The sequence below is a fragment of the Chenopodium album genome, chromosome 2 (assembly GCF_948465745.1).
Source record: "Chenopodium album chromosome 2, dcCheAlbu1.1, whole genome shotgun sequence".
In the NCBI taxonomy this organism is placed as follows: domain Eukaryota; kingdom Viridiplantae; phylum Streptophyta; class Magnoliopsida; order Caryophyllales; family Amaranthaceae; genus Chenopodium; species Chenopodium album.
The window spans coordinates 24562931-24707109 of record NC_137835.1 but is presented as its reverse complement, the minus strand read 5'-3'; the positions used below and the strand labels follow the sequence as shown (position 1 = coordinate 24707109).

Below are 144179 nucleotides of genomic sequence, written 5' to 3'. Positions count from 1 at the left end.
TAGGTCGTAGGTAAAATCCGGTTTGGGCCCAGTTTAGTATTTTAGCCATAACTTCCTCATTATTCATCGGAATTGGGCTTATAATATATCGTTGGAAAGGTATTTTCAAGCCCCATCCAACTAAACTATTATTGGACCTATATCATGGACCAAACTAAACTGGAATGCACGTTTTTCATAAATAAGGTAAGAAAAGAAATATTTTCAAAAACAGAAAGAAGAGATATTTTAATAAAAACATCCTCATCACTAGAATTTTCACACTTTCGCTTTGTTCGATAATCAAATGACATGAAAGGTATTCATCACTGGGTTTGGTTTTGGGGAGACACATCTGGGTGTCTACAACTAGCTAAAGCCATGGACGATGAAGAGGATGCAGATAAAAATTGGAAGAAAGAGAAGAAAGATTGAAGCATTGCTTAACTTTCAATTTGTTAGACTTAATTTTAAATTCAAAGTTAATTTGTTTTATTAAGCTTTATTTAAATTCCATCAATAATGTAATGTTTAGTTTATTTTATTAATGAAATTTCAGCTTTTTAATTAAATCATCTCCTTTAAATTTAATTTATTAAAGCAATTAAAACAGAAAATTTAATTTTCCAGAAATTTTTTCGAGTACGGAAGTCGAAAATTTTCCGAAAAACACCGAAATATTCCCAGGTACTCCCAGAAGAAATGGCGCCGCTCCTTTACGACTGGCGCCAGCTGCGGCCGTCTGGCGTCTGACGACAGACGCTGTTGTCTGGTGCTACGGTTCATCGGCCGGCGACAAAGCTTTTCCTGTGATGCCGATGCTTCGTCGAATTTCTGTCAAATTTCTTTTTATATCTAGGATGCGAGGTTTGCAAAAATTAAAGTGGTCGTACCCGTAAAGGGTTGCCTACGTATCCTTTCCTAAGGAATCAGGCCAAACGTAGCTCTCTTGAGTATCCTACTCAGTTAATTTTGTTGCACCTCCTGATAGGATTGTTTTAACAATATAGGGTTTGGACCAATTAGGCCTAAATTTGCCCCTTGGATCTAAAACATTTTTCCTTAATGCTTTTAACACCAAGTCTCCTACTTTAATGTTTCTTGTCTTGACCTTCTTATTAAAATGCCTAGCCATACGAGTTTGATAGCATTGAGTATGATGTAGAGCTTCTAGTCGCTTTTCATCAAGTAGAATTAGCTCCTCATATCTCGCTCTAGTCCATTCAACTTCATCGAGTTTACTTTCTAGTGCAATGCGTAGAGATGGTATCTCTAGCTCTACAGGTTGTACGACATCCATTCCATAAACCAAGGAGAATGGCGTATTTCCTGTTGACGTGCGAATTGACGTGCGATAACCCCAAAGTGCGAAATGGAGTTTGTCAGGCCAATCCTTGTAATTTTCCGTCGTTTTCTTGATGATAGTCTTTAGTTTGTTTATTAGCTGCTTCAACTGCTCCATTTGCTTGAGGTCTATAAGGAGAAGAATGATGGTGTTGAATGCCATATTTTTGTAACAATTCTTCACACTCAGCTTGAAGGTGAGTTCCATTGTCACTTATCATTTCATGTGGGACTCCATATCGACAAATGATATTCCTTTCGATAAAGAGTGCTACATGTTTTGCAGTGAGTTTAGCATATGATTGTGCTTCAACCCACTTTGTGAAGTAATCAATTGCTACTAGGATGTATTCATGACCTCTTGTCCCTAGAGGAGTGATTTTACCAATAATATCAATTCCCCATGTAGAGAATGGTCATGGTGAAGTGTAGGTGTAAAGTAGAGATGGAGGAACATGTTGTAAATTGGCGTAGATTTGGCATTTAGGGCATCTTTTCACATATTGATGACAATCCCTATTCATGGTAGTCCAATAGTATCCTTCTCGCATTATCTTTTGGACTAGCATTTTGCCATTAACGTGGGTTCCACAAATGCCTTCGTGGACTATCTTCATAGCTCTTTGAGCATCCTTTTTCCCTACACATAAGAGAGCTCGACCCTTAGGTACCCTTTTATGCAACTTGTTGTCTATGAGTACGTATTGGGAAGCCAAGAGTCTTAATGCTCATTTTGCTCTTTTGTCAGCATGAGGAGGGTATTCTCCTTTGGTGACATAGTTAAGTATGTCTGTATACCACGGTTCTTCGTCATCTTCCTCTTCATCTTGGATCATTTCATCATCTTCTATAGCTTGAATATAAGTCGGTTTATTCCTTTTTTCTATAGTTAGAGGCATTTACTCGATTTCCGTAGGAATCTTAACCATTGAGGCTAGTCTTGCCAAGGCATTAGCAAATTGATTTTCCTCTCTAAGTAGATATGTGTATTCTACCTTTTCTAACTGATTGGTGAGAGTTTCCACATAAATTTGGTAAGGGGCTAGACTTTCGCTCCTTAATTTCCATCTTTTAGAAATCTGGTTGATGATTAATGAAGAGTCCCTGAATATTCGTAATTTCTTCACTCCCAATGCCAAAGCTGTTTCAAGGCCTACCACGCATGCTTCGTCTTCAGCAGCGTTGTTGGTAACGTCAAAATCTAGCTTTATGGAGATTAGAACATGCTCTTCCTTAGGTGATACTAATAACAATCCAACGCCACATCCCTTTTGGTTTGAGGCTCCATTGAAGTATAAGGTCCAAGTATCATCTTTTGTGACAATCAAGTCTTCGACTGGAAATTCATTGTTGTGTATTGGCGTTCAATCTTCTATTGGAAAGTCTTCTAGGAAATCTGAGACCACAGATCCTTTGATAGCCTTTTGAGGCATGAATCTTACATTGAACTGTGCTAAGTTGACTATCCATCTTGATATGCGCCTATTGAGTGTAGATTTCTCAAATAAATACTTAAGTGGATCCATTCGGGATACTACAAAGACCGTATGCACAAGCATGTAATGTCTTAACTTGGTTGTGGCCCACACCAATGCGAGGCACAATTTCTGAAGCGGTGTATATCGTACTTCATACTCGAGCATCTTTTTACTTAGATAGTAAATTGCATTTTCTTTACCTTCTACTTCTTGCGCAAGCATGGCTCCCATTGTCTCCTTGGTGACTAATAGGTACAATCTAAGAAGTATTCCTGGAAGTGCTGGTGCTAATACGGGAGGATTTACGAGATAGGCTTTGATCTTTTCAAAGGCTTTTTGACATTCATCATCCCATATTACTAGTACATTCTTTTTTAGTTTCTTGAATATTGGTTCACATATCGTTGTTAATTTGGATATGAACCTACTTATGTATTGCAACCGACCAATAAATCCTCAAATTTGTTTCTCGGTTTTGGGCGGTGGCATTGACATGATTTCCTTGATCTTGGTTGGGTCTATCTCTATTCCTCTAGAGCTTATGACATAACCCAAAAGCTTGCTTGAGGTGACTCCAAAAGCACACTTAGATGGATTCAACCTCATGTTGTATTTCCTTAGCCTTTCAAAGAATTTTCTCAGGGCTACTTGATGGCCTGGGCGATCTTTTGATTTTACAATCATATCGTCCACATATACTTCAACTTCTTTGTGCATCATGTCATGGAGTAAGGCAGTCGCTTCTCGTTGGTAAGTAGCACCCGCGTTTTTCAACCCGGATGACATTACCGTGTAACAATAAGTACCCCATGGTGTTATGAAGGTTGTTTTCTCCATGTCTTCTTCTGCCATGAGAATCTGATTGTATCCCGCGTATCCATCTATGAAAGAGAGAAGTGCATGTTTCGATGTATTATCTACCAAAATATCGATGTGTAGTAAAGGGAAGTTGTCCTTTGGACTTGCCCTATGTAGATCTCGATAGTCGACACACATTCTTACCTTCCCATCCTTCTTCGGAACTGGGCGACGTTGGCCACCCACTCGGGGTATTTGGATACCCTAACAAAACCTGCAGTTATTTGCTTTTGAACTTCTTCTTTTATTTTAATAGCTACGTCGGGTTTCATTCTACGCAAATTTTGTTTTACAGGTTTCATTCCTGGAATTAGTGGTATAGTGTGTTGAGCTATTTCTCTATTAATACCTGGCATATCTTCATATGACCAAGCAAATACATCGATGAATTCTTTGAGTAGATTAATTAAATCGGTTCTTTCTTGTTCATTAAGTATTAATCTGATTTTAACCTCTCTTTTAATGGTTGAATCATTAGAGATATCAACCGTCTTAGTTTCCTCAATTATCGGTGTTTTCTTTTCAAGTGTCTCCACTGCTTTAATAATTTCTTTGTAAATTTCATTGTTAGTTAAGCAATGCTCGTCATATTGGGTTAAAGAAAAGCACGAGGAGTAAGCAGAAGAAGACATATTATTGAATTCGGAAATCATTACATCGAAAAGGGAAATGTCCTCAGGGACTTGATTGCTAACTACCCTAGGAGAAGAAATAGAAGAAGGAGGGGGTGCTACAACTAAGGACTTGGATGACTCTATAGGAAAAGACTCTGACGACTCTTCGAAAATCGGTCCTTGCCCTGTCGTTATAGAGATTTTCCTTCCACTTGGAGTAGTCACCTTGGCCGTCTTGCGCCATCCTTGTATTGATCCTTCTGCAGGAGTGATGAGCTTCGAGGGGTCAAAGTTCTCGCTTTGTAGGACCGTTTGGATGAGCGAGGAGCTATCCTCTATGTATCTCTGCTCATCTTTTGCTCGCCCAAATAATAATCCCATGACATTAAAGTCAAAGCATGGGGGTGCTTTCTCCTTGTGGATAGGAGTTGGGATTTCATCTAGAAAATAGTAATCTAAGAAAATTTTGAATCCCGGTTGTGTAGACACCTAAAAATGTCTCCCCAAAACCAAACCCGATGATGAACAACCTTTCACCGCCACTATTGGTCGGGTTCAGTATTTAATCCCGAGAGTGCTTAAAAAATCGTATTTGATTAAATTCATATTTTTGAACAGTCCATGGAGTAGTCTTGATGTTTGGTAAAAGCATAGTTTTAATTTCAGCCCAGATTTATTATTTAATTTTAGCCCGAACCTTTTTTATTGTTTTATTATTTATTTTTGGCCCAAACCTTTGATTTATTTTATTTAATTATTTTCTTATTTTAGCCCAAATAATAATAAATCAGAAAAATGCCCGAAATTATCAATCGACACTTAAATGCTGAACGAAATTAGGGTTAAAAATGTATTTAGACAGAAAAGGGGGCTGGGAATTCCCGCGCCACGAAAGGTACCCACCGTGTCACGGGAATCATTCCCGTCTGACGGTGGGATTTCCCGTGACACGGGAAATCTGCCGTGACACGGGAATTTCCGTATCTTTTCCGCGTAAACCCTTAACGCGTTTTCTTCCCCGTTTACTAAAAATTTCCCGCATCACACTAAAAATGCACCATGTCATGGGAATGTTTCCCGTTAGACGGTGGGATTTCCCATGTCACGGTACAGTTTTCCGTGTCGCGGGATACTTTTTTAGGGTTTTTATCATTTTAGGGTTCCGTGTGCCCCCTCAGCACATTTTCTCTATAAATACCCCCTCATTTCTGATGTACGGGGCATCAATTAATTCTCTAGATTATTTTTCTCTCTTCTATGATTTAGCCTAAACACTAGCCTACCCTTCTTATTTCAAAATTCCTTCTTCAAGTACTCCAAGGAGTCCATACTTTACTCTTGGTTCTGTCCTTAGGCCAAGGCGTGAAAGGTAGAACTGTTTGAGGGTTTGGCCCCAAATCAACTCTACTTTATTTAATTTAATTGTTGTTTTATTATTATTTCCTTGAAGTTACTAACTCGTTTATTATTTTGTAGTTGCAAACAAACAGAATCAAAGTAAGAATTATGTTCCTCTTATTTCTATTATTTTTCTAACGATTTTGTATTGTTGGAATTATTGCTAAATTGCTTCCAATATTAATGTTTGTTCTATTATTTATTATTATGATCACCATATTGCATGTTTAAAGGAAATATGTAATTGAAAATCACGCCTAATAAGATAATTTGGACAACCGGCTTAGGTTCCTTTTTAATCTTGTTGTTTAATCAAGTGATCACGATATTTTAGAATTATATGTTGCATTAATATTAAACCAATTTAGCTTAATAATAGTTTGGAGCAAATTGAATATTTTGTTTGTATGCCTTTGAGATCGCAGGAATCACTTTTCACTATAAAAATCGAGTAGAGGCCAATACGGGCGAATGTGACTCCATGACTCACTTCGTACCATCATCCCCGATCCTCCTTTCGTGGTTCCGAACCATATGGAGTTAGTAATCTCATGGATTATAAATGGGGTGTAACCTTCACGGGTCAATCGCTGTTGCCTTTCGTTGTCTCTTAATCGTGGTTGCCTTTTATGATCCGTGAACGGTTTACAAGTTCCTTAAAAACTTGTTGGCGGCTCCCTACTTTCCTTGTCCCTAATCGTAATGTCAATTCCCACTTCCTATGAGTGCCAAGCATATTCACACATGCTTTTAACGTAGGCGCACTTCGAACGACGCCTACAATTTGGCGACTCCACTGGGAGGATTCTTGGTTATTTATCGATTTGAGTGATCGGTATTTAATTAAGATGAGTGGATGAGACTTGAAAGATTCTTGAAAAAATATTCCTGTGATTAATTTGGCATTTTTGCATATGCATAGACGTTTTAACGTCGCATTTAGGTCTGTCCCGTAGGAAAAATTAAATAACTTGATTGCGTACGAAGGAAAATTGGGCACCAGTCAGATTTTCTGACTGTCGTGCCACGGCAGAATCTCTGACTGTCGTGCCACGGCAGATTTTCTGACTGTCATGCCACGGCAAAAATTGGGCACCAGTCAGATTCTGCCGTGGCACGGTACAGTACACCGTCTGACGGTGTGCAGTACCGTGGCACAGGAATTTTTGCCGTGTCACGGCAGTCCTAAAACCAGTCCGGTGGCTTATTTTCTCTTCTCATAGTCAACTTCCTTCGATTTTTCTGAAAAAACGTATGTGTTCTATATGCGTCTTAGCCCCGGGGGATTTAAGCTTTATCAACCCAAAAACGCTCATGGCAATAAGGGTTCATCCGAGTTATTAAATCCACCCAAACCATGGAGTCGAGTTCGATTTCATCACGAACTCGCAGAGCCGCCCGTTGGCATACACCCTCAAGGGAGGCTGCCTTGCTAACGCGTCCAAACTCTTAACCATGGTACCCTTTTGACACCTAAAGCTTGACCAATAGTTGAACATAGATCTTGACTCTAGGTTGCGAACTTTTTTACATCATCGTGCCTAAATGCTACATGGTTGTTTGGTGCTAACCTTCATGTGTTTATTCTTTTGTTTAACCTATGACCGAGGATTTTTATTTTCACATAGTAATTAGTACGGACCTAAAATCGATTAAAATCCAAAAAAAAAGACCTAGAACTGTGCACCATGTCACGGCATGTTCTGCCGTGCCACGGTGAACAGTGCCGTGACACGGGGCTTTCTACCGTCTGACGGTAGACTGTACCGTGTCACGACAGTCAGCACCGTGACACGGTGCCCAGGAAAAGTGTCCTGACAGTATTTTTTCGGTTTTTGTGCGTACGTATGTGGTTGATGTGTCCAATTTGGTGTCATGTCTAGCTGTACGGTCAAAAAACGCTTCCATAACCTCACTTAATCACTTACATATCGTGGTCATACACATTTTTCCTTAGTCGTGCACCTTTTTTTGACCGTATTTTAGGGTATTCTTGTTTTTTGTATCGTTTTTTTTTTTCGGAGTAAGTCGGACAGTATCCTCCCATATTTTTTTTAAATAAACAAATAGAATTTCAAAATTATAGATTTTTTTTTAAATTCATATTTTATCCGGATGGGTTGAGGTTAAGTTTGGTCATTAAAGGTGTGTTTGTTTCGGTGTCACAGCACTTGGTCAAGAAGCAGAGGTAGATTGTTACGGTTCGAGTCAATACCTCATCAACCTCTTATACCAAAGAGGCGTACAAGGAAACCACCACAATCATCTCCAGAAGATCCATCTCCAGTCTACTTTCAACCAATGGCTACTAAGGAAGACATCGAGAACATCAACAAGACAATTGAAATGTTGTCTAACATGATGTAGACTCTCACCACTAGAGTCAACACGGTAGAGCAAGACAATCAAAACAATGTCACTACCGCTGCAATGGACAAGATTAAGGAACTGATAAGCAAGATTTCTGAAGAATTCACTTATATGGAACAGCCTGTCACCTCTTCGTCCATAAGGGACAAGCTTCCTGAGAAGTTTTCCACTACTGACATTCCCAAATTCAAGCCTACTGATAATCCGCTTTTCCATTTGAAGGCTTTTTCTGCAACCATGGCTCTTAAGGGAGTAGATGTGACACTCTTCCCTACAGTGTTCCCTCTTTCCTTGGAGCATGCCTGTCAACAATGGTTCTACTCTTTGGAATCCAAACATGTCGCGACCTGGGAGGATGTTGCTGAAAGCTTTATGAATCGTTACAAGTGTAACATTCAGGCCAAGACTTCTGAACGTGAACTCTCCATTCTCAAACAGAAAGAGAATGAAGGCTTCACCACTTACTTAAGCAGATGGAGGGAAACAACCGCGCTCTTGGTGGATCCCCCCAAGGAAAAAGAGATGGTTCGCTTGTTCATTGCCAATCTGACTCATAAGTACAAGCAACACTTGAAGTTTCTGGCTCTAAGTACCTTTGAAGCTGTATACGATATTGGAATCAATATCAAGGACGAACTAATGAAGACTGCTGGTAGCAACAGTAATAACAGCACTTGGAAAAACAAGAAGAACGACACTCCTTCTTCTTCGTCTTCCAAGCCCAATAATGCTACCAAAAATATCAATGATGTGCTGGCCCTTAATGCTCCTCCTCAAAGATTCCAAAGGCAAAGGAGGGTTTACACGCCTTTGGGAATGACTTATGATGCTGCTTATGACCGTTTGCATGGTCAAGGACTGATTATGCCAATTGGACCATTTCCAGAACCTCAACTAGAGAATAGGACCGCTAGCTATGACCCCAATGCTTATTGCAAGTTTCATCAAGACAAGGGTCATAATACTGAGAAGTGTTGGAGGTTGAAGGATGCAACCAAGACCTAATTGATGCTAATCAACTTCATGTCCCTCGAGGGGGCAAGAAGCCTAACATTCAAACAGGTCCTCTTTCTGATGCTTTGGCTATCATGGGAGATGAAGTCCCCTTTGATCCATCAATACTCATTCAACCAATGAATGAACCTTTGCCGAAAGTTGTATTTGTCTCGAGTTCTGAAGAAGTGAATGGAATTTGGGATAGTGACGATGATGAAGACGTCTATCTCAAGGATATAGCCTGTTCATCTCTTGGCACAAGTGAAGATGTTTGGGGAGACTTTGAGGTCAAGGTTCTCGCCAGAAGTGGACGGTTGCAACAACCTAGTCCACCTCCACCTCCACCTCCACCACAATCACATCCGACAGTTGACCCCATCGACCCTGTGAACAGCGATGTGGTCAAACAATTGCAAAAGACCAAGGTGGAGATGAATGTATGGAAGCTTTTGGCCACCTCCCACGAGCATCGAAAGGCTGTGATGAATGCTCTGGTTAAAATTGGAGTTGATGATGACATGACTCCTCAAGGACTGGTCAACTTTCTCACTACTGAATTGCCAAGTACTAGCAATCTGATTTCGTTTTCTGACAAGGATCTGCCCCCGGAAGGGGATCAACATAATAAGGCCTTACACCTCACTGTGGTGTGTAGGCAGATGAATGTTCCTATGAGCCTGGTTGATAATGGCTTTGCAATCAATGTATGCCCACTCCGCATTGCAAAGAAGTTGGTCATAAAGAATGAAGAACTGACTCCCTCTACTCAAGGGATTCGAGCTTATGATCATACTCGTCGTTAAGCCGTGGGTACTATCATACTCAACATAGCTACTGGGGTCATTGAACGTCGCACCAAATTTCAGGTGGTGGACATTAAGGCCTCTTTCAATCTGTTGTTAGGACGCCCTTGGCTTCACGAGCTAAAGGCGATTCCATCATCGTTGCACCAGAAGGTGAAAGCCATAGTTGGGGGGTTCCAATTACCATTGATGCCTCTCCTATGCGCAATCAAGTTATCGACACTCCTATTGTCCATGTCGAACATGACGAAGAAGACAAAGATCTTTGGGGGGTTTTTGCTCGATGATGTTCTCGTGATTGAAGAAGAGGAAAAGCGCCATCTCGAATTCGATCCTTATTCAAACACCAATATTAATGCCATTTTGAAGAAGCAAGGGCATTTCCCTGGAATGACAATGCCCCTCGGACTCAAAAAGAAAATGGCCGAACTTTGGGGCCATCCTGGTGCACTCAAGAAGGATACTTTTGGCTTGGGATTCAAGCCAACAAAAGAAGATGTGAAACAAGCTCTATTGAAGATGAAGGCTCGCAATAACGCTCGAATCACGAAGACGGAGATGGCCATGGATCCATATCCATTCACCCTCAATGGCCAGTACATTAAAGAAGGGGAAGATTTCCCATGCTATGAATTCCCTAAGCCATTCGTCCACGATGGGAAGCGTGAACCAGGATTCGAGATGTTCCTCGATTGTGACTTTGTTGATGAAGACGAAGAGCTCTTCGCAACTGAGAAACCAGCTAGCCCAAACTATGATGATCTAGGCATCAACCTGCTTTTTGGAATGGGGAAGAATGAGTCTAAGCCCGTCTGCAATGATAACTCCGAGCTCGTTCAAGCTGTCATAGCAAACAAGGATTTTGACCCCTCCGAGTTAATCGTCCGAGCTGATAATATTTCAAAGGGGTGGCGCAAGACATTAAGGATTACTACACCAATCGGAGAGAAGTTGGAAATAACCGCTAGCGAAGGTCCTATGTTTGATGAGTCTGAGTCGTCTGGGTCCGAGTCCGAGTCTGAGTCTAAGTCTGTAGACGAGTCCTTAGAGTCTGAGGCCGACCCTCTTTCTGTTATAGAGCCCAATCCTGAGTCTCTTGTTGAGTCTTCTCTTTCCGGTGAGGTCGCAGCTAACCTTGCCCCTCTTGATGTATTAGCCAATGAATTCAATAAAATGAGTACCTTTGCTTACGATGCGTGTCATTCCCCTAACCCTGATCAATATTGCTTTGCTAATGATAAAAATGACAAAGAAATAAAAAAAACAATGGAAGAACACGACAATAAAACGGCAGTTATCGAAGATACAGAAACAGTTAACATTTCCAATGATACGACTGTTAAAGAAGTAAAAATTGGATTAACACTAAGTCAAGATGAACGCAAAGAGCTAATTAACTTGCTTAGTGAATTTGTTGATGTATTTGCTTGGTCATACCAAGACATGCCAGGAATTGACAGGGATATAGCTCAGCATACGATACCACTCATTCCAGGTATGAAGCCTGTCAAGCAAAAGCTGCGCCGTATAAAACCGGATGTGGCTCTCAAAATAAAAGAAGAAATCAGAAAACAGTTGGCCGCAGGTTTCATCAAAGTATCCAAGTATCTAGAATGGATAGCAAATGTGGTTCCAGTTCCAAAGAAGGATGGAAGGGTCAGAATGTGTGTTGATTACAGGGACCTCAATAAAGCAAGCCCGAAAGATGGGTTCCCTCTACCTCACATTGACATTCTGGTCGATAACACGGCAAACCATGCACTCCTATCATTCATGGACGGTTACGCCGGATATAATCAAGTACTGATGGCTGAAGAATATATGGAGAAAACCACATTCATCACACAACGGGGTACATATTGTTATACGGTAATGCCATTCGGGTTGAAAAACGCGGGTGCCACCTACCAAAGAGCATCTACGGCATTGTTACATGACATGATGCACAAAGAGGTGGAGGTCTATGTTGATGATATGATCGTTAAGTCTAAAGATCGCCCAGACCATATCATTGCACTTCGCAAGTTCTTTGAAAGACTTCGCAAGTACAACATGAGATTGAATCCAGCAAAGTGTGCATTCGGAGTCACGTCTTGGATATGTGATCAGTTCTCGAGGGATTGAAATAGATCCCACAAAAGTAAAAGCGATCATGGCCATGCCACCGCCCAAGAATGAGAAAGAGATTCAAGGTTTCATTGGAAGGTTGCAGTATATAAGTAGGTTCATATCAAATCTCACAGCGATATGTGAACCTATATTCAAGAAACTTAAGAAAAATGTCCCAGTCACATGGGATGACAATTGCCAAAAAGCTTTCGACAAAATCAAAGAGTACCTGGCAAACCCACCTGTGCTAGCGCCAGCAATACCTGACTTTCCTCTTCGACTCTACCTTATGGTCACAAGAGAAACGATGGGGGCAATGCTAGCACAAGAGATTGAAAGCAAGGAGAATGCAATCTACTACTTGAGTAAGAAGCTTCAAGGATATGAGACACGACACACACCACTTGAAAAGTTGTGTCTCGCACTTGTGTGGGCCGCACAGAAACTAAGACATTACATGCTCACTCATACAGTGCATGTTGTGTCCAAGATGGATCCTCTCAAATACTTGTTCGAAAAAGCAACACTCAATGGCAGATTATCAAGGTGGATAGTCAATCTTGCTCAGTTTGACTTGAAATTTGTACCACAAAAGGCCATCAAAGGTTCTGCGGTTTATGACTTCTTAGCAGACTTTCCGCTAGAAGAAGTTGAGAAAGAAGAAGATGAGTACGATTTCCCTGACGAAGATTTACTCATGACCGAAGATGATAGTTGGACGCTCTATTTCGATGGAGCTTCAAACCAAAAAGGATGTGGTGTAGGAGTCTTGCTCGTATCACCCAATGAAGAGCACATCCCAATTTCCATGAAGCTCGATTTTGATGTCACCAACAATGCCGCAGAATATGAAGCATGTATTTTGGGGTTAGAAACAGCTGTCGCCTTGGGAATTAAGAAGCTCAGAATCTACGGTGATTCTTCACTAATCATTAACCAAATCTCCAAGAGATGGAAGGTGAGAAGTGAAAGTCTCGCTACGTATCAAGCTCATTTAGAAACTCTCACGGAGCAACTAGATGAAATGGAATATACGTATTTGCCGAGAGAGGGAAACCAATTCACCGACGCACTAGCTAAATTAGCATCAATGGTGCAAATTCCAACGGATACAATCAGAATGCCGCTGACCATAGAAAGAAGATATGAACCGGCTTATGTTCACGCACTCGACGATGAACAAGAACCACAAGAAGAAGATGAAGAGCCATGGTATACAGATATCCTTAACTACATGACAAGAGGAGAATACCCTTCTAATACTGATAAAAGGGCACGCCGTGCTTTGAGGCTCTTGGCCTCACAGTATGTGCTCATCAGGGGAGAACTCCACAAGAGAACTGCAATGGGGAGAAATCTCTTATGCATAGCCAAGAAAGAAGCACACAGAACCATGGAAAACCTTCATGTCGGTATATGTGGAATGCACATGAATGCAAAGATGTTAGTCCAAAAGATTCAACGACAAGGTTATTATTGGACTACTATGGAGAGAGACTGTCACAAATACGTCAAGAAATGTATGAAGTGTCAAGTCTACGCAAATTTACAGCATGTTCCACCTTCGCTTCTCTACACATATACTTCTCCATGGCCTTTCTCCACTTGGGGCATCAACATCATTGGAAAAATAACGCCACCAGGACAAGGGGGACATGAATTCATCCTCGTAGCGATCGACTACTGCACCAAATGGGTCAAAGTTGCCTCATATGCTAAGCTGAGGGCGAAACACGTAGCTCAATTCATTGAGAAAAATATCATATGCCGCTATGGGGAACCACATGAGATGATCAGCGATAATGGAACGCATTTCCAAGCCGAATGCGCGGAATTATTACAAAAATATCATATCAAGCATCACAGATCATCACCTTACAGACCACAAACAAATGGTGCGGTCGAATCGGCCAACAAAAATGTGAAAACTATCATCGAAAAGATGACAGAAAATTACAAGGGGGGACCGTTTGGATGAGCGAGGAGCTATCCTCTATGTATCTCTGCTCATCTTTTGCTCGCCCAAATAATAATCCCATGACATTAAAGTCAAAGCATGGGGGTGCTTTCTCCTTGTGGATAGGAGTTGGGATTTCATCTAGAAAATAGTAATCTAAGAAAATTTTGAATCCCGGTTGTGTAGACACCTAAAAATGTCTCCCCAAAACCAAACTCGATGATGAACAACCTTTCACCGCCACTATTGGTCGGGTTCAGTATTTAATCCCGAGAGTGCTTAAAAAATCGTATTTGATTAAATTCATATTTTTGAACAGTCCATGGATTAGTCTTGATGTTTGGTAAAAGCATAGTTTTAATTTCAACCCAGATTTATTATTTAATTTTAGCCCGAACCTTTTTTATTGTTTTATTATTTATTTTTGACCCAAACCTTTGATTTATTTTATTTAATTATTTACTTATTTTAGCCTAAATAATAATAAATCAGAAAAAGGCCCGAAATTATCAATCGGCACTTAAAATGCTGAACGAAATTAGGGTTAAAAATGTATTTAGACGAAAAAGCGGGTTGGGAATTCCCGCGCCACGGCAGGTACCCACCGTGTCACGGGAATCATTCCCGTCTGACGGTGGGATTTCCCGTGACACGGGAAATCTGCCGTGACACGGGAATTTCCGTGTCTTTTCCGCGTAAACCCTTAATGCGTTTTCTTCCCCGTTTACTAAAAATTTCCCGCGTCACACTAAAAATGCACCGTGTCATGGGAATGTTTCCCGTCAGACGGTGGGATTTCCCCTGTCACGGTACAGTTTGCCGTGTCGCGGGATACTTTTTTAGAGTTTTTATCATTTTAGGGTTCCGTGTGCCCCCTCATTACATTTTCTCTATAAATACCCCCTCATTTCTGATGTACGGGGCATCAATTAATTCTCTAGATTATTTTTCTCTCTTCTATGCTTTAGCCTAAACACTAGCCTACCCTTCTTATTTCAAAATTCCTTCTTCAAGTACTCCAAGGAGTCCATACTTTACTCGTGGTTCTGTCCTTAAGCCAAGGCGTGAAAGGTAGAACTGTTTGAGGGTTTGGCCCCAAATCAACTCTACTTTATTTAATTTAATTGTTGTTTTATTATTATTTCCTTGAAGTTACTAACTCGTATATTATTTTGTAGTTGCAAACAAACAGAATCAAAGTAAGAATTATGTTCCTCTTATTTCTATTATTTTTCTAACGATTTTGTATTGTTGGAATTATTGCTAAATTGCTTCCAATATTAATGTTTGTTCTATTATTTATTATTATGATCACCACATTTCATGTTTAAAGGGAATATGTAATTGAAAATCACGCCTAATAAGATAATTTGGACAACCGGCTTAGGTTCCTTTTTAATCTTGTTGTTTAATCAAGTGATCACGATATTTTAGAATTATATATTGCATTAATATTAAACCAATTTAGCTTAATAATAGTTTGGAGCAAATTGAATTTTTTTTTGTATGCCTTTGAGATCGCAGGAATCACTTTTTACTATAAGAATCGAGTAGAGGCCAATACGGGCGAATGTGACTCCATGACTCACTTCGTACCATCATCCCCGATCCTCCTTTCGTGGTTCCGAACCATATGGAGTTAGTAATCTCATGGATTATGAATGGGGTGTAACCTTCATGGGTCAATCGTTGTTGCCTTTCGTTGTCCCTTAATCGTGGTTGCCTTTTATGATCTGTGAACGGTTTACAAATTCCTTAAAAACTTGTTGACGGCTCCCTACTTTCCTTGTCCCTAATCGTAATGTCAATTCCCACTTCCTATGAGTGCCAAGCATATTCACACATGCTTTTAACGTAGGCGCACTTCGAACGACGCCTACAGGTTGCCTTATGCCATTTACAACAAAAGGTTCGGGAAATTCATAGCACGGATAGTCCTCTCCTTCTTTTATGAATTGTCCGTTGAGAGTAAGAGGATATTGATCCATTGGGATTGCTTTCTTTTGGATGCGAGCGTTCCTAGGCGCCTTATACCTTTCATGGGATCGCTTGAGATCTTCCCGAGTCGGTTCGAAACCAAGTCCGAAAGTATCTAACTTAGGGAGGCCAGGTAATTCCAACAGTTTTGCTATTCCCTTCTTCTTTCCTAGAGTCATTCCAGGAAAATGCCCTTATTTCTTAAGAATAGCGTTTATTGTCATATTGGAGTGGGGGTCGTGGCAGAGAGGGGTCCTTTTATCCTCCTCGATTAAGGAGACCTCTTCATTAAAGCCCCACAAGTCTTCATCGTCTTCATCGTGCTCCACATTAATGATTGGATTTTCTATAGCTTTAATCCTTATGGGTGAAGCATCGATCGTGATAGGAATTCCTCCAACTATGGTTTTTACCTGTTGGTGGAGAGATGAAGGGACGGCCTTTAGGTCGTGAAGCCAAGGGCGTCCAAACAATAAGTTGAATGAAGCTTTGATATCTACCACTTGAAATGTAGTAGCATGTTCTATTGCTCCCGCCGTTATATTCATGGTAATCTTACCAAGAGCTTGACGACGAGTGTTGCCATAAGCTCTTATTCCTTGTGTTGACGGGGTTAAGTCTTCATCCCTTACGCCTAGCATCCTCGCAGTTCTGAGTGGACAAACATTAATTGTCGATCCATTGTCTACAAGAGTCATTGGGACGTTCATTCTCTTGCAAACCACTGTGAGGTTTAGTGCCTTATAATGCTTGTCACCTTCTGGAGGTAAATCTTTGTCAGAAAAGGTGATCAAGTAGATAGGACTAGGGAGATCACTCGTAAGGAAGTTAGCCAACCCTTTAGGAGTGGTGTCTGAATCTATCCCTATCTTATCCAAGGCATTCATCACTGCCAACCTATGTTCTCGAGATGTTTCTAGAAGCTTCCATACATTCATCTCGACCTTGGTCTTCTTGTACTGCTTGACAATATCATTGTCTTCTATGATAGGTAGGGGAACTTGCTGCGTAGTCGGCATAGGTTGTGTTGAAATGGGAGGTTGCATTCTCCTTGACCTTGTGAGGATGCCTATAGATGAATCCTCTTCAACCCAGAAATCATCTATGGAATATGACACTGAAGGTGGAGGTCCTTCCATGTCTTTTAGGTAGACATCTTCTTCATCGCTGTCCCAAACCCCATTAATGCTTATGCCTTCTTCATGTGGGATTTGGACTAGCTTTTAATCATCAATCATTTTCTGAATTAAATCTTTAAATTTAAAACAGTTTTCAATAGTGTGTACCCCTGATTGATGGTATTGAAAGTAGAATCTATCTGTCCTCTTTAGTGATTCAAATGGTCTCGGTTCGAGAGGTTTGACCTTACCACTCTCGGAGAGCATTTTGAACATTTTAGTGTATGAAGTCCCAATTGGAGTATAGAGTTTATTACTCTTCTTGGGTCCGTCAGTTACTTGTAGAGAGAAGGGTTTCTTCTTCGTGGGTGGAACCTTATCACACTTTTTTTGAAGTTCCTCTACTTGTTTCTTTGCGAATTCGAGAGCCTCACGTAGCAAATGTGTTCCCTCCCACATGGACCATATAAGCATTCTTACGTCTTCCTTGCTTGCTGGTTTAGGAAGTCATCTATGGCATCGAAAAAGATCTCCTCCTCTTTTTCGATAGCATGAATTTCTTTAATAGGTTTGATGAGAGATGAGGGATCAACCTCGTTTTCCTCATCGGAGATGGCCAAGGAATGAGTGAGAGGTGCATTGTCAATACTTGGCTTCTTACTAGCAGGAGGCAATGGCAGTTTATTGTTATCAATTAAATCTTGGATAGCTTCCTTAAGCTTCCAACAATTTTCAGTAAGATGACTCCTACCTTGGTGATATTTGCAATGTGCACTGGGGTTCCAGTTAGCTGTCTTCTTCTCAACTGGTGGGTCCCCAAATGGTCCAATAGGAGTTATAAGACCTTTTGCATTTAGTCGGTCAAATGCGGTGTCATAACTCATACCCATAGGAGTAAAGTTCCTCCTAAATGGTTTATTTTGTCCTTGGTTGTTCATATCAAGGACTTCACTCAAATTAAAGGTGCTAACATTGTTTGAGTGGGTGGTTTTGGAAGAAGAAGGATTGTCGTTCTTCTTGCCTTTCCAACCACTGTTGGAGTTACTATTAGCAGCTTTCAGCTTAGTCAGGTCGTCTTTAATATTAATTCCAATGTCATAGACGGCCTTGAAGGTATGGAGATTATTTTGGTATTTGAGATGCTTGGAGTACTTCTCTTGAAGGTTCTTGATGAACAACCTCACTGATTCTTTTTTGCTTGGTACTTCAATCATCTTAGCAGAGGTTTCTCTCCATTTGTTGAAGAAAGAAGTGAAACTTTCGTTCTCTTTCTGCTTGAGTATTTCAAGTTCCCTATAATCAGTTTCAACTTGAATATTGCACTTGTACCTATCAATGAAAGCGTTCACTATTGACTCCCAAGTAGAGGTTCTCTCTTTTTCAAGGGAGAAGAACCATTGTTGGTAAAGGGTTTCAAGAGATAGAGAAAATATAGAAGGAAACACTTTCTTATCAATACCCTTAATACTCATTATTGTTTCAAAAACTCTTAGATGAAAGTAAGGGTTGTCAGTTGCCTTGAATTTCGGGATGTCATTGGCATTGAACTTCTATGAAAGCCTTACCTTTGAAGGGTTGGCGCGAGTGGATGGGACACCACGAGTTAAAAACTCACTTCCATGGTTTGGTGAATTCAACATTCTCAGATGTACCCTTTGTTGCACAGAGCGTTTAATCAGGTAGATGGAGCATGAATTCCCAGAGGATTATGTCCATATGTAGAACACATATGGGTTTCAGAAAAGTGATAAAAACTCAATCAGGAAGTAGGAACGAGCAAACAGTGCTAAAAACTGGTCAAAATTAGAACGCATATTTCTGGCTCGGTATTGGAAGAACTTGGCGCCAGCGAACACAGGCCGGCGCCGCGATTTGGCTTTGGCACCTAGCGACATGAGCTGTCGCCTGGAGCCAGAGTCAAATCATCGGCGCTAGACTTTGTTTTCAGACGCTAGTTCCTACATGCCTCAGCAGCTTTCTATGCTCGATAAAATTTTCCAGTTTCGCGCAGCATTATTTCGATCCTAGTTGTGAAAGATATTCCTCAAATTTCCTACGTGTAAAAATTCTATGTTTTTAACTCATTACGGATGGTCTTTCCAATGAGATCTTTTTTAAGCATATGACAATAATGTTAATCAAAATTACGTACATGAAATACTTAGAACTTTTCGAGTCTCATCCACTCATTCTAAATCATTGCCGAAATAAATTTCAGGAATTCAAATAGAAATCCTCCCCAGTTGAGTCGCCAAAAAACTGTAGGGAATATTTCAAGCATTACCCCAAACTTGAACCTCACTGTGATCATACACTTAAGTACGGTGGCGCCCAAAGGGAAAGAAGATAGAGCAAAAGAGTCGCCAACAAGTTTTAGGAACTTGTAAACTGTACACGAGGTGAAGGTTACACCCCTTAACGATCCAAGAGATCGTTAACTCCAATAGGTCTAGAACCATGACTGGTAGTTCGGGGATAAAGGTAAAAATCCAACCTAAAAGAGATTGAACCTGCCCTAATAATAGGCCTCTACTTTATTCTGATCGTATTCATGTGCGCTTTCTGACTAACATGCAATCAATAGGATTAACCCTAAACCTGTTTATCTATGTTGGTTGAATATTAATGCACAAACAAATCTATTATTGGCGATCACTTGAATTATAATCAAATTAACCCTAAAAAAGATTATTAATTATTTTATTAAGCGTGATTACAAGTACCTATTCCCTTTAAACATGCATAAATGGCGTGATCAAGCAATAACGATAAATACAACCAAGAAACGTAATAATAATCATAATAACAATAATAATAATCATAATCATGTTAAATCATAATAGTAGCAAGATCCTAGGCATGATACTAACAAGATTAATAACAAACCCTGCATGTCACAAGCAATAAAGATCAAAGCTTTAGCCCTAACATGATACTAACATGAACATTAGGAAGAGAATGGGAAGCATCACAAGAAACACAATTGTCATATTTGATATTAGAAATTATAGTTTTTATCCTAAACATAATACTAGGAAGATCAAAACACCCTAGACATGATTTCTACCTCATAATATCAATAAATCAATTAAATCACTTACTTGGATGCCTCGTATCTCTTTCTAATAACAAAATACACACGTTAGTAACTTCAAGGAAAATAATAATAAAAATTAAATTAAATAATTGAAAGAGAGATTAGGGACCAAATCCTCAGAAATTAGAACCTTTCACGTCTAGGGCGAAGGCAACTTCGAACTACGCTAGGTGTTTCTAGATCTTGTGAATGCGGAATTTTGAATGAGAAAAGCTAGTTTAGAAAAAAAAGAGAATAAGCTTTAGCTTAGAGAGAAAAGAGAATTAGAAAACTAGAGAGTTGATGATTGAAAACGAATATTTAGGAGGCTATTTATAGAGAAAATCAGTCGAATGGATAGAAAAATGAATCAGAGTTTCGAAGAGAATAAAACGAATTAGCGCCAGACGCCAGACATTAGCGCCAGATGCCAAGCATTAGCGCCAGCTGCTAATCCAGTCGTCAGGCGCTAGAAAACATTTCCACGCGTTTTCTTAATTTTGTAAAATTTAGCCGTACAGGAGGGCAAAATCGTATTTTCCTTAAAAACACCTCTTTTATTTTGATTAAAACTCTAAAAAGCCAACTAAAGTCAATTTATCAATGCTAATTAAATTAGGAGTGAAAAGAACCTTCTAGAAGAATCTAGAAGACTATAATCAATTCTAAATGCATTAGGAATGATAAATCAATATTAGGCCTTCCTCTAGATCATTGGGCCGCATATAAATATCAAACCGGGCCCAGTTTAGTAATTTGGCCATAAATTCCACATTATTCATCGAAATTGGGCTTATAATATATCGTTGGCAAGCTTTTTTCGAACCCGACCCAACTACACTATTATTGGACCCTTGACATGGACCAAACCAAACTGGATTGGCTGTTTTCTTAAAATAGGTTTTCAAAAACAAAGAGACGAAAGAAAAGAAATAAAAACTATCCGCAACACTAGACCTTCCACACTTTCACTTCATTCGATTATGATTTGACGTGAAAGGTACTCATCACTGGGTTTGGTTTTGGAAAGACACAAAAGGGTGTCTACACATACTTATGGAGTTATGGGCTACAATATTGGGTGTTTGTTTAAATTTTTCTCCTTGGTCTCTTGTTTATAATTTGGGCCTGAGTTGGTGTTGGGTTAAGTAACTCTATTTTCCCATTTTTGAACCTGCTTGTTTTCAAATTTTAGTTTCTCATGTAGCCAGCTTAACATCTAAGCTTCATTTAGCTCTTCTGCTTTGAGTGTTGGCGGATCCAGGATTTCAAGTTAGGGGTAACACGGATCCCAAAGAAAAAAAACGGTTGGTTAAACAAAGTGGGTTAATTTTTTATGTAATGTGTTTTGGAGTCGTAAGTATGTTACCTTTTTTATTTTTTTTTAAAGTGCCCCATTTTGACTTTTTTACTATCACATACATCACTTTTACTAATATTGGTGTTTTACACGTACGATTAAACATATATTAGCATGTTATAATTGTCTCAACGTATAATTTGATTTTCAACTATTAAGGTTTAGATTATTGACATTATTAGCTTAATAAAAAAATTATGTCGATATATGTGTAATGTGTCAATCATCTCAAGAAGAAGTAATTATTAACCATCATATTTTAATTAATCTATGGAATTTAATTCCGTACAAAATAATCCGCTGAAACAATTTAAGGCTTCTTCTCACATTTAGACCACCAAGGCAACATTAACAATGTTAATTTATAAGCCAAACTATTAATTTTATACGTACTATATTTTCTTGATGCTTATTTTAACGAAAACATTTTTTTTTTGGGAAATTCTCTTTGGTAACACCATACTTTTTACTTTTCTCAGTGGTGAATTACAAAAAATTTTATTATCTTTGGTAAACCTAAGTTTTGATTACCAAAGATAATACTTATTTTAATTTAAACTCATTAACCATAGTTAGTTTTTATATATTTGTAAATAATTAAATTATTTTTATTTAAAAAAAAAAAAACCAACCCCACCCACTGGTGCCCCAGCCAACCCCAGCCCCCTCCCCTCCGCCAGCGCCACCGCACTTCATTGCCGACTCCACCTACCGTTGCCGGCACCCAAACCGCTTAACACCGGCGACCATCGATCCCTCACCTCTTAAAACAGCCAGCCGCTCATCCCCCTACCCCCGAAAACCACTAGCCGCTCACCCTCCACCCTCGAAAACCACCAACCTTTCATCCCTCACCTCTGAAAACCGCCAGCCGCTCATCCCCCACTCCCGAAATTTGCCAGCCTCTCATTCCTTATCCCTGAAATCTGCAACCACACCTGGAACCCCTCTCCTGTCGGACTCCCCTTCCCCGATTTCCCAATTCCATCTCCTTCGCCAAATCGGACCCAAACCCACGACCCAAACCACCATCGAAAATCACCGGCGAAAATCAGGACAAAATCATCGGTTTTTGTGGCGAAATTCAACGACGCTGCTTCGAGACGAAGGCCGTGGTTTTTGAAACCAATCGATTTCGAAGGTGGGAAAAGCCCGGTTAATGTTTTTGATGGTGGGGTAAGGTATTAGTCGGATGGGGGATTTCGAGAGTGGTTTCTAGGGTTTTCGGGGAAAAGGGAGGTGGGTTTTGGGGAAGGGATGTGGGTTTTAGGGATTGGGGATAGGCGCGGCGGGCTGGGGAGGCCGAGGCGCCGGTCAAGGAGGTGGTTGGGCGCCGGAATGGGTTGGGGCATGAGGTGGGTTGCCGGCGCCGGCGTGGTGAATGTTGTTCGGGGAAGGGGGTGGGGTGTTTTTTTTAAAAAAAAAAATTAAATTTAAGTTAATTATTAAAAAAATAATAAAACTAACCATGGTTTATGATTTTAACTAAAAAGATGTTAACCATGGTTTAATATTAACTAAATTGCTTCATTAAGTTCACCATTGAAAATTATAATAAATTAAAGTTTATCAGTGATAATAAGAATTTTTGCAATTTACCACTGAGAAAATTAAAAAGTTTGGTGTTACCATTGAGAATTTCCTTTTTTTTTTCTCAGAGGTAGCATGTGCTACCTCTTGTTCTGGCGACCTGATTACATACGCTCTAGTTCTAATTGAATCTTGGTACGATGGCAGCACAAAAATGCTTTCGAAACTAGTACAAAGTATTTATTTTGAATTTTATGACAAATTTGTTATTGTTTCAACTTTTAGGTTTCTTATGGTAATTTACAGAGTAATAGCCTATCACCAAGATGTCTTGCTTAAAATTCACTGCCAATCAATATTTGCAACGGCTAAAATATTAAATTACAATTATCTAGGCGCATTAAGGTAAATAAAAGTATAATAATTTGTTTGTGAGAAATTTATTGCTTATTTTTTGTTCTTCCCTTCTTTTAGCAGGGATTATCATTTTAAACTTCAAAATTTACCACCAAATACATCAAAATTCGATTATATACTTCTTTAGGATATCAGAGTTGCCATAGATGCAATTCAAATAACACGAGCAATGTCGGGGCTAACGTACTCGTCACTAACACAATTTTGTTAGATATATGCTAAACTTGTCTCTATAGTTTAGGTTTGGGTTTAGGTTCATTTTGGAGTATATATACATGTTTGGAAATTTCCAATAATTTTAGTTCTGTAAACTTTTGTGTAATATTTCGTATGATTTAGCCCTCGTGAATTTCTTACCCGGTATTCCAGTAAATACAAAGCTTATTTCTCCCTAGTTTATCTGAACATATAAATATACAAAGTATGTTTTATTAGAAGATATCTCCATCACGATTTGGCATTCAGCCTAAAAAATTTATTCAAAAACCCAATTAACAACGCAAGGCATAAACTAGATGCAAAACTAGTAACAATGTAAACCAAAAGTTATTGAAGCTTTATTATATTGTCAATAGATGTTGTAACAATGTGAATCTTCCATATAGATGTTGTAACTAGTGCTGTCAAATTTCAAACCGAAACTGTTTAACTGTCGGAAACAAACCAACCTAAATGAGAACCGAACCGATTAAAAGCTGTTTTTTTGAAACCGAAAACCGACCCGAATCGTATGTAAATGAACCCGAAACCGAACCGATCCGATCCGAATAACGTTACACCGTATAAGAACCGAACCCGTTAATGAACCGAACCAATTCTAAATCGAGCTGAAATAAACCAAGCCGAAAAAGAATTGAACTGTTTCTAACCCTAAACCGTTTGAACTGGGATAAAAATCATTTACACCGAATCGTTAACAACCCGCGACCCGTTTGCACCGAAATGTATATCTACAGAACCATTTATAAATCGAACCGCTTGCAAACTGAATCGTTTATGAACCGAACCGCTTATTGATAGGTTGTCGTACACCTATCAAAAATAAATTCCTAACAAAACCAACTAACAATGTAGTAGGGTAAGTAGGGTCGAATCCACAGGGAGATGGTATGCAATCTAACCTCTAAGAAATTGGAGAAACTAAACTATGTCACGAAATTGGGATAGGGAAGTAGTCTAAATTAAAATAGGAATAAAACAATTGATAACAAGACCTAGGGTTATGGTTCACCATGTTTATAGCTCTAAATCTATCAAATATCAATAAAAATTCAATCAATCAATTATCTAGAGCAATTGCTAAGCCTACGGCCGGGTCTTAACGCTCTCAATTCAACATATGCAGTACGGTCGCTAACATAATCAGAATTGCTAATTGTAGGGAAGCCTCTAAAAGTAAGATCTTTCGATTCAAACTTTTATTAACATGAATTAATCAAACAATTGATCAGGTTGCAAGATTATCAATAAAAACACTATCAATTAGAGATATGAATAATCAAAATATTAAAATTATCAATCAAGATTCATAATATAAACATGGATTCCCAAACCCTAGAAATAAAACTACTCTAGCATGAAATAAATAAATAAAACTAGATCTAAGGAATAAAACATAATAAAAAGCAAGAAAATAGAAATAAAATACTTCAATAAACTAAAATAGTAAACCCAAGAATCATCCATGGAAGAATCCATGGAGATGCCATGAGAAACTAGGGTTTAAGAGAGAAAACTAAAAAGAACGTAAAATAAAAAGTATAAAAAAAAAAAGGCATAAGGGAAAATAATTATCCCTTGAGTATTTATATTATCCTAAAACTAATCTAAAAATAATTAAAGAAAAGAAATAAGAAAATATAAATTACATAAGTTGAATTATTAGTGGACGATAGAAGATGACGTGGCCCGAAGACTTGTGACGATGTGAATGAAAAAGCTACTCGAGGCTTCAAGGCTGCTCGACCAGACCTGCGGGCGCAGGCTGGTGGCCGCGGCCTGGCAGCAGCACCTGCTGGTGTCGAGTGGTCGCGGGACAGGGGCGCAGCAATTATCCCGCGGGTGGCTGACAGCATCACTTGGATTCAAACGCCTATAACTTCTGTTCTAGAAGGCTTTTTGGGGATTGTGACCTATCATTGGAAATATATTTAAGTCTAGTTTCCAACACAATTTGAATCGCATCAATCCGATTTGTAGAACTCAAGTTATGATCAAAAGAGTGGACAAAGGTCTGTTTGCCACTTTACAAACCTTCGTTTTTCTTCGTTTCTAAGTCAAATTCATTTCCGTAAAGTACATAACGACCCTTGTGAATGCTATATTCATGTCTCATGAACATATTAATCAAAATCAACATCCAAAAACATGGGATCTCCAATTAATAAACTCAATTCATCGGCTTCCATCCAAATATCATCCGAATCAACTCCAAACACTACGAAAGCATCCAAATGTCTATCAAATCACCTGAAACATTAAGAAAAACACAAATGGAGCGTAATAATGTACAAAACAAACAACTTATGTATTTACGACCTAAAAAGCGACTAAAAGACCTAAAAAGCAACTATAAACTTAGCTTAAACTTCTCTCTTGCTTTTTCTTTCTACAACTTTGTTCCTTAATTCCACTCATTATTTCAGTTAACTTTGGTAACAATTTCTTCCTTATTAATTTCAGTAATTTAATTTCTTTAATTCATCGTGTCTTGTTTATTTGCTTTGATTAGTTTAGATTTAATTATGTGTGAGTAGTTCCTTTCTAGGGTTTGTGGGATCCATAAATAATACGAAGGGGTAATTTATTATTGTTGATTATCAATGCTTGATTAATTTCCTATTGATTGATTTAATGATATGCAATTAGATTAGGCCTGATTTAATTGTATGAGTTATGTAATATATTGATTCGAGATTTGAGATATGAGAATTGATGTTTAGGCTTAGTTGAAATAGGTGGACTAATTTATAAATGGTTAGGTCTAGATTCGAGAGATGAGATTTAATACCGGTAAATTAACTATGTGATTGTAATACGTAGCGAAAGCCCTTTATGATCTGATTTATTGATGCATTGATGATTGATTATTATGTTTTACCCTGGAATATTGTTTATTGGTGAACCTATACCCTAGGCTTTTATTCATTGATATCTCCTTACTTTTATCTCCCTTAATTTATTTCATCATATCTATAATTTAGTTACTTAATATTTTAGATTATTTTAATTAATTAGGAATAGAAAGACTTGTTTCCCTGTGGATTCGACCCTACTTCCCTATCTACTTTAGTTAGAGGACTTAGGTAATACTTTTGATTAGGTTATACGACTTTAGCCTGTCACCGCCCCGCCCCCCCCCCCCCCCCCCCCTTTTGTTTAAATTTAAAAAAAAAAAATCGATATATATATTTTAACAATATTTAAATAATTTTATTAATTTATGTTTATGTTTTTGTATTATTATATTACTCCGTATTTTTTTTTTGAACGGATTCTGTATTATTAAGAAAAAAGCAACAATGCATATAATTAAAAAATTTACAAGTGTGATAAGCCGATAACTCAAAAATTGATGAATAACTTATTTTATTATATGTCGGTACATAAATCGATAATACAATAATTTATAATGATAATTAAAAATCATACAATTAATAATTGGTGAATAACTTAATTTTATAGCTTATTTTATTATACGGAATATGGGGTTCGATGATATAAAAATTGTACAATAACTTTGAACGGGCCATGCGATGCCTGGCGGGCCGCGTGCCGTGCTATAGGCCGTGCCGGCGGGTCATGCCAGGGGCCAAGTGATTGTGTTGCCTGCCGAATTTGTGCCGTGTCCGTGCTTATTTTTCAAAAATTTGTTCACGGCATGGCCAACGGCCCACAAGTGGGCCACCATTCCAAGTCATGCCTCTGGCGGGCTCGTGTCAGTTTCGTGCTGGGCTTGTGCCGCCCGCGTGCTGGCACGGCCCATGCCCACCTCTAATCAAAACCATAGTAATTAAACAACCCGGGTGAATCAAATTTTTTTTATTTTTTTTTTATTTTTTTTTTCTGACAGCTGGGAAACACTGAAAATAAACATTACCTCTAGATCCCTTTCCTGGCTTTCATCGCATTAAGTTAGATACACATAAAATAGTTTTTTTTTTTCCTTCAAAGTAACCAAGCCATAAAAAAGCTTAGGTGTTAAAGGAATCCGTCCAGGCCAGGCATGTGTAAGTAACCCTTAGTCTTTATGAGTTCTTCATAGATGACATTTCTCTTCTCAACATTTCAACCGAGCATGCTGGAGATGGTAGTATTAATTAATCTCTTCTCTAATCTCGACCATTCGCTTGTGTAGTAGGGTTGACTGATTTGTAAGAGGTCTTAAGCTTATAAAAAGTTCAATCCTATAAACATAACTTATGGCAATTGAACTGTAAAGGATTTGATCAAATCATATTTATTGATATTGTTTATAGTTAACAATCCTTTGATTTACTCTTCAGATTGATAGTCAAAGATATCCCTTATTCTTAGCTAATGTACCTAAACAAGTACTCTAATGTATCTAGTCGTATTATATTGTTTACTTACGTACTATATATACTCATGAAATCACATCAATATAATTAAGCTTTCCAAGATTCTCTTTCTCATAACTCTATCATGATATCATAAGCTTTTGATCCATCTTTTCTTGCTTCCGCTATAACCATGGCTACACTATCAAAACCCTTTGCCGATGCCGACAAATGATAGTGACCATATTCGTGCTCCCTTCCCTCTCGGAAAAGTTCAAACCCAAATCAAATTTCCACTCAACTCTTTTAGCACCCCGTATTTCATATACCAAGAGATGCTAATTATCTTTTTTTTTCCTCTCCAAACCTCTTATGGAGAAACAATCCCTTTTCGACACCCTATAATTTGTTTACCAAGTGTTGTCGAACATAAACTCAATTCTCCAACCCCCCCTATGGAGAAAGAATCCCCTTTTGGCCTACTTAGTCTATCTACCAAGTGTTGCCAAATATAAACTCACATCTCCAAACTTTTATGGAGATTCTCAAACTCTTTTTTTTTTTTTTTGAAAAGCAAACTCTTTTCTTTTAATGATACTAAATGTAATTCTTCTCCAATAAAAATGATCAAAATTTCATCCTTCCTCTATATCTCAATTCTCCTCCCCCTCCTCGAGTTAAAAAAAAAAAAAAAAAAAAAAAAAAAAAAAAGAACAAAAAAAAAAAACCTTATATCCTACTTCACGCATGCAATCTCTTTTAACTCCCAATTTGGTATGTGCAACTCTCAATTGAAGAATCACCAACATCTTGAAGTGACAATCAACAATCAAGAAGAACATTCATTTTACAAGATTGTACTTTCCCTTTGGTTGTCCATCTTGCGGGGGTGTGTAAAGGATTTAATCAAATCATATTTATTGAAATTGTTTATAGTTAGCAATCCCTTGATTTACTCTTTAGATTGATAGTTAAAGATATCCCTTATTCTTAGCTAATGTACCTAAACAAGTACTCTAATGTATCTAGTCGTATTATATTGTTTACGCACGTACTAAATATACTATACTCATGAAATCACATCAATACAATTGAGTTTTCCAACATTCTCTTTCTCATAACTCTATCTGGAACAATTGAACGGTATGGTGTTGTCTGTTTTTATCGAGTCATTTAGCGTAGAGCTTGTGCGTGTGATTGGTTAACTTTGTTTTTTTTCGCCATACTTAGGTCCTACTTCTATTCAGAACAACCAAGTTTCTACAATCGCAATTTGATCAAGTTAATAATGCACTGTCATAAAGCTAATTAACCCATGAGACATGTTTCTTTGATTGATATTTAGGAGGCTTACCTTGTCTCCATTGAATTGTTTTCGCATGCACATCTTTTTTCTTATTGTGATGAAGCTGTTGGAGTCTAGTACACTGACTTATCTTCAAGATTTATAACCCTCAAGTCTCACCCTTTCTTTTTTGATCGTTGAAAACTTGTTGATTTTTCCAGTTATGTGTTGATATATACTTAGCTTGATAACAACAACTAAACTATGGAGTATATATTATTGAGGTTACAACGCCAAAAAGTTTAATTGTACTTATTCACCTAAGAGGCTAAGATAGTAAGAACCCCCAAACTACGGATGTAAGGAAAATCCCTCATAAAATGTGTTTGGTAAGATTCAACCCCTGACCTTATGCCTGGAGTCGAAGAACTAGCCAACTACTCTACCCTCCTATCTCATAGGTCTATGAATCTATGATAGAGTGGTAATATAAAAAAAAGGATGAGAATACCAAAATGAGTGAATGTGATATTAGTACACACTTTGAATTACACAAAGTAAATGGGATATAATTCTATAGATATTGGCCAACTTATGTGCTGGAGTAACCAAGTCTCTCAGCTTGGCAATTCATTGATATAGCAATACAATAGGAGTTTAGGAAGATATGGAGCTATGCAGGTGAATGAACTTAACTGAACTTATCTTGGTTAGGCCCTATTCACTTAACCTTAAAAAAATAATATTCAGTAAAAATAATTTCAGTTCAGTAAATTAATTTCACTTCAGTACAAATAAGTTTAGTTCAACAAAAATAAATTCAGTTCTGTAAAAGTAATTTCAGCTCAGTAAAAATCAATAAATTAAAAAAATATATATAATAGAAAATCAGTAAAAAATTATTTCAGTTCAGCAAAAATAATTGGAAAAATTATCAAGAATAAAACGACCATTCACCAGCATTCCAAAAATAAAATGACCTTTGATTATCCCAGAATAATATGACCTTTGACATTGATCTTCCATAAATGGGGTGCAACCGTTTGGTAACCTGTTTTATGGGTTGTTAAATATGACACATGTTACATTATAATTGGTTAGCTTTTTAATTTTATTTTTACAATTTTTTTTTAAATACAATTGATTTTTCTAAAAAATAAAAAATAGAAAACAAAAGGAAAAAAAAAACCAACATCCCCCCTCCCACCACCCTATTAACAACCCAACCAGGCAACCACCCCCGTAAAAAACCACCACCACTAGCTACATCCCCCACTCTCACTAGTAACTCCCTCCTAATCCCCCCCCCCCCAATGCCTAACTGCCTGCTGGCCGAGCCTTCCCCACCCTTTTCTACTTCCCTTTCCTCTTCCTCTCTCCGATCCATTGAAGCAGCGTGCCCCAGCTACCTAATTTAAATCGCGCGGTGGGGTTTCAATCTAGTGGTGGTCGTGGGGTTTCAATGTAAGGGTTGGCATTGGGATTTCGGTGTAGTAGGGTGACTTTTCGGTTTAGGGTTAGGTGGGATTTTCATGATGAAATTGGGTGTCGAGAAGAGAAGTGGTTTGTCATGGTTAGTGTTGGGGTGGTCTCGGGAGAATATAGGATAAGCATGGTTTGATTCAGAGGGGTTTCGAGGTGGTAGGGGCCAAAGTGGTTCGATTCAAAGTAGATTTGAGGTGGCGGGGGTTGGGGTCTTATTGTCTGAACATGGAGTTGTAGGTGGGGGAAGGGGGGTCTAATGAACAAGAAGAAGCAATTACTATTATTTTTTTATTTTATTTTTTAAATAATTTAAGGTATTTTTATAAAATTAAAATCATCATTAGTAAAATAAAAATGTTAAAATTTAAAAAATAATCTTAACAAATTATAACGCGACATGTGTCTAAACCTGTAATATAAGAGCTTGTTTGGCTTTTTTTTTAATTTTTTTTTAAGTTGTTTTTTTTTTCATAGAAACAAAAAAAATGTGTTTCCACTTTTCAGTTGTCAATTTTCAAAATTATCATGATTTCAATAAGTTTATCTAATTTCTATTTCATTATATGACATATATCATATGAGTTTGAAAAATAAAAATCCAAAAAACAGAAAACTACAGCGATGCCAAACAAACCCTAAATTACCGGATTTTTTGTTCTATTTATGGAAGAAGTGTGTTAAAGGTCATTTTATTACAGAATAATCAAAAGGTCGTTTTATTTTTAGAAGAATGATGAAAGGTCACATTATTCTTGACAATTTTTCCAAAATAATTTCAGTTCAGTAAATTAATTTTAGTTCTGTAAAAATAATTTAAGTTTAGCAAAATTAATTTCAGTTCAATAAAAATAATTTCATTTCAGCAAAAATAAGATGAAGTGAACGAGGTGTTATTCTCATCTAATCTGATCTTACTTAGACTTACGTCAGTTTATTTGAGTTTATTAGATCTTACAAGACCTTATTTTTGTTGTATATTGAGCTTGGCCCATCCTTAAATTTTAACCCTTTTTTGAAGTTATATTTCTAAATTTATCTTAATGTATTTGAACTTATTAACAACCCTTATTATACTTAAAATAAATAAATGAAATAAGATAAATAGAATAGGACCCAATCTATTAACTATTACTAAGGCAAAACATGCTGACATTATTAAGGGATTATGATTATACTTTTTCGAATAAAGAATATTGACAACTATTTTCAACAAATAATACTCCGTATCTAATTCTGTGCAACGCACGGGACTAAACTAGTTGTCCAACTAAGTTTTTTCCATGCATTAATACGGAGTATTGGAAAATAAGACAGATTATAAAATCAATTTGTTACTGGATATGAAATAAATATCTTGAAAAATTTGTAATATGACTGCAAAATTCTGTATATAGTTTGCATGTATTAACCAATTAGATAATACTTGACCATGGTAGAAGAAATCGTGTAAGAAAATAAATAATTGCCTAATTGTTATTTGTTAGAAAGAGCCTCCATAGTTCATACAATATACGAAGTATTAGATTATTAGAGAATATTTTTTAAACAAAAGAACACTAGAACAAATACGGAGTAATTTTAATTTGATCTGACATTTAAGTGATAGATTTGATAATATCATACATAACAACATATAGCTGTTTTCTTTGTTCCCAAATCCCAATCATTGATTAGTGCTAAAATTTAATGCACATAATTTGGAGTTTTGTATAAAATCCTTTCCCTAAGGCAAGCATCCTCTTGTCATCTTGTTCAGTATGATAGATTGTCAAAGAGTAATGTTAAATCTATATCAATTAAGGCAACAAAAAAATCCAATCCCAATATTTTTTTATTTAACGGATAGGATAAAATAAAATGCTTATTATTTGATCAAATGTCAAAAATTATAGTAGAAAGGCTACATTTACTTTATTAATCAAGCTTGGTTATGTTGATAATGGCATTAAACTACTTGCATCGTGGTTGGATAATATGAGAGGCGTGTTTGGTTCGCAAAGGGAAAAGAGAATAACATTAAGTATGAGCGAGATTGAGGAAAAATATAATGCAAAACCCTAAATCATTCTATGTTGTTTGTGTTTAATTTGCATAAAAAGGAAAGGAAAACCTAACTCCCACCCCCCCCCCCCCTTGCTTCCTTTGCTTCACTCTATAATAATTAGATCAACACCACTGCCATCCCTCCCCCCCCCCCCCCCATGCTTCCATGCTTTCCACCTATGTCACCCTTCCCCATGCTGCAGCTGACGCCCTTAACAGATGTAGTCTTCTTATTAAAAAAAAAAAAAAGTTATTGCATATCAAGGTATAGAGTAAGGGTGAGCATGGGTCATCATTATCACTATTGTTTCAAGTAACTAGCTAATAACCAATAACCAGGGTCGTCTTAAACATTTTCGGGGCCGTGTTCTAATCTTAAAAATAAGGCCCTTATAAAAAAAATACAATCTATCTATAACTAATACTAAAGTAGCAACCACTGATGTCATTATTTTCAAAATTGTACACGTGGCGATATCTCATGAAAAAATTTCCCGCTTAAATGCTATATTTTTTTTTTGAAACAAATGCTTATTAATTTTAAATAGGTAATAGCTACTTCTTTTATTTAGGTAATTAATTTAAAATTGGTACCTATTATTTTGGTAATTTATGTTGAGATTAGGTTTTTTTTTTTTTTTATAGGAATATTAGGTTGTTGGAGTCTTTATAAAAGTTGTTAGTATAGTTGAGGTCAATTAAAATGAACTTATGAACATTTGAACTCAAACAATATAACAACAAAATTTACAAAAATCCAAAAAAAAAAAAAAAAAAAACTGTGAAACCCGTGCATCGCACGGGTGCTAACCTAGTTATAATAATGAAAAAAATAAACTCTACGGAGTATTTTTTTTTTTCATCTCTTTATTTTTTTAATTACTATGTCAAGGAATATATTAATCTGGCAATCCAATCATTCAATTACAAATTGTTGAAAATGTTAACATTTTACATTTGTGCTTGAACTTTATGGGAATTACAATGCATTGATGGAGGTAATTAAGTTGTAGAAATCTGGTATAATTGTGTTAATTTAGCTCTGATTCGCGTGAATACAAGAAGTTAGAGGAAATAATTTTTTTTAACAATATATAGGGCTCCGAAAATGTTGGGCCCTCAATATTGCGAGGCCTTGTGCTAAGGGTCTGTTTGCACATGTCCTTAGCCGGCCCTGCCAATAACACTAATTAATAATGATTATACTCATGAGCCGAATGATATGTTCAGATACCAGAAATTCGGTTATTCGGATTTTCGGATTGATTATTGGGTACCTGTTGTGATATCTAAATAATGAAAATTTAGACTTTATAATTTAGAATTATGACATCATTCAACACTAATTAACAACAATTCACATGATCTTACCAAAATTTACTAATGATTCAAATTAGGTTATATTGGAATTAAAGACCCTCAAAACACGAAAATTTGATTTAACCACCAAAATCGTTAAATCTAACGCTTTAAAAAAATTTCTTCGATTTCCATGCCAAGAAAATGGTCTTTAGAGGGTAACTTTCAAACATTTGTTGATTATATTTTCAAAAAATATATATATATATATATATAATTTATAAAGTGCATTAATTTATATTTATTAAGGGCCTGTTCATATTTACTTATTTTCAGTTCATTTCAGCTCCAATCAGTTCAGTCCAGTTCAGTTCAGTTCAGCTCTAATCAGTTCAGTTCAGTTCAGTTCAGTTCAGCTCAGTTGTTAATTTTTTTGTTTTATATGTTTTAGCATATTACAACAACGACAATAATAATAATAATAACAATAATAATAATAACAATAATAATAACAATAATAAAAATAATAATAATAATAATAAATAATAATAATAATAATAAATAATAATAATATAAATAATAATAATAATAATAATAATAATAATAATAATAATAATAATAATAATAAAATAATAAAATAATAATAATAAAAATAAAAATAAAATTAATAATAATTATTATTATTATTATTATTTTAAATTATATTCGTCGTTCAAAATGGTCACATGTTTTTTTTATAGTTGAACTCATTGACAAAATGAGAGTACTACACAACAGTTACTAGCTTTCATAATCGGTTAGTTCTTCGTCTTCTTCTTCTTCATTAAGTTGCTCCATTACCTCGGCATTCCTCTGAATTGACTCCCATATCTGATCAGTTATTTGGTTTCGTACAATATCCATAGCTGCTTTTCTGTTATCATCGTACATAGTATAATCTTCTGTTGGTCCCATGACTTCAACTTGGTGCATGAATGGAATCCCTAGTTCATGTAAACGAACAAAATTGTGTAGAGTACAACAAGCAACGATTGACTACAGTAAAATATTGAAGAATACTTTTTATTTATATATATATATATATATATATTTAAAATATAATACACAAAAATTTAATAATTTAAAATATAATAATTTAAAATACATAGTTATTTTTAAAACACTTTTATATTTTTCACAATCCACTCTATATATATATATATATATAAAAGGAGACTAGCTCCCAACAGCCTCAGGACTTCCAAAGGCGTAAAGACAAGGACTAGGAGAAAGTTTAACTCTTTTAACAGAACTAATACATGGATGTAAACGGGGAATGGGGGTACAATCTTTAAAACATGCTGAACAATGCAAATGTGAGGGTTCCCAAGCTTCATCGTAGATCATAATCTTCAGATGATCAAGGTTGGCTCCTTTGCGCTTCTTGGACCTGTGATGCCAACCCCTGAAAAAGAAATTACCTTTCCTATTCTTCATTCTTAACTTGTGAGGCCTTCCATATTTCCTTTTCGTGACGGAGAACTCGAAAAAAGAGTGAGTGAGTGAGTGAGGGGATAACTAGTACTACATCGGATTCAAAAGCCATGGGGTCATCTTCATTTGAGCCTACGGATTCCACTTCCACAAGGTTAGTGTGGTTAACATCTTCCGCTGGCACATCACTCCCATCCTTTGTACTTAAGTCCGTGTTTCGATTAGCGCTGGGATTTCCAGGCCTAATATCATATTTGACCACTCTTGTGTTAGGGGGAGGCATGACCTTTTCCTTATGGTGTTTTTTTGTCGTTGCTCCTCTCACTCGAACACACCAAACTAGATGGCATCCACGAAGCATAAGGACCTTGTGTAACACCCCAATAATTCTCTCTTTAAACCTGTGAGGACCCTGAACAATATTCAAGAGAATTACTGGCGTGCTACCGCCACGTGTTCAAACGTTAAGGCTTTATCAGAAAATAGCAGCGGAAAAACTAAATCAGTTATAAATAAGTTTCAAAACCAACGAATGAAACCAAATTAAGTCATACAACTTGGAACCATTAAGGCCCTTATTCAAAACCCAATAAAAGTAGTAAGTGATTAAATTCAGTGTTCAAATAAATTCAAACCCAAAAGAAACAGTGTCGAATAAAATCGAATTAAAATAAATTCAAACTTGCAAAAGAAATAAAATGCAAACAACCAACTCTCTACTCAAGATCCCACAACCCTGATGAATGCTGCATGTGTAACAACCTGTGGTAATTCTGCTCCCCAATATTACAAGTGTAAAAATTGGATCGTCACAGGGTCATTGAAAGGCGAAGGCCATGACCAAAGAAAGACACACAAAGCACGCAATCAGCAAAGCTGAGTACATACAAGCTGCGAAATAAATTAAGAAATCCATAACATGCTACTAATAATCAATCATCATGCATCATTAAATTATAGACTCAACACACGACTCAACTATTTATATTACTAAGACTCCATTAATTAATAATAGGTAAATCATTATTTTTATTCATTGGATTACGCAATAGACAAGGTTGTCCAACCCATGCTCCATTTGGAACATCAATAAAAGAAAAACCCCATGCCTTCATTCGGAAACATCAATAAACATCCAACGACCACGGGCGCGACTCCGTGACCGTAGTTAGTATGAGATCTCACCTAAATCCTAGTTTTGAAAAATATTTGAAATAAGAGACTCGTAGATCAGACGGCCTCGAGAAAAGTACACGGCTAATACCCCATGTACCCCAACCCCTGATTGTCATTACTCCAGAAGTGCACCAATCCAGAGTTTTATTGCTCATCCATCTTGCACTTTACGTGATTTACAGGTTTAGACTTTGTGATGACTCATATGCATAACAATACAATCAATCCAATATCAATTCAATCAAGTAAAACAACTTTTCAATTTCAATTCTTGATTTATTAGTGGCAAGCAACATTTATTATTTATTCCTTTACTACCTCGGTGTATAAACACCTTGAGTGCATAAGGCACCCCAAAACCTTAACCTCGTCTTAGAAGACTTAAATTCTTCCTTTACTCATCCTGCTTGCATAATCATGAATGAGTAATAAATTAATCATTACACCAATCATATACCTTTGCCTCTAAGCGCACCTTGCATAATTAGAGCACAAATAATACTTGCAATATAAAATAGTGCACGTCATACGAAATTCACAATGTATAACCAAACAATTTAACTCAGTCATCCCTATACATGATACTAAGTTCTCGATCCGTCGTCCTTAAACATGCACCTAAAAGAAAGGTTCCGTAACTTGTACGTACCTTGAGCAAACGAATTGGTATGCCACTTTACTAACTAGAAATCACCTTCAATAAACTCCTCTCCTAAGCCAAATAATAACATCTCAATCAATACCCAATCAATCAAATTTACAGCAATACTAACTTACTTTAAAACCTTCAAAATCCAAATCAAACAACACTTTAAAACCTTCCCTTTAGTTAAAATTAAAGGCTTATATATAGTTCTTTAAATTTTCTTCATAAAAACCTTAAAATACACTCTTATACATGAAATTACAGCAAGTTCAAAGTCTAATAAAAATCTGAAAATTATATTAAAACTCCTAAAAATCTCCCTTTTTAATGGGTGATTAAACCATCTTTATAAAACATCAAAAGTAGTACTTAAAAACTATTTCCAACACTTAAAACTTCAATAAAAACATATATTTATGCTTAATTAACTTTAAACATAATTAATTTTATTAATCAAACTCAAGGATAATATTTTAAGTATAAAAAAAACTTCGTTAAAATCAAAAATTGCCTGAAAATCATATTTAGAGGCTGAATTTGGCCACGAGAGGGTGGTGCACACTACCAAAGGTAGTGATTCTTTTTTAAAACGTTGTTTCCACATGGAAAACACTATTTTTCATCAAAATCGGATGAATTCAGAATCTGATCGGGATTAAAACGGGATTAATATTAACGAACGAAAATCTAAAAATTAAAACACGAATCTACGTGTTCAAAATAATCTGGAATTAAGTTAAATTAATCAGTAGTTATAATCACCAAAATTTCAAAACATCATTACTATAAAAGCCCTAAATCAATTGTTCATAAAAACCCTAAAATCATGCATGATTTTCAATAAATTGAAACCCTAGGTTTATAATTCATAAAATATGAAATTTATAACATAAATATAATCTGAAATTTATAATCTTTATACCATTAAAATATAATTTGATACTAAAAATATAATCTTTATACTAAAATCAAAACCTAAAACAATTAAATTAACATTAAGCAAAATAATGAAACAAAGGAGGATGAAAATAAGACTAACCTTTTTGTGTGGGAAATTTTTGGAGATTCATGGGGTATTTATAGGAGAGAATTATTGTAGGGTAAAAAGAAAGATTGAGCCTCATAAAAATAATGGGTCGATTAAGTAAACAAATGGGTTAGGCTTGTGTGATTGGACATAAATTGTAGAATAAAGGTGCATAAAATAATTTGTTCAAATAATTTTCGACCCAGATTAATAATTTGAAACTTTTGAAATTAAATTATGAAAAATAACAAATAAATATTATAAATAAAATAAATTATCATTTATAAAATATTTAAAAATACGGGGGATTACACCTTGTGAGTCAGTAGGCTTGTGATTTTTAAGATGCCTCTCTCGAGTAGTCTTGTCCTTCATTTGTACAATCATCCATGAGTCAACAGATTTGTTCAAGAAATTTAAAGTCTTCCCTTGTTTGAGTTGCGAGTAAGACAAGGTGGTTAGTTTAAGAGATTGGTTTCTTTTCATTCTATTGGAGAAGTAGTGAAAATTCTCACGATCCTTTCCATTTGAGTGCCTTGCTTCTTGATTCATTGTAGGGAGGGAAGAGATTTCATCCTTATCTTCCAAAGGGGCATAAGAGTTGTGGGTTGGTATGGTGCTTTCTACTTCCATTTTACTAGCCTGATTTGTGGTTGGAAGGCAGCTAGTAACACCACTTTGATCCTCACTATGCGATGACGGGTTGCACACAAGGCTAACATGGGGTTCAATGGCCTTTCCCTTTTTTGTGTGAGTACAGTCAGTGAGGACAAAATTCTCGGCACCCCTCTTACCATTGGGTTTGCTAGCTTGACCACGTAGTCCGGTCAACCTTTCCAGCTCGCGGAGAATATCCTTATTATTTGGCTCTATCTTGGCTGCCTTGCCAAGATCTTCATACGCCTCTTCCAATTGGTAAAGTCTAATCTCTGCTAAGGCCCTTCTATAAAGAGCTTTAACATTGCTACCATCAAACTTTAAGACTAAGGAGCAAAGCTCCTTTGTTTGATTATAATCATGGACCTTAAGGGCACAAGCTGCAAGATTCAATTCCAAGACAATTGCTAGATTCCAGAGCATGACACTATCATCCACATTACTCGGTAAACCAAAGCAAAGAAATTTTAGGCCTCTATCGTACTTTGCACCGGCAGAGACAACCTCACCATTCTTAAAATGTACATTACCCTCATCCTTTAACCATTGAGCTTGACTATAGATATTACGGGAACAATTATTAAGAGCGAAATTAACAATAGTATCATCATAGTCATCATTCAAATGCATGACCATAAGAGCATCTATTAAAGGCTTGCAATACATAGTTAACTGACTGAAATAAAGAAACTAAGAAGAAAACGTTAAAAACGAGGAAATCATAATTAAGTACCGACGGAGGGGGCTTCAAGACCAGAAATCAGGTGGCTGCCGCTAGGGACCAGGCACCACATAGTCACCGCCGACAGTGTTCCCGGCAACCGCGGTCGGGACTCCACCCGAGAGAGCAAGGGAAGGCTAGGGGCGTTGGTTAATTAACAGCTCCGATGATGCCTTGGCGAGCATGAAGGGAAGAGGGGGGGTTCGTCGGCGATCGAGGAGCAAGCCCAACCTCTCCGACCGCCGGCGATCCGGGGGGGGGGGGGGGGGAGGCTGCTGGATGGAGAAAAACAGGGCTCGGTTTTGCGTTTGTTGGTTTTGGTGAAAAAGCGTGGGGCGCGTGAGGCTCGTTGTCTGGTTTTGGTACTGTAAAATCTAATTTGGGATCTACAATCCACTATATATATTATCATTAATTTTCATAAACATTTTCATATATTTTTATGCATTTTAATTTTTCAGTTCAGTTCAGTGCAGTTCAGTTCAGCTCCAATCAGTTCAGTTCAGTTCAGCTCCAATCAGTTCAGTTCAGTAAATATGAACAGACCCTAAGTGTCAAGGTAAATCTTTGTTTTTAAAGATAAAAGAAAGGAAAAATGTTAAAGTTTTAGTACACCTATTGAGTTTCAAGTTGATTCGAACAAGTACGATTCAATTCAAGCCAAGTTTAATCGAGTATTGATTGAGTTGATGTTTTGGTTGGCAAGGGTGTCATTTGACGATCATGCCAGGTAGATACGTACAATGACTAAAATTTAAGGAGTTTCTCAAATAGCATATGCTCCAAAATCCCAGTAACTATAAACATTCGCATAAACACACGCCAACTCAAAAAGCCTTGTTCGTCTTCCACCTCATTCTCTCCTCCATTTCAATGGCTTCTTCAACCTCCGTCACCTCAATTCCTGCTCCTGGTAAACTTCCTCCCTTTTTCCCCAATCTCAATCACTTTGTTCTTCTAATTTCAATCCTAAATTCTCAATTAACTGATCAATTTCTCCAATTTTTTTTTCAAATTTCTGCATGTTTTTCTCCAGAAGCTGTACAGGTTCTAGTAGCTTCTCTCGCTGATGAATCTTCCATTGTTCGAGAAGCTTCCATGGCTTCTCTCAAAGATGTTGCCGCACTGTACTACTTTCTCTCTCTTCAATTTTATTCAACTCTCTAGTTCAATTTTGCAAATTTGCTCAATTATTTCTCTCGTTGCTTGCAGGAATCCTCTTCTGGTGCTCGATTGTTGCGCCGCTGTATCGCGTGGCGGTCGTCGGGTAGAATTTAACACAAAATGTTGAACAATTGCCGTGATTCCGGCCTATTTCGGTTAAATTTGAGTGTATAATTGATTGTTTTGTTGAAAAAAAATGTGCAGAGATTTGGTAACATGGCTGGCTTATTCCAAGTGATGGCATTTGGTGTTAATGCTCTTAATAAAGAAGATGCTGACCATACTTATATGTCGAAGCTTTTGAAAATTGCGACTTCGGAAATGATCTCATCCAAGGTTAGCTGATCATTGAGAAGTATTTAAATCTTTTGTAATTCTGTAGTTATTTTGCAATTGATCAGTGTAATTAATTTCTTATCACAAATCTATTTGTAGCTTAATGTACTAAACAGTAGTTTTTGTGATCATTTGATAGCTGATTATTTCATTTTGATCATTGGATATGCTGTAGATTTGTTGAAATTTTACGAATTGCCACCCGAGAGTGGTTTTTCGGTTGTAAGATTGCCTAGCACTGGATGATTTTTATGTTCGTTAGTTTGGAGGTGTTTGTTTAGCTTTGATCTTATGGTAGAGGAGTTGTTGTGTTTAGGCGAAGAGAAAAAAAATCTACTTCATTAGTTGCTTGATCACTATGACATTATTAGGCTTGGATTAGCTTGTGTGAAGGAGTTAGAAACTATAATTTAAAAGGCTTTATTAATATTGTCTACAAGACTTGTTAATTCGAAATTGGACAAGAATAGCTAAAGTCTCTTGAAGTCACTGTAGGTAATGCAAGCTTATGTGTTAGATAAGGCCGGTGAGGGGTTTTGCACTGAGTTGAGAGGTTAGTCTATCTCATGCTGTTAGTTTCATGTGTGTGCCTGTCAAATTCTTTTGATTTATATTTTTTCACCGAGTGTGTGGATGATGTAAGAAGGGTTGGAGAGTAATGAATGCATTTTTTTTTTATATGGATATGTTTGGAAGGAAGGTAAATATAAATACAAAGAAGAGAATGGAAATATGAAAGGGGAAGGAGATCCGGTTTCCTAGGCTTGTAGTAAGCCAAATCCTTTGACAGATCAAAACATATGGAGGGGAAATTCAGGCTTTGAAAGTCCTTTACCATTTCCTTCACATTTCTTTCCAAACATACTATGGAGTTATGGCATGTTTGCTGTTAAAATTTATCTGTCATTGAGGTAGAGCTATTCAAACTTTCATGTTAAGAAGTTTGGTACTAGGCTTGGAAGATTCTTGGAGTGGTATTCTCAAGTCCTGTACCTTGGCTAATTTCATCCTTTGTGGGTGACCACGTTGACTTTTAAACGCTATGAAGTGATCTGGGTGCTAGTATTTTTTATCTTTGAAATTTTTTTATTAGATGTCAGTCTGTTTTGGACTGTTTGGTTAAAAAAAAGTAGGATGTAGAGACTATTGTGCAATTCATGATAATTTGAAAGAATTTTTTAACAGCTTTTTATTTATTCATTTATTTATTTTATCAGTATTGTTTACCTCTTTATTCAAAGAATATGAAGGTTGAGTTTCTGTTTCTATGTTCATGTCATATGTGTGCGGCTTCAAATTGACAGATCACCGGGAAATTAATTTATTTCAGGAACTCAATACAGACTGGCAGAAAGCTGCTTCAGGGTTGCTTGTTTCAATAGGTTCACATTATCCTGATCTGGTAACTCTCTTGATTTGAATAGCTCTGTCACATGATGACTTGTTATCATGTTTATTTGGTAAATATTGAAGTTTTTGGCATAAAATGTAAACTTTTAATAAAGGGGGTTGGATAAGGAAGGTTTGAGAATGTGAAACGATCTCAAACATTTGCACAAGCCATTTTAAACCTTTTTAAGAGTCTTTTTCTCTTTATACATTAGTTACGTGAGGGGAATGCAAGTCTTTTGATTTTATCAATCTCTTTTTTCCAGAGAAACTATTTGAATAGAAGCAGGCTGCTGTACCATACCCTTTATGTATCAGTTAGAACGTCTCCTTTCACCTATACTCATAACAGCATAGATGTGTTTTGTTGTTTATACCCTTTGTGCTAGTAGAGTTTTGAGCAGAGGGTTATGCAACTGCATAGGTATTCTGAGCAGTTTTTTGGCCATATGCATAGGGTTGACGACTTGACGTGAAGCATGAGGCTTGAAAAAGTCTATCTTGAAGGTCCTAAACCATGTTAATTAAGAACTAAATTTTTTTTTTTGATTTGATAAGGATTGGGTTAGGATGACTAACCATTGTTTTTTTGGGATACTTCTTTCTTTTTGCCATTTTTTCCCACCGCTAATTCTCATATTGCCTCTCTAACAGGCTATTACATTAATGACATTTATGATTGTATTAATTTCAAAATACTATGAGGGTCTTTTCAAGTCATATTTAGAAGGTCTATCTTTTAAGTCTGTTCTACCAGCTGGAGAAGTCGTCTTTTCAAGTCATATTTAGAAGGTCTATCTTTTAAGTCTGTTCTACCAGCTGGAGAAGTCATTACAAGGAAGTTTGGAAGGTTATCAATGTTATGAGATATGAGGTGTCATCAAGTCTGGTTTAATTTGACATTGTATACTTCCATTGTTCTTGTGATTTTTTGAGGAAGGAAGTTACAATATTTCTTTCTGGAATCTTTTGGATATGAGAGTGGTTTGGAGATGCTTAAAGTCCTTTTTTGACATATTTTTTTGTGGAAAGAGCTGGACTTACACTAGGATTTAGAAACATCAAATCCATTAGCATTTGGGAAGAGGATCTATGTAAAATTTCTATGGCTTAAGAAAATCGTAATTGGTGGAAGAATATCCACCTACCAATGAATGTTTGTTGCTGCATAAAGACAAGGCTTATGATGATCTGGGTACTTTTCAAGGAACATTCGCTTTCTAAGGAAATGGAGATAGTGGATGCACTTTTGTGATTCCAAAGTCCCCTTTTGAATGTTGCTAATTGAATTTACATTCGCTTTCCTTTTTTTCCCTTGATTATTCTTTTCACAAGTTAGTAAGTAAAGCGCCGACATGGCAGTTGGCACCACTAATTGATGCTTCTGCATAAAGAGACTCCGTTATCAACATTTATAATAGTTATTTGCTCTTTTTTGATGGTAGTGCTTCTTTCCTCCCCTTTTTTTCAGACGTAATGAGAGAATAGTTTAGCTGACTTCTTATCTTTGAAACAATATTAGTTTCCACATGAGTATATAGAATCTTCTGCTGGTAAAATCAGTTGGTATTCTTGTCGCAGACTAAGACTCCGTTCTCTTCATCTTATTGCTGAAATAAAATTATTTTTACTGAACGAAAATTATTTTTATTAAACTGAATTAATTTTATTGAACTTAAATTATTTTACTGATTCTCGGTTTAACTTCATTAAAATTATTGATTTTTACTGAACTGTTTTTTTTTATTTATTTATTTATTTATTTTTATTTTATTTTTTTTAATTGAACTAAAACTAATTTTACTGAAATAAACTTATTTTTATTGAACTGAATTTATTTTTATTTAATATTATTTTTTTAAGGTGAAGAGAACAAAGCTTAAAGATTCTTGTTTAGTTGTTTCATCCAAAAGAACAAGCATGGCTACAAATTTTCTGTGAATAAGTTAATTTATCATGTCATGGCATATTCTGGCTGGATATATGATTTCTTTGGATTAAGATTGATATGCTAAGATTTAATTGTGATTTTTGTTCATTTTTTTTTTTTCCAATCAAAGATTATTTGGTAGTCTTTGTAGTAGGCATCGTTCTTTCTTTTCTTGTCACATCAGTAGTTGAATGCAAATACTACCTCCATTTCATATTATTTGCAATGATTTGACATAAAGTGTGAGTTGAAAATGTTGAGTTGAAAATGTTTAATCACTGAAAATAATATGGAATGGAGTTAGTAATACTTTTTTTTTGCTGCCAGTGCCACCTTGTAAATTAATGATACCTCTCGCCAATTGTCATGGATGATTATATGATACAATTCAGAATGCTAAGGCACAAGTAATCATTTGTATTAAGCCTCAGATGGAGATATAGGCATACTTGTATGCACAATTTTCACTTTGCCTTTTATTATGACACTGATGATGGGTAGGTATATAGGAATACATTAACGCATTTACTGGTTCAAATTGTTTCATACTGGACACAAAATTAAATATATGATGCTAAAAACCTTAATTGGTGTACCTGAAGTCTTACATAAGGCATCCGCTTCATATGTGGGACCAAGTTTCAATAACAGGGGAGAGGGGTTGTTTCGGTGAGCGGTGGTTGTTTGGAGGGCTGTTGCGGCCGAGACCGGAGGAGGGAAAGGGAGGAGGTGGGTTTAGATCGGAGGAGGGAAAGGGAGGAGGTGGGATCACCGGCACCGGGGGAATATTTGGGTACTGGCAGCCGGCACGGGAAAGGGGAAGGGTGGCTGATGGGGAGGGGAGAGGGGCGGCAGTGGTTGGTTGGTTTTTTTTTTTTTAAAAAATTTTTTTTTAGGATGTTTCTACAACGGTTGTTTGAAATATGACTACCTTATTATTTTAATGATAAACAATATAAGCGATTCATTTTTTCACACTATAAATTGGACACAATTAGTATTCTAATTTCTACAATGTAAATATAATTTTTGAAAATTTTAATCCAACATAAAATAAATATTTTTCGAGAAACTATAAAATAAGAGTAAAAATTACATAAATAAAACTAAAAATTTGATAAATTAAAAAAAAATGTTGATAATAATATTTTATAGCAAAAATAGAGTAATATAATTAATTACTTGGATAAAAATGCATTAATTATGAACTATATAATTATTAAATATTATGATAGTCATATTTCAAACGACCACTATAGAATTTTCAAATTTTTTAAGTTTAAAGTTTTTTCTTTATTTTTTTAATAAAATAAATGATTAAATAATTAGATAATGGGCCCCACTAACAGAATATCTAACGGAAGTTAGACGGAGGTACCAAAGCCTATATTTGTGACTTTGATGGGTACCAAAATAAAAGTAAATTTTAAATGGGTACGAAAATTCAATTAGGGTCATTTTCGAGGTACCAAAATTCAAAATTTCCTAATTAATAACTAACCGTGTTACATTAAAAACTAATAATCGGCACCAAATCTGTAAAGTTGACTCAAAACATCAAATGGAGGATAACACTTAATTCATGATGTTAATTGTTAAATGACTTAAATCTAACAATCAATGCAAATTATAAAATTAATATTGCCAAACGTTTTAATTGTATGGCATTCAAATTGAGCAGCAATCATTGTACATTAATCAGTATGTTTTGATTGTTTGTGTGGGCGTGTGTGCGCACATGCATCAGCGCGCATGTGTGTATGTTTAACGCTTCTAATAAAAAAGGTAGAAGACCGCAAAACTATTTGTTTGACAAACTGAAAGTACAACCTACTAGAAGGTTCTAATAGAATTGGAGCCACTTGCTTACCTCTTCTCATCTAAGTAAGTAAATATTTCCATACGAATTTTCGTTTCTGTTTTGATACAAAAGGTTCTTTTTATTCTTTTAGAAATCAAATAATAAGGGTTGCAACTTCCTAGAGATATAGCAAGTTTCATCCAATTAAATGATCGATAACATGCTTTTAAATCCCTCACTAGGAGGTTACCATTGTGTTAATGTATAGCTAATATTTTGAAAGGTTTTCCTTACTTTTGAATTGATTTGTAAAATTTAATTCATCAGTTTCCCTCTTTTGTAACTTTTCTTATTTTGTGGAATATTAATTTTATTTCTTAGCGAATATTTTATTCCTTGTTTCAGTATTTGCCTATTTTTATTTACATAACTTGTGTTCATAGACAGTTGAGGGTGTGAGAATTGTAGGCGACACAAGCAAGAGATGCTCCTTCGTTGTCGTTAGTATATAGACCTTACCTTTACTGGGATGTTTCTTACTTTTATTTTTTTGAATTTTGATCGGCAGATGATGGAGGAAATATATACTCATCTATCCGGAGCTAGCTCAGCTTTACCAGCTATGGTTCAGATACTTGCTGATTTTGCAGCAGCTGATGGTTGGTCATTCTTATTTTCTTTTTGGTACTTTTGATAAGCAAATTATATAATGGTTCTCTGGATATGTCAGCCAACTCAAAGCTAATGATTTTTTCTTTTTAATGGAATTCAAGCTTTGCTGTTCACACCACGCTTGAAAGCTGTACTTTCACGAGTTCTTCCCATTCTTGGTAGTGTAAGAGATATTCATCGATCAATATTTGCCAATGGTATTGTCCAAGCTCTGTTTTGGTGATGAACTGTCCACCTTATTATTATTATTATTATTATTATTATTATTATTATTATTATTATTATTATTATTATTATTATTATTATTATTATTATTATTATTATTATTATTATTATTATTATTATTATTATTATTATTATTATTATTATTATTATTATTATTATTATTATTATTATTATTATTATTATTATTATTATTATTATTATTATTATTATTATTATTATTATTATTATTATTATTATTATTATTATTATTATTATTATTATTATTATTATTATTATTATTATTATTATTATTATTATTATTATTATTATTATTATTATTATTATTATTATTATTATTATTATTATTATTATTATTATTATTATTATTATTATTATTATTATTATTATTATTATTATTATTATTATTATTATTATTATTATTATTATTATTATTATTATTATTATTATTATTATTATTATTATTATTATTATTATTATTATTATTATTATTATTATTATTATTATTATTATTATTATTATTATTATTATTATTATTATTATTATTATTATTATTATTATTATTATTATTATTATTATTATTATTATTATTATTATTATTATTATTATTATTATTATTATTATTATTATTATTATTATTATTATTATTATTATTATTATTATTATTATTATTATTATTATTATTATTATTATTATTATTATTATTATTATTATTATTATTATTATTATTATTATTATTATTATTATTATTATTATTATTATTATTATTATTATTATTATTATTATTATTATTATTATTATTATTATTATTATTATTATTATTATTATTATTATTATTATTATTATTATTATTATTATTATTATTATTATTATTATTATTATTATTATTATTATTATTATTATTATTATTATTATTATTATTATTATTATTATTATTATTATTATTATTATTATTATTATTATTATTATTATTATTATTATTATTATTATTATTATTATTATTATTATTATTATTATTATTATTATTATTATTATTATTATTATTATTATTATTATTATTATTATTATTATTATTATTATTATTATTATTATTATTATTATTATTATTATTATTATTATTATTATTATTATTATTATTATTATTATTATTATTATTATTATTATTATTATTATTATTATTATTATTATTATTATTATTATTATTATTATTATTATTATTATTATTATTATTATTATTATTATTATTATTATTATTATTATTATTATTATTATTATTATTATTATTATTATTATTATTATTATTATTATTATTATTATTATTATTATTATTATTATTATTATTATTATTATTATTATTATTATTATTATTATTATTATTATTATTATTATTATTATTATTATTATTATTATTATTATTATTATTATTATTATTATTATTATTATTATTATTATTATTATTATTATTATTATTATTATTATTATTATTATTATTATTATTATTATTATTATTATTATTATTATTATTATTATTATTATTATTATTATTATTATTATTATTATTATTATTATTATTATTATTATTATTATTATTATTATTATTATTATTATTATTATTATTATTATTATTATTATTATTATTATTATTATTATTATTATTATTATTATTATTATTATTATTATTATTATTATTATTATTATTATTATTATTATTATTATTATTATTATTATTATTATTATTATTATTATTATTATTATTATTATTATTATTATTATTATTATTATGGTAAACAGCTATTAGTCCTCTTAATGGTCTGTTTTTACGTTCTTAATAAAGCCGCTAAATCATGGAGAACCCTAATTAGGATTTGTGTTGGATCTGTGATGCTTGGGCTTTACAGTTCCACCTTCCATTGTTTCATATATATTTGTCAACATATACTGGATTTCTGATATAGCTACATCATGTAAGCTTGAAAGGTTACAGCGTCCAAATATTGCTAGGAATTGTTTTTCTTGGTGAATATAGTAAATGTGAGATAGACTCAGTAAAAGTTTGTGTTGAAGAATTTGGGTTTTCCAGGTTACACATGAGAAGTTTGGGCAGGGAGGGTGGCTTGAAACCCAACTTGGCAAAACTTAAGTGTTTGAGCTTAAAGTTTCAATGAATTGAATCCTATTTTAGGAGAGAGAATGACTATGTTTGAGCAAAGAACACGTCTTTAAGAGGAGATATAGAGAAACAAAATTGAATACCTTTCAAATTCTAAGGCTGAATAATATAATATTTGATAGAAAAATTTGTTACAATTTGTGAAGACCTATGTTCTTTTAAATAAGCAAATGATTGATCATATCCGTATTTGTGTACTAGTAAAAATTATAGTACCTCCGTTTCTTATTGTGTGCAACAAAAGGGTATTATTTGTGAGATATAAAATATTCTTTTGTTGCACATAATAAGAAACGGAGGTAGTATAAAAGTTGATTTATTGAAAGTATTTTAAAAACATTCTAACAAGATCCTACATAACTATGTTTTTTTCCTATATATCAATGGGAATTCGTGATCAAAGTTAATGAATTTTGACTCCAAAACAGGAAATGCAACAAACAATATGGATAGGGGTTAATTACTTGTACTATTAGTGATTTTGTGATAAATATCCCACATTACATTTAGGAGTATTGTTAAATGCTTATACATGACCCTATAATAGAGCAACCAAGCTTTTTTTTTGGAAAAAAACATTATGTCGCAATCAAGATTGAGAGTTGTACTAGGATGAGTGACCACCTGGGAAATGGTTTATGTAGCCGACCCCACTTGTAGGATTAAGGCGTTCAAGCAAGCAAATGTAGCAATCAAGATTATCACTTTTTTTGTAATTATGTGCAACAAAGGCCTTGACACGGGCTCTTAGGCAAAAATTGTTTGTGTGAGTGCTAAATGGAGAGAGAAAGGTATAGATGCATATGATGAAGAGAGAGATAGAAAGAAATGACAACTTAAAAAGGAAAGAAAACAATTGTTGCACATAATGTGTAACATCCTTTTTCAGTAAATGTTGCACATAATATGAAACAATGGTAGTAGAAATTTAACTTTTCTCATCATGCAATGGTGCTCAAGAATCAGTTAAATACAGTTGTGTTAAATAATAATAAAAAAAATATGAATGTCTCGTTCTGGCTAGGACATGAACAGTGATTTGATCTATCAACTGCTTTATAAGACTCTTGATCTTTAAACATTCTTATGGTTCATCTATGATTTTCTCTTTGCTTGAAAACCTAGCCTAACATAAAAGCTGAAAAGCAAGGAACATTGTGGATATTTCCTTTATGTTCTATTTCCTGTATTTGTTTGCTGCATTAGGACACTCAAACATGTTATTCTGAGACATTTTATGCTGTGTATCCAGCCTTCAAGTGTTGGTGTCAGGCTATATCACAATACAGCATTGAGTTTCCCTCTTTTGAAGTGCTTGACGCAGATGTCATGTAAGATCAAATTGTTCATTTACCAGTTGTACTCTATATGATATTGGTTGATCATCTGATTGATGAGCTGTTCTTGTGTAGTGCAGGTCATTCTTGAACTCAGCCTTCGAACTTTTCTTAAGAGTTTGGGCATCTTCGAGGGACCTGAAGGTTCCTGGGCTAATACTTAAACTCTTACTCATTTTTCTTCTCTTAACTAATACTCCCTTCATCCCACGTAGTTGTCCGCCTTTCCATTTGTGACTAGCAACATTGTAAATTCTGAAATTTTTAGTGGACATCTTCAGTGGCATAGAGGGAGTAATTGGTTTGATTTCTATGTTTTAATAATAAGTTGATAACTTTAGGTTTTTACTCATCATTAAAACATAGAAATCATTAAAACTTTGGCAGTTTTATAAGATGTCCACTGAACAGGGTTTTAAGTATATTTTTTTTTTTCAAAACTTATGACTCTTTTGTTAGGTACGAATGTCAACTGTGGAAGCTCTAGGTCAGATGGTTGGTTTGATCACTAGACCACAACTTAAAACAGCCTTACCTCGACTTATCCCAACAGTGTTGGACCTGTAAGTGCTATGTTTACTTTAATAATCCAACTGATGTAAATCATTCTGCTGGCCATGCTGTTGATCTTCATATTTGCTGCCTTCATATAGTGCTATGGTTAAGGTTATGTCATGATAATTTGCAACTTGTTTGACAAACCTGTAATGCCTTCTTTATGTGGGGGGAAATAGGTTAACTAGAAAGCTTAAGCTATTTCACAAGGGGTTAGAAACCATTATTAATTATGATTTGGCTCTATTCTCGTGGTTAATGTGTTTACCAGGTGCAAGAAAGATCAGGATGTTGCTTATGTTACTACATGTAGTCTCCATCATCTCCTCTACGCGTCTCTATTGTCGGAGACTGGCCCTCCGTTACTTGAATTCGAGGTGAGGCCTGCACATTCTATTTTTAGAAAACTACTTCGGTTCCTAATTTATATGTTTATCAATAAATGACTGCGTAATGCACACCACCGAAACAGTAATGGAAAATCTCCAACAGTATACAAAGAGGAAATGCTCAAAAGAATTGGGGAAAAAAAGCTTTTGCCAACTAAGTACTATAGAAAACTGCCAACAGTATGCGTCTTGAATTATCATGTTATATAAGCGCAATTTGAAACTATAATAATGTCATCAATGAATCTGGGTTTTCTACTACTTATTTTAATAATCCAGTTTATTTCGGGTGTTTCATGGGTTGAAAGATGTGCAAGAAGGGTAGCACATATTTCACATGTTCTGCCAGTGGTTAATTGTTGAACTGCTGATGTACTTTTATAGCATGTGGAAGTTTACTAGGAATTTCTTCCTTGTTTGCAGAAAACTAAAAGGAAAATTTGTCAAAACTAAGCAAACCTTTGTCTAGTCTTCCCAAAATAAGCAACCCTATTGATTAACTCAAAATAAGTTGACTTTTAAAGTGTTTTCCGTACATAAGTCAGTTGACCTACAACCTTCTCAACAAGTCACTTTAAAAAAAACATTATAATTTCAATTAATAAAAAAAATTAAAAACATAAACTCCTACCCCTACTGCAAACTGCCCCCGCCACCCTCACCCCCACCCCTTCCATAGTGCCAGCCACCACACCATTGCACACCAACCAGTCAGCCGGCACCCACTCCCCACCAGCGACCCCTTCCCACCACCATCCATCTCTCCTTCACCTTCCCCCAACACCAATAACATCCACCCAATATCAGCCCCTGTTACTCTACCTGCCACCAATTCTAGATTCACAACATCACCAATAACCATCACCCCACAAATTCATAACCAGTGACTGCCTTCTCACTCCACAATGCACAACAAACACCAGTGAGCAGCCCCTAAATCCCACCAATACCGGCAGAAACACCGACAACAACCAATTCAAAACCACATGTAGCGCCTAACTGTCCTCCATCAGCCCAAAAATCACACCTTTCCACCATGCCTAACATTGAGCCACCACCCTCCACCATCATTGCATAACCAACAACAACAATTACTCTTATCGCCACTTCTAAACCGTCGGAATCAACCATTAAATCACACTCCTAAAATTGACAACAACAATTAGACAACGGTATCAACTATTTAACATTTTAACCACAGTTCGAAAACTAGATAGGCGCGGCCAAGTGCGTTAGGGGAAGGAGGAGATATGGGTGGTGGTGGGAAGCGGTTGCCGGTGGATGGAGGGGGGATCTGACGGGGGAGTGGACGGTGGCTGGCACTTTGGCAGGGGTGGGGCACTTCTGCGTGGGGGTAGGGTTTTTGTTTTATTTTTATTTTTATAATTAATTTAAATTATTAATAATATTAATTAAAATTTTAAAACCAACCAATCATTAGATAACACGGGGCATTATCAACCAAACAACCTGTTAACCCTAAAGTCAATCAGTCTTTACTCATTTTTGGAATATACCTTATAAAAGTCGACTTATTTTGATTTTATCAATAGGTTTGCTTATTTTGGGAAGACGAAGCAAACGTTTGCTTATTTTTGACAAATTTTCCAAACTAAGCCTAACAGGTGTTTCCATACCTTGTTGATTATAGTTTCGATAGCTAGCTTCTAGTTATATTATCTGTTCTTTGGGAATTGTTTAACACTTCAATAACACAAGTCGGTTATCTGAAGAATACAAAATATGTCTTGATTGTAATTGAGGAATGTTATGAGTTTGAGATAGTCTTCATAAACTATTGCTTATATTTACATTTGTGATTGCTTTGATATAATAATCATATCTTTATATTATCATGTGAGTGACTAGCTCTTTAGCTTCTTATTTAAAGATAATTCCAAAGCTATCTAGAATATTTCATATATAAATAACCAGGCTCTTAACTGAAGCTTAAAAAGATCAATAACAATTTTGGATGGGCTTGATGCTTGAATTGAGCTGAATTAGATTTTTCCTAAATTAAATTTTCATCAGTCATTAGTAATAACGGTTCATGTAGCCGACCCCACTTATGGGATTAAAGCTTTGATTGATTTGTTGATTTAATATTAACGGTTCAGAATTTGAAAATTTGAACACTATCTATTGGATCAAGAAAATGTTGACAAATTCAAGATCTCAGTGACTTGAATTTCAATAATCAAGAATCAAGAATCAATAATCAAGAATTTGATTATAGCTAATTCAACATAGTTGATGGAAGTTAAATTTTTTTGATGGAAGCCATACATTTCTTTTATTTTGGAAAGAAAATAAATGCCATGACTGAAGGGTGAAATACTTTGTGGTAAAGATGGATTGATGGCTGGAGATGTGTGATGGTGGCCAGTGGGGGTGATGAATATTGGATGAGTCACTGATGTTATATCATAGAGCAGCCTCATAAATAGTGTTGTTTTGGGTCATTGTTGCTGTTGATTTCCCCATGAATGTTGGCTCATTGTTGTGGAGTTATTACCCAATCATAAGCAAGAATGAAAGAGAGACGGAAGGTGTTGTTCAATAAGAGGGGCATCCAAAGGTAAGGATATAAGTCATTGCCTCATGGGAGCAGGAAGGATGATGGGTGGACGAGTTAATGAAACTTTAGAATTTTTATGCTTTGGACAAAAAACATTATTCCACAAGAAATATTAGTAGTTTACTGTTTTTATGATTAAGGTATTCTGTTTAATGTGGGCTCTTATTTCTTACACATTTGCCTCTTCACTTGCACCAAGAAATGATTTAGAATAGAAAAAAGTAAACGGAAAAAATGGCATACAAACAGTATTGTTTGTGAAAGTATAAATGATTTATAAAAATAATAATTTATAAGTGGTTAAATTAAATAGAATTATTCCAAAAAAAAAAAAAATTGAAAAAAAAGAAAGTGGGTAAATCAAAAGAAAACAACAACAACAATGCCTTAGTTCCAAATTGATTTGGAGTCGGCTAACATGCATCATCATAAGGAATTGTACGATACAAAGAAAAAGACATAATTAAATCACCATTTAAAAGAGTTTGAAAAAAAGGTAAGTAAAGGAAATAACATTTAAGAAAAATTAGGGGAATTTTAAAAGAGAACCAAGAATAAAATTCATGAAAGTTTTAAAAGAGTGGTTAAGACTTTGAAGTAGAAGACATAAAGGTTTGAGAAAACTTTAGCAAGGGAAAATAGTACAGTTCATTAAACATTAGTGGGCTAAAGGTAAGATTAAACACGAAAATAAATTTAGAAAGTATATATAATCATGACATGCTGATGACGTGAATTTCTCCCTCTACACATAAATTAAAAGAAAACGAAGGAAGTATTTGATTTTTATAAATTCTGATGACACGTAGTGTACGAAAATTTTGTAAAAAGACAACTAGGACAAACACAATAGAATTGGGTGCAACACCCTAAGTTAACATAAGCCCACTAGTAGATATTGTCCTCTCTACAAAAATATGTGGGCTTATGTACACTTGGGGTGTGTTACATATGGTATGACCAATGTATAAAAAGGCTAAGTTGCAAGGCTAAAGCTTTTCGGTATGACCCATTTCAATGTCTTGTTGTGCATTTGGGACACATGCTTCTTAAAGGAAGGAAGGAGGCGCCTCCTACATCGGAAGCTGAGTAGAACAAATCCTTCCTTATGTGGGGGCTAATACCTTAACCTAGCCGAGGCTTTTTGGGTCAACAAAACAAAATTTTGCCGGCTTAGCTTAAACAAGACAATATCTACTAGCGGGTTCATGTTCATCTAAGCAGAATAGCTCTCCAGCGATGGAAGTTGAGGATATTAAAGACTAATTAAGTAGAGGCCCTAGTGGGCTTAGGTACACCTTATAGATGATATCAGGGCCTATTCTGGTGCCTTGTTGTGCTTTAATTGTGTTGCGGACGCAAGTTCTTTGAAGTATAGTAGATTGTGCCAATGGCTTTCCAATATTGGAAGTTGAGTGCTTTCCTTAGGGGGTTGATACCTCAACCTAATAGAGGCTTTTTAGGTAGGATATACCATAGAAGGAATATCTACTAGTGGGCTCATGTTCTCCTAGGTGGGTGTTACTATGAGGCAGTCCAAAAAGGAAATTGGATTTGACTCAAAGGTAACCTAATAAAAACCTAAACTAACATAATCTATATGACATCTCTATATTCAAGGACTTTGCTGGGTGATATAAGGCTCATGAATGATGTGCTACATACTAGTTTTGTGTCAATTTTGTGCGGATTTGTGCTAAGGCTGTCATGGCCCCGTCTATAACTAACAATCCTGCCATCCCACAATAAACTTTTCACTATGACTATATGCACTATTTACATGCGCATTGACCAATATACAAAAAGTGCAATTATTAAAATTTTGTTGGATTATTCTCTTACTCTTTCTAGATGTTTTCAAATTATAAATTTCTGTTAAATTTGCTAATGATTAATTATTGATATCAATGGTCAAAGTTTGTTGGCAAATGTGCCCAAACTGTGATGGAAGGAATACTGAGTACAGTTCAACTACACAATACGTGACAATTGAGAGTATTACTGTTTCTACTATGTCTCATAATATGTGCTACAAGTGGAGAAGCCTGTACTCATTGAGTAGAACTTTCATGACATAGAATGGTTTTGTAGGCAACCCTTGATCAACGGTTAATTAACCAAATTGGCTATAAAAAAAAGACCGTTAACTAGAATTTGGTAAAAAAAAAAAAAAAGAAAAACAATTCCGGAGAATTTGGTGAAATTTTTTTACCCCATGCAACAACTTGGTAAAAAAAAGTTATCTTAGACAACATTTGGCCCTAAAAATCAAAAGTTTTCTGGCGAACTACTCGTGAATGCCTAGTTTGATTTGTTTTGGTGGTTTTATTTTAAATAATTTCCCCCATTTATTTTTTCCTACCCTTATCTGGAAATCAGAAAGTTGGAAAAAAAAAAAAGGTTTAGATGTTATTTTCCACTTAATTTTCCAACCTATCATCAGGAAATAAAAGGGATTGGAAAAAAATTGGGAATTTTGATAAAAAGGGAATGGAAACTAATTGGAAAATTTAAAATGGGAAAAATAAGTTTTAAAAACACTTAACGAAATAAATTGGGCTTTTTGAGGAGTTTGTCGAAGAAAAATACTTCCTCAGCTTTTTAATACTTGCAACACACCTTTTTTCACGGTTAAGAAAAGTGGGTCTCATGTGATTTAAAACACTTAATATGGAGGAGAGAGATTGTTAAGAGTATAATTTAGAGATAGAGATAGTACAACTTTTGACAAACAATACTTTCCCATTATAGTGTGTTGCAACTATTGTGACATTTCTATTTTAGGGAATTGTTGCAACTATAAAGAAATGGAGGAAGTATAATTTTTGTCCAAGCTTGAGTTTATTTATTTATTTATGTTTTTAAAACCAAAACTTTGCCGGAGTTAAATTTTATTTTTTACCAAATTTTATGCTGGAGTTATTTTGTTTTAATTTTTCCCCAAATTTTTGATAGGGGTCATGTATTTTAACCAATCTAATCAATTGGCCCTTGATAAACTTATTGAAATCCAGCTAGAATGGAAAGAAACTGGATTACAGGAATATTAAATATTTTTAGTTGTAATTATATATATTTTTTGGTATGCACCTGTAGCCGGGTACCTTTACATAACCTGATTCAATTACATAATATATATTTTCTGTCTGACGATTAATTTTCATGTCTGCAGGAACTTGTCGTTGTCCTGTCCACTCTTCTTCCAGTAGTGCTCATGAACAATGATATCAAAGATCAGCCAAAATTTTCTGTTGGGTTGAAGGTTCTTCCCTTTCTCTCCATTCTCTTGTATAAACTATGATATTGCTCTGAAATTCTTCATGGATGAGTGTATACTTTGTGAGAGTGCATTTATTTAATTCTGTGTATCTTTTCCCTCTTTTTTTTTTTTTTTTTTTTTTTTTTTTTTTTTTTTGTGTGGTCGTTGGGAGGGTTGTCTTTTTCTTGGGTGTAGGGGTTTCCTTAGCTATATAGAATAACCTTCCCTTTATTTTTTTTTTTTTTTTTTGGAGGAAATATAGAATAACCTTCTTTATTGTATTTTAATTAATTGTTCATAAAAGTTTCATTGCAACCAATGATTTAGTTGTTTACTTGAAATTTTGCATATATCCTGAAAAACTGAATCAGACAATTGTGACTTTTGATACATGCTGCATGCATCATCTTTAATTTTTTTGTTGAGCTTGGACTGTAGCAAGTGGATCAATGATGTACATCGAGGCAAAATTTAGCGGAATATGTTTTTTCTCTAAGTAATCCTTTTTCCTTAACCCTCACATGCTGAAGACATTGTGCGGGAAGATGTGTAATTACTGTAGTCAAAGGTGATGAGTTTAATGAGTAGTTCTTTGACTCCAATAAGGCCTTGTTCACTTCACCTTGTTTTTGCTAAAATGAAATTATTTAAACTGAACTGATATTATTTTTGCTGAATTGAAATTATATTTACTAAATTGAAAATATTTTTACTGAAGTGAAATAATTTTCAAAACTGAAATTATATTTCTTCTTTATGGTTACTGATCTTTACTAAATTGGACTTATTTTTGGGGAACTGAACTTATTTTACTAAATTGAAATTAATTTTACTTAATACTGTTTTTTTTTTAAAGTGAAGTGAACTTGACTTTTCTGGCCCAAGGCAGAATGGCTATTAGAGTTTTACCAAGCTGCCCATTCAGATAACATCTTAACTTGTAATTCTAGATACGGCCGTTAGAGAACCTGATGGAATGGAGTGAAATTCTATGAGGGGATCAGTTCTGCTGGTGAACATTTGCTCTTTCAAAACTCAAGGGCTGATGGACCTTGTAAAGAACATCATTTGTATATCTGCATGATTTCTATGCCCTGGATGAGGATTTGGCCTGCTTGAGGTCTGTTGACAACTTGACATTGATACTTATGCTGTTATGCATTCAGTCACAGACTCGGTTTGGTACTCAGATTTTCAGTAGTCTGAGTAGGACTCAATATCCTTGAAAAATCTGGGTGAGATCTTAGCAATTCATGTTCCACCTGAAGCAAAGGGATGAGGTTTTGCTTAACCCTGGTCATTTTCCCTAAATTTTTGTGGCATGCCTTTTGGAATCCATGAGCAAAATGATGAAGGGGAAGCACTGTTTGATGATATAGAGTTGATCTTGATTCAAGGAAAGGGACCAAGCTCCACGACCTCTTTCATTCTTTCTTTTTTTTTGTTTTTGTTTTTTGTTTTTGTTTTTGTTTTTTTTTTTTTTTTTTTTTTTTTTTTTTATTTTTTTATGTACATTATTGCCAAAAATGCTTCTGCAACAGGACTATTTTTTTTTTTTGTTCATTCTTTTTTCTTTAGTGTTTTTCGTGTTCTACTTTATGAACATCTTATCTTTGAAAAGTGGGGCCCTTGGATATCTCTTCTTCAAAAAAGTGAAAACCAAAGTACAATTTAATACATGATTGATGTGCTTATATGAGTCTAAAAAAGGTGTTGGTGTATTTAATGTCTTTCTGCTGTGCAAGCCAATTATGCTTGCTCTTGGCAAATGAAAAAGGAAACATTTTTCTAGCGTTACTAATATATTTATTATCTCTTTATTGCCTTTATGGCTATAGTTATCATGGTCTGTTAGTCTTCATGTTTGTGTTTGCTACTATCAACTAACAAGTTTCAAGCTGATTTAATAATGTATGCAACAATCCATTATCTCACTTTGTATGTACCTCTCTTGTTTTCTGTTATCCATTATCTCACTTTGTATGTACCTCTCTCGTTTTCTGTTATCCTTTACATTACCAAGATAGTTATTATCTTATCATCATAATTAGGTCTATATAGATTGATAAGAAGTTTCTTTTGGTGCATCAGACATACAATGAAGTTCAACGTTGCTTTCTCACGGTTGGCACGGTTTACCCTGAAGATCTTTTCGTATTTCTTTTAAATGTGAGTAGGGACTTCCATTTTATTAGAAAGAATCAATTTTTTTACAAGACTATTGAAGGGAAGACATTGTCTATTGTTATTATAATAAATGATGGTGTGAGTTAAACAACGAAGTTCATTATTTCCAGTAGCTTCTGCTAATGATATATTGTTATCAGAAATGCAGGTTAAAGGAAGAAGCGTCGACTTTTGGGGCACTTTGTGTCTTGAAACATCTATTGCCCAGGTCACTTTTCTGGATATAATCTACAGTTGTGAAAACATCTGTTTCTCCAAATGACTTCGCTACATATGTGCTATACAGATTGTCCGAGGCTTGGCATAATAGCAGGCCTATGCTTGTTGATGTAGTAAAATTGCTGCTCGATGAACAAAATCTAGGAGTAAGGAAGGCACTTTCAGAGGTTTGTTAATGACATGGCACCTATCATCTCACAAAACAATAGGAGATTTCTGTTTACTAACTATTGTCTTTCATGGCAGCTAATTGTGGTAATGGCTTCACACTGTTATTTGATTGGTCCTTCTGGGGAGTCATTTGTGGAGTACCTAGTACGTCATTGTGCACTTCCAGACCAAGAGAAACATCAGCTATCCTCAAGCAGCTCTTATCATACTTTAACTTACAGAAGATATGAGGTATGGATCTGGTTTATTTTATTTTCTTGGAGAGACGTCATGTTCAAGAACATCTGTTGTATTTATATAAATTTGTAGGATTGGATTCTAATGAGAAAGTCTAAATGAGAATCGAGAACCAATTTTGTGTGTTAAAAGTAATACAAATAGCATTTGAGTGATTAGAATTGATTTGAATGTAAATACCCAATTATACTACTGTTAATACACTTTTATTTATTTATTTATTTATTTATTTATTTTGTATAACAATAAACGATGAAAACACAATTTCAATCATCTAGCTACAACATTAACAACAATTTAAAATCACTTTGTTAAAAAAATACTTTTAATAAATTTTTGTTAATTTGGTTTTACTAGTAAAGAAAAACCTAGTAAATTATAATGAAAGTCGTCAAAAAATACATGAAATCACTTTAAAAGTTAAGAGACAAGGAATCTGTTTGGGAAGTTGCTATTGTTAAGGAAATGCCAATATGATATGGCAAGATACAGGAAGTTCCAAACATTCAACTTGTCTCTCTTCTTTTCAACAACGCCAGCAAATTTGCCACAAAAGTTCATTTTTTTCAATGTCTATCTTCCTAAATCAACCATCTTGCCATCTTGTAATTGGGATCTTACTTGTCATCTCACACAGTCACACATTTGTTTATTCTTTTGTTTCTATATCTATTAGCCAGTAAAAATTCTTTCATTTCAAATTTATTCATTTGTTTTAATCTCTATCTGCCAAACTACTATTTGGTTATATCCGGTGTCTCTGCACCTGAGTTGTTAGTATATTCCGTTTAAGATGTTAATCTTGGATTCTTGGTACTTGGTATCCCCATTGTTTGAGAAATAAGGTGGACTAATTTATGTCTAAAAGAAGAAGGTCTAGAACAATTGCTCGTCATGTGTCATTATCTCAGGCTGTTATGCTAAATTCTACCTAGACTTCTTGGGTTAAGGGTAAACAAATGCTTCCCTGAATGCAACAAATGGTGGTTACTTGAGAAAGTACTTTAATTCTATAAGCTGCAGGTGAACAATCTGCCTTAAAATGCTATCTTCTTTCCCCTGTTTACCACCATATTGCCAAAGGAACTAGCTTCAATAATTTAATTAATCAAACTGTCTATCTTATGTTTTTGAGTAGGAATCGGAGGAACCGAGATTCTACTCCAAAAATTTAGTTGATACAGGGATAAGGTCAAGAGAGTGTCTTGACTCGTTTTTTTTGGATATGGGGTATCATATGAAGTGCCCGCAAAAAAGTTTACAAAACAAAAGCTTTAAAAAAATGGATTTGTAAACAAAAAAAAAAACCAAGCTATTATTTTCAAAATCACCAGTGTTACATTTCCTTTATTTCCCTCCAAAGTCAACACTTTTCATTGGTAAACAGCAAGATTTAATATCTTAAAGAGAAAAAAAAATGAAAATCAATCCCTTAAAAAAACATAATAAATACAATAGTTTAATATGGTTGTCTATCCACCCACTAGGCACAAACACATCTTTTCTATTTGAGATTAAATTCAGTTCAGACCAAATATTGATTTGCTTAAGTGCCGAGGAGATAGAACCCAATGGCATAGGACTAGCTGCTAGGTGGAAGAGTTCTTCACTTGACACAAGCTAAACTGAGAATTCTTCTTTTGATGTACTTTAATTTTAGCTTGTACTATTGCCTTTGTAAAAGTTTACTTTTGTTCTAAAATTATAATGTGGGTGCTTGTCAGGCTAAGAATGGGATGATCAGCATGACAGAGTTGAGATCAGTCTGTGAAAAAGGCTTACTTCTGTTGACAATCACAATCCCTGAGATGGAGGTACATTGAATCCTCTCTCTCTCTCTCTCTCTCTTCCTTTTTCTTTTTTGGTAATTCAAGTTTTTGTGCTTGCTTGATTATTAGACTTATTAATTGCTGCTACTTTATATAATGCCTCTGTAGCACATATTGTGGCCTTTTCTGTTAAAGATGGTCATTCCTCGGGCGTATACTGGTGCAGTTTCTACGGTAATTTTTAATTCTTTTTTATTTTTCTTGGGTTTCCATAGCTTCTTTATAACCTTTTCCATCTCCGATCTTTGTTTTCTGCAGTTTTGTTCTTTCTCACTATTTCTCTTTTATCGTTTACTAACTATTAGGTGTTGTAAGCTGATCTATATTCCTTAATAATTACTTTTGAAAAATATTGCGGTCAAAGTCTCAAACATACTGTACTTATCCAAACTTAATACGATGTGTTTCTGTTAACCTTGAGAGCTTTCCCCACCGCATTTATTTCATACACTGCCTCAGGATACCTACAAGTCTTCCATATCAAATGAATCTACAGCCTGGTAAAGGAAGATAAAGAACAAATGGATTGTTGACTTGTACAAGTCCTCAATGGCTCTGCTTATATGATCTTGCTTAATCTTATCTAAAAAAGCAATGACAACTGGTACACATGACAAATGGCCTAACTTCAACTATACAAGGTCCTCAGACAGTATATTTAAGAAGCTTAAATTAGTTTGTATTTTCATTCAAGAATCCGCTGATTTCTTGCCTTCTAACTTTCTAAGTATCCACCAACTAGTCAAAGTATTATCGTGTACAAGTCAACAATCCACATGCTCTTCAACTTCCTTTACCAAGCTAGCAGAACATCTTTCACTCTAGGCTGGTCACAATTGGATCTAGACGAAGAAAGGGGATGTACTAATTTTGAATTAATAGGTCGAGATTTTTATTAGTTGAAAAAGCTTCTAGAAAAATCAAAGTAAAAAAAATAGGGACTATCTGTCACCCATTTCCTAAAATCTGCCTCCTTATGCTTTTCAATTCTGGTTGTCTGCATGGTATTTCTGTACATATGTAATTCAATGATTAAATAATATTTTATTGCTTGTCAGGTTTGTAGATGCATTTCAGAATTGTGCAGGCATAGAGCTGGAAGTGGTAGCATGATGCTGAGTGAGTGTAAAGCTCGCACTGACATTCCAAGTTCTGAGGTAGCTTTTGCTATGATGTAAAGATTTTCTTAAATTATATACCTGTACTTATCTATGGTCATGTTTGGTTTTAAATATCAGGAGCTCTTTGGTCGCTTGATTGTACTTTTGCATGATCCCCTGGCAAGGGAACAACAAGCAACTCATATTCTCTCTGTAAGGATTCTAAATGCTCGGCTTCATTTTTGAATTAGGTTTGATTTAAATATGGATAATTTTTTATTTTTTATTTTTATTTTTTTTGAGCTGGTGGACAAGTTTTGTTATCATTCGAAATTGTTAATTGGACTGATGATAATTGTTTTGAGGATGTTAGATTTTAATAAAAAAAAAAGTTGGGAAAGTGAATGAATTAATATTCAAAGGAAATATATCTCATGTAATAAAGGGGAAAAAAAAATTCACATGTGGGAGAACATCCAAAACTCTAAGAGATAATAAACCTAGTATGTGGGTTAATGTTTAAAAAATCTCAAGGTGCACGAGGATAATAGGGATTTTGCAGCACCTTAGCTGCACCCCTTTTGAAGTGAGTCAGTCTAAGTACTGAAAAAAAATTGGGTGCCTGGACCAAAAAGGGCACATGGACCATCTAGGCTTTTCTTTTATACAGTTGTGTAGCTCGAGTAATGCCTTGATTTATTACATCTAATACCATGTTGTAGTGTTTACATATGTTGGAGAGACGGGTTCATCACCTTTTTTTTTTTTTTTTTTTTGAAAGAAGACGGGTTCATCACTTTATATCATGCTTTTTTAACCCTTTTATGGACTTTCATTTTCCCCTTACATCCGCTTTATTATGATTCACTATATTAATGTATGAACTTATGCTGTAGTGTGCAGGCATTAATAATAGGTGACATTATCACTTAGACCGATAACTATAATCTAGCTGATACCAAGTTTAGACCTTAATATGAGTGTTCCCCCCCCCCCCCCCCCCTCCCCCCTATATGGCAGTTGCCAGCTTGCTACCGCATGAAGGGTTCTGTGTGGCAATAGAATTTCCTTCGAACATTTTTTATTAAATTAGTATTAGTAATATTTTTCAATGAAAGATGTAGTTACTTAGTGATGGACCTAATTTCAAGCAAAATCATGGAAACAGAAATCAAATGAAGCTGTAGTTGTGTACACTTGTGAGTGTGACAGTGTGTATGTCAGTTTGTTTGTGCATTTATGCGTGTATGCAACTATGCATGTATGTATTATGAATGTATGCAACTATGCATTTATGAATGTATGTAGTGTGCACAAATACATATATGCATACAGTTGTACAGGGATTATGGTTACATTTTTCATGCAAACACTCAAATACACACAGTTTTTCTTGTGGTCTATATTTTCCTTGTCAGATTTCAGTTGGAATATGGATATATAAGATCAGCATAGGGTTGCACTTTTTTATTTGATTATTTTTCTATTTATTTTATTTTGAGGTCCAGTTTACACTTCTATCTTGATGCTTACTAAATCACCTTGTAAAAGAAGATATGAAACCTATAACTAAAAATTTTCTTTTCATGTATTCTATGATCAGGTGCTAAATTTCTTGGGCCCTCTCTATCCAAAGAACGTCAGTATGTTTTGGCAAGATGAGGTATGGTTAATTGATAAAAGGAAGTGGTTATTGGGTGCTATGGAGTATTCCCTCTTGTCTATTGTTTATATAGATTTACGTAGTTTTTAAATGTGTCTGTCTCACATTAGTTCGAACACCTCTCATTGCATAGAGTTTTAGGTGGTAAGTTGTGGTATCAGTTGTTATTTTAATGAAAAAGTTGGTTTGAGAGCAGTTAGTTGGGGTATTTGTATCGTTATTTTACTGAAAAAAGTTTGTGTGATATGGAATAAGTGGACCTAATAGAAATCGATCTTAATGTAAAAGAAATCAATTGAACTCCTGAGTCAAATTCATGTTGAATCTATATGCTTTTGTGCTACTGTTATCTTTCTGTAAGTATCAACTTTTGCTGCTAGTTATTTGTATTTCCAATCGTTGACCATGTTTGTTCGTTTTGTAAGCTGTAGATTCCAAAAATGAAGGCATATGTCAGTGATACAGAAGACTTGAAGCTGGATCCTTCTTGCCAGGAAACCTGGGATGACATGATCGTTAATGTGAGTGAACATTAGCAGCGTCATATATGCTATTATTATTTTCACTGTATATGGTTAATAATTTATTACTCATGAAAACATGACTTTTATTTACTTTGACCGAGCTGTGTTGTATGTATCCAACTAATTTTCTGTTAGATCTTGCTATTAAGAGCTCATGAGTGGATCAAGATGGGGTCTCCTCTGTTGATCTTGAATTAGTGCTTGCTTTCAAAATCTGTTAGCATGACTAAGACCATGATGATGTGTTACTTCTGATATACTGATTCCTTTGATCTTGAAATATCACTTTGCTTGTGCTTCTAGTCATTGTTGGAGCATTTAAAAAATGTTTCCTATTGAGACCATAGCGAGATTTGTCAGGTCACGTGGCTTATCTTATTTGTGGGCTTACAGTAGTCTATTATTGCTTTTGTTGATCCCTCACAACTAAATATATCTGTATTTTCTGTCCCTCTCTGCTCAAACTGTACATCGATCCACAAGATAGAAATAGTTTATTTGGTATCTGCCCATTGATATTTATCTCCTCTTTTACTTGGTAGTTTCTTGCAGAATCTCTGGATGTGGGTCAGGATGCTGATTGGGTAATTGCTCTTGGAGATGTGTTTGCCAAACAGTATGAGCTGTATACACCTGAAGATGAGCATTCTGCACTTCTTCACAGGTACAATATGCATAATCAATTGAACTCATCTCCATCTGCTCAAGTTAATTGAATAACATGTAATTATGATGATTTATTTGTTAGAGACCAGTCATATGGTCGATATGGGTATCTCGCAGTTTTCTAGACACCTGTTTACCTTTTTTTAATTTTTTTTTAAAATCTCAATAAATTGATATTTGAATATAATTTCAACCTACCTATTACCCTTGATACTCCATTGTTTTGGTTATGCTGCAAATCTGCAACATAAAAACTTATGATAGTCCCAGCTGCAAAAATCTCATTTTGAAGCAATTATGTACATTAAATTTTTAGGTCTGGCAAAAATTTTTAGAAGGTAGTGCCTTTCTCTCTCTCTCTCTCTCTCTCTGAATAAGTTGCTTGGATGCGATAGTGACATCTTGCAGGTACTACGCTGCACATCAGTATTATGATGACATGTATAGATTGTTGTAAAATTATTCAATTCATACTTTTTATTTTTTAAAATTTTTATTATTTATTCATTGTATGACAAATTTGTTTAATATGATCTGCATTGTAGATTCTATTACTTTATCTTGTTCTTTTACGAATGATCGATTTTTAACAGTTTGACCTTTTTAAAACTAGAAATATATTCATTAGTGAATAACTATGTCATTAGTAGTAGAGATTAAATTCAAACAAATGCATTACTAATATAAGTATATAAAAAACTTAATCTCCACAAAAATTTGGATCTACCACTAGCAAAAAAATGAGAAGTGTAGCGTAGGAAGTTCCAATAATCCAATGTATACACACATATACACATTTTTTTTTTTAAATGAGTATCGATGTATTTTAAATTAATGAATGCTTAGGAAGTTCCCTTTTTTTTTTTTTTTTTTTTTTTTTGCTTTTTTCTCAGATGCCTTGGCATGCTGCTTCAGAAAGTTGACGACAAAAGTTATGTTCGTGATAAGATTGACTTGATGTATAGACAGGCTAATATAGCAGTTCCTTCCAATAGGCTTGGCTTAGCAAAGGGCATGGGATTGGTATGCCATATAGTTTCCTTTTTGATGGTTTGCTTATTTTTTTGGCGTATCTGCTGTTTTATATCTATAGCTTCTTAATTGAGAATGATCTTCAGGTTGCAGCTTCTCACTTGGATATGGTTTTGGAAAAGCTGAAGGAAATTCTTGATAATGTTGGGCAGAGTGTATTCCAAAGGTTTTGCATCTTTTCGTTTATAGCTAATCTGCCACTCCACATGTCTGTGGGCAATTGATCTTTATATGAGGAAGCCTCACTAGATTGATGGATTCTTTCAGTCAGTTACAGACTTATAGATATTGAGAGGATATTCAGCAAGAGACAGGTGTGGGTGAGGTGCTGTAGCATCTCTACTACGTCACCCTCGTAGTTGGACAACCCCTGAAAGTGCTCCACTTTCTTTATGAATGGGAAAACGTGTTGCTTTTATGAATAATTAATATGTATCTGTAGGTAGCTTCTAGTTGTTTTTAAACACCCTCTGTTTGAACTTTGAAGAAATACTTTGAAGGGGCAATTGTATATAGGATATTTTGAACTGAGGGGAGTGATAGGTTAAGGACACTCAAATCTTATGTGTTATTGGTTCGCTATAAGTCCTCATGAAGCCTGAAAATGTCTTAATGCTTTCTATGTTGGCCTCTTGGAGCTTGGATAGTGCAGCAAAAATATGTGGGATGTCATTATCATATCAGTTTCATAATCGTTATATTGGAGCTTTATAATTCAACTCTGAAGTTTTTTGTAGTGGACTAGTATTCGTTCTAAAGTGTAGGAGGCTAGAATTATTTTCTTACAGGAGGTTTTGCATTTTATGAGACCCCCTTTGGCTTCTATCTCTTCCTTGTAGTTTAATGTAGTTTTATTGATGCTTGTCAGATTTCTTGCAGAAAATTTGTGGTATACTAACATATGTTTTGATAATTTCAGGTTTCTTTCTTTCTTCACTGATAGAGCTAAAATTGAAGATTCAGATGATATACATGCGGGTTTGGCTTTAATGTATGGATATGCAGCAAGATATGCTCCGTCATCTGTTATCGAAGCACGCATAGATGCTCTTATAGTAAGTTTTTCAAATTAGACTCTGTCTGCAGTTTAAAGTGTATGCCTAGTTTAATATTCATCTATGAAACCCACTGAACATAGGGTTGAAAGACATGAAGATTACCTCATTCTTTTTGACTTTTATGAACCTGTAATCCATTGGGTTAATGCATTATCCGGCATGGACGCAACCTCATTGTATAGCCTTTCAAATGACGCACTACTCTCCTATTCCAACAAAGGAAAATAGATGTTGGCTGTAGTGAAAACCTTCCAAATACGAACACCTTTATATTCTTTTATCCTTTGAAGTTACTCATCATGTATACTGAATTGGGTCGTGTGGATTAAGCTTTCAACTGATGCAGCATGCACCTAATACAGCAAGAAATTAAGAAGCTATGGACTTTTGCCAAATTATGCACCATGCCTGACTCTTTTTTGATTCGTAAGGCCTTTTATTCCTTACCTCGATCAATATCAAGCAAAACCAACATAATTTGGGTTTATGCACAACAAACTTTACAATAGTATCTTTCTTCTCCAAATTTAAGTTGAGGTTATCCTCTTTAGTTCTAGCTTTTGATTGAAAAAACTCGAGTCTGAATGAGTAAACTTTTGATTGAAATTGAGAGATTCTAGTGAATAGCCTTGAGAATGCTTGTGAATTTCAGAGTATGTCATTGAGCTTCTTTTTAAATTGATGCCAGTATATAGTGTTGAATTGCTCTGTATCACTTTTATTGAGTGATGGAAGTTTCTTAACCTTATGTTTTAGATTTTTTTTTGAAAGAATTTATGTTTTACATTTTAAATGGTGTTTTACAGATTTTCTGTGATATTATGTGGCATTTATTTATTTAAATTAAGGCCTACAGGATTGGCTCTCCTTATCTACTGTGCTAATGATTTATAAATACTTGTTGAATACAAATTCACTTACATAGTTACATGTGAACAAATGTCAGTATGACTGAGCCCTCCTTGTCTATAGATGATTATAGACATGATGTATAAAAATAAATTAAAAGAGCTTGTTTCATTAACTTCTAGATACTCATATTCATTCATGCCCTTTTCTTTTTGCAACGGTTCTAGATGAATTAACTAGACCATTTCAAGATGAGGTTCCATGGTGTATGTTGTTCGCGGATGATATCGTTTTGGTGGATGAGACTAAGGACGGGGTTAATGTTAAGTTGGAGCAATGGAGGCAAAGGTTGGAATCTAGAGGGTTTAAGCTAAGTCGGAGTAAGACTGAATATTTGGTATGTCGTTTTGGCACTCAGAGGGGGACAAGCAATGAAGTGGTGAGTTTGGATGGAAAGGATTTGACCATGAGTGAATGTTTTAAGTATCTTGGGTCGATCATCCAGAAGAATGGTGACATTGATCAAGACGTAACCCACAGAATTAAGTCAGGGTGGCTTAAATGGAGAGCGGCCACGGGAGTGTTATGCGACCGCAGCATTCCCCTACAGTTGAAGGGAAAATTCTACAGGACTGCCATAAGACCAGTGTTGCTCTATGGTACAGAATGTTGGGCTTCTAAGAAAGAGCATATTAAAAAGATGGAGGTTACGGAAATGCGCATGTTAAGGTGGATGTGTGGAAACACTTTAAGAGATAGAATCAGAAATGAGGTTATTCGCAAGAAAGTAGGTGTGGCAGACATTGCAGATAAATTAAGGGAAAATCGTCTGCGTTGGTTTGGACATGTAAGACGGAGACCCGTGGGTGCACCGGTGCGAAGAGTGGAAGAGTGGGATCATGGAGGGATTAAACGAGGAAGAGGGAGACCAAAAATGACTTGGTTGGAAGGAGTGAGGAAGGATATGAAGTGCATGGATTTACGTGAGGATGAAGTTTTGGATCGTAAGGGATGGAGGAGAAAGATTTATGTTGATGACTACACGGAATAATCATATTTGGTTCATGTTAGCCGACCCCACTTTTGGGATTAAGGCTTTGATTGATTGATTGATTGATTGATTATGAATTTTCAGGGAACAAACATGTTGTCACGCCTTCTTCATGTGTATCACCCTGTTGCGAAGCAGGCTGTCATTACTGCTATTGATTTGTTAGGTATGTGATGCTATGGTCTCTATTTTGTATATTGAGAACAGTGTATACTTTTTAGTATAATTGATTATTAAGTAACCTGTTTGAATTAAATCTGCAAGATAGTGAGGAACTTCCTAAGTTCTCAGTAGTTATTGACTTTTGAAAACAATTAATTAATAATTTTTCTTCTAAAATACCTATTAGCATTTGTTTATTTGACTAGCAGTTGGAAAAAGCCAAATAATGCCTTTCATTGCTTACTTTTCTGTTAATTGGTAGTGCTACAATAACTTTGAAGTTTCAATTAGGTAGTGGATATAAATGTTAACAATTTATTTGCATGAATTTTCAAAGATGGTGGATTTCGAGTGAGAATGCTTTTAAACTTTAATGTAGTATGCAGTAGTTATCTGAAGAAGGAAGAATTAAAAATAGGACAGGAGTTTGGTAAGGGAAGGGTAGAAATGGGCCCAGTGATGGTAGGTTCTATCTAGATAGTTTATGAGTAATGTTGCTTTTATAAATACATGAAAGTTGATAGATTCTATCAATAAGTTCTAATTTTAAAGTTGTTTTCAAATTATTATTAGACAACGAATAGGTAGCTGATCAGAAATTTTCCTTGCATAAAATAAACCTAGATAACTATGTTATTTTCGAATTAGTCATTTAACACCTCTTCCATGGCTTTGTTACAATATAGTGCCAGATTATTGAAATAACCTTGTGATATTTAAATCAGGGAAATAGGGTTACCACTTAAAGTTTACTAGGAGAACGGCAGTTTCAAAGAATCAGTGTAATTTTAGGATGGTTATCAACTTAAGAGGGTGACTTTAACTGTTGTATTTTTTTTCTTTTTATTGATGCTGTATATTTGCACTTGTTGCTATATGATCCACTCGGTCTCTTAAATAGATGGGCAATCCACTCAACCTCTGGTTCACTCTTTGATGTATTGGTACTTCACACAGATTACGATTCCCCAAATTTTTTTTACTCCATTGTCTTATTCTACTTCATATCTTCTGCATGTTCAGATGATTATCCTGTAAAAAAAAAGTTCCAAGAAGCTACATAATCTTCTTTTCATATGTCATTGTTATACCTCGTTTGACACCTATAAGCCTTTTTGTCACATTTTTATTAGCTGTTGTTTTTCCCTTTATCTAAGGCTGTTTATTTATATTGGAAATGAAGCTACTTATAGAGTAATTAATGCAACAACTAGGACTCTTCATTTCTCTTCACATACCTATGTCGGACACTTGACACTCGGACATGGTTATGACACTTGGACACTTCAATTTTAGTTTATAATCATGGAATTTTTTCACAAAATGGCCGAATCGGACGTTGGGACACGTACTTGTGTCGGACATGGGCACCCGAGTCCAAGTAACATACAAGTTCCCATAAGAAAAAATCACTTGTTAAAAATTGATATCTAAGCAAAAACAACTGTAAGACTATTGTTATGACTTATGACAAAATTTTAAAAATAAATAAACACGGACTAGATACTGTGACCCCACAAAGAGACCAACTATTTTAACTATATAAATCTCAAAAACAAGCTACAGTAACTTGGATTCCCCAAGCCGTTCCATGTATCAGATCAAACCTTGTTTTCAGTAACAATTTATGGGACAAATCTCCTGAAATGTGTATGATGCATTGGTGCTTGTAGGTATTGCGATTTCTTTATGGTATGAATTCAATAGTTTTATTTGTTTGCATGGGCAATCTCATTTTGTATTCTCTGCAGGTAAAGCTGTCATTCAGGCCGGAGAAAGTGGTGCACCATTCCCACTCAAAAGAAGGGATCAGTTGCTTGACTATATATTGACTTTGATGGGCCATGACAATGAAGATGAATTTATTGGTACCAGTGTTGAGATTCTGCGAACTCAGGTCAGAGCATCTACTTCTAGTTTCACACTTGCTGACTAGTTTTTCTGATGTCCCTTTTCTTATCAGTTTTCTCCTGTCCTTTTTCTTATTAATTTGTATTTTGTTTAATCTCAATATAGGCTCTTGCTTTAAGTGCTTGTACTACACTGGTTTCAGTGGAGCCAAAGTTAACCATGGAAACTAGAAACCATGTTTTGAAGGTACTGATTAGATGTATTTTGAGTCATGATTTTCACTCTTACTCTCCTGATAAAACAAAATTCCAAACTTTGTCAGGCTGTCCTGGGATATTTTGCTTTACCAAGTGAGCCGTCAAATGTTGTCAGTCCCCTCATCGACAACCTCATTACTCTATTGTGTGCTATATTACTCACAAGGTATTATTATAAATATGTCATTTTAGTCCATCGTTGCTCATAATCTGTGTGCAGAATGTGTTATCTTTAATCTTGGTTTTTCGGCATTCCCTAATTATTTTGAGCATCAACATCATGTAATTAAGTGTATGAAACTTGCCGGGTCCGAGCCTTGCAAAATGATTTGTTAAAATATTCAATGCAACATGCAGACAGGTTGACCGCTTGAACACACTTACGCTCTGAAATGTTGGTATTAAAAATGGTTATTTTTGGGTAATCATTTTACTTTTTGGAAGCTAAGAAGCTGACAGCTGACTTTTAAGGTAGCTTGTAGGATATCAATCCCTAACTCTTATATCTAACTGCAGTCTTATATTGCTTTCTCGTTTCCACTGAAGTCCTGCCTGTATTGGTGTATATCAACTATTTGTGCTCCGTATCTCGTTCTGTTGTCTCCATTGCTTGAATCTCTCATTTTTTGGTTCTCCATAAAGTGCTAGATATGATCTGTTTTTATCCCTTTCTTTCTTCATACTTTCCCACCAAGCTGTTTCCTATTTATGGATATTGGCTGCTAGTCTTCAATTTGCAGGCTTGTTGCCAAACCTATAAAGAGGTGATAGATGTCATTCAAACTAATATGGAGGGGATTGTTCAAACGAGTATCTGAATTTTAAATCCAAGAGTCTCAGTTTCTTTTGAATACAATCCCAAATTTCAAAAATATAGATTACGAATGTGATTGGGATATTTTAATTTTTGTTTCTTCCGTGACTGAATTTTGAAAAGTTTCTATTACTCCATTCTCATTTTACTGTCTGCTGTTAATTCTGCATTCTAGCATGATAGACATGATAATGTAGGCAATATTTTGACAATTGATAGAATATTTTTTTTAGAAAAAATACTGCTTCATTTTATTTTTTATTATTATTATTTTGAAAAGTTTGAATGATTATATTCGAAAGTCATGAAGAAATAGGAAAGAAGTTACATGAAACCGGGACAAATTGGAATTTTAAAAAATTTTATTCTGCTACCTTGAAGAAAAAAAAATGAGGAGTTACGATAGATAGAAATAGAAAAGTGTTTTAAGTTTGTAACTTGCGGTAGACTGTAATCTATGAGGATTAAAAGCTTTGAAGGGGTCTGTGTCACAGAAACAATACAGCATGTTGTTTGTGGCACGGAGGATTGAAGGTAATAAGGGATGTGGGTCAGAAATTGGGAGGTCGAAGCTGGTGAGCTATAGTCGGGAAGGAAACACAATCCCTATTCCAGTGGCTGGTAGTAGAACTTAATTACATTTCATGTTTTATATGAAATAAGTGACGCAATAACACAATTGTCTTTATATTGTATTGTTTAATGGTTTTTTTTCCCTTGTTACTAAAGCCATGTCTTTTAAATGTACTGATCGCTCTGTATTTTTGATGTTGAATTTTTTACAAATTTATAATATTGAAAATTTGGACTGAGTGTTCTTATTTTGTTTGTTGTATCTTCATTTGAAGACTTATATTTACTGTTATTTTCTTTTGTTGCTATAATTTACTGTTGATCAGTGGGGAAGATGGAAGAAGTAGGGCTGAGCAGCTTTTGCATATTCTGAGACAAATTGATCCGTATATTTCCTCTGCTGCTGATCATCAAAGAACGAGAGGCTGCCAAGCTGTACATGAGATGCTTGTTAAGTTTCGTATGCTGTGTACTAGTGGGTTCTGTCCATTAGGCTGCCATGGGCCATGTATACACAGCAAGCATATTGATCGTAACACACTTGGGAATTTTCCAAACTTTCCAAGTAATTTTCTCAACTGTACCATTTACTAAATTTTGTTAGGTTATTTATCTGATTTTCCCCCTCTTTGAGATTTTACCATTGTAAGAAAGCATTATTTAAAATTTTGCATAGCACCCCTAAATTATAAGAAGTTAATAAGTAATTATCCACCCTCTGCTCCTCAAATCCTATTTAGTCTTTTTATAGTCACCCTTTAACATTTTCTGCTATGTTATGGTTCAAATTCCTATTTAAATTGATAGTCTGAACCCAAAAACCAAGTATACAATTAAGTAAGCTACTAATCTAGTAATCTTTACAACAAAAATGTACACCGTCTAAAAAATAACTAAAATGAGTAACAATAAAATTAGTGGTAAAGTTGGATTATATAATTAAAGATTTAACAAATAAAATCAACGATAGTTGTTAAATTGTGGCTATGAGAAGATGAAGTATGACTGGCAAGTGATTAAATATTCATTAAAATATCTTCTATGTTACTGTACTTTATAGAATAATTGGTTTACTTGTATTCTTTGACAATAATGCCTGTGCTTTGGATTTGTTATCAGCTGCTTTTGTACTTCCTAGTCGTGAGGCCTTATGTCTTGGAGATAGGGTCATGTTGTACCTTCCACGATGTGCAGATACTAATGCTGAAGTCAGAAAATTTTCATCGCAGGTTGTTAGCATCTTGCTGAATCATTCTTTATGTCACATCTATATTTGTTCTGAAGGTGAAGCTCATATTAACTTGGTTGTTGACTTTCGTATCCTGAACAGATTATTGATCTCTTCTTCAGCATAGCCCTTTTACTTCCAAGGCCTACAAATTCCAACTTAAATGGAAATGTGGACATGTTTTATGGTGCCTTGTCTTCTTTGGAGGATGTTATAGCAATGTTGAAAAGTGTGATTTTTTTTCAATTTGCATCTATTTATCATAATATTGACACTTCTATGAATCATGATCCTTTATATCATCTCAAATCATTCAACAGGATGCTTCTATTGATCCCTCTGAAGTTTTCAACAGGGTTGTTTCGTCTATTTGCATATTGTTTACAAAGGATGAAGTAAGTACTTGACTTAATATAGGAGTTATTTTTTCCTCCTATGTTTTAAAATATGAAATTTCTATGAGTAAGAAGCTAATGGAAAAATGTATGCAAATTATATAGTGCTTTACGATGTGTTTGGATTGAAGGAAATGGAGGGAAAGGAAGGGAAGAGAAATGAAGAGATGGAGTATCTTTCATTTTGATAGCAAATGAGGAAGGGAGGGAATTGGAGGGGAGAGAAATGGAATGATTAAATTGTAGGAAATTGATCCCTCCAACAATGGAGAGATTTGGAAGGCAAACTCACCATTCTTCCTTCCCCTTCCTTTCCCTCCCCTCCTCTTCTCCTTCCCCTTTCTTTATCCAAACAAACAGTTAGTCAAAGAAATAATACAATAGTGACAAAAGAAAAAGAAAAAAATTACTTAGTAACTCTCCATATCTCTTGGGCACAGTTTTAGGAGAGAAGTTGTGATAGGGGTATTGTGGACCAATCTATTACTCTATACTAAATTGTAATTTTTTTTGGAAGGAATTTTCCCTCCTAAAACTCTACTCTCTTTTTTTTTTTTTTTTTAATACATTATTTTGCCTAGGAAATTCTTTTTTTTTTTTTTTTTTTTTTTTTTGGAAAACTATTATTATAATTAACTATTTTGTTATACTTCATATTTCTCAAGAATTTTCTATATTTTATTTATCAATAATTTAAAAAACTGAGAACGGTTCGAATATTATCTAATGTTTTATAAAATGGAATGGTTGTAGGATTGTAGGCATAGTTTATTGTTGGAAATTTTGCAAAAAACCACCTTTTATAAGCATTTTTTTGCAAGAAACCACCTTATAAATTTTTTTTTGCAAAGACACACCTTAATCAATTTTTTTTTTGCAAAGACACACCTTAATCAAATTTTTTTTTGCAAAACCATACCTTTATGCCGGAAAATAAACTCTATTTTCCGACGTTGACTACGCCATTTGCACCCACGAAATTGACAGTGGAGGGGAGAAGGGTGGCTAGGGCTATAGAGGAGGGTTTAGGGTGGTCAACGTCGTTAAAGGGGTGTGTTTAGGGTGGTCAACGCCGTAAAAGGGGGTGTGTTTATGGTGGTCAACGCCATGAAAGGGGGGTTTTGTTGGTGAGGCTTAGGAGGGAGGTGGTTTCGTGGGTGGGGCTGGGGAGAGAGGTGGTTTCGTGGGTAGATTGGGGTAGTCAACGCCGGAAAATGGGGTCAAACCTCATTTTCCGACATAAAGGTATTGATTTGCAAAAAAAATTTGATTAAGGTGCGTCATTGCAAAAAAAAATTTATAAGGTGCTTTCTTGCAAAAAATTGCTTATAAAAGGTGGTTTTTTGCAAAATTTCCTTTATTGTTTAAAGAGAACTAAGATTAATATATTGGGGTCAGAGAAGTTTTGTTGATCAAATTTGAATAAAAAAAGAAGTTAGTGTATGATAAACCCCACCCAAATAAGAAATGGGCCTTTTACTTATGCACAAGATTTTTTGTACAATTGGGCTTTTATTTTGAGACGGAGAATGTATCGTTCTTGCATAATTAAGGAGCACTTATCTGGCCAACTACCCTTACTTTTTTTAAATAGATATTATGGACAAGGATCAAGAAACTTTCTTTAGCAAACCATTTATGCTTTCACCTGTTCATCTTAGATCCTCTTTGAAATCAGTACTCATATTACTGGGGCCAAGGAGATATATTCTATCCTAGTAAAGAGAAAATTGTTCTATTTTTGGCTGTTCAAGAAGTTAGCATGTACCCATTCATGTGGTACAATTAATTGTTCAGTGTTGTGAGTTGATCCTTATACTGCCTCTGAATGATTTACTGATAACTGATCTGGAGCAATTTGCTAATTACTGTAGTATATCTCTGATGGTTGTATTTGTATTAAGATGGGTTGCACAACTTGCACTGGTATAGGCTAAGTTTTTTGAAATAAGTTGCCTCTGTCCAATGGAACTTGCAAATAATTTCAACATGTGGTTCTGAAATCTTAGTACACTCTCAGCTTGTTGCTGCGTTGCATGGTTGTACAACTGCTATATGTGACAAAATCAAGCAATCAGCTGAAGGTTCTATCCAGGCTGTGACTGAATTTGTAATGAAGAGGAAGAGTGAGCTCAATGAATCTGATGTTTCAAGGTTTCTTCTTTATTAGAAATTATTAAAATCTATTTATTGTTTCCTTTGAATGGAGATTGAGTTCTCTTTTTCGTTCAATGTATCTCCTGCAGGACAACACAATCCCTTCTCTCTGCGGTAGGCCATGTGACTGAAAAATATTTGCGGCAGGAAACTCTTGGCGCTGTATCCTTTTTTACTTGTTACAGAAATATTTGCTTAGTCACATAGCTGTGCAAATTATGCGAAGCTATTAGGTATTTTTTGTAAAAATTTTCCCTTAATTATCGAAAGATATCTTCTCTTGCAGAAAACACAAGTTCAAAAGTTGTTTTTGATGAAGTCTTAGCTGCAGCTGGAAGGGATATTGTCACAAAAGACATATCTAGATTACGTGGTGGCTGGCCAATGCAAGATGCATTTTGTGTGAGTACTAATGGGTGTTCATTGATTATGTCATGATGTAGTTGTTCAGCTCATTATCTTGATTTAGTATTTCAGATTTTGCTTCTAAGAGTTTTATCCTTCGACTAAATAAGAACTCATCTTATCTTGAAAAGAAAAGGAAATCGAGTGTGTTGTTGTTGTTGGTGTGGTGGTGGTGGTGGTGTTGGTGTTGGTGTCGTTGTTGTTGTTGTTGTTGTTGGTGGTGGTGGTGGTGTTGCTGCTGTTGTTGTTGGTTTTGTTGGTGTTGTTATTGTTGTTGTTGTTGGTGTTGTTGTTGTTGTTGGTGCCTTGGTGGTGGTGGTGGTGTTTAACATTTGTGCATAGATGTCTATAATTTCTGTATATGTGCTTAACATATATTTTTTGATCCATATTAATATATCCATGACACAAACACTTCTTGTTCTTAGGTATGATATATGGAACTTTTAAATATATTATGTTCATTAAGTTTTTTTTATTGTACATTAAAACTCTCGACAAAAGGGACATTTATTGGTTCTTCAACCCTGTTTGTTTGTTTCCAATACTTTTTAAGCTCGCTCTTTAACAAGCTTTGTTCCTTTTGCTATGTAAAAGAGATGGACCCTAATAAGGTGAGACAGAGATGTATAAAAAGTGTAGAATGGCTAAAGGCAAGGGACATAGGCATGCTTGCTGTCAGTTTGTGGTAAGTGTGGATTGGACGATATGGAGGTATCAGGGATATGGGATTGTGGAGCGCGTTTGATATGATAGATAGATGATAGATCTAATTCGGTGATTCCATTGTCCAGAGGACAAGATTTCTAGATCTAATCTATATTTTGAACTTTCATCAAAGTTGAATAAATATGGGTCTACCACAATCAAAAGACACATCTTATTACTTCTCAGAGATACCTGATCATTCTCCCACATCTGCCTCTATAGTTAGGTAGAAGGAGAGGGCTTGCACATAGAAGAGTAGGTAGGTTGTGGCCACCAGTCACCTGAACTTATGGTGTATGCGTTTTTTTTTATCTTTCAGGTTATGTTGAAGTTTGAAGCTGTAAGGAATCTAAGGATGTTATGTTTCTGCAAAGTTCATGCTAATATATCACTTAGTTTTTTATTTTTTATTGTTTTTATTTATTATTATTTTTTTTATCCCAAGTATATTTTGAATAAGAGTAGCTGGGAGCCTGGGAGCACAGTAACAGAAAACATGTTGATTAATAACAGAAACAGATAGTATATTAGCCCAATTATGCCTCCACTGAGTAACTCTTAAATTCCCCTGTTGCCTTAAACTCACAATGAAGCTAATGAGTTATTTTTAGCATATTCATTTGTCATGTGAATATCCGTTTCTGTCATTCCATACTTTTTTGTCGCTTTCACTTTGCTAAGTCTCTACAAATACTCTATTGCAGGCTTTTTCTCAGCATAGTGTGCTTTCATATTTGTTCTTGGAGCATGTCATATCAGTCTTAAATCACACTCCTATCAATAGACTTTTACCTGAAAAAGGAGATGGCTCAAGTCATGGTGCTAGCCCTTATTGTGAGAATGAGATATTGCAAGCATCTATATTTGCTCTAACAGCCTTCTTCAGGTAAAGTATGGCATAACAAATCAATAAAGCAGCAAACAGTAATATATGATGACAATAACAGCAATGGAGTATCCTTGCAGGGGTGGTGGAAAAGTTGGAAAGAAGGCTGTTCAACAGAGTTATGCTACTGTCCTTGCAGCACTTACTCTACAGCTTGGAAGCTGTCATGGTCTTGCTAGTTCAGGTCAACCTGAACCTTTACGGTAAAGTCCTGCATGACATTTCCTAGTGCTGATGTTGGCTAGGTACGAGAGTTGTTTACTTGCATCTGTCTCTTCACCATCAATTTCAATTCCTCTTTATGATTTTGCAGAGCTCTGTTGATTGCATTTCAAGCATTCTGTGAATGTGTGGGAGATCTTGAAATGGGAAAGGTTTGTCAAGGATTAAAATCATTTTTGGTTGACCATCTCAATCTTCCTGTAAGAATTTAACAATATTAGCTTTTGGTAGAAGAATAATATTATTGTTATGTATTAGATCTTAGCAAGAGATGGAGAGCAAAGTCAGAATGAGAAGTGGGTGAGTCTTATCGGAGACATAGCAAGTTGTGTATCTATAAAGAGACCAAAGGAGGTAATATGATAAACTAGGAAGCAATTACACCTTCTGTTCTGCATGTTTTCTTCAAAATGGCAGTCGAAGTCTTGTAGCAGCTGTAATATGAAAATTTAGAAGCATCATATGTTGTTGTTGTTACTGCATTTATTGTGATGAAAGGAGAATAAAGAAATCACAATTTTAATAATTTTGAAATTACTAATGTCATCACTTTGGTACTCCGTAAATGAAAGGAGTGAGTATTGATAAAAGTAATTGAACATGGAATGAAATTGCTAAGGGTGATAAGTACAATGGGTGAGTAATTGTTATTTTTCCCCCTTTTCCAGCCGATCATTAAATTTTAAATTTGTTTTTATAAACACTTTATTTTAATAACAGGACGTGCGAACACATTTTTGGGAAAATTCTAATAAAGTTTAGGAGAGTTGCTGAGAAATTTCGAAAAATTGCGAGTGCAGAGGACTATTTTATGATCATTTTGGTGCTGACATGCCACTAACTAGTTACCCTTTTGGGATGATTTCATAACTGTAAACTTCTATTTTCTGTTTGACTGCCACAGGTTCCAGCCATTTGTTCAATTCTAAGCATATCCTTAAATGAACACCAAAATTTCCAAAGGGAGGCTGCAGCTGCCTCATTGTCTGAATTTGTTCGCTTTAGGTATGACTGGATTAACATCCTTTGCTTTTCATTTATGATAAACAAATTTATTAGACAGGCATAGTTGTTTTTCTGTCATTCAGATTAATGTAGTGCCAATGTATTTCCATGCTCTCTTCTTCTATATTCTTAAAGCTCCTGTTCATTCTGTCGTGTTTTAGAGATAAGTAAGCTAGTGAGTTGTGAATGTCTCTGAGACAATATCCCAGAGTGTATAGCTTTTGTGGATTCTACTGGAGAGTGTATAGAAATGATGGATTCTATGGGGTGTATATTTAACTTTTGCTATAGGAAAAATGTCAAACCCACGTCAATCACCAATTTTTTAATTGTTAGTGGAAGAAATCAATCTAAAGCAAGTCAAAACTTAGAACTTTGGTAGCTCTGGTAGAGATATTCAATGACTACATTACTACTGGTGCTTGAAACTATATATGCATGGTGTTATGTTTTGAGAGGAAATCATTCACAATAGAAGGTATTTCAGCATTTGCATGCATATTGTCGTACAACTAGTAGATGTTTGATTTTGAAAGTATGTATGAAGCCAAATTCTATAGGTTACTACCCCTTTTTGAGTGGAAGTGTGGCAGTATATGGTCCTGTAAGCTTGTATGAGATACTCAGATCTGACCGGATGACACTATACACCGCTTCTTCTGACTATAAGGACCAGGTCATAGAGGCCACTTTACGTGCAATTTTTGTTGTTCTTTATAATAATATGCTTTTGACATTTGTCATATGACTCTGAACTGTCTGGAGAAATTGAAAGATCACTGAACTATATGTTATAAATTCTATTTATTGCATTTGAACAAGTTTCTGTTGGTGGAATCTTAAAAATACAATGACTGATAAATTTATGTGGACTACATAATAGTATATACTCTATCTACATGGTACACTATTTCTTTGGTTTTTGTTTCTGAATTGAGAGTTGTTGACAGATGAAGTAGTAATTTTAATCATTGATATAGCTAGACCCCCTGAACTGATTGAGTTTTCCTAGGGAAAATCTATACCTGAAATTAGGAAATTTTGTCATGACCAAACCTCAGTGCATGCGACCTTTGAAAGAGATCAATGCGACCTTATGAAAGAGATCATAAGGGGGAAGACCTTTAAGGATCACCAAGCAATTGTGAAAAATTGTTTTTTCAAAGATTTTGTTAGCCTGGTGGATGTTTTGAGTGATTTATGTGAAAATATAGGGAATATCGAACCTTCTTAACCAAGAAATTCATACCGACGCCAAATTAAGTTCCCCTGAGCAAAGTAAAAGATGATATAGCTTCTAAGATCCGCAAATTACATTCAAACCATAGAGCAAAAAATTCTATAAAAGCATTGCACCACAGTAACTTTTTTCCCTAAAACCCCTCCCTGTCCCCAATGGCCAACCTTGTATGAGATTTTCATTCCCCACTAATGCAGTTACTTTTCTTGTAATGTTGTAGTGACGGATATGATTGCTTGTTAGAGCAGATGGTTGAAACCTTATGTCGCCATGTATCTGATGACTCTGCATCTATAAGACGGCTTTGTCTTAGAGGACTCGTTCAGGTATCATAATAATTTTTTTCTTTTTGCTTTTTTATATATACATCTATTGTAGAGGAGAAGAGTTACTGTCAGATGTCTGCCTTGTAGGACTTGACAAAATTGACATTGGTCAATTTTCACACAAATATGATAATCAAACCTTGTGATTAAACAACTATCTCAGGGGAAATAAAACCTTGAGATGAAACTTGATCCTCACTGTATACGACCAAAATGGATCTAAGATTCATTTTGTAGTTTCAATTCTATTTACCTACTTTGTATAGCTTCATTTTTGATATTGCATTATTAATTTATTATAATCTGTCAGAGGATGAAAATAAAAGTATTTAGGACTATTATGAGTCTCGTGACAATTAAGCCAAATAATACTGATCTATTCTGAAAAAGCACAAAGCCACAAACCTATTCTACATTAACCTGATCTGTAATCGCTCGATTCTGATTCAACTTGTATCCTATCCAACTTTCAAAATCTTAAACCTAAATTAAACATGAATGAGAATTAAAGCAACGTCAAACAAACATGAAATTATACCTAATGGTGATTTATACGTAATTTCTGGGTGTGTTATTGGCAAATGAGGTTACTCATTCTCTTTTAAGATTCGATTGTTGCATGTGACAATGTGTGGCTGTATGGTCTGATATCTTTTATCAGACTTCTACTGTCTAGTGTGTGTATCAGGCAGCATTCTTTATGCATTTAATAAAATGCTTGAAGCATTGATGCCCCTGTTCCCAGCTTTTGATACTTGTATATGTGTAGTAGGTACTTGTACTTTAATCTATCAGTCTTTCCTCTCACTTCCAAGGGTCATATTGTCTGATTGCAGATGCCTTCTATTCATATTAGTCAATATGCGACCCAAGTGCTTGGCGTTATACTAGCTTTGCTAGAAGATTCTGATGAATTGGTGCAACTTACTGCTGTGTCATGTTTGATCATGGTGATTCCATTAATTCTATTCAATATACTTTTCTTGAGTTTGCATCTAACCTGTCTTTTATTCCCCCTTTTTGATTTTTTTCTACTCTAAAATTTTGAAGGTACTTGACTCATCACCCGATGAAGCTGTGGAGCCAATTCTTATTAATCTTGCTGTACGAGTTCGCAACCTTCAAGTGAGTCCCCGTGTCTTAGGGCCTGTTCTCTTCCGTTGAAATTCTATAATATGTACATTTGTATATACACATATGTATAGTAATAAATAATCAATAAATAATCAAAGATCACTAATCCGTAGTTAAAAATCACTAATTATAAGTTCAGTTCAGCTCAGCTCAGCTCAGTTCAGTCAATCGGAACAGGCCCTTAGTATTTTGATAATGCTGTATCAGACACTCAAATATGTATCCATTTCAGATACTCATACCCATGTAACATAGGTCTTAATCAATTTGGTGTCTATTCATGAATTAGCTGGTAAAAATAGTGGTGCATCTTACATACCTCTTTTCTTAATTTCCCCTTTTCTATCTATTTACAACATAATAAGGGTCTTAAACAATTTGAATCCTTGAAGTGCTTACTAGGTTATTTGAGTTAAAATCCTCAGACTTGCCCCTTATTTTCCTTTTAAAAATTAAGACCCAAGTTTTTGCCCACTGAGTAAGAGTAGAACAATTTTGCATATTTTTACATAATTTTTAAGATCATTCAACGTCATCCTACCTTTGCTCTTTTGAGCTGTAAGTTCTTTATGATTTCCGAAATTGAAATTTCTTTACTCTTTTTTCTTGTTATATTGATGAACTTTTTTTTACTACCTTCCCTGCTTACCCCACACTATTTACAGCTTTTCACTTAATCTCTCATACCTAATCCATATTTTATTTACACCCAGCCACCACCTCTTTACACATTATCTCACTTACTTTATCCTCCTTTTTCTTACACCCACTCACTCCACTGTCACCCCATTGACACACTCACCAATTGTATTAATTTATACACAAACTAGGTTGATACTCATGCGATGCACGAAAATATTTTTAAAAAGTATGTCATATATAAATGAATTTTTAACGCATGTATAGTACTCATAATGAAGAATGTGGAAATTTATATGCATACTATAGTACATTAGTACTAAGAAGTGTCCTACCCATTCCTCACTGGTTAACCCGACTTGAGTTACCAGGCTAGACACTTTGTAAGTGGTGGTCGGGTAAGAGGATCCTTCTCCCAAAGACCCCTAGTAGAGATTGAACCCCTAACCTTGAAGTCTGAAGGTGCTCTCCTTTCCACTTGGCCAAACTTAGTTTGGTAAGAAAAAAAAATAAAAAAATATACCAAGTTTGTTAAGAACTTTATATTATTTATGTCGATTTTATTATTTGGCCATATGCCTTTTGGTTTGTATTTGTTTGAATCAAGCACTTGTAAATCAAAAATTTCGTTATCTTTACATAGCCTTTCATGAGTGTTGTCAATACCTTTAAACAGGTTTGCATGAATACAAAGATCAGAGCCAAGTCTATTGCAGCTTTTGGGGAACTGAGCAACTTTGCAGCTGGGACACAGCGTGAAGCCTTCTTAGAGCAGGTTTTTTTTTCTTTTTTTTCCTTGGCCCAACTTATTATTTATTACTTCATTATGCTCGCTGAATTAAGGTACTAAGATGGCATTGCTGTATTATCATGACTTATGTTGTTGGTTGTTGGTCGTTGGTCACAGGTACATGCTGTTTTACCACGTCTGGTTTTGCATCTTCATGATGATGATGTCAGCAATCGTGAGGCTTGCAGGGTATATCATAATTGCCCTTAATCTATTCTCCTGCTCCTCCATTATCTTAATATCCCCTTCTTTGTTGCCTGACATGTGTGTGCTATCTACACTCTTAGCTATTTTTGGTGAAAGAATCAACACATTTGTGTGTGTGTGTGTGTGTGTGTTTTTTTTTGGACAGAAATCTCTCAAGCAAATTGTGTCATTTATGGATGTGCAAGGAACTTCTACTCTTCTAACTACCCATTATTTTCATTCTGATCATCGGTATGATTTTGTTACCAAGAGCTCTAGTTGGATAATGAGCCTTTTTGCTTTGTTTTTATTCAAATCATATCTTTTCACAGGAGTGACTATGAAGATTTTGTCAAAGACTTGACAAAGCATTTTTCTCAAAATATGGCTTCTAGGATAGGAACTTACTTGGCTTCAGCTATTCAGGTAGAATCTTGCTCAGAAATTACTTCATACCTATGTTGAACCAAAATCATATGTATGAGAAATAGAATTTGCTGTATCAGATTGCTGCTAATATGCTTTTGTTTTAATATTATGTTCCTTTTGCTATTTGTTTATTGGTCTTAAAACACATAGGTAAAAGGGAAAATTGTCAAACAAAGGAAAGTTGTGAGTGGTGCATATGCAGGGGTGGAGCCAGGGGGGGAGGCTGGTGGAGGCCCGGCCCTCGTGGCCCAACTGATGACTCTTTTATTTTGAAGGCTGGCCCCCATAAATATATTACATGTACAATAAAATTGTAGCTAAATCTAGCTACTAACGAATAGCTTAGTGGTTATAGCGGGGTCTACTAACTTCAAATACACTGATCTTGTGTTCGATCCTTCTGGGTGTATTTTGCATTATTTTGATGAAATATTTTGTGTTGCTTTATAAAATATTGTTTATCTAATTTATAATATCGCAAATACCACAAAAGAAAATATTTTGCAATGAGAAAATTGAAGGATATACAATATACTTAATAAATCTCGGCCTACCCATATTTAAATTCATGGCTTTGCCCCGGTGCATGTGGGTATGTGCGTATGCGTGATCGTTTGCGTTACTGTGTTAGAGAGAGAGAGAGATGATCAACGGAATTTGGCTCTGCGGCAACATGCATTATCTTGTTATTTCTCCTAGACTTTGGAAAGTAGACTAATTAATTATCATATTTTTGCTGATCCATAGTAGAGCTTCTAAGAACACGAGGTCTGATGATATTCCCTTTATAATGCAGGCGTTTGATGTTCCTTGGCCTATAATTCAGGCTAATGCTATGTACTTCTGCAGTAGTATGCTCTCACAGACAGATGATCAACGCATTTTGGCTCTTTATTACTCACAGGTTATTTCTGAACCAATGGCTAGGGAGTACATCCAATTTGATACTCTACAAATTCTGAAGTATCTTGATAGTGTTTTGGGATTCTTTTACTATATTGCCTTATTTTAACAGTATTTTGTGCATCCCTTGCTGAGGACTGAATGCTACCTAGCCCATTACTCCCTCTGTTCTCAAGTAATTGTCCTATGAGATTCCGTTAACCTAACTCATTGAACCCATGTTATGGGGGCCCTTCCGCTAACTATCCCAGTGTCACTCTCTTTCTTCTTATTCTATATGATGTGAGGCCCTCCTCTAAATCTTTCTCCATTAATCTATTTTTTATTCTAAATTTTCATACTATCTATTCTTGATAATGTGCCCCAACCTAAGAGGACAACAATTTGACGACGGGGGTGTATTAGATTGCACTCTCAATCTCTTGAGCAGCATGTTCTTCATAATCCCAAAATGATAGCATACGAAAACATGGAATTACACAAATAAATTATGAAAATGGACAAAATTTTACATAATGTTGAATTTAAAACATGTTATTATGAATAAAACATAACATGGCAATTACTTCTTCATGTCGTTTTTACTTGACCTAATTTGACTTTTGCTCTTTCTACAATTTTAGTCATTTGCTATATATATGTAAAGAATAATATTCTCCTGTGAGATCTTGTTCAAATCATCTCTAATAAATGCTATCCTAATATCTATTATTTATACTCCCTCTATCCCCGATTGATAGTCAATTTTGCCTTTTTTGGTGACTCAAAATGTTAGTCACATTTGCTTTTTTCAAGTACCATTAATATTATTTTTTTTTTTTACCAAAATTCTCTAACATTTGCAAATATATTTGTGCAATTTAACTTTCCCATGTAAATCTTACTTTCCCATGTACTTTAATTACTTTCTCTCTCTACTTTTTTGTATACCCAATGTAAATTTACTTTTTCAATGAACTTTCTATATTTCTCCTTAACTTCCGTGATTTTTTTAGCAAAAGTGACTATCAATGGAGGACGGTGGGAGTAATATTTACTTATTAGAAATGAAAGATATTGGATTATTGATGATTAGATATATGCATTAGCAAGGGTGATAAATGAAACAAGTCAAGTAACAAAGAATGGAGATTGTAAAAAATAACATCGTAATGATTTGAAAATAATGCTATTTTTCGTTCACTAATATTTTCAAACCTATGTTATTTTGTTCATAGCCATGTTATTTTCCAACGTATGTTGTTTATTTTAATGTTATTTTCAAATCTATGTCATACACTCATACTATTTCTGTTCAGCATATGTTATGCTTTTCTGAAATCCGAGAGCTCAAAGAACATGATGCTTCTGGGTACACACCTAAAAGGGCTAAAACACTCTGACGCTAACAATTACTGTATGGTGTGTCCAGAAGACATCATCCACACATCCACTTTGCTATTTTTTATAAAAATTATATTGTGACCCCTTGCATGATTTAGACGTATTCTAAGATATAGAACTGTGCAGGTATTTGACATGCTGGTGAGCAAAATGATTCACTCAACTGATGCTATTGTCCGAGCAGCATGTTCCTCATCATTGGGAATCTTACTTAAATCTAGCTATTCGCTATCTTGGAGATCAGCTCGACTTGACCAGGCAGAGTTAAATCGGAAAGGCCCTTGAAAATGTTGTTATAGTATCTACATATTGAAGAAATATTGGGATAGGCTTGCAAGGTTTCAGACCTAGTGTCTTATAAATCAAGCACCTATACAAAGTCGCTCATGAGGGATGTTTGTGCCGCTTTTGTTGGTGAAGCTCACCTTGATGCACTTCAACTTTGGAGGAAAAGTAACTCGTGTCTGTAGTCATGCTCAGTTAAATTGTTGCTTGTTCTTATATAGTGAGCAAAATGTACAGAATTTGGTGGCATACTAACCACAGAGGAAGGTGGACACATATAATTTTGTAAATGACCATGTGTACAATTTTTGGTTATTGGCAGAGATTATTGCTTGGAGTGTAATATCTTCTTTCTTTACGCTCACATGAATCTATTTAGAGTTGAGTTATCACAAACAGTGCCTTTTACACTTGTACAGTAATTGCTATTAAAATATTAAACTTTGCTATATTCATTGATGTACAGTGTACACCACATATTCTCCTTTGCAATATAATATTTCCTTTTTTTGCTCCTTTCTGCTGTAAATTTTTTTGTTTACAATATCTTTCCCTTTTTACTATTTAAGTGCTGATGGGAAGCTTTTGTGATTTTACTGGCATATCGAAGTTTTAACGACAATTTACTGTCTGTTGTATTAACAGGTGCGCAGTATGCACATATAAAAGCTGATGGATGCCTTGTCTAAATGTAGTGGACAACATACTAGTATTGTTCTCCCTACATTATTTTGCCGGACATTGTAGGTCGTTGTGGCCCCAAATGATCAATGGTAAGGCGCTTTGCAATATACTTCACCAATTTTGCTGAATTCTTTTACTTGCACGTCTAGAAGCTTTACTTGATTAATTTTTTGAAGTATTAAAAGGCAGGCATGACATTTGCTTCATTTGTTGCTTAGTTATATGTCTTGTTTGATGGACAATTGGACAGTATTTAAAATATAGTAATTTCTGATTTTCAATTGTATAATCACAATTTTGAATCCAATTTCCAAGGGCTTTGACTGGACTAGCATCGCTACAATGCTAGAGTAGGGTGTTGCAAATTGCATGCATTTTAAATTTTTACCTGCCCGAATCTGCTTAATAGCCATGAAACAGGAATTCTGTTAAAGATTCAGTAGCCATCATGAAATAAATTTTAAGGCTAAAACAATCAAATCTTGATTTGTATTACTTTGGAGCGTATTAGAAACTTAACCGGTCCTAACATTCTTCAACCCCTTTCTAACTTAACTTTGCTCTTTTTCTTCGCTTTAAGATTCACAGTTCGTAAAGGGCTTTATTAAAGTACTATAACAGAAATTATTTTTCTTTTCTAAATTGATTATAGGAGTAAACAAGAGGGATATATTCTGAAGTGTGAGATGATTTTAGTTGATTATATTGGAACATTGTTTGTTAAGATTTGCATCTAGTTGATAATATCCGATTACCTTATGTGTTAAGATCTGCATCTATTAGGCTGACATTGCATTTTTAATTAAATGTTGTTGCTGAAAACGTGGATTAGTTTTTAAGTACTACTCATGGAAGTTAATATAATTTGGAGTCCCAAGTTTGTCACCTTATAGTGTCATCTTACATCTATATTGGCTACTTACTGTTTGAGCTATTAGTTACAGCTTAAGAAATTGACTGCTTAATTTCAGACATATAGGGTGATGCCTGTAATTATCTCTGAAGTTTAACTGAATACAGAAATCCAACAAGAAGAAGATAAGTCATATCTAGACTTAAGGTTAGTACTATGAACCAACCACAATATTAAAACATAACTACCAGCACCGGTGATATTCTGTTAAATCACTCTTTTATCGACTTCCTCACTTTGCTTCTCTATCTGTTGGATGACATCTTGGATCATTAACGTCAAACTTCTGTCAGAAGATCCGCCCTTTTCCACTGCTTTCTTAGCACTTTCTGCAAGCCTCGCAGCTCTCTCTCGCATCTCTTTACCTTCCTTTCCATCATCCATCACTAAATTTATAGCGTGCTTGACGTGCTCTTTATCTAGAGAGATTCCCCTTACCTCTTCACCTGGGTTCATCGTCGGATTTTCCACCCTGGCACTTACACCAACCCTCAAAACTTCCACCACAAATTTCTCATTCAGAAATTGCTCGGAAAACAGAGGACAAGTAACCATCGGCAAACCAGTAGATATGCCTTCAAGAGTAGAATTCCAACCACAATGTGTCAAGAATCCGCCTACTGAAGGATGAGACAGTATTAGCACTTGTGGTGCCCAACCTAGTATAACTAATCCTCTCCCTTCAACCCTTTTCCAGAAACCATCTTCTTCTATCAATCGTTCCACCTCTTTTAGGTTATACCCTTCTCTCATAGCCAAGATAAAAGGCTTATTTGATGCTTCTAACCCGAAAGCAAGCTGCATAACTTGTGATGCAACGACGTTACATAGGCTTCCAAGACAAGCATATATCACTGACCTAGGCTTATGTAAATCTAACCATTTCATGCATTTTTCAACGGTAAGTGCAGCTTTGTTACCTCTTTCTCCTTTATCCAACTCATCTTGATTGCAGAGCGAAACAGGCCCAACACACCATATAGTATTCTTCCCCTTTGCCTCCTTACACCTCTTTAAGTACTCTGATTCTAGCTCCTCAAAAGAATTCACTACCACCCCAAATGCTGTCCTCTCCGCCTCTCGCATTTCCACCCTTAATGGATCCCCCGCTTGGTGTACTGCATTCGGCACCTGAGTTCTGGTGAGCTCAATTCTATCAGGCAAACCAGGTACCTCAATGGGTTCAGTATCTGACTTTACACTTTCAATCGCGTTGTATGCAATCAAATTGTGCAAGCTTAGGAGGGAGCAGCAGGACATCCCATTAAATACTATCCTTGGGATGTTGAATTTTCTAGCAACTTCAGTCGTCCAAGTGAACCCGAAATCAGAAATTAGGCAATTTGGTTTGGGTTGCAATTCTTTAAGCAACTTTTCCATAGGTTCTTGTAACTTGGCAGCAGCTTTAATAAAATTTATTGCATAGCCTAATGAAGGAAGCATGTCCACATTTTCACATCCTTCTGGTAATCCAGCCTCTTGCCAAGGGAACTCGAGCTGAGATAGTCGAATATTCAGCCCGCTTTCACTAGCACGGTTTATGGTTGATTCGAAGCGGGTCGCATTCACCGGAGTAGTCACTATAGTGACTGCAACACCATGCTTTGCTATCAACTTAGCCATGTCTATCATTGGAATCATGTGGCCTGGTGCCATTAATGGAAACATCACAAAATGAAGCTGATTATGGTTGTGGTGGATGTTTTTCAAAGCCATGCCTAGCTTTTGCATGAAAAGACGGTTAGTTTGTGAATTTTGAGAATGATTTGAATTCTGCTTGTTACGTGCAAGATTTTTATACTACTGTGAGTCCATTGAATATGAATTGTGACATGACATATGAACCTAACTAGTGTTATTTATATATATTTATTTAATCTTTAAAGAGTAAGCTTTAGAACTTTGACATAAGCGTACACATAAGCAAACGTAGCTCTTCTTTTTTCCTAAATTCCAAATAAATAGATAATAGTTTTGATAAACAAAAACAAAAATCTGTTTACCTTCAACAGAGATGAAACTTGTTCTTTTATTTATTCATTTCTTTCTTTTTGTCGGTGCTTACATATATGTCTGACTCTCATGCATAGTATACACTTCCTTTGACTCTTCTATATTTATTACAGCTTGACTTGTTGCATTATTTTTGAAATGTTATTTTATTAAGTTTTAAACTATCAATTGTGAACCATCACAATGCTATTTTTCATCCTCGGTTTAGGAGAAAAGGTTCTTCAGCGGATTGCCCTAGTTCAATTGCAGGTTGTCAGGTGGTTCGTGTTGGTGCAAAACGTGATCGCGGGCCTAGTGTGGACTTCAAGTTTTCCAACTTGGCTCAAATAAAGTTTGCTCGCAAGCGTCTTTTTGGTGCTTTTGTGTAGTGTAGTTAGTTGTCTTCGTTTTTATTTGTATTTCTTTATTAGTACTCTTTGTCGTTTTTATTTGTATTTCTTTATTAGTACTCTTTGTCAAAAAAAAACTATTAAGCTGCCAAAAAAATAAAATAAATACTACCTCCGTTACAGGTTATGTGCAACGATTTGACATAAAGCAGAGAAGGAAAATGTATAATCGTTGCACATAACCTGTAACGGAGGTAGTAAATAAATAGCAAACTATCAAGCTTTATACTTTCTCTGCTCTGTTTAGTTGCTACACTTTTATTTTCACGGTTTCTTTGATAATTTTTTAAGAGGTGAGAGATAGGGAGAAAATAAAAGGGAAAACTGAAAAGTGTTGTAACTAATTAACAACTTCCAAAATAGGAAAATGTAGTTATAAAAAAGAAATTGAGGAAGTAATAATGTTTATGGATAATTAATAATACTCCTACTGGTATTAATTGTTAAATACGTAGTATTCCAAATGTAAATCAATGGAGGAATTTTTTTTCCAAAGAGCATTCGATATAACTTTAGTACGTAGTATCAGTTTCAAATGGCTCTGGAATTTAGTTGGTCCTGGATGGCTGGGTGGCTGACATCTTGATGTTGCCATATTGTAAATTGGATATAGCGAAATTTGGGACGGAAGTAAACACATTGAATGTACATAGCTATTAGCATTATTGGTGGGCCAGAAAGCTTTGCAATTTGCAGCCATAGAACGGGGATTACTTCACCATCTTATATTGAGTTAATATCACAAGAGAGTACTGAACTTTGGCAAATGTATCAGATAAGGTACTAAAGTTTTATTTGTATCAGTTTGAGTACTGAAACAGGTAAACTCTCCCTTTTACCTAATATTACTGGTTAACATTGTAAAAAAAGTAAAAGAAAACAAAATCTTTTTAATTTCTCTCTCTTTAACCACTTAACATTGTAAATAAAAAAAAAATGAAATCTTTTTAATTTCTCTCTCTTCCAACTTCTGGGTTTTCATCTTCATTCATCATCAACTTCAAATCCACTCTCCTTTATATAAAATTAAAAAGTCGGTCTCCTCCACTGTAGAACAACGCCACTCTACTGACCGTGTACACCGCCGCCGCTTCTACTCCTCTCCTCTTTCTAATTATATTTTACGAGTTTTAGGGTTTTGGGCTGATTGGGAATGACTGGGGTGAGTTTCGATGGTTAGGGTTGGGTTTTGGGTAGATATGGGGTGAAATTTTGGTGGTTATGGTTGGAATTTGAGGTGGGTATGTTTTTTTTTTTAGGAAATAAAGGGGGAAGATAAAGGGGTCAGGGGTAGGGGAGGGCCGGGGGTTGTACGTAGTTCATGCGGTGAGTGGGGGTGGGGCGGGGCAGGGCTGGTTTGCAATTGGCATATTTTTAGAATTTTTTTTTTCTTTGTAATCTGGTTTATTTTCAGATCTAATGTTTTATTTTGTGGGTAATTTCTTGTTAATTTTCGAATCTAATGTTTTCAATTTTAGATCATTGTGGGTGGTTGTGAGATTATGAAGTATGGTATTAGGAATGGCTTGTCCATCATTAAAGGACAGAAAGAGAAAGTTGAACGAGTTGGGTTCATGTCCAGGTGTGAGGTTTTTTTTTTTAATTATTTTTTATTATTTTCAGAAAAAAAAAAATTATTATTATTAAGGAAATTGTATTTAACCGGTTACAATCAGTGGCAAACGGAAAGTTTACCTACAGTCAAGGTTATAGTACTCTATTTGATACAAATGAAAGTTCAGTACCTTAATTGATACATTTGCCAAAGTTTAGTACCTTGTTGTGTATATAACTCATCTTATATTCGTAGTAATGTTTATTAATTGAATCTTCAGAATTTTGGAAATTTGTTTCACTTCTTCGAATTGAGGAGAAATATTTGTGTAAAACCGTCATCACTACAAGCATGTGATCATATCTTAATTTCCGCCCCCTTGACCCAATTCACCTACAAGTAAGATGGATTTAAAATTTGTATTGAAATCGAATTACTACGGCTATTAATCTATTATTACTGATATTAATATCGATAGGATCATACAAACGAACGCTCCCACGGCGTTGGATAAGTATTCAAAATATCACTTAAATGGTACTTCCTCCGCTTGATAATGTTATGTTAGATTCCAAATACTACCTCCGTTTCATATTATTGACAACGATTAGATATTTTTCCTCTCTACTTTATGTCAAATCGTTGCAAATAATATAAACGGAGGTCGTATATTTCTTTTCTTATTTTATGTGATTGATTCAATATGAGACTAATATTACAAAACAGAGGGACTATTAATTTGGAAAAGCATTACAAAATCAAGCGTCAGTGAGTGTAATAAATGTTAATTTTTAATTTAATATTTCTACTTTTAGCTAGCTTATCCAACGCCCCGGGAACATTCGTTAGTTTTTGCCTTATCATTATTACTACATATTTCTTTTTTGGTAAGAAGAAGGCTTTATTAATCACTTGAAATATTAAAAAGGTCAATCTAAACCTATTCGACGAGCAGGGCTCCTTAAAAATATTAGAGGAAAGGTAATCGAGTTATCACTCCAAAAGAGTTTCCTAATTCTATTTGATCCCATAACCACATATTTATACTAGACTAGATCCATTCTAAAATATTTTTGTGGAACAACGGAGTAATAAAATCTAATTAAATTTTTGTTTATATTTAATCTTATTTGTTGTTTTTATTACTCCTCCGTTTCATAATGTTAATCTCATATGTTTTAAAAAAAAAAAAATGTTAATCTCATATAGTCATATACTATTTTGCGCGTTTTAAAAAGATCTACTCATATTGAATATATTTTATTTATAACTTGATTTTTTTGGAATTACTCGTAATTTATTGTGGATTGATGACATGACTCTAAGTAAGGAAATTTTTACCTTAAATTATGCAATTATAACTTGTGTTTTCCTAATAAAAAATCAAAAAAGTTAAATAAGGTAAACTAATTATGAATTATGTTGTACTTTAATGTTAGATTCCAAATATATTTGTTTTCTTATTTTATGTGATTGATTGTATATGGGACTAACATTATGAAATGGAGGGAGTATCTCGTAGTGCTACATCCATTTATAGTTTTTTTAAAAAAAATGTAATTTTTAATTTTGTTTGGTTTAAACAATTAATGATTTTAGCACATCTAAATTATTCACCATTTTCTAACATCAACTTCCGTATTTGGAATCTCTCTTACTCAGTCAATCATTTCTTATAGTTACCTATCTTTTCAGACTCTCAATTGATATAATTTTTGTGCAAATAGTTAATGTTAAGAATATTATAAACTGAAGTAATATATAGTCTATTTCAAAATCGGTTGTTTAGTTGAGTCCCATGTTTCAAATTTAGACTTCATAGCAAAACTATGCTCCACATAAAACTTAATCGCGTGGGTTTAATTGTGTTGGGAACTTCAACCTAAAATCAACATAGAAGCCTTGAATTTTGCATGAAATAAGTAGACAGCCGAAGTAAATTTTAGTGGCACACAAATACAAGATAACTGATGCACTGCATTCAATCAATATAATTACAAATTTGAGGTCCACATGAAAAATCACCACAAAACTACACATAACATTAGGTATTGTTGATGTATACCAACCAAAATCACATGGCTTCCGGGGTTTTTTTTTTTCCTCGTGCCTATCTCAATATACCATTGCATTTGCATTGTATTTGTACTTATATGTTACGACTAGTCGGATTCAGATCGAACTATGCAAAATCCGACTCCGACCCTATAAGCTGTCGGATTTTTTATCTGCCTCCGTCTCCGACTCCAACATCCGACTCCGAGAATCAGACTCCGATCTGACTTAAATTTCCATCCTCCGACTCCGTCCCGATCGGACTACGACTCCGACTGTAAAAGTAATTTTGACCCAATTATCAATAGCAACCAAAATATAATCAACTTTAAAGACCAATAAATTCATAAATTGAATGATAAAAAAATATATAAATACATGAAAAAGTCGGAGTCGGGTTAGATAAGTCGGATTCTAAGTAGACTCCAACTCCGACCCTCCTTTGACTCGGAGTTGTATTTTTTAAATGGAGTCAGATTCGGATAATTATTTCTCGGATTCGGTTCGGATTTTTTTACTTCGGATCGGATCGAACTAGGGGCGGATTCAGACTAGATCGCCATCCCTAGTTACGACTGCTATTTTATTTTATTTATCTTCAGATTTATGTTGCCACAACTTGAATAATGTAGTGATTTCCCAAAATAATGTAATATAACAAAAACTAATCACTAATTGGTTTTAAAACTATTTTCCACAATATAGTCTACAGAAGCTCGGTTTCAAAGTTTGGTAATTGCAAGTATTAAACTGCTAACATTGTTGGCGGTTTTTAACTAATATAGAACCTCTAACGCTATTAGGGACTCTTTATTTGAAACCTCTAATACCATCAGGGGTTCTTTATATAAAACTGCTAATACCATTAGTAGTTCAACATAAAGAACCAAGAATACCATTAATGATTCTATAAAAGCTAAAGTAATCGAGGTAAATTCGACTTAAAACCGCTAATGGTATTAGATATAGAACAACTAACATCATTAGCGGTTTTATGTATAGAACCTCTAATGGTATTAGCGGTTCTTTATATTGAACCGCCAACATTGTTAGCGGTTTTATACTGCCAAATTCCAAAACTAGGAACAAATTTTATGTGAATCGTGGACGGTATTATGAGAAATAATTTTTAATCCACTTATATATGAAATTAATTTGTATTTTAGCATTATTCAGGGAAATCACCTTGAATAATGAATACTCCAATCTATGTGTGTGTTTTATTTTTGGACCGCAACATCATCTATGTTAGTCAATTGGATTCATGCATATTCTATTATTCTTGTGTCAAAAATTTCTAATAATGTGCTTCTGGAATGGTTGTGTTCACGCATCAATATGCTTGTGCTTACCCTAAGAAACTGCAACAAAAACTGTTAAGCTACATAGACCTTACGTACCCTGGGTTTTTCGTATACTCCAAAATAGGTTAAAGACCATGTAATTGTTAAATAATTATAATGAAATTCAAATTATAAAACTGTTTTAAAAATAAAAGGAAACGACACACAAATTATTCAAGTATGAAGTATATAACTACTAATCTACTATAATAGTATAATAAACATTTAATATTTTAGAAAGAGCATATTAAAAAGATGGAGGTTACGGAAATGCGCATGTTAAGGTGGATGTGTGGAAACACTTTAAGAGATAGAATCAGAAATGAGGTTATTCGCAAGAAAGTAGGTGTGGCGGGCATTGTAGATAAATTAAGGGAAAATCGTCTGCGTTGGTTTGGACATGTAAGACGGAGACCCGAGGGTGCACCGGTGCGAAGAGTGGAAGAGTGGGACCATGGAGGGATTAAACGAGGAAGAGGGAGACCAAAGATGACTTGGTTGGAAGGAGTGAGGAAGGATATGAAGTGCATGGATTTACGTGAGGATGAAGTTTTGGATCGTAAGGGATGGAGGAGAAAGATTTATGTTGATGACTACACGGAATAATCAAATTTGGTTCATGTTAGCCGACCCCACTTTTGGGATTAAGGCTTTGATTGATTGATTGATTGATTGATTGAAAGTTTAGTTTAGATTTGGAAAAATAGACTTTAATAATCCCAAGTATCAACGATTTACTTCTAATAATCTCAACAAAGGTTTTTTTTTTTATATATATTTTTTAATAATCCTAATTATGGGGTCGGTTTTCCACTAATAGATCCAAATGACCAATAACCTTATAAGCAAGTTATTTTTTTTTTATTACATGTGTCACGGTTCTATTTGTCTAGAAATAAAAAAGTTAAAAAAAAAATTAAAACAAAAGGTTAAAAAGAAATTTTTTTAAAATTTAAGGAAAATTTGTCAGGAAAAACCTTTTAAAGTGACCTTTTTGTCGGAAAAAACCTTTTAAAATTTTTTTGGCCAAAGAAAACCTTTTAAAAAAATTTTGTTGTTCAAGAAAGCAAAAACCCACTTTCCGACGTTGACTCACAAATCTCCGGCGTTGACCACGTCTTTTACAACATGTGCCATGCACATGACCCTTCTTTTCCTAATTACACCCCACTTTGCCTAATTTCACACCTTTTCCCTCCAATTAAACACACTCTCTCTCTCTCTCCTATTCTCTGTATTCTATTTCATCTCCTTCCTTCCTCTTTCTTCTCAAATTCTAACGCCATTGTTGGAGTGCATCAAAGTCGAAGCAGTCGAAGGCTTTGTCACTAATTTTCGACAACAGGTAAGTGATTATACCTTTGTTGAAGATCTGGCAGCCTTCCAGAAGTGCTCTCTGTAAATGAGTCCAGGAAATTTTCCCTTAAAATTGGTCCATATGTGTCTGCAGCAATATCTAGTTTCAACATTTGGTAATGCAGTTTGGAATGCATCTAACAAGCCCTGCAAATTCAGAAACCTTAATCAAACAAACCATTACAGTAATCACTAACATTAATGTTGGATTAGAAGGAAGTTGAGTAAGTAACCTTTTGCCTATCAAACATGTAGGTCATGTCTTCTTTCTCATGCACCCAGGTCACAGCATCAGCAACTGATCCAAGGTCTTCTTTCAGCAATGTGAGAAACCATGTCCATGTCTCGGAGCTTTCTGTTTCAACCACTGCCCAAGCCACAAGAAAAATGTTTTGATTCCCATCTTTCCCAACTGCTGTCAAGAGTATCCCTGGATATGGGCCTCTCAAGTGGGCCCCATCAACACCAAGGATAGGTCTACAACCACCCACGAAGCCTTCCTTACATGCTTGCAAACAGATGTAAAGTCTCTAGAAAAGGGGTGGTGGATGTTCAACCCCTGTGACCTTCACTTTTGCTGTTAAACCAGGATTGTACTTAATGATAGTGGCTGCATAGTCCCACACCCTTCCATATTCCAAGTTTGCATCTCCAAAAATCATTTTAAATGCCTTGGCTCTTGAATAATATGCAAGGTAATAACCAATTTCAACCCCAATCTCTCTTCTTGCTCTCTTCATAAAAGCTTTCAACTTCATAGAGGGGTCATCCCTCCAATCCTCAAGATATCTCTCTGCAAGATAGTCTGAAGAAATCTTTGTGTTATGAATTTGATGGCTACAAATATGCTTCAACCTTAACTTCTTGATTTGAAAGGTATATTCATCTTTCAGCTTACAGCAATACACCTTAAACTTGCACTTCCTCTTCTCTTTGCATGTGCACTCTAAAATCCTTGCTCTCTTCCAAGGACAGCTGCATCTCTTAGCATAGAACACTGTTACTCTACTCCTATTATTATGTAAGTAATAATAGTCATAACCATTCTCAATAGCATGGTGTCTAAGAGCCTTTCTGAAGATGTTGTTGGATGGAAACTTCAAGCCTTTACATAATTCAATTTTCCTCCTAAAGTCAGTGTCAGAATTGAACACTGGGAAATTTGGATTCTCATCATCATCTGAACCAACATTGCTAAGATTCTCATCATCACTGTCATTTATCTCCACATCCTCGGGCAATTGCAAGTCATTATCTTCCTCTTGTTGTTCCTGCTCCTCAATCACTTCAGCCCTCACACCACCTAAGCTCCTAGTAATTCTTTCTGAAATATCATGGTCAACATACTGTTGAAATAAATCATCATCATCCCTATCATCATAATCCTCCTCACTCAAATCTGCACTTTCACCACTCTCAGATCTGGCTTCAACATCCAATTCAACATCACCTTCAGCCAGCTCTGAATCTCCTAACTGCTTCTCAACCTCTTCTATCTTTTTCTTGGCTGACAAAATGGGCATTTTCACCCTTTTACCATCAACTATGTTGCAAGTGTTTTTTATGAAGTTAAATTGTAGAGGGAAAGGAGATGTGTTTTCTAGGGTAAGAGTAGTGTTTTCTGGGAGAACAGATGAGTTTTCTGGGAGTGGGGATGTGTTCACTTGATTAAAAGTGGCTGTGTTTGATGGATTAGAATCAGACGACAAATATACATGCATGTTATCTCTAGATCTAGGGTTTGGGTGTGGGGCCCTCATTGAAGTGCTTGCTGACTCACCCCCCCAATACCCCACTATCTTCCATGTCACTACTCTCTCTATTACTAGTGTCAGTATCTGTATAGAACCCAACATCTGGTCCATAATACTCCCTGTTGACTGCCTCATCCTTCTCTTTATGGATGTGGTACAAGTGGTACCACCCATCCTTTTCTGGAGCATGTAGAAACTCAGGAATCTCCACATCACTCTTTATAAGTTTCCTGCCATTGTACAAAGTACAACCCTTTCTCCTAAACCAGATTTCACCTACTTCATCATAACCTAACTCCTTCTTTATCCAGTGTGCAAACTCAAAATAACACACCTCATCAACATTAGGATGCAGTGATACACCATAACAATCACTAATCCCCTTTTCATATGTGGTTTTTTTCTATTTTGTAACAAAGTGTCCCCCATAGTACAATCTAATATTTATGGCCTCCATTAATTTATACCAAGGAAACCAAATATTATCCCTACCATTAAACCTGATTCAATTAAAAATAGGGCACTACCATAATCAGGATCTTTACAAAATGTACAAAAACAACCAAACCAAACACATGCAGCATGTCAGGCATAGAACTACTATTTTAATCAACACCAACTTAATCATCTACGATAATTAATTAACAATACCTAATCATAAACAATTTCAGTATCAAACTCGCACAAATAAAAAAAAAAATTGACCTAAAATTACCTTGGTTTCTGTATAATCGTGTAATTGGTCCCCCCTTTTGCTCTTTATTGAAGAAGATGCAGCACTTGTGTTGATGGTAATGGTCCCCCTCTTCCAGTTCCTTGAATTTGAGACTGTACGCTTCGACTTGTCCTTACCCATGGCCGAGCAAAAGAGAAAATTTTCAATGCTATGTTTGCAGAAACAAAAAAAGAAATCATCTTTAACTTAAAACTTACTGCTTGGGTTGGTGAGAAATCAATGCCGCTTCATATCCTCATTGATGATTTCGCAGCCATGGCAGAGAGGATTAATGGCAGAGAGTAGGAGAGAAAGAGAGAGAGTAGGAGAGAGAGTGTTTAATTGGAGGGAAAAGGAGTGAAATTAGGCAAAGTGGGGTGTAATTAGGAAAAGAAGGGTCATGTGCATGGCACATGTTGTAAAAGACGTGGTCAACGCCGGAGATTTGTGAGTCAACGCCGGAAAGTGGGTTTTGGCTTTCTTGAACAACAAAATTTTTTTAAAAGGTTTTCTTTTGCCAAAAAAATTTTAAAAGGTTTTTTCTGACAAAAAGGTCACTTTAAAAGGTTTTTCCTGACAAATTTTCCAAAATTTAATTACTTCCTCCGTTACATATTATGTGCAACATTTTCCAAAAACGGAAGTTACACATTATGTGCAACAAATTGAAACTTTCCTATTTTACTAAACTATTTTAAATAAAATTACCAACATGCCCTTACTAAAATTCAATTAACACATTAAAGCAAATATCATTAAGTTATTAATAACTCAAAGTCTCAAATTAATCTAATAATTTTTACCTATTCAACCTCAAACTAATCAGATTATTTCATCCTTCCAACCCCAATCAACCCCTGTACTTTCATTCTCACCATCTCCTTCAACCATCTTCTTCAACCATCACCTCCAATGGCAAACACCACCACCAGCCCACCACCACCACCACTATTACTACCACCGTACCCATCTCCACTCTACCTTCATCTACCCATAAATTCCCCCTCTCTTTGTTCATCTCCCCTCAAATTCAACCACCATCTTCGCCGGAAAGTTGCTGCCGCTATCATGCTTCGTTGTCTCCACTTTCTTTCTCCTTTTGTTTCATTTTTGTCACTAAAGCTCAAATTTGATGATTTTATCATTTTATGGTCAAATTTAACCATGAAATTCAAGATCTAGAATTTTAATGGTTAAATTTGACAAAATATAGCTTTAATTTTTTTTTTTTGAAACAAATAAAGCTTTAATTGATGATAGAGAAGGTAATGGTTTTTCATTTGTGTTATTAGCATTGGTTGTTTTTTTTTTTAGGGTCGGGACCGTAGGATTCATGGTGTTCGATTTTCTCCGTTGGAGGTGGTGGTTTTGGGGTGGGAACTACTATTTGCGGAGGGTAAGGTGGATATTTCGAGGTGGGTACAACGATTTTGAGCTGGTGGGTCAGATTTTTTGGAAGGGTTTATTTGGTTATGGGTGGTTTATTAGGTGGGCCAGCGGATGTCGGGATCTTGGTGGTGGTGTGGTGGGTCTGTGGCTAAGGTGGTTTTATTCGGTGGGGTGGGCGCCGGGCGGGGGTGCGTGGGTGGATCGCTGGGATGATCTGGTGGTGGTGGTGTGGGCAATCTAGTGGCTTGGTGGGTAGTGCGTGCCGTGGTGGTGTGGGATGAATTAATTATTCATCCAATTTACCCTAATCACATGCTCTCACTTTGTTAATTATGCTTTTCTATTTTTTTTTCTTGGGGAATGTGCACACCTCTTTGTTGCACATAATGTGTAACAGGGGAAGTAAAAAAAAACCCACCAGCCCCTCCCCCTTCCCCCATTGGCACCTCCACCACCAATTTAGCTAGACCATCGAACTACAACTATCCCGGCATCGACCCTCCCTCTTTCCTCTAAACTACCATCCCCTCTTCCTTAAAATCACCTCGGCATCTCCTAATTTCTCAACAATCGAAATAAGCTGGCGTAGGGGAGCGAGGCGTTTTCTGGAGTAGGAGAGGGGTTTTTGGGAGTAGGTGAGGGGGAAATCGACGCAGGGGAGTTTCACGAGCGAAGCTAGCCGGAAAAAGGAGATAACGAGGGAGGTTGGGATTTCCAATTAATAAAGCTAGCCGGAATGAAGGTTTCGCGAGCAAGCAAGCGATAGGGAAAAGTGGTGGTTTCGGGGATGGCAGAGGTTGGTTTAAGACAAAGGTGGTTATTTTAGAGGTGAGGCTGGAAAAGATGGTTGTTTTCGGTAAGGGAGGTTGCCGGCGTGGTGGCGTCGGATCTCGACTGGGCTAGGGGGATGGAGTGGCGGCTGGTAGGGTGGAGAGGTTTTCCTTCAGCAATCCCAACTGGTATTATGATATATAAATCATGTTTAGGTTGTTTTTTTGATTCTTAGTATCATGTTAGGATGTTTTATTGCTTCCTAGTATCATGTTTAGGGTAATAACTAAAAATTCCTAATATCAAGTATGATTGTTATGGTGCTTCTTATTGTCTTTCTTAATATCATGTTAGTATTATGTTAGGGTTAAAGCTTTGATCTTTAATGTTTAGTGACATGCTAGGGTTTGTTATTAATCTTGTTAGTATCATACCTAAGATTTTGCTAATATTATGCTTTAACATGATTATTTTAACATGATTATTATTTTTATAATTGTTATGATTATTCATTATGTTGCTTGATATATAATTATTGTTATGGCTTGATCACGCCTTTTATGCATGTTTAAAGGGAATTGATACTTGCAATCACGCTTAATAAGATAATTAATAATCTTGTTTAGGGTTAATTTGATTATAATTCAAGTGATCGCCAATAATAGTTTTATTTGTGCATTAATATTCAACCAACATAGATTAAACATGTTTAAGGTTAATCTACTGATTGCATGTTAGTCAGAAAGCGCACATGAATACGAGAAGAATAAAGTAGAGACCTATTATTAGGGCAGATTCTTTCTCTTTTAGATTGGATTTGTACCTTCCCCCCGAACACCAGTCATGGTTCAAGACCTATTGGAGTTGACGATCTCATGGATCGTGAAGGGGTGTAACCTTCACCCTGTGAACGGTTTACAAGTTCCTAAAACTCGTTGACGACTCTTTTGCTCTAGCTTCCTTCCCTTTGGACGCCACCACGCTTAAGTGTATGATCACAGTGGGGTTCAAGTTTGGGGTAATGCTTGAAATATTCCCTACACCAGCCAACCACCGAAAATGGTCGGCTGTCCTTTACCACCCACCCAACCCCTGAAACCACCCAACGAGCCCTCCCTAACCCCTTAAAGCGATCCCAACCTCGAATTCGACCACCTTAAAGGGGTAATTTTGGTTTTTCCTCTTCGAGCTCAACCTATCGATTGGTGGTTTAGGGGTGACCAGTGGTTTTTAGAGTTGGAGGAGGAAGAAGAAGGGGGAGCAGTAGCGGCAGGCGCTTGAACCCGCGACACCTCGCCGAAAACTGCTGGTTGAATCAACCAACAGATTCGTGGTAGTTCGTCAAGGCTTGAATCTGCGAGATCAAAGGCGGTGAACAATGACTTAACTGGTGGTTGCGGGCTTGCGGCGGAGGACGATGTTAGCTACGAGGTTGAGGAAGGGGATGGTCGATCTCCCGGTGGTCGGATTTGGGAATGAAGGGGTAGTTGTTGTGGCTGAAGGGAGGAAGGGTGGCTAATGGTCTGATTTTTCTTTTTTTTTTTTTAAAAAAAAACCCAATCATGTGCTGACATGTGGCATTTAAAAACAAAAAAAAAAGTTTACCATTTCAGCAGGTAACCGGTTTTTGGGATTGCTAGAGGAAAACTGACCTAATAGTTATTAGAAAATAAACGTTAGTTGGGATTATTGTAGGTAAATCGCTCATATTTGGGATTATTAAAGTGTATTTTTCCTAATTTTTTTTTTAAATTTTTCAGTTTTTTAATTTTTAATTTTTTTGTTTTTATTAACCACTCATATAATGCCACGTGTCAAAATAACCTGCTATATTAGATTGATGACCGGTTGGGTCTAATAGGGGCAAACTAACCTCATAGTTAGGATTATTAAAAAATAAACCTTAATTGGGATTATTAGAAGTAAATCGTTTATAGTTGAGATATTTAGAGCATCTCCAATGGTAAGCTACAAGCTAATATATTTTGTAGCTACAAAGTGCTCTAATGGTTAATTGTAGTATATTGTAGCTTGGAAGAAATATAAATAATCAAAATATGTTTTATTATACACATGTCATATGTTTAATGGGTGATATTATCTTTGAAAAATCAAGCAACGTTGCTTGTTTGAGCAAAGTTGCTTAATCTAGCTACATCAATTTTTCACTCCAATGGTAAACTACATGCTTGTAATTTTAATTAATTTGCAAGCAAGTCTCTATTTGTATACCATTGGTGATGCTCTTAAAGTGTATTTTTCCTTTAGATTTTATGTAAAACAATTGTCATTTTTTAGATACAATCCTCCGTTATGGTTAGATTGTAAGAATACTTTTTTTAAATTTTAAATATGAGACTGCCAAGTGTCCCTTTTATTCGCCATTACTAAATAAAGCCGATTAAATTGCCCAAAAATATGTACTGGTCAAAGTGTAACACTTAAAAAAACATGAGAGGAGTATTTCAGATTATGGATAGGATATCTAATATTCGATTTTATTTAGAATATCGGATATTTGAAATGTTTGAGAATCAATAACCAAATGGGTATTGGATATCCATTTTTTCGAATTGAATATCCAATCCATAACAAGTCTTTGGATCGGATATTGGTAAACTTGGATCGGATACCCATCAGATGTCTGAAAAGTTAGATCCGATGGGTTTGCAAAGAGTGCTTGGCCATTATAATGGGCTTGGTGTGCTTTTGATCCAATCACATATTTAATTGTTCATGGCTGTTCCGCTTTGGGCTTTAGGCATGATATTGAGGACTAAAACAATGAACATAGAAGTATTGATAAATTAGACGGACGGATGGAGAAATTTTATTATGTATAAACAAATAAATAAATGAATATCTAACACAAGTATATCTCTATTTGAAAAGTGCATTAAAATTCCTACAATTTTTCCTTATCTCCCCTGCATTGCCCTCAAGAACTTGCATATTTCCGAGCTTGACCATTGCCTTGGCAAACCTTTGTCCAAACAATGCATTATTAGATGCCAACCTAGAAACCAACTTAGAGCTTGATTTATCCAATGCTATTTCTTGGTCAATCCGTAAAATCCCTTTATTCTTCATAATTTGGTTATAATACTCGTTATCAAGCACAAATGATGTGTTTTGGTCAAGGGATGTGGTAGGATCCAAATTTGGATCCGATCCACACGTACTCATTAGGGTAGTAGCTAATTCTTGGTCCATAGTAGAGTCTGGTGAGCCGGTTCCTTGGAAATTAGTTAACCTATCTCGGAAGAAACTACAATGTGTTACACCAAGTGTGTGACCACCTAAGAGCACCACCATATCCGCTAGGGTTAATCCTCGAGCTTGAAATGCTTGTTGGGCTTGAGAAATAGTGGACGTCGGCCCAGGTAGATCCACCTCGCTAATACTTGAGACTAGCCCATCACGCCGCCCTGTTGGCACATTGTATCGTTGCCCCCCTGATAAGGCTATTGCATCTCGAGTTGCTAGTGTTATGATATCTGCACATGAGACGGTTTCAGGACATGCAACTTCTAACATGGACTTGATTTGGTCTATGAGTGTGTATTCTCGTACGGTTAAATTTGGAAAACCATCTTTTTCTGATTGGTTTTTTGGGGTGGAGTCTATTAGTATTGACGCATCACAACCCTGTGTATTAGACATAGATAAAGGATGATTGGTACAATATCAATCTAGACTTATAGTATTCAACAAATATAATTGATAGGACTCAAACTAATGATCTCAAAGTCACAAGGTTAGTTCCCCACATCTTCACCATAAGTAGTAAGAGATTAATTTATAATTGAACGTTTGTAATTAGTCATTTTCTACAATAGATATAGCATATATTACGTTAAATCTTGATCTAATTAAGATAAAAACTATTTTAGATGGATGAAGTAATAGCTTGCTAGCCGTACTAGTATAATCTCTAGACTAGCATACAACACAAGAGTAATAATTAAATTAGAGTACTTACCCTTACAAAACAATCATGGAAATGCATCCGAAGTAAGGCAGCAGTTATAGATTGATCAACCGCGAATCGTTGTTGCACAGCTTGTTGAACAATCGATTCAGCTTGAGGACATGAAGTTCCGTAGAAGCCGACTTGAAGTTTCGCCAATGTCAATGGAATAGAAACCATGACAAAAACTAAATAAAATTTCACTTGAGTATATATCTCCATTTTTTTCTGTACTTTCTCTCTTATTATGTCACAATTATATTGCATGTAGTGTATATATATATATATATAACAAAAAAACCAAAGTCAAATTTAGGTGTTGAAATTGAAAACAAGAGTAGCTAAAAACCCCAGAACATGGGTTTTTGAAACAAATTTGGGAGTGTAGTGAAATTTTTGTACCATTTTATTAAATCAATAAAACGCGTTGAGCGTATGATATGGCAAAATTGCGGCGCGTAAATAATGTTTCTCTGTCAATTTGAGTGATTCATGAATTCATGCCTTACAGACTTGCGGACAAAAACTATGTAACGCAAAACGGTCACTTTCATATTTAATTTATAAGAAAGTGGGAAGAAAGTGAAAACAGTTTCTCTTATCTCTTACGTAATACATACTGTATAAAAAATCATTTTAATGCTAAGATTTTAGTCGGATACTCCATTACTTCGTGGATTTCATATTAAATACAACACTTTTCAATTTCAATCGTTTCATAATAATTATAACACTACTATATTTGTCAAGGATTAATTTTTATTTCATAATTTTTGTGAAAAATTTATAAATTGCAACCATTTAAAGTTAACAAATTTTTATGGTGTGACAGGGGTTACTTATAAGATGTTACTTGTATTCTGGTGTTACTTTTGGTCAGGGTGTTACTTGTATTCGAGGGTTACTCGTATGGTCTTACTTGTTTTGGTCAGGTGTTACTGATTTGATATGGGGGTTTGGTCTGAGATTACTTGTAGGTGTTACTTGTATTTAGAGAGACCCCTACAAGTAATCCCAAAATACAAGTAACACCCTACAAGTAACCCTTGTCGCACCATGTGTTACTTGTAGGTGTTACTTGTATTATGGGGTTACTTGTAGGGTGTTACTCGTTCTGGTCAGGATGTTACTTGTAGGTGTTACTTGTATAGTATATTCTGGGGTTACTTGTATGGTTTTACTGGTTTTGGTCGGGTGTTACTGGTTTGGTATGTGGGTTTGGTCTGGGGTTAATCAGAATACAAGTAACACCTACAGGTAAACCCAAAATACAAGTAACACCTACAAGTAAACTTTGACAAAACCAGTAACACCCTACAAGTAACCCCTGCCACACTGAAAAATCTCTGTTTATAGTTAGTATTTTGCAAAGTCTTTTAAAAAAAAGTTAGTATTTTGCAAATTACAGCCATTATAAAATATTGCAAATTGGAGCCTAAAAGTTCTTATAAATTGTAGTATGCTTTAATTTTTTCATCGATTTACGTGTCAAAAAATATTTGGTTAAGGTTTTAAGGGCTATTTTATTTCTTAGGGAAATGAATTGAGTTCGTAATTAGCAAAAAATAACGTAAGTGCCTCGTTTTTACAGCAAAAAATAGTTGCCCACAAATCGATACATTTTGCACTTAAGTTATTTTTTTGCTAATTCCGAGCTCAATTCAGACCTTAACCGAATATTTTTCGACACGTAAACCGATGAAAAAGTTGAATCGAGCTGCAATTTACAATTTATAATAAATTTTGGGCTGCAATTTGCAATTTTTTTTTACGACTGCAATTTGCAAAATACAAACTTTAAATGGCTGCAAATTGACAAATTTTCCAATTTCTCTCCTATTAATCCCTCTTTCACAAATAATAAAATAAGGAGTATTAGTCTTCTTACCAACCCCACTTATACTATTTTTTTTATTTTTTTTTTTATTATTTCTCTTTCCTATCAACAATACTTTATCCTCACCCCTTAAAAGGTTTCACCTTGCTCCCTTATGAGCAGTAGCAACATGTGCCAATTGCATGTGTGAGCTTGCTGACGTGGCAAAGATGTGGCAAACTTCTTCACTTCCTCAGAGCTCCTACACCTAGATTATATCACTTAGCATGCATTTGCAAACAATGGAAATCTTGACCTTTGGCTTTTGTTTTTCTTCTGCATTTTACTTTCCTCTATGGGCTCTATCTCTGCAGTTTCTCTTCTGTACGCCTCTTTTCTCTCTCTTCTTTCCTGTTCACTTTCTCTACAACCATCAACAATGAGCCTTATTGGGTCATCGGAAACTTAATTTTCTTTATTTCTTCAGTATATTTTTTAATTCCTCTTTCCTATTTCTTAATAGCCTACATTGCTGTAGCACCTTCTGAGCTTTCTCATCTCCATCAAATGCAGCTTCTAATCTAAGTTGGATTTTTTAAGCGATGGTTAATCAAATTAGTTGTAACCACTGATCAACGCAATTTTGCCGGCCTGTCCTCCACGGTCACTCAGCACCCTCAAACTCCGAGAGACTGAGGAATGGAAGGAAAAATAGCCGCTGAACGAGGAGATAGAAAACGGATCTCGAACGAGGGTGAAGGTCAAATGATCGATTAATTTTTTTTGTGTTTTGTTACCTGTCAATTGCTAGTTTTTATTGGGGGTTCGATTGATTGAGTGTTAGATGTTAATTTTGCAAATATGTTCTAAATTTGTTAATTTATTTTGATAGAATTAAACTGCTAAATTACTAATAGTTTAGATTTTGTGTTGTGCTTTTAGATGATTTTAATTTATTCTGTATTGTTATATTCTCTGTCGCTCTTCTTATCAGCAATTCAAACAAACTGGCAAAACGAATCTGGCTATTATATGATTTATATCGAATGAGGCGATAAGGTTCATCTTCTTCTTCTTTCTTTTTTTTTTTTTTTTGGGATTTTTTGAGGAGTTTTTGAATTCTTATCTGCTGTGGTGGTATTGATTGCATTTTTTTGTGTGTGTGTGTGGGGGGTTTTAATTCTTATATTGGGAATTTTTTTGTTAGAGTTCTTCTAAAATCCAAGTTGATTCAAGGATTGCGGTGCGCTTGGTGGGTGGTACTATACTAAGCTGCGTGTTTGCGTTCTAACTCCCGCTAACTCACCTAAGGGCATTCAGGTACTAGAATTGATCATCCAAAATGTAACAATCGAGATTCTAATATATCTGTTAGTTTCTTCATCTACTCTCATTGATTATCCAAAATTAGCTTTCGATTGCAATGCATTTTTCTGTGCTGGTATCTCTTGATTATACTGATGATTGATTGCATTTCATTTTATGGTTGTCTAATATTTCTATGTTTTTATCCTAAGCAGATCTGATACTCCCAGCAGCAAGTCTGCAACAACTACACCTAGAGTTTTCATATTAGGCAAGGCATGATCACTTAAATCAGATGCTGGTTCACCTTCTCCTGTTTTGCCACTCGATTTTCGGCACCGAAAGTATGTTTACATGATTCCTTGATATCTCATTTAGTCATTTTGAATTATGGTTTTTGACTTATTGATGTACTAAGATGTCAGATATGCCTGGTGTAATCTTTAGAACTCATCTTTATGTTAAAAATAATAGCAAGTGATAATTTTGTGATGAATATCGAATTTGATTGGTTTAATGGTAAGTGTTAAGGTGTTAATGTATTCTCTGTTGAACATATAGGTGTATTTAAGGAAAAAGTAAATTTTTTTTGAAGAAATGGAGAGAAGATGAGGCCTTAGAGAAAAAGGATCATACAACTATGATGTGGTTAAGAAGGCAACTACTTCATCTTCTTTCTTCTCTCCTTTTCTTTCACTCTCTCCTCTTTTGAGCCTCACCTTATAACCACTCAATTATGGTGGAACATGTACTATTTCAATCTAATTACTTTGATTAATTGAATTTCGATCTTATTATATATTCTAAGTATTTATGTTATCATATTATTAATTTATATTTCGATAATTATAAAACAGACCGAGAAGGCCTTTTTGAAGCAGCCTAGAGTGTTTATGAGGTAATCATCCAACTCTGTAAAATGCTAAATTTGTTAGATATTTAAGTTTTTTTTTTTTTTTTTTTTTTTTTTTGTTTTTTTAACGGGAATTAAGTTAAATTATACTCCCTCTGTCCCAGTATACTTGCAACATTTTGACTGGACACGCTTGCCGATGCACATATTTGACCGTTGATATCTTTTATTATATATTTAAATAAGGTATATGAAGTTTATTAAGAAACTATACATTAAAATATATCCAACAAAATCTTACATGATTACATTGACTTTCATATAATAGCTAAAAAAAGAAGTCAAACTGAGATGTGTGAATAGTGCAAAAAGTCAAACCGTTACGAGTGATTTGGGACGGAGGGAGTATATTTTAATAATATTACGGAAATTGCAGCTTGAAGAAAATTGAAAAGGAAAAGCGACCCTGGAAAAGAGGAAACAAGCTCTAGAAGTGCATTAGTTTGTCTTTCAAGACTCCCAGAGAAGCTATTGAAGGTTATTTCTTTTCATTTTTTAAGGTTGAGTTTAAGTATGTTAATATGAAGTGAATGTGTTAGTTTACTCCTAGAGAAGCTATTGAAAGTTCTTTTTAGGTTGAGTTTAAGTATGTTAAAATGAAGTGAATGTATTAGTTTTTAAATGGTCGCTGGAATGACGACTCTGGTATTGATGACCTTTCATATCCTTGACAAACTAATTTACCTATGATTTCATATCCTGGAATTGATTACCTTTTTTGATAAACTGATTTGCATAGCTGAACTTTTAAAAAAAATTAAAAGTACCATTGTAGAGTTATCTCTGATTTCTGCATCTCCGAGGTTACTCCTGTTATATGGATGATCAGTCATGGAATACTGCCAATCCTTTTGATTGTCTCTGGCTGGGGTTCCTTAAAGCTTGTGGTCTCTGAGTTTCGTGTTGCTCCTTAAAGCTTGTAGTTTTCATGTTACTTCCACTAAAATAGGTATATTGTTATTGTTTGCATTTGATTTTTGAACATATCGCTCTTGTTAGCGATTAGGGTGGAAAAGTTGAATATGAGCTTTCTGATATCTGTATTTGTATTATGAAGCTTCTTAATTCTCATCTCACTCCTACTGCTTCTGTTAGTGAATCTAGAGTCTTCTACTTGAAGATAAAGGGAGATTATCATCATTATATGGTTGAGTTTAAATCTGGTGATGGAAGGAAAACTGCTACTGAAGATACTATGAATGCTTACTAAGCTACTCAAGTTTGTGTGTTTTTAGTTCTCTTCAATTTTTTCAATTTTGTGCCTTTTTTTAGGGTTTAGAGGTTTGATTTTGCAAAGATCTGTTTGAATTGATTTTGACCTAAAAGTTTTGTTTCAATTTGTATTTGTTATTGTAGGCGTCTCTCGAAGTACGCCTACGTTAAAGCATGTGTGAATATGTTTGGCACTCATAGGAAGTGAGAATTGACATAACACGATTAGGGACAAATAAAGTAGGGAGCGGCCAACAAGTTTTTAAGGAACTTGTAAACCGTTCACGGATCATAAAAGGCAACCATGATAAAGAGACAACGATAGGCAACAACGATTGACCCGTTAAGGTTACACCCCATTCAGAATCCATGAGATTACTAACTCCATATGGTTCGGAACCACGAAAGGAGGATCGGGGATGATGGTACGAAGTGAGTTATGGAGTCACATTCGCCCGTATTGGCCTCTACTCGATTCTTATAGTGAAAAACATTCCTGCGATCTCAAAGGCATACAAACAAAATATTCAATTCGCTCCAAACTATATTAAGCTAAATTGGTTGAATATTAATGCAACACATAATTCTAATATATTTGTGATCACTTGAATTAAATAACAAGATTAAAAGAAACCTAAACTGGTTGTCCAAATTATCTTATTAGGCGTGATTTTCAATTATATATTCCCTTTAACATGCAATATGATGATCAATAAATAATAATAGAATTAACATTAATATTGGAAGAAAATTAACAATAATTCTAACAATATAAAATCGTTAGAAAAATAATAGAAATAAAAGGAACATAATTCTTACTTCGATTCTGTTTGTTTGCAACTACAGAATAATAAACGAGTTAGTAACTTCAAGGAAATAATAATAAAATAATAATTAAATTAAATTAAATAGAATTGATTTGGGGCCAAACCCTCAAACAGTTCTACCTTTCATGCCTTGGCTTAAGGACAGAACCACGAGTAAAGTATGGACTCCTTGGAGTACTTGAAGAAGGAATTTTGAAAGAAGAAGGGTAGGCTAGTGTTTAGGCTAGAGCATAGAAGAGAGAAAAAACTAGAGAATTAATTGATGCCCAGTACATCAGAAATGAGGGGGTATTTATAGAGAAAATGTGTTGAGGGAGCACACGGAACCCTAAAATGATAAAAACCCTAAAAACGTATCTCGCGACACGGAAAAATGTACTGTGACACAGGAAGTCCCACCGTCAGACAGGAAACATTCTCGTGACACGGTGCAAATTTTGAGTGACGCGAGAAATATTTAGTAAACGGGGAAGAAAACGCGTTAAGGGTTTTGATGTGTCTATTTTATATAGTATTTTACCCCCGTCCCTTGGTCATAATTAGTAGTGTTTTTGGCTCTTTAGAGCCACTTTTATTACTAATTGGTGTTTTCTAGTGTTTTCGTAGATTTGGTTGACTTTTGCAGGGATTTATGCTTTTGGAGTATTTTCCCGAGTTATTTTGGAGCAATCACGAACATTGGAGAAGCACGACCAGATTCTATAGCCCAGGGCCGGTTAGAGCCATCGAACCGGTGATTAAGGGCTCGGTATAGGTGATACCGGGGCATTTGGACCGAGTATTCAAGACCGGAAGAGGAAACCCAGATTGGCCCGAAGAATTGGAGCTCAATCGTAGTCCAAATAGTGGCCCAAGTGAGCCGCCCGGCCAAAGAGGCTGGCGCCCGGAGGCGCGCCCGGCCGGGCGGGAGAAGCTAAGGCTGGCGCCCGGTGACGCGCCCGGCCGGGTGTGAGATTAGTATTAGGGATAAAAAGGCGCGCCCGATCGGGCGCGTGTATTTCTTAGGAGACGCTTAGCGTCGTTTTAATTTGTTTTAGTTTAGGATTTTGTACGGAGTATACATACTCCTCCGTAATACGATTTTAGCTCTCTCTCTCTCTTCCTCTTTTTACTCTTTCTTTACTCTCTTAATTGTTCTCTTAGATTTCTCTTCTCTTAATATTAGTTGTTTATTTTATTCCTTTCATCATGACTTATTTATTGCTTTGATTAGTTTAGTTTTTAATATGTGTGAGTAGTTCTATTTCTAGGGTTTATGGGGATCCATAAATAATATGAAGGGGTAATTTATTGTTGTTAATTATCAATGCTAGGTTAATTTCCTATTGATTGATTTAATGCTCTGTGACTAGATTAGGCCTGATCTTTTATGCATGAGTTTGACAATATTGATTCGAGATTCGACAGATGAGAATTGATGTTTAGGTCTAGTTTCAATTGGCAGATTAATTTATAAATGGTTAAGTCGAGATTCGAGAGATGAGATTTAATACCGGTAAATTAATTGTGTGATTGTAATACGTAGCGAAAGCCCTTTACAATCTGGTTAATTGATGCATTGATGATTGACTATTATTGATTATTGGTATTGCATGATAATTTCTTATTGAATTGTTTTAACGCTTTACAATTGCGGCTTGTAAAAGTATAGCAATATTGAATTGATGAATCGAGCAGATGTTAATTTGATATTAAAGGCTATTTCCAATGAGAACTTAGATCTAGTAAATTGCTAGAGCCTGTTAGATTTATGTTGATTAATAAATTGCAAGAGCCTGTTAATCATGTTATTTATGCAATGTCAATGATTGATTATTATGTTTTACCCTGGCGTATTATTTATTGGTGAACCTATGCCCTAGATCCTTTTTTATATCGTTTTCTCCCTATTCTCAATCTTAGTAGTTTAGTTTCTTATTCAAATATAAATATTGGTTACTTGATAATCTAGATTATTTTAGTTAATTAGGAATAGAAAGACTTGTTTCCCTGTGGAGATCGACCCTACTTCCCTATCTGCTTGAGTTAGAGGACTTAGGAATTATTTTTGATTAGGGGATACGACTTTACCCTGTCAAAATTTGGCGTCGTTGCCGGGGAAACGGTTTTATTTTTATTTCTGATTGTTTTTGTAGTCTAGATTATTTCCCTTTTGTCTCAGAGAGCGTTGGTTCTCTGAGACAAATCTCACATTTTCTTCTAGTTTTTGTTTATGCCCAGGTGTTCTAGATCAGGGTACATCCCATTCGATCCTGAGATCGAACGTTCCTTCCATAGACAGAAAAATTTCTACAAGCAAATCCTGGCGGATTCTGGTGATAATAACAATAATCACCGCGATCCTCCGACTGGTTCCAGCAATTCAGAGACATCATCAGACGCAGAATTAGAGATGACGGCTCCAAAGAAGCTTAGTGATTATTCACAACCAAAGCTTACGGATTTTCCACATCTCACCCCTACTCCAGCTCTTGATGGGGTTTAATTTGAAATTAAGCCTCAATTTATAACAATGATAGAGAGGAAGCAATTTAGTGGAGCCAAGGGTGAAGACCCGAATCTTCACATTGCCGACTATTGTCAATATTGTAACACCATCAGGCAAGCCGGGGTCACTCAAGACCAAATCAGGGAGATTCTCTTTCCCTTCTCTTTAACTGGAAAAGCTAAATTGTGGTTTAATGGCTTAAATAGAACTACACTTGGTATAAGTGACTGTGAAACTCTTGTTTTGAATTTCTATAAAAAGTATTATCTTGCAGAGAGAACAACCGTACTACGGAGTGCGATCCAGAACTTTGCCCAAGAAGCCGATGAATCTTTATATGAGGCTTGGGAGAGGTTCAAGGATTTACAAAGATATTGCCCTCACCACAACTTAGCACAATGGCAGTTAATCCAAGCCTTTTATAATGGCCTTGGAAATTCTTCTCGAATAATTTTAGACTTTGCAGCTAGTGGGAGGTTTATGAATCTTGATGTTGAAGATGCAGGTCAGGTTATTGAAGACATGGCGATACACAATTCCCAATATGGGAACCCTAGAGGATTTGCTAACAAGGGGAAGCATAGTGTCGACTCTGTATCCTTTTTGCAAGCTCAACTAACCTCTATTTGCCAAAAATTAGATAATCTGAGCACTGCTAATGTAGCTAATGTTTCCGCGATTAATAATAATTCTAATGAGGCTTTCTGTGAAAATTGTGGTATTGTAGGTCATTGGGAGCAAGATTGCAGGAGTTCCGTGGAGCAAGTTAATGCCTTCCAAGCTTATAGGCAGAATAACCCATACTCCAACACCTACAATCCTGGGTATCGGAATCATCCGTACCTTTCCTACCGGAGCACTAATGTTCAAAATCCACCACCACAAGAACCACAGGCACCACAACAACAGCAGCAGAAATATTACCATCCCAATGCTAGTCAGAAGAACCAACCACAACAAATCTCCTCATCTTCCGACCCTTCTCTGGTGGAAATTAGAGCAATGTTGGTTAATATGCAAAAGCACATGGAGAGCAGAGATGCGACAATTGATCAAATTCTAGCGCATAATAAAATTGTTGATAATCAAATTGCGCAACTCTCTGCTACCGTACAAGCCCGCCAACAGGGAGCTCTGCCGGCACAACCGACTAGGCCTACGGATCAAGCATTTGCAATTACTCTAAGGAGTTGTTCAAACTATGAAGGGCCCTCTATGCCCAGAGTTGATGAACCTGTTTTATTAAATAATGATAATCTTGCTTCCGTTAAACCAAACAATGTAGTTGATAGCCCTGTAGGGCTAAAGGATAGTACTAACATATCTGATTCTACATTGCAGGGTACGACTCCAGAGAAGGTGGCTACTCCAGACAAGAGTAATAATGCTCCAAAGCCAATTATCAAACTTCCATTCCCCAATCGTCAATTGAAGACAAACTTGGATAAGCAGTTTGGTAAGTTCCTGGAGGTGGTAAAGGATTTGAAGGTAACAGTTCCCTTTACTGAATTAATCACACAAATCCCCTCGTATGCAAAATTTATGAAAGAAATATTGACGAGGAAAAGGTCTATTAGTGAGGTAGAGACAATAGCTTTCACTGCAGAGTGTAGTGCCGTACTTCAAAATAAGTCTCCACCTAAATTAAAAGATCCAGGTAGCTTTTCTATCCCTTGTCATATTGGCAATCTCTTGATTGATAATGCATTATGTGATTTGGGTGCAAGTGTTAGCGTCATGCCATTATCTGTGTGTTCTAAGTTGAATATGGGTAAATTAAAAGCTACCAATATAACTCTACAAATGGCCGATCGTTCTTTCAAATACCCCTTAGGTGTTTTAGAGGATGTCCCCGTTAGAGTAGGTAAATTTTATATACCTGTAGATTTTGTTGTTCTTGATATGGCTGAGGATATGCAAACCCCAATTATTTTGGGTAGACCATTCCTTAACACCGCAGGAGCAGTCATAGATGTAAGAAGTGGTAAGTTAACATTATCAGTAGGGGATGATAAAGTTGTTTTTAATCTGAATAATGCCCCTAAAAGCTCCATGACTGAGGAGAAATGTTTCAGTGTTAATGTGGTTGAAAATTATTCTAACAAGCCCCAAGCTCTTGAAAAAGATCCCTTGGAGGCGGTATCTTGTGTTGCATCCTTTGCAGATGAGATAGACAAATGGTAGAAGGAAGTCGATGCAATAGAAAGCGCACTCTATAATGTTGGTCTTGGTTTTGAGGATGAAAAGGTGGAACCGAACAAGCAAGTTGTGCGATTTGAGCCTACGGTAAGTGTTCCGCCAGATCGAGTTGCAAGTGTTGCACGCAATGACAATTTGAAGCAACCTTCGATCGAAGAAGGATTTTTAGTGCGTATCATTGAAGATCCCCCAGTCCAAGTCAAGGAGGATCCACCAGATAAGGTGATTTGGCGTCCCACAAGGTATGTCAGGAAGCCGCATTGCAGCCTGAACACCGCTAGACCGGGTGAGAAACCACCCGATCAAGCGTTAGGCCAAGTGTCCTAGATATTGTACTTGGTAAGAAGGTCGTGCGGGACCTAGATAAACCAGCGCTTTGCGGGAGGTAACCCGTATTTTTAATGCTTTTTAGACTAGTTTTTCTTTCCTTTTTTTTCTTATGAGAGGCGAGATGAGGGAATTTAATGAGTTTTATGAGTGTTTGTACAGGTTTGAAGGAAAAGAGTTAGCCAAATTTTAGAGAAAAGAAGAAAATAGTAATTGGACGATTTAGTCTCGGGCCCAATCTGGCGAAGCTCGCCTGACCGGGCGCAAGAGTAAGGGTCTAAAAATAAGTAATTTTGCCCGACCGGGCGAGTGGCGCCGACCGGGCGCGAAACTCGTCGTATACGGACTAAATTGTCCGCCCCATCGGGCAAGCCTCGCCCGACCGGGCGCGAGAAGGGCGAAATTTTTAAGCTACAGATCGCCCGATCGGGCGAAGGGCGCCCGACCGGGCGAAGGGCGCCCGACCGGGCGAAGGGCGCCCGACCGGGCGAAGGGCGCCCGACCGGGCGAAGGGCGCCCGACCGGGCGCGAGACCAGGAGAAAATCGGGTAATATAGATCGCCCGACCGGGCGAACGGCGCCCGACCGGGCGCGAGAGCTTAGCAAATTTTAATTATCAGATCGCCCGACCGGGCGACCCACCGCCCGACCGGGCGCGAGCGGGTCCGCCCCCTTCTTCTTCTTTCTTTTCTTCTTTCTTCCTCCATTTCTTCTTTCCTCTATTACTTTCTCTCTCTAAAACTCAAATTCTCTCTACCTTCTCTCTAAGATTTCTCCTCCATTTCTCACCCAAATTCAAAACTCTTTACATATTTGTGATCCTCTCTTCATCATCTACATTCCCATATAAAAATTTTTCAGATTTAATTCAATAAATTTTAAACCCATTTCCTAACATGGCTTCAAAGAGGGCTAGGTCCATTTTCGGTAGGAGCTCCAGTTCGAGGGAGGAATACGACCCAGACTTGCAACTTCCGTACTGGCCGACGATCCGGATTGCGAGCCAAGAGCAAAAGGAGCGGCTAGAGCACTTAATCGGTCGTGAGGTAATTCCTTCTCGGTGGTTACACCACCCTACCGTAGAATCATTTGGTTTGTATGATTTTGTAAAACGATTTTTGAATGACATTGGCATGAGAAAATTTGTTGATATGCACTATCCTACTTTCCGAGAACTTACTTGTGAATTCCTGTCTACTTTCCATGTTGTTAGTAGTAGAAGTGGGCCAAATTTATTTTTCAGGTTAAACAATAGAAATATTAGTTTAACTTTTGTAGAATTTTGTAAAATTTTTGAATTAAATTCTGAACTATCTCACCAATGGCATGCAGACTATAAAATGGGTGACATATATAATGCTTTGACTGGTTTGCCTACCCCTGACCCCCAACATGCTAGTACCAAACCTATTCACCACCCTGTCCCAAAAATCTGGCAAAGATTTGCGGGTTTGTGTTTTTTTAGGTAGGGCCGAGCCCCATAATGCCCAATCTAACGAACTAGCTGTCATAGGACACTATGTGTATGGGTACGGGAAATTGAACATAGGTAGGTTTATAGTTCACCATTTGAGTAGGCATGCCACGGCCAGCACCACTTCCAAGACCCCTATCCGTTTAGGTGGCCTTATCACTCGTATAGCAGTGAAAAAGGCCGGTTTTGTAGTGGACGGACCCCACCAGCTGACCAACTATGGATCTGATACCTATATGACTGCTAGGTATTTTGAGGAGTTGGGGTGGGTTAGACCGGATAGCGAGCAGACACCCTTTTGGTGTATTCGGACTGGGAGCGAGCAACCTTTGCCAATTTTTCCCCTACCCAGTCCTGACTTGACCGCCTTTCCCCCAGGGAAACCTTCTTACACTTATGATGTTTTAGTTGCCAACGCTAGGGGGCAGGCACCACCACCACCAGTTCCACCACCCCAGCCTCAGCCCGAGGTGGCTTTCTCTCCACCTCGTATGTCCCACTCCGTCCCTCATGTTGACTCTGACCCAGTTTGGGATCTTCAGAGTATTGATCAGGCCTTAGGACGTATCGAGCATTCCCATACTGACCTTAGGAGGATGGTAGGCTCCTTAGACCAGAGGTTAGGGTACCTAGAGAGGAACCAGGGTAGAGCTCTCTACCCTATGTACGATGATTATGCTCGTCGGGGCAACATTCCCGACGACGCTATTCACCCTAACTGGTTTCAGCCTCCACCCCAGGGATACGATAGGGATCCCACTGCCCGTGGTATTTACACTGACTATTCTTCTTTCTTCGGGTACGACCAGGATATTCCTTTCGGGGGACCGGCGGGGGGGAGTTTTCACGCTGATTATTTTGGTGGTAGCTCTTCTGGTGCAGGTGGTGCAGGTGGCAGTGGAGGTGCGGGTTTCGGCTCGATGGATGAGGATGATCAGGACTAGCTATGCTGGGCTAGTTCCCGAGCCAATGAGGACATTGTCTGATTCTGGCTTGGGGGAGATTTTGGTTTTGGTATATTTCTTTTTCTCTTTTATTTTATTTTTGGTGTGTTTTCTTAGGTTAGTTTTCTTGCTTTCTAGGTTAGTTTTTATTGCTTTCTTATATATATAAAAATACAAAAAAATTGAAAAATAAAAATTCAAAAAATACGTACCAATGAATTGTAAATTATGTTTCCCTGTGCCCCTTACTTGAGAAAATTGTTTTAATTCTTGGTATTTGATGATAAGCATTGTGGATTAGTTGATCATGATTTGATGTTTGATTGCCTTGAAACCTTAGCATGCGTCAATTTTGTCCAACTACTTGTGAATATAGTGCTTGACTAGTTGATTTGGTAAGGAATGTGTGATAGTTCCATAGTTCCTGGTATGTCAATGAATTTGAGTATTGGTTTGCAATTATTAGTAATATTTATATGATTCATTATTATGTACATTGTGGAGGACGAAGGCATTTATTCTTTTAGGTAGCCTCCAGATATTGTAGATACATTTATTCCCTTCTTGCTACCCATGTTGTTGCCTTGACTTTTTGTTGTTTATTAGCCGCATTACAAGCCTATTTTGCCCCATTGGTTACTAGTCCCAAGCTTGGCTTGGGGGAGCTATTAGTGAGTGAGGTGAGGGAGTTTATAGTGTGCTTATTATTTGCACAATTTGGGTGGGATTTGAGAAGTTGTTTTGTTGTTGATCATGTTTATTTTTGATGAGTTTGAGAGTTATATTTTCTTGAAAAAAATAAAGCATGATATTATGAAAAAAAAAAGAGAAGTTCAAGAAAAAAATGTGAAAAAAATAAGTGAACTTCAAAAGAAAAAAAAAATGTTCAAATGTTCTAGTTGGAGGTTGATCAAAGGAAAATAATTTTAAGCCTCAATGAAAAATTCAAGTTTGGAAAATAAAGTTTGTTTATTCACTCTACTTCTTCATTATTATATCTTATGAGTGAAATTGTAAGAGTTGGGTTCATTTATTATGATTGGAGAATATTTGGTTGATGTTAGAGTTGGTTATGTAGGAGATGTATGATCATTATTTATTTTGATCATGGGTTTTATTAGGATATGGCTCCTTTAAGCATAGCTTTTCTCTCATTTATTCCCAAATTTATCCTACCCTTTACCCTAGCCTTACATTACAAGCCTTAAAGACCTTCCGACCTTTGTGCATAGAATTGTATGAATGTGAAAGCGTTGTTTATCAATGCAAGTTATGATTTGGCATATTTTGAGTCGACTAGTAGGATCGAGCGTTCATTGTTTTATACACACGAGAGTGTGATTTGGGAGGGCATTGTTCACATAAAGGGGTTGGATGGAGAGCGATCGAATACATCTTTTACTCGCCACATAAATGAGAGTTGAGTGTGTGAGCACTAGTCTTGAATTCTATATGCTCTTGTGGTTTGCTCAGTTTGACAATTATTAGGGAGATTGGTAATTAGATGGATTTGATTGGTTGATTTTGAAGCATGTTCATTTGATTTACCCTGGATCGTTTGTGCTTGATTTTTACTTTTTGGGGTGGAGCATATTTATTGATTCATTGATGAGATCTTTGCTTAGGGACAAGCATAGGTTTGGCTTGGGGGAGTTTGATGTGTCTATTTTATATAGTATTTTACCCCCGTCCCTTGGTCATAATTAGTAGTGTTTTTGGCTCTTTAGAGCCACTTTTATTACTAATTGGTGTTTTCTAGTGTTTTCGTAGATTTGGTTGACTTTTGCAGGAATTTATGCTTTTGGAGTATTTTCCCGAGTTATTTTGGAGCAATCACGAACATTGGAGAAGCACGACCAGATTCTATAGCCCAAGGCCGGTTAGAGCCATCGAACCGGTGATTAAGGGCTCGGTATAGGTGATACCGGGGCATTTGGACCGAGTATTCAAGACCGGAAGAGGAAACCCAGATTGGCCCGAAGAATTGGAGCCCAATCGTAGTCTAAATAGTGGCCCAAGTGAGCCGCCCGGCCAAAGAGGCTGGCGCCCGGAGACGCGCCCGGCCGGGCGGGAGAAGCTAAGGCTGGCGCCCGGTGACGCGCCTGGCCGGGCGCGAGATTAGTATTAGGGATAAAAAGGCGCGCCCGATCGGGCGCGTGTATTTCTTAGGAGACGCTTAGCGTCGTTTTAATTTGTTTTAGTTTAGGATTTTGTACGGAGTATAAATACTCCTCCATGATACGATTTTAGCTCTCTCTCTCTCTTCCTCTTTTTACTCTTTCTTTACTCTCTTAATTGTTCTCTTAGATTTTCTTTCTCCAAAACCTTTGTTCTTAATTCTACTCTTAATCCCAGCTTTATTTTGGTAACGATTTCTCTTCTCTTAATCTTAGTTGTTTATTTTATTCCTTTCATCATGACTTATTTTATTGCTTTGATTAGTTTAGTTTTTAATATGTGTGAGTAGTTCTATTTCTAGGATTTATGGGGATCCATAAATAATATGAAGGGGTAATTTATTGTTGTTAATTATCAATGCTAGATTAATTTCCTATTGATTGATTTAATGTTCTGTGACTAGATTAGGCATGATCTTTTATGCATGAGTTCGACAATACTGATTCGAGATTCGACAGATGAGAATTGATGTTTAGGTCTAGTTTCAATAGGCAGGTTAATTTATAAATGGCTAAGTCGAGATTCGAGAGATGAGATTTAATACTGGTAAATTAATTGTGTGATTGTAATACGTAGCGAAAGCCCTTTACAATCTGGTTAATTGATGCATTGATGATTGAGTATTATTAATTATTGGTATTGCATGATAATTTCTTATTGAATTGTTTTAACGCTTTACAATTGCGGCTTGTAAAAGTATAACAATATTGAATTGATGAATCGAGCAGATGTTAATTTGATATTAAAGGCTATTTTCTATGAGAACTTAGATCTAGTAAATTGCGAGAGCCTGTTAGATTTATGTTGATTAATAAATTGCAAGAGCCTGTTAATCATGTTATTTATGCAATGTCAATGATTGATTATTATGTTTTACCCTGGAGTATTATTTATTGGTGAACCTATGTTCTAGATCCTTTTATATATTGTTTTCTCCCTATTCTCAATCTTAGTAGTTTAGTTTCTTATTCAAATATAAATATTGGTTACTTCATAATCTAGATTATTTTAGTTAATTAGGAATAGAAAGACTTGTTTCCCTGTGGAGATCGACCCTACTTCCCTATCTGCTTGAGTTAGAGGACTTAGGAATTATTTTTGATTAGGGGATACGACTTTACCCTGTCAGGTTTACGCGGAAAGGACACGGAAATTCTCATGTCACGGGAAATCCCACCGTCAGACGGGAAAGATTCCCGTGACACGGTGGACTCCTGCCGTGGCGCAGGAATTTTCAGTCTGCTTTTCCATCTAAATACATTTTTAACCCTAATTTTGTTCAGCATTTTAAGTGCCGATTGATAATTTCGGGCCTTTTTCTGATTTATTGTTATTTGGGCTAAAATAAGAAAATAAGCAAATAAAATAAATTAAAGGTTTGGGCCAAAAATAAATAATAAAACAATAAAATAAAAAAGGTTTGGGCCAAAAATAAATAATAAGTTTGGGCTGAAATTAAAACTATGCTTTTACCAAACATCAAGACTAATCCATGGACTATTCAAAAATACGAATTTAATCAAATACGATTTTTTTAAGCACTCTCAAGATTAAACACTGAACCCGACCAATAGTAGCGGTGAAAGGTTGTTCATCATCGGGTTTGGTTTTGGGGAGACATTTTTAGGTGTCTACAGAAGCCCCCACTTTGACTGAGTTTGTAGAAGCGTCAGTTTTGAAAACGATAGTCAAAGTAGTCGATAGGGACGGAGAATGATTTAAGACGTTCTGCGATCCTAAATCACTCTGTATACGCCGATACCTGCAGAAAAATGTTAATTCCACAGATAAAAGAGTAAAAGGATATAATACGTATCTGGCACCAGTGTATCGGTGACAAATGAGTTTGGCAGCTTCCTATGCTTGAAGGAATCCACCGGATGACGTTTGTTGAAATGCTTTCCATGCCAGAGGAAAGCCAACTGAGGAGTTTGGTAGTTTTCTAAGCCTGAAGAAACCTACCGGATGATACTTTCCATGCCTGAGGAAAGTCGACGTATGAATTTTCTGTCATTCTATGCTTGAAGAAATCCACCGATGATGCTTTCCATGCTTGAGGAAAGCCGACAAAGGAATTTGGCGGTTTTCTATGCTTGAAGAAAAATCCACCCATAACGCTTTCCATGCTTGAGGAAAGCCGACTTGGCGGTTTTCTATACTTGAAGAAAAATCCACCGATAACGCTTTCCAAGCTTGAGGAAAGCCGACTTGGCGATTTTCTATACTTGAAGAAAAATCCACCAATAACGCTTTCCATGCTTGAGGAAAGCCGACTTGGCGGTTTTCTATACTTGAAGAAAAATCCACCGATAACGCTTTCCATGCTTGAGGAAAGCCGACTTGGCGGTTTTCTATACTTGAAGAAAAATTCACCGATAACGCTTTCCATAATTGAGGAAAGCCGACGACTACTGTAATCGCTGAAATTTGCAAGTGTATGATGGTTCGATTATCTCCGAACGTGGGCCGCAGATGATTCACACCTTCAAGTTGATTATCCGACCATATTAGGTGTTTGAAATATTGACAAAATTGATTTTGACGCTTCCTAGGGGCAAAATAGTAATTTTGATACCCTTCAGCTGTCAGTTAGAATTTTCCGCGTAATTTTACTGAAAAATTAACTGTCCAATTTGCGCGGAAAATTGTGCAACTTTGGTCAAATTTCCAGGAATATTCACTGCCAGCTTCGAAAAGTGTGCAGGACCAAACAAACTGAACTCCGTGCCACGTGGACAGATCCGTGACACGGTTCTGCATTGCCGTTAAGCGGGAGTGACTCTCGTGTCACGGGAATTCTTTTGGCACAAAAAATTCCACGCGCTTCGTTCCACGCGCATGAACACCGTTACTCAATAACGGGAAATGTGGAACGGTAACGGGGTCGTGCAACGGTTATTTTTGGCTTTAAATATCAGACATTGCTCATTTTTGTTCACTCACCACTTCTCTTTCTTTTCCTGCTCTTACTTCTCATCTCCATTTTTCCACCTTAACTGCTTAAATTCCCGTGGCATGTCGACGGCTCACCGGCGCACGGTTTGTTTCCCGTTAGACGGACTGCCTTCCCGTGACACGGCGGTTCTGCGGGTTTCCCTTTTTTTTTTTTTTTTTATCTTTTGCTGAACTTTCGCTGCTGCTCACTGCTGTGCTGCTGTTGCTGTTAATCGGAGCTCCGACGACTCCTGGAATCACCATGACACGGTATTTGAGATTCGTGACACGGTACTTGTTCACCGTGTCGTGGTGTAGGCTAACCGTGTCGCGGCGGCTGCTCTGGTGCTTTCACGTTTTTGCGAATTTCGGAGCTCAAATTTTCATCAATTTGGCTCTAAATTTTTGCTATTTTCTTCATTTTTGGTTCTCCATAAGGATCTATGTAAGTTTCCTTTGATTTTTGTCTCAAATTTTCTTCAAATAATTTCATGTAAAAAACCCTTAAAAATCAATTTGGGGATTTTTTTTATTTTGAGGTTTATATTGAAATTCTTGCCATGAATTTACTTGTATATGTATGTATGCATGTTTGTGAGCTATTTGAGACAAAAATTGCATAATTTGGTGAAGAATTGAGCAAATCACCATTTTTGGTACTACTTCTGGTAAATGGTGTCCTTGTTGTTCATGTTGTTCGTTTGTACTTGAAATGATGACATATGCTATGTTGCGTCGATCTATTGTTTTTGTGCAATTTTGAAACATGTTTTGTGTTGTGTATGTACTACATTGTCATGGAGAACATAATATCATGCAATTAGGAGAACATAATATTAGTTCGTCATGGAGAAACTAAATACTATAAATAATTCCATTATTTTGCCAATTTTTAGACTTGAGGTAAAAATTTAGCGTATAATGCAATAAATAACTAAATAACTTAGGAAGTGATGCTAAGCATTTAGATTTTTTATTAAAATGCAACTCGATATAAATAACTAAATGTCTTAGGAAATGATGCTAAGAATTTAGATTTTTATTTTTATAATAGCATGCCTAGACGACGGGATCGCGATCTTTCTACTCATGGCCGGCGTCAGGCTTTTCGGGAGGACACTCCCACGATTCCGAGGGTATGGATGACGACGCCTTAGAGTCTGAGCCTCGGGCCTCTACGGGTAGAGGTAGGTGGGTTCCACCCCCGTGGACCAACGACCAGTATGTTTTCTGTCGTGAGAACCACGTTTCTCATCGCCCACTTGCTGGCATACTTGACGGCACGCTTCGCCACCACGGTTCTAGAGCCGGAGATTTGATTCCTCGACTTCACCGGATTATCACGAGGGATCCTGCTACGAACGCCTTATGGGAATCAGCTGGTTTAGTGGACTTTTATTCGGCGGTCGTAGGGTTTCGCAGCCCCCGGGGTTGTGGTGCGACAATCGTTTGCGCGTTGTTGGAGTATTTTTGGGATACTACCAACACCTTTCACTTTTCTTGGGGGGAGATGACAGTGATCCCTCTAGACTTTAGCATGATTAGCGGTCTACGCTTCACTGACCGGGCCGTAGCACAGATGTCTGATCTTTCTTGGGGAGCGACTAAGGCATATCAGGACTCAACCAGTGTCTCGAGGTGGTCCTAGGAGCGGGGGATCAGAGCTGGCTTCGGTTCTAGCCCGTGGTTTTGACATAGAGGAGACATCAGTTGAGCAGCGAGTGCGGATCTTCATTTTGATTCTCATTTCCATGACTCTTTCTCCTGATAGGAGTTCACGTGTACTCCTCTGCTACCTTCCTTCTTTAGTACGGATCAGTGAGTTAGGATCCTTTAGCTGGGCCAGCCTTGGTGACAGGGTAAAGTCGTATCCCCTAATCAAAAATAAATACCTAAGTCCTCTAACTAAAGTAGATAGGGAAGTAGGGTCGAACTCCACAGGGAAACAAGTCTTTTTACTCCTAATTATTTATTATAATCTAAATTATCTAAGTAACCAATATTTTTGGGAATAAAGTCTATACTACGAAGAATAAGTTTAGGGAGAAAAACAATAATAAGAAGGCCTAGGGTCACAGGTTCACCAATAATTAATATTCCGGGATAGAACGAAGTAATTAATAATTAACAATGCACAATGCACAATTAACATGATTAACAGGCTCTCGTAATTTATTAATCAACATAGATCTAACAGGCTCTCGCAATTTACTAGATCTAAGTTCTTATTGAAAATAGCCTTTGATATTAAATTAACATCTGCTCGATTCATCAATTCAATATAGCTAAACATTCACAATCAAATTACATCTGCTCGATTCATAATCTAATTGCAAAGAATTAAAACAATTCAATAAGAAATTATCATGCAATATCAATAATCAATATTAACAAACTATCCCTTCATATTAATTATGGATCCCCATAAACCCTAGAATGAAATTACTCACGCATCATCATAACTAAACTAATCAAATAATCAAATAAAGGCATAATCAAAGAAGCAAGTAAAATAGCTGAAATTCAAAGAGAAGAAATTGTTACCAAAAAGAAATCTGGAATTAATGGAATAATTAAGAACAAAAGTTGAGAGAGAATTTAAGAGAGAGAAAAATACTAAGTAGAGAGAGAAAGTCTAAGAAAGAAGGTCAGCTAAAAATTCCGTACAAAATCGTACTTAAACGTTTTCTAAAACAAGAATTAAAACTAAACTTAATCAGGCTACCTCTAGCACGATCGGGCGCGCCTTTTTCTTCGCGTTCTTCCTAAGCAGCATTGCCCGATCGTGCTAGATGCTCGCACGATCGGGCGCGCCTTAGCACGCTCAGCAACAAGCCTTGCCGCGCCCGATCGTGCTAGAGGTAGCCCGATCGGACGGTTGCTTCTCCTTGAGCTTGGACTTCGATTGGGCTTGATTTCTCGGCCCAATCCGGATTTCCTCCTTGGGTCTTGAGTACTTGGTCAAAATGCCTCGGGATCCCAATTACCGGCTCTCACCGATCCTGGGCTCCAAAAGTGGTCGCGTCCTTCTAGCTTCTGTAGTTGATCCATAAAGCCCGGGAAAATGCTCCAAGAGTGAAATTTCCTCTAAAATACAACTAAAACTACGAAAACACTAGAACACACAAATTAGTAATAAAAGTGGCCCGAAAGAGCCAAAAACACTACTAATAACGACCAAGGGACGGGGGTAAAACACTATATAAAATGGACATATCAAACTCCCCCAAGCCAAACCTTTGCTTGTCCCTAAGCAAAGAGCTCATCAATGAACATATAAAACATACTTCACCCCAATAATCAAATCAAAAACCAACGATTCAAGGCAAATCTAATGAACATGCTTCAACATCAATCAATCTTATTCATCTAATCACCCTTCCTCCCCAACAATTGTCAAGTAGAGCAAACCACAAGAGCATATAGAATTCAAGACTAGTGCTCACACACTCAACTCTCATTTATGTGGCGAGTAAAAGATGTACTCGATCGCTCTCCAACCAACCCCTTTAATGTGAACAATGCCCTCCCAACTCACACTCTCGTGTGTATAAAAACATTGAACGCTCATCCTACTAGTCGACTCGAAATATGCCAAGTCATAACTTGCATTGACAAACAACACTTTCACATTTACATAACTTCTATGCACAAGGTCGGAAGGTCTTTAAAGCTTGTAATGTAAGGCTAGGGTAAAGGTAGGATAAATTTGGGATTATGTGAGAGAAAAGCTATGCATTAAGGGAGCCAAAACCTAATAAACCCATGATCAAAATAACGATGAACATACATCTTTATAAACATAACCAACTCCAACAAAAACCACCAAATACAACTCTAATCATCATAAACAATCCCAACACTTACAATAATCACTCATAAAAATATGATAATGTAGAACTTTGAGTGAAAAACAAACTTTGAACTCATTCTTTTTTTTTTCTATTTGAAATTTTTTTGTTCTTTTTTTTTTTTTTCTGAACAACCTTCAAATAGAACATTTGAGCATTAAAATTTTTCTTTTGCTCTTTTTTTTTCTTTTTAACCCATATTGGAAATTTCAACTTTGAAACACAATATCAATATTTTCCAATCAAAAATCAAAGAACAATAACTCTTCTTTTATTCCCACATTGTGCAAATAATATGCACACCACAACTCCCTCACCTCACCAACTAAAAGCTCCCCCAAGCCAAGCTTGGGATTAGTAACAAATGGGGCTCAAATAGGCTTGTAATGTGGCATAAACAATAAAAGGGCACAAGCAACAACATGGGTAACAAGAAGGGAACAAATGTATCTAATACTCTGAAGGCTACCTAAAAGAATGAACGCCTTCGTCCTCCTCATGCACATAATAATAAGTCATGAAACACTACTCATAGTTGCAAATCAATACTCAAATTCTTTGACATTGACAGGGTAAAGTCGTATCCCCTAATCAAAAGTAATTACCTAAATCACTAACTAAGGTAGATAGGGAAGTAGGGTCGAACTCCACAGGGAAACATGTCTTTTTAATTCTAATTAATTAATATAATCTAAATTATCCAAGTAACTAATATTTTGAATGTGAATTCTATATTACGAAGAATGAGTTTAGGGAGAAAAGAATCAATAATAAGGAAACCTAGGATCACAGGTTCACCAATAATTAATATTCCGGGATAGAACGAAGTAATTAATAATTAACAATGCATAGATAATATGATTAACAGGCTCTCGCAATTTATTAACCAACATAGATCTAACAGGCTCTCGCAATTTATTAGACCTGAGTTCCTATTAAAAATAGCCTTTAATATTAAATCAACATCTGCTCGATTCATCAATTCAATATTGCTAAACATTCACAACCAAATTACATCTGCTCGATTCATATTCTAATTGCAAAGAATTAAAACAATTCAATAGGAAATTATCATGCAACATCAACGATCAACAATAACAAGCTATCCCTTCATATTAATTATGGATCCCCTTAAACCCTAGAATTAAACTACTCACTAATCATCATAACTAATCCAATCAAATAAACAATTAAAAACATAAACAAGAAAACAATTAAAATAGCTGAAATTAGAAAGGGAAGAAATTGTACCAAACAAATCTGGAATTAATGAAGAAATTAAGTACAAGAGTTAGAGAGAATTTTAGAGAGAGAAAAATACTAAGTAGAGAGAGAAAGTCTAAGAGAAAAGAAGATCCGTAAAAATCCGTACAAAACGTATATAAAATACTTCCCCTAAAACAAGAATTAACTAAACTAAATCAGACACTAGGAAAAACACGCGCCCGATCGGGCGAAGGGGCGCCCGATCGGGCCCGCCTTTTTTTCTATGCCCAGTCTAAAGTGCCGCGCAACCGCCCGATCGGGCGCGTGTTTGCCCGATCGGGCCCGGTCTTCATCTTCGAGGCTTGGACTTCGATTGGGCTAGATTTCTCGGCCCAATCCATATTTCCTCTCGGGTCTCGAATACATGGTCCAATTGCCTCGTGATCCAAATAACCGAGCCCTTAATCACCGGCTCGATGGCTCTAGCCAGCCTTGGGCTCCAAAAGTGGTCGTGTTCCTCCAATGCTCGTAGTCGCTTCATAAAAATCCCGGGAAAATACTCCAAAGGTGCAATTCCCTGCAAAACTTAACCAAAACTACGAAAACACTAGAAAACACATATTAGTAATAAAAGTGGCCCCAAAAGGCCAAAAACACTACTAATTATGACCGAGGGACGGGGGTAAAATACTATATAAAATTGACATATCAAACTCCCCCAAGCAAAACCTTTGCTTGTCCCTAAGCAAAGAGCTCATCAATGAACATATAAAACATACTTCACCCCAATCAACAAATCAAAAGCCAACAATTCAAGGTAAAATTAAACAAACATGCTTCGACGTCAATCAATCTTATTCATCTAATCACCCTTCCTCCCCAACAATTGTCAAGTAGAGCAAACCACAAGAGCATATAGAATTCAAGACTAGTGCTCACACACTCGACTCTCATTTATGTGGCGAGTAAAGGATGTACTCGATCGCTCTCCACCCAACCCCTTTAACGTGAACAATGCCCTCCCAACTCACACTCTCGTGTGTATGAAAACATTGAACGCTCATCCTACTAGTCGACTCGAAATATGTCAAGTCATAACTTGCATTGAAAAACAACACTTTCACATTCACATAACTTCTACGCACATGGTCGGAAGGTCTTTTAAGCTTGTAATGTAAGGCTAAGGTAAAGGTAGGATAAATTTGGGATTATGTGAGAGAAAAGCTATGCATTAAGGGAGCCAAATCCTAATAAAACCATGATCAAGAGTAATGATCATAACATCTCCAACATAACCAACTCCAACAACAACCAAATATAATCCAAACAATAAAACAAACCCACCACTCACAAATTCACTCATAAAAACATGATAGTGTAGAACAAGAGTGAATAACAAACTTTGAACTCATAACTTGAAATATTTACATTGAAACTCAACTTTTTTTTTTCTTCTTTGAATTAACCTTCACTTAGAACATTTGAACATCATACACTTTTTCTCTTTTTTTTTTCCTTGAGCTTCTTTTTTTTTCCATCACACTTTTATTTTTCAAATATATACAACTTTCAAATTCATAAAACAAAAATATGATCAAGAACAAATTACTTCTCAAAGCCCACCCAAATTGCGCAAATAAAGTGCACATCACAAACTCCCTCATCTCACTCACTAATAGCTCCCCCAAGCCAAGCTTGGGACTAGTAACCAATGGGGCAAATTAGGCTTGCAATGCGGCTATGAACAATAAAAGGGCACAAGCAACAACATGGGTGACAAGAAGGGAACAAATGTATCTAAGTATCTCTGAAGGCTACCTAAGGAATGAACGCCTTCGTCCTCCTCATGTGCATATTATAAAGTCATGAAACACTACTCATAGTTGCAAATCAATACTCAAATTCATTGACATACCAGGAATTATGGAACTATCACACATTTCCTAACCAAATCAACTAGTCAGGCACTATATTCACAAGTAGTTGGACAAAATTGACGCAAGTTAAGGAATCCAAACAATTAGACTTCAAATCATGACCAACAAATCCACAATGTTCATCATCAAATACCAAGAATCAAAACAATTTTTCTCAAGTACGGGGCACAGGGAAGCATGATTTACAATTCATTGGAACGTATTTTTGAATTTTTTTTTTATTTTTCATTTTTTTTTATTTTTCATATATAAGAAAGCAATAAAAACTACACTAGGAAAGCAGATAAAGGGAGAGAAGGAAGAGAATTTCAAAGGGAGATAAAGAACACCCCCCCAAGCCAAATCAAGCAATGCCCTCATTGACTTGGGAGAGTAGCCTACTCCTCATCCTCATCCATCCTAGAGTACCCTCCACCGTGGCTAGAGCCGGCCCCTCCATGGCTAGAGCCACCACCACCATACCCCGAACCACCGGCATAGTAGTTAGGGTCTACATTCCCACCCATACCCCCATATCCGTGGACCGAAGAGTAGTCCACATAAGTACCATAAGCACCGGGGTTAGAATACCCTCCTTGGGGGTATTGGAACCAATCGGGAGTAAGGGAATCGGGAGGAATAGCCCCCCGACGGGCATAATCATCATACATGGGGTAAAGGCCCCTCCCTAGGTTCCTCTCAATAAGACCAACCCTCCCATCAAGGGTGCTTAACCTAGAGTCTAGGTTTTGCATCATGCCCTCTACCCTTCCTTGCCCCGTCTCAATACGGTCTAGTTGGCTCCTAAAAGCCGAAAAGTCATATGGGGCATTTGGGTTGACATTGTAATCGACCGAGGAAGTTGGCATGGTAGGCATGCCGTAGGTGAAAGGTGGGGGTGGTGTGTAGTGAGGTGAATGGTGAATGGGGGATTGGTGAGGTTGTGGTGAGGGGTGAGGTGGTTGAGCCGCACCTTGACCATCTAACTCGAAGGTATAAGAGGGCTTCCCCCTCTCAAATTTGGTCAAGGCGGGGTTGGGTAAGGTAAACGCTTGGTCTCTCCTACCCGATTGTCGGTGGACAATCCACCAAGTATCATTCCCCACCGGTTGTACCCAATTCAAACTCCCAAAATAAGGTAGGTCCATTAGGTTCGACCCCACAACTTTTCTATGGCCATCGGGGTTCCAACCTAAATGCTTCCTAGCTATATGGGTCACTAACCCCCCAAAGTAAATAGGCGCTCTAGACCTACTAGCTTCGGCCGCATTGGCCGCCCTTTGAAAATGGCTGGCTATCCTATGGGGTAAATTTAATTTTTCAGCATTAGGGATTATATAGGAAGCCAACAATTCCAATTCATCCCTCCGAACATTTGCCGGTTCATGCCTCCCAAAAATAGTGAGGCCGGCAAATCTTTGCCAAAGTTTGGGGACGGGGTGTTGAATCCACGTCCCTTTGGCATGTTGGAGGTTCACCAAATCCTCCCCTGTTAACCTCTTGTAGACCACGGCAGTGTGGTCTTGAGAAGTTTCCATAGGCTTGTCCGATTTCAAGTCAAACAATTTACCAAATTCCTTTAAAGTTAATCTCACATTATTGTTCAACAATCGAAATTGGACGTGAGTGATAAGTGCATTCATTTTGATAACATTAAAACTTGATATAAATTCCAATGTTAAATAATCATAAGTATCGTGACACATTTGAAAAAAACCACTCATGCCTATGCCCTTAAACAATTTTTCCACATATTTGTCAAGACCTAGCCTAGCTAAAGTAGGATGATGTATGAAACGGGTAGAAATTACCTGACGGTCGATGAGGTTGATCATCCGAACCCGTTGCTCCTCCGAAACAATTACAACTTCCTCCCATCCCGGAATTTGAAGGTCCGGGTTGATTGCTGGTTGTGCCGCACTAGAGCTCTCACCCCTTTGATTTCTTGAACGCTTGGAGGCCATTGTTGTTGAAAATAGTAGAAAATTTGAGGTTTCTCTCTCTTAGGGTTTGAGAAAAATTGAGAAAAAATTTGAGCCTTGCCCGATCGGGCGTAGGTGTGATTCCCCAAAATACAAGTTGGGCGCCCAATCGGGCGCGAACGCGAACGATTTTTCGCCCTTTTTTTCTCGCCCGATCGGGCGAGCTTCGCCCGACATTTCTTTTTCTTTTACTCGATTTTCAAAAATTTTGCCCGATCGGGCAAGCTTCGCTCGATCGGGCGAAGATAACCCTGGAATCCACTTGGCTTGCGCGCCCGATCGGGCTGTTTCGCCCGATCGGGCGAGATTGGCTTCGATTCTTAGCTCACTTACGCGCCCGATCGGGCGAAATTGGCCCTGAATTCTGGCTCACTTGCACGCCCGATCGGGCGAAGGTCGCCCGATCGGGCCCGAGAGTGCCTGTTTCCTCCGATTCTGTTTCTTCTTCAAAATTTCTCTAAGTCTTTATACTCTGTGAAATTCATACCTGTACAAAAACACTTAAAACCGGTGAAATATCACTCTCCTCGCCTCTCTAAAAAAATAAATAAATAAATAAATAAAATAATAAAATAAAAAAAAGAAATCTAGACTATAAAGCATGAAATACGGGTTGCCTCCCGCAAAGCGCTGGTTTATCTAGGTCCCGCACGACCTTCTCACCACCTTGGAACTCATGGTGAGAGTGGAGTTAGGAGAGTCTCCTCCACATCTCTGATGGTAGCACCTTCATGATACACTTTCAACCTTTGGCCATTCACCTTGAATTCTTCACCTTTGTCATTCACCAACTCTACCGAACCAAATTTGTTTACCTTTGTGACAGTGAAGGGACCGGACCACCTAGACTTCAACTTTCCTGGGAAAATCTTCAATCTAGAATGAAAGAGGAGAACCTTATCGCCCGGTGCAAACTCTCTTGGTAGGATCCTCTTGTCATGCCACTTCTTGGTCTTCTCCTTGTAGATCCGCGCACTATCATATGCCGACAATCTAAACTCCTCCAACTCGTTGAGTTGAAGGAGTCTCTTCTTACCCGCGGCCTTAGAATCCATATTAAGCTCTTTGATCGCCCAAAAAGCTTTGTACTCCAATTCGACGGGAAGATGACATGCCTTACCATAAACCAATCTATAAGGTGAAGTACCGATCGGTGTTTTAAATGCAGTCCGGTATGCCCAAAGTGTGTCATCAAGCTTCATGCTCCAATCTTTTCTTGACTTGGCTACTACCTTTTCTAGAATCGCCTTGATTTCCCTATTAGAGACCTCAACTTGACCACTAGTTTGAGGGTGGTAACTAAGCCCTGTTCTGTGATGTACGCCATACTTCTTGAGGAGGTTATCCAATTGTCTTTCATGGAAGTGGGTACCCCCATCACTAATAATAGCTCGTTGAACACCAAACCTGGGAAATATGATCTTCTTGAAGAGCTTAATGACTACCTTGGAATCATTCGTTGGTGAAGCTATGGCTTCAACCCACTTGGACACATAATCGACGGCTACAAGTATGTAACAATTCCCATTGGAAGATGGGAACGGCCCCATATAATCGATACCCCAAACATCGAATATTTCAACTTCTAGGATGCCAGTTTGGGGCATCTCATGCCTCCGCGAAATGTTGCCAGTCCTCTGGCAAGAATCACAAGCCTGCACAAAAGTGTTAGCGTCTTTAAACATAGTAGGCCAAAAGAAGCCTGACTCATTAATCTTGGCCACCGTTTTAGTGGGGCCATGATGTCCACCATAGGGTGAAGTATGACAACTGGTAAGGACGCCGTGAACCTCCCATTCGGGAACACACCTGCGAAATAATCCATCTGCACACTCACGAAACAAAAAAGGGTCATCCCAAAAATAATGTTTAACATCATAGAGGAATTTCTTCTTCTGGTGGTAGGACAAGTCAGGAGGTAGAGTACCACCCACTATATAATTAGCAAAATCGGCGTACCAAGGGTGATGCTCTACAACTACATACAGGTTATCGTCAGGGAAAGAATCATCTATAGGTAAAGAATCCTTACCCTCATCATACCTGATACGTGACAAGTGGTCTGCCACTACGTTCTCTGCTCCTTTTTTATCTTTTATTTCAATGTTGAAATCTTGGAGCAAGAGAACCCAACGGAGTAGCCTTGGCTTTGATTCCGCCTTGGCTATCAAATATTTTAATGCTGCATGATCAGTAAAAACAATAACTTTAGAACCAACTAGATATGATCTAAATTTCTCTAAAGCATATATAACAACAAGAAACTCCTTTTCTGTGGTGGCATAGTTGACTTGGGCTTCATCTAAGGTTTTGCTAGCATAATAAATAGCATGCAAAACCTTATCCTTCCTCTGTCCGAGCACGGCTCCTAGGGCAAAGTCACTTGCATCACACATGATCTCGAAAGGGAGGTTCCAATCGGGAGCACATATGATGGGTGCCGATATCAAAGCCTGCTTAATCCTGTGGAAAGCCTCAAGACACTCGTCAGTAAAAATAAATGGGGCATCCTTGAGCAAAAGCTGTGTCAGTGGTTTAGCAATTTTAGAAAAATCTTTGATAAAGCGGCGATAAAACCCCGCATGACCCAAGAAGCTTCTAACTCCCTTGACATTAACTGGGGGAGGTAATTGCTCAATCACTGATATTTTAGCTTTATCTACCTGTATGCCCTTATCAGATATAATATGACCAAGGACTACTCCCTCTGTCACCATAAAGTGACATTTCTCCCAATTAAGCACTAAGTTGCACTCCTCACATCTTTTCAGAATTTTAGCGAGATTAATTAAACATGAATCAAAAGAAGAACCATATACGCTAAAATCATCCATAAAGACCTCCATAATAGACTCTATGAAATCAGAAAAAATGCTCATCATGCAACGCTGAAAGGTAGCAGGTGCATTACATAAACCAAAGGGCATTCTACGATATGCAAAAGTGCCATAAGGGCATGTAAAGGTGGTCTTTTCCTGATCTTCAGGGTGAATCGGAATTTGGAAAAATCCCGAATACCCGTCTAAATAGCAAAAGAATTTGTGATTAGCTAACCTCTCAAGCATTTGATCAATAAAGGGGAGAGGGAAATGATCCTTTTTAGTGGCGATATTAAGTCTACGATAGTCTATGCACATACGCCACCCTGTCACAGTTCTGGTGGGTATTAATTCATTTTTATCATTGGTTATCACAGTCATCCCACCCTTCTTCGGTACTACCTGCACAGGACTTACCCACTTGGAGTCAGAAATAGGATAGATGATACCTGCATCGAGTAATTTCATCACCTCTTTCTTGACTACTTCCTGCATGTTTGGATTTAATCTTCGTTGGGGTTGGATGCAGGGCTTATAATTTTCCTCTAGATGAATCCTGTGCAAACAAAAATCAGGACTAATACCCTTAAGAACATCAATACTGTACCCTATAGCCTTCTTATGGGTTTTGAGAACCCCTAGAAGTTGGGAAGATTGTAGGTCAGTGAGTGCAGTACTGATGATCACGGGGTGTAGTTCCTGCTCATCTAGAAAAACATATTTTAAATGAGAAGGGAGAGGTTTTAGCTCAGGTTTCTTGACCTCTGCAGGTTTTGATTCCTGAACTAAATTTACTACCTTCATTGTCTCCTTGGGGCTTAACTCTTCTAAGGAAAGAGCTTTTTCAATATTTTGTACCTCATTACCCCAAATGCTTGCATTATCGCTGGATAAATTCCCGCAGAGAACTTCCTCCAAGGGATCCTTAGCAAGAACCTGTGGCAAGCTATCAACACAATTATTGTCCATTATATCAATTGTATCAATATAACAACAATTTTCCTCCAACATAGGCCCTTTCAAAACCTTCCCTAAATTAAAGGTAACATTATCGTCGCCTACAGAAAGGGTCAGTTTACCATTTTTCACATCAATAATAGCTCCTGCAGTGTGGAGGAAAGGCCTACCTAATATAATGGGTATTTGTGTGTCCTCTGCCATATCTAAAACAACAAAATCAACTGGAATGAAAAATTTACCAACTCTGACAGGTACGTCCTCTAAAATTCCCAAGGGATATTTTACCGAACGATCTGCCATTTGTAAAGTTATATTAGTAATTTTCAATTCCCCCATATTTAATTTAGCACATATAGATGATGGCATGACACTGACACTAGCACCCAGATCACATAAAGCCTTATCAATAAAAACATTCCCAATGTGACAAGGGATAGAAAAACTACCGGGATCCTTTAATTTAGGAGGTGATTTATTTTGCAAATAAGCGCTACACTCCTCTGTGAAAGCTACAGTTTCTACTTCATTAAAGGCCCTTTTTCTAGTCAGAATGTCTTTCATGAATTTAGCATAAGCAGGTACTTGAGTGATTAAATCAGTGAAAGGGACTGTTACCTGCAGGTTTTTCACGACCTCTAAAAACTTACCGAATTGTTTATCAAGCTTACTCTTCAGTTGTCTATTAGGGAATGGAAGCTTGATAACTGGGCTCTGCACAACTCCTCCCTTATCCTGCAATTTACCCTGCACAGAAACATTGGTAGGGTTAGTGTCTTTTTGTAGCCCTGCAGGGCTAGCAGAATTACCGTTTGATGTAGAGGAATCTAGATTAGAAACTGGTCCATCTTCCTGTGGCATAGGAGGTCCATCATAATGGGAACCGCTCCTTAGAGTGATTGCATTAGCATGATCTGTAGGATGGATAGGCTGTGACGGTAGAGCTCCCTGCTGACGGGATTGTAGGGTAGATGAAAGTTGTGCAATTTGATTGTCCATGATTTTATTGTGGGCTAGGATAGAATCAATTTGCGCATCCCTACTCTCCATGTGCTTTTGCATATTAGCTAGCATCGCTCTAATTTCTGTCATGGCAGGGTCGGAAGATGATGAGGGTGATACTTGGCTTTTTTGGCCGGCATTAGGATGATAATATTTTTGCTGTGGTGGGGGTTGCTGTTGTGGTTGTTGTGGAGGTGGAGGGTTTTGTACATTGGTACTCCGGTATGAAAGGTAAGGATGATTTTTATAACCGGCATTGTAGGAATTGGAATAGGGGTTATTTTGCCTATAGGTTTGAAAGGCATTAACCTGTTCCATAGAGCTCCTACAATCTTGCTCCCAATAACCTACAATTCCACAATTTTCACAAAAAGCTTCATGGTTAGCAACAGCAGAAACATTAGCTACAGAGTTAGGGGTAGTAGTAAGATTATCTAATTTTTGACAAATAGAAGTTAATTGAGCTTGCAAAAAGGATACAGAATCGACATTATGTTTTCCCTTATTTGCAAACCCCCTCGGATTCCCATATTGGGAATTGTGTATTGCCATGTCCTCGATAACCTGTCCTGCATCATCCACATTTAAATTCATAAACCTCCCACTAGCTGCCGAATCTAGTACTGATCTGGAAGAATTTCCAAGTCCATTATAGAATGCTTGGATCAATTGCCATTGTGCTAGATTGTGGTGGGGCACTCTCTCTGTAGATCCTTGAACCTCTCCCAAGCCTCATATAGTGTTTCGTCGGCCTCTTGAGCGAAGTTCTGAATAGCACTTCTTAGCACCGCTGTTCTCTCTGCAGGATAATATTTATTATAAAAGTTCAAAGCAAGAGTTTCCCAGTCAGTAATACCAAGTGCAGTTCTATTCAAACCATTAAACCATAATTTTGCTTTGCCACATAAAGAAAAGGGAAAAAGAATCTCCCTGATTTGGTCCTGCGTAACCCCGGCTTGTCTAATGGTGTTACAATATTGGCAGAAATCTGCGATGTGAAGATTAGGATCTTCACCCTTAGCTCCGCTGAACTGCTTCCTCTCTATCATAGTGATAAATTGGGGCTTGATCTCAAATTGAACTCCATCTAGAGCCGGAGTAGGAGTAAGGTGCGGGAAATCTGTGAGCTTCGGTTGCGAATAATCACTGAGTTTCTTCTGGGCCGTCATCTCTGATTCCAAATCTGAAGGAATATCTGTATCACTAGAATCGGTGGGAGGATCTCTTCGATCGTTGTCCTCCTCAGAACCCGCCAGAATTTGTCTGTAGAGTCTCCTTTGCCTATGAAAAGAACGCTCGATCTCAGGATCAAAAGGGATGTCACCTGATCTAGAACACCTGGGCATAAACAAAGAACTAAAGACAAATATGAGATTTGCCTCAAAGAACTAATGTTCTCTGAGGCAAAAGGGGGGATAATCTAGACTACAAAAATATAATCAGAAAATAAAAATAAAACCGTTTCCCCGGCAACGGCGCCAAATTTTGACAGGGTAAAGTCGTATCCCCTGATCAAAAGTAATTACCTAAATCACTAACTAAGGTAGATAGGGAAGTAGGGTCGAACTCCACAGGGAAACAGGTCTTTTTAATTCTAATTAATTAATATAATCTAAATTATCCAAGTAACTAATATTTTGAATGTGAATTCTATATTACGAAGAATGAGTTTAGGGAGAAAAGAATCAATAATAAGGAAACCTAGGATCACAGGTTCACCAATAATTAATATTCCGGGATAGAACGAAGTAATTAATAATTAACAATGCATAGATAATATGATTAACAGGCTCTCGCAATTTATTAACCAACATAGATCTAACAGGCTCTCGCAATTTATTAGACCTGAGTTCCTATTAAAAATAGCCTTTAATATTAAATCAACATCTGCTCGATTCATCAATTCAATATTGCTAAACATTCACAACCAAATTACATCTGCTCGATTCATATTCTAATTGCAAAGAATTAAAACAATTCAATAGGAAATTATCATGCAACATCAACAATCAACAATAACAAGCTATCCCTTCATATTAATTATGGATCCCCTTAAACCCTAGAATTAAACTACTCACTAATCATCATAACTAATCCAATCAAATAAACAATTAAAAACATAAACAAGAAAACAATTAAAATAGCTGAAATTAGAAAGGGAAGAAATTGTACCAAACAAATCTGGAATTAATGAAGAAATTAAGTACAAGAGTTAGAGAGAATTTTAGAGAGAGAAAAATACTAAGTAGAGAGAGAAAGTCTAAGAGAAAAGAAGATCCGTAAAAATCCGTACAAAACGTATATAAAATACTTCCCCTAAAACAAGAATTAACTAAACTAAATCAGACACTAGGAAAAACACGCGCCCGATCGGGCCCGCCTTTTTTTCTATGCCCAGTCTAAAGTGCCGCGCAACCGCCCGATCGAGCGCGTGTTTGCCCGATCGGGCCCGGTCTTCATCTTCGAGGCTTGGACTTCGATTGGGCTAGATTTCTCGGCCCAATCCATATTTCCTCTCGGGTCTCGAATACATGGTCCAATTGCCTCGTGATCCAAATAACCGAGCCCTTAATCACCGGCTCGATGGCTCTAGCCAGCCTTGGGCTCCAAAAGTGGTCGTGTTCCTCCAATGCTCGTAGTCGCTTCATAAAAATCCCAGGAAAATACTCCAAAGGTGCAATTCCCTGCAAAACTTAACCAAAACTACGAAAACACTAGAAAACACATATTAGTAATAAAAGTGGCCCCAAAAGGCCAAAAACACTACTAATTATGACCGAGGGACGGGGGTAAAATACTATATAAAATAGACATATCAAACTCCCCCAAGCCAAACCTTTGCTTGTCCCTAAGCAAAGAGCTCATCAATGAACATATAAAACATACTTCACCCCAATCAACAAATCAAAAGCCAACATATTTTTGAATTTTTTTATTTTTCAATTTTTTTTTTAATTTTTCATATATAAGAAAGCAATAAAAACTATAATAGGAAAGCAATAAAAACGATACTAGAAAGCAAATAAAAAGAGAAAAGGAAGAGAATTACCAAGTGAAAGAACACCCCCCCAAGCCAAATCAAGCAATGCCCTCATTGACTTGGGAGAGTAGTCTACTCCTCATCCTCATCCATCCTCGAATAGCCCCCGCCGTGTCTAGAACCGGCTCCTCCATGGCTAGAGCCACCACCTCCATACCCCGAACCACCTGCAAAGTAGTTAGGGTCTACACTCCCCCCAAGCCCACCAAAAGGTACATCGGTCCCATAACCATGGACCGATGAGTAGTCAACGTAGGTACCAAAGGCACTTGGGTTCGTATATCCACCTTGCGGATATTGGAACCAATCAGGGACAAGTGAATCGAAGGGAATAGCCCCGCGACGGGCGTAGTCATCATACATGGGGTATAAACCCCTCCCTAGGTTCCTCTCCACATAACCTACCCTTCTATCTAGAGACCCTACTCTAGCATCCAAATCCCTAACCAAACCCTCAACTCTCCCTTGCCCCATCTCAATCCTATCTAATTGGCTCCTAAAAGCCGAGAAGTCATAAGGGGCATTGGGGTCTATGTTGTAGTTGGTAGAGGAAGTGTGAATATCGTATGTAAAGGGTTGAGGTGGTGGATAATGTGGTGAATGGTGAGGAGGTGAGTGGTCAATGGGAGAGTGATGAGGTTGAGGTGAAGGGTGAGGTGGTTGCACCTCACCTTGACCATTAAGCTCAAAAGTGTAAGAAGGCTTCCCCTTCTCAAATTTGGTCAAGGTGGGGTGGGGTAAAGTGAAAGCATTATCCCTCCTACCCGATTCCCATTGAATCACCCACCAAGTCTCCCCTCCCATGACATTAACCCAATTAAGGCCACCTAGATAGGGTAGGTCCATAATAGTTGGGCCGGCTACCTTACCGTCATCGTTAGGGACAAAGCTAAGGTGTTTGACCGATATATGTGTAACTAGGCCACCAAAGTAAATGGGTACCCTAGACCTACCCGCCTCGGCCGCATTGGCCACCTGTTGGAAGTGGTTGGCCATTTTATGGACTATATTGAGCTTTTCACTCCTAGGGATCATGTATGACCCTAGTAATTCAAGCTCATCCCGCCTAACATTGGCGGGTTCATGCCTTCCAAAAATGGTAAGGCCAACAAACCGTTGCCAAATATTTGGCACGGGATGTTGTATCCAAGTGCCTTTAGCATGTTGGAGGTTCAAATTGGGATCCCCCGTAAGGGATTGATAGACAACGGCAATGTTGTCTTGGGGCGGTTCAAGGGGCCTATCCGATTTCAACTCGAAAATTTTACCGAATTCTTTCAAAGTCAATCTAATATCATTATTGAATAAACAAAATTGAACATGAGAAATTAAAGCATTTGATTTTATGACATTAAAACTAGAAACGAATTCTAAGGTTAAATAATCTTAAGTGTCGTAATGCATGTTAAAGAAACCGCTCATGCCAACTCCTTTGAATAATTTTTCTACATGCTTATCAATTCCTAGTCTAATAAGGGTAGAGTGATGAATGAAACGAGTGGGAATTACCTGCCTCGTGATGAGGTTAAGCATCCTCTGTTTTTGCTCTTGGGTGGTGATGACCACCCTCTCCCATCCCGGAATTTGCAAATCCGGGTCGATTCTCGCCTCTTGTTGCCTAGAGCCTTCCCCCCTTACCGTCCTTGATCTCTTGAAAGCCATTAGGATTAAAAGGAATAGGAATTGGGTGGTTTCTCTCTCTTAGGGTTTAGAGAAGATTGAGAGAAAATGGTAGAAATTGGGTGTAGATTGTAGAGAAAGATGAAAGGATTAGAAATATGTAAAAAATTTTGAGTT

The 144179-nt window shown here is 36.2% G+C and overlaps 3 protein-coding genes, 1 long non-coding RNA gene and 1 other non-coding gene across 15 annotated transcripts; 2 read left to right on the top strand and 3 right to left on the bottom strand.

The window, feature by feature from the left end:
• The first annotated feature begins 40523 nt into the window (after positions 1 to 40523).
• On the top strand, positions 40524 to 88584 carry LOC145597497 (protein SHOOT GRAVITROPISM 6-like). Its single transcript, XM_081653682.1, has 51 exons — positions 40524 to 40629; positions 40753 to 40843; positions 40929 to 40983; positions 41085 to 41216; positions 42547 to 42618; positions 46905 to 46995; positions 47110 to 47205; positions 50653 to 50731; positions 50818 to 50881; positions 51197 to 51300; positions 51564 to 51669; positions 57435 to 57524; positions 59613 to 59690; positions 59849 to 59916; positions 59995 to 60094; positions 60174 to 60329; positions 62060 to 62149; positions 62273 to 62338; positions 63223 to 63321; positions 63403 to 63477; positions 64868 to 64927; positions 65359 to 65448; positions 65994 to 66115; positions 67011 to 67140; positions 67236 to 67315; positions 68069 to 68204; positions 70192 to 70273; positions 72021 to 72166; positions 72286 to 72366; positions 72443 to 72543; positions 74091 to 74329; positions 74884 to 74993; positions 75095 to 75223; positions 75313 to 75387; positions 77408 to 77541; positions 77634 to 77706; positions 77815 to 77946; positions 79362 to 79543; positions 79624 to 79746; positions 79857 to 79917; positions 80024 to 80119; positions 80670 to 80770; positions 82231 to 82336; positions 83173 to 83286; positions 83387 to 83461; positions 84786 to 84884; positions 85017 to 85088; positions 85252 to 85337; positions 85418 to 85511; positions 86311 to 86418; positions 87927 to 88584. Exons 1-51 carry the CDS (start codon positions 40590 to 40592, stop codon positions 88083 to 88085), a joined length of 5148 nt encoding a protein of 1715 aa, XP_081509808.1. The 5' UTR covers positions 40524 to 40589; the 3' UTR covers positions 88086 to 88584.
• A 1130-nt stretch (positions 88585 to 89714) lies between these two features.
• LOC145584581 (UDP-glycosyltransferase 73C3-like) lies at positions 89715 to 91477 on the bottom strand. The gene has a single exon (XM_081641399.1). The coding sequence runs from the start codon at positions 91411 to 91413 to the stop codon at positions 89890 to 89892; it is 1524 nt and encodes a 507-aa protein (XP_081497525.1). The 5' UTR covers positions 91414 to 91477; the 3' UTR covers positions 89715 to 89889.
• A 14410-nt stretch (positions 91478 to 105887) lies between these two features.
• Positions 105888 to 107268, bottom strand: LOC145584570 (peroxidase 44-like). The gene is made up of 2 exons (XM_081641391.1): positions 107005 to 107268; positions 105888 to 106670 (listed from the first exon to the last, which is right to left on the bottom strand). Exons 1-2 carry the CDS (start codon positions 107257 to 107259, stop codon positions 105903 to 105905), a joined length of 1023 nt encoding a protein of 340 aa, XP_081497517.1. The 5' UTR covers positions 107260 to 107268; the 3' UTR covers positions 105888 to 105902.
• A 1755-nt stretch (positions 107269 to 109023) lies between these two features.
• On the top strand, positions 109024 to 114251 carry LOC145597461 (uncharacterized). Of its 11 annotated transcripts, none has more exons than XR_014103359.1 (6): positions 109024 to 109192; positions 109382 to 109867; positions 110016 to 110128; positions 110329 to 110457; positions 110971 to 111011; positions 111403 to 111674. It is a non-coding gene; the product is annotated as an uncharacterized LOC145597461 (long non-coding RNA). The 11 variants fall into 11 exon arrangements; XR_014103358.1 differs by having other exon boundaries at positions 109066 to 109192; positions 109332 to 109867; XR_014103356.1 differs by adding an exon at positions 110675 to 110861 and having other exon boundaries at positions 109086 to 109867; positions 111131 to 111674.
• Positions 114252 to 115838: 1587 nt separating this feature from the next.
• Positions 115839 to 115945, bottom strand: LOC145607164 (small nucleolar RNA R71). The gene has a single exon (XR_014105514.1). It is a non-coding gene; the product is annotated as a small nucleolar RNA R71 (small nucleolar RNA).
• Positions 115946 to 144179: the final 28234 nt, after the last annotated feature.

What these genes read in the sequence shown, in the direction of transcription:
- LOC145597497 (XM_081653682.1), top strand. Translation starts at nt 40,590, where the DNA reads ATGGCTTCTTCAACCTCCGTCACCTCAATTCCTGCTCCTG. An exon ending in CTCCGTTACTTGAATTCGAG is followed by an intron (nt 51,670 to 57,434) that starts GTGAGGCCTGCA and finishes TCATGTCTGCAG; the next exon opens with GAACTTGTCGTTGTCCTGTC. An exon ending in TACTGCTATTGATTTGTTAG is followed by an intron (nt 70,274 to 72,020) that starts GTATGTGATGCT and finishes TATTCTCTGCAG; the next exon opens with GTAAAGCTGTCATTCAGGCC.
- LOC145584581 (XM_081641399.1), bottom strand. Translation starts at nt 91,413, where the DNA reads ATGCAAAAGCTAGGCATGGCTTTGAAAAACATCCACCACAACCATAAT.
- LOC145584570 (XM_081641391.1), bottom strand. Translation starts at nt 107,259, where the DNA reads ATGCAATATAATTGTGACATAATAAGAGAGAAAGTACAGAAAAAAATG. An exon ending in TCCATGATTGTTTTGTAAGG is followed by an intron (nt 106,671 to 107,004) that starts GTAAGTACTCTA and finishes TCTAATACACAG; the next exon opens with GGTTGTGATGCGTCAATACT.